The sequence below is a fragment of the Oncorhynchus mykiss genome, chromosome 1 (assembly GCF_057628025.1).
Source record: "Oncorhynchus mykiss isolate SJ-2025 chromosome 1, ASM5762802v1, whole genome shotgun sequence".
Taxonomy (NCBI): domain Eukaryota; kingdom Metazoa; phylum Chordata; class Actinopteri; order Salmoniformes; family Salmonidae; genus Oncorhynchus; species Oncorhynchus mykiss.
This window is the reverse complement of record NC_143022.1, coordinates 65895684-66017281: the sequence shown is the minus strand read 5'-3', so window position 1 is coordinate 66017281 and position 121598 is coordinate 65895684. Positions and strand designations below refer to the sequence as shown.

The 121598-nt window shown below is 42.3% G+C and overlaps 2 protein-coding genes across 11 annotated transcripts in view; one reads left to right on the top strand and one right to left on the bottom strand.

The window, feature by feature from the left end:
• The first annotated feature begins 37784 nt into the window (after positions 1 to 37784).
• LOC110526605 (regulator of microtubule dynamics protein 2) lies at positions 37785 to 109229 on the top strand. 9 transcript variants are annotated; one of them, XM_021607715.3, is made up of 11 exons: positions 37785 to 38112; positions 40977 to 41431; positions 70209 to 70398; positions 71477 to 71579; positions 75373 to 75433; positions 102754 to 102829; positions 104019 to 104096; positions 104936 to 105034; positions 106563 to 106616; positions 106753 to 106833; positions 106963 to 109229. In XM_021607715.3, the coding sequence occupies exons 2-11, from the start codon at positions 40986 to 40988 to the stop codon at positions 107017 to 107019; spliced, it is 1245 nt and encodes a 414-aa protein (XP_021463390.1). In that variant the 5' UTR covers positions 37785 to 38112; positions 40977 to 40985; the 3' UTR covers positions 107020 to 109229. The 9 variants fall into 9 exon arrangements, with proteins under 9 accessions (XP_021463390.1, XP_090093087.1, XP_021463398.1 ...); XM_021607723.3 differs by lacking the exon at positions 37785 to 38112 and adding an exon at positions 39290 to 39424; XM_021607750.3 differs by lacking the exon at positions 37785 to 38112 and adding an exon at positions 39311 to 39419.
• Positions 109230 to 121020: 11791 nt separating this feature from the next.
• cyp1b1 (cytochrome P450 family 1 subfamily B polypeptide 1) overlaps positions 121021 to 121598 on the bottom strand; it is a 4257-nt gene continuing 3679 nt past the window's right edge. For both annotated transcript variants that reach the window (XM_036955606.2, XM_090200842.1), the window contains one exon: positions 121021 to 121598. This exon is cut by the window's right edge and continues 1252 nt beyond it. The gene's annotated coding sequence lies outside the window, so the exon portion shown is untranslated.

Below are 121598 nucleotides of genomic sequence, written 5' to 3'. Positions count from 1 at the left end.
CCGGCGCCATTCATACGTTCATTAATCCATTTCAAGAATGCAATGATATCTTATGTGATAGATTGGGCCAGTAATAACCAGCTGTCGATAAAACAATACAAGGCTCCGTTACTGAAATGACTATAGGGACAGATTCTGTTGTAGACAGCTTACAGTTGAGCCACCCTCTATTTAAGTTAAACGGATATCATTTGGCACTATTTAAACAACACTTGTGAACACAGGCCTTTTATAATGGTGGTGTGGCTCAGGGTGATGTCACTGAGGCATACAAGTTGGCAGCACATGATCTGGGGAGGAAGAGAACACACCACTGTTTCTTCTTTAAGGGGACCGTGAAATAGCCGGAAACTACAGAGCTGTAGGGCTTGCTACTACACCAACCAACTAAAAATAACTTTTCCCAGAAGATACACAGTCACACCACGGATGAGGGTTGCTAGACTGGACAACATTTTGTCAACGATGAACTCTTCTACACATGATTTGTAATTACAAATAACATCTAGATGAGTGCATCTACTGAGTAAGGGACTACCTTATTTATAATAAGACCTCTGTGAAAATGCTAAATATATGTTCACATAACCTTCTCTTGAACGCTTGAAAAAAAAAACATTGACCCTCCTACCCAAAATAATAATTTAAACATAAAGTAGATAGAGAACATACCTACCGTTTAGACCTTCACTCTCATGACAGACCAGGGTCCGGTTTCCCGATAGAGATGGAACTTAGGTTACGAGTGTTTTAACGGCAGAAGACGTAACATGCATTTCCCAAAACATCACGCAAGAGAGAAGGCTCGCAAAGTGTGTTGTTGGAGCATGTGTCCACACTGACAGGATGGAAAGAAGCGGAACTCTGCTCTCGGATCAGCTTTATCCATTCAAATCGTACCTTAACGTTAGAATTATTTCACAATACTGAGGACAGATCAGCTCCTAAAGAGATATTACCACCTATGTCTGCAAATATTGAGGTGACTTGTTCCAATGCTTACCCAATACAAATGCATTAAATCACAGATGTTAGGGTACATATCATGAAATATACACTGAAAGAAATATAAATAACATGTAAAGTGTTGGTCCCGTGTTTCATGAGCTGAAATAAAAGATTCCAGAAATGTTCACTAAACACAAAGCTTATTTCTCTCAAATTTTGGGCACACATTTGTTTACATTCCTTTTAGTGAACATTTCTCCTGTGCCAAGATAATCCATCCACCTGACAGGTGTGGCATGTCACGAAGCTGAATAAACAGTATGATCATTACACAGGTGCATCTTGTGCTGAGGACAGTAAAAGGCCACTCTGAAATGTACAGTTGTGTCACACAATGCCACAGATGTGTCAAATTTTGAGGGAGCTTGCAATTGGCATGCAGATTGCAGGAATGTCCACCAAAACTGTTGCTGGAGAATGGAATGTTAATTTCTCTACCATAAGCCGCCTCCAACATTGTTTTAGAGAACTTGACAGTATTTCCAACCGGCCTCACAACCGCAGACCACGTGTAAGGCGACGTGTGGGAGAGCAGTTTGCTATAGTCAACGTTGTGAACAGAGTGCCCCATGGTGGCGGTAGGGTTATGGTATGGGCAGGCATAAGCTATGACAACGAACACAATTGCATTTTATCTATGGCAAATTGAATGCACAGAGATACTGTGATCAGATTCTGGAGGACCATTGCCGTGCCATTCATCCACATCCATCATCTCATGTTTCAGCATGACAGTATACAGCCCCATGTAGCAATGATCTGGAAATGTCCCTGTTCTTCCATGGCCTGCATACTCACCAGACATTTCACCCATTGAGCATTTTTGGGATGTTCTGGATTGACGTGTATGACAGCGTGTTCCAGTTCCTGCCGATATCCGGCAACTTCGCATAACAATTGAAGACGAGTGGGACAACATTCCACAGGCCACAATCAACAGCCCGATCAACTCTACGAGAAGGAGATGTCGCTCTGCATGAGGCAAATGGTGGTCAAACTAGATACTGACGGGTTTTCTGATCCACACCCCTACATATTTTGAAGGTATCTGTGACCAACACATGCATATCTGTATTCCCAGTCATGTGAAATCCATAGATTAGGGGGTCTAATGAATTTATTTCAATTGACAGATTTTCTTATACAAACTGTAACTCAGTAAACATTTTGAAATTGTTGCATTTCTACATTTATATTTTGTGTTCAGTATATTGAGACTAACTTCAGACAGTAGCCTACAAGTGGCAAAATAGAACTCGATTGATTGAACATGAAATGTATTTCAATCAGATTGAAATATGCCTACTTTTCTTAGGTAGTTCTTTATGAGTTGTTGTTTTTTTAAAAACAATCTCTCCGCAACAATTAAAGGGATCGTGTAAACAGCTTGATTGCCATAGCAACATCAGGGTAACTGGGAAGAAGGGAGTGGTGCTTCAAATACAGCAGTTCTGCAACATCTTTAATTGAGCCTCTCATTATCCTTAATTGCCGGCCTCAACACTTTACGGAAAGAGACTAACTGCATAGGAAGCTCTGTGGACAGGTCTTCTGGATACTGGACAGACAAATTGGTAGATGCAAACAGATGATCATCGTTAGCTGACAACAGTTCTTGAACAAATACAGTGGTTAGCGATTTTAATCATACTGGTGAACGGTCTGAACCGGCATTTTGAATTGTGTGGTTGCAATATCAACAGTACCTTGTCTCTGGTATATCTCGACATGCATCATTCAAGATTAAGTTTGAATTATGTGCAGCGCAATGGACATAGAGTATAATGCACAGTCAGGAGAGACTGTCTGGGTTGGCAATAACTCAGAAGCGAAAACTGTCGTACCCGCAACCTGGACCTACAGGCCGTGGTGAAAACATTGCAGACAGAAAATGAGGACTTCAGGAGCCTGCTGAGGACTGCTTCTGTCCACCACAACTTTCTATCCAAGCTGGGAGAGAGTGCATGAGGATGGCTCATGTCATGCAGGTTCAGGTGGCCTATACAGGACAGTTATATATTCCAAAAAAATGAAATGGTAGCTGATTGGTACGCTCTTGCATCGAAAATGTATTTTGGCAAACTGCAATGTTTGAATTTCCAACTTGAATTAGCGAACAAGAATTTATATTATTGCCACCAGCCAGCAGTCTTAATAATTCCAGCTTTGCAACACTTTGTATAGCTTCGTGAAATGTTGGGCTTAACACGAGAAAATGACGACATTTCATACCAGATGATTAAAAATACAAAAGGCAACACAGGGATCGACATTAAAGCTAGGCTCCTTAAAGTGATAGAACATCAGAATATGTTCTGCAAATTTTTGGGGGGGAACACGCTGCCAGATGCTCCTCTTTCCAGTTTCATCAACAAAACAAAAATAATAACAAAGGCGCTGGGGCGAACTGTTTCCCCAAATGCAGATTCGATCTTTATTAAGGTCCAAAAGGCACTGCAAGTCAGGCAGTATTTAAAAAATAGATTTTGTACTGGCCTGCTACATCACATAACTTTGTGCGAAACGCTACATCAAATAACTTTGTGCGAAACGTTAGTCATTTTAATGTGACCTGGGCCTTAAAGCATGCCGGCTGTATGATAGGCTGCTCAAGCGTAAAATTACGTTCTGGTGCTATTTCGACATGCAGCTCATGCCTGAGAGCAATAGGACATAGGGGGTCGTGGTCTGCTTGCGTTATCAGTAGCAGGATTGAAAAAAAAGCCCCAGTGTAGCCCCAAATGTTAGGCTACTTGAATTCAGTAGAATATATATATATATATATATATATATCACCTTCCTAATGGGGAAACCACATAGTAGGCTTAACTTGACTGGCTACCATAAATGCCATACATTTTTCTGTCTTTCACTTAAACAATGGGATGAACCAGAAAGATCATTTTGAGCCTACTGGAATTCTTTGCTAATTTCACTTTTTGTTGTTTAAATGAATCAGCTGGGACAAGCTCAGAGCAGGTTCAACTTGCCCGGCAGCTCAGTTCACTTTCCCCAGGCAATAGAGCAACCCTTAGGTCAATACCTTTTACACATTACTATATGGTCACAGTTATCAGCTCTCCAAGCAGCTGTGTGAACTATTATGTGTTCGGATCCTATGTCATCAGTCTGATCTGCGGACCGTTCACGACCCTGATAAATGGTTTAAGACTATAGAATGAATGGGAAAACTCTTCCATTTATGTAGGCCTATTTTGTCCTACCATCATTGGGCAAAATGATCCCTTTGTTGCATTCCTCTTTCACAAGTTTATTCCAAATCTGTTCATGTAGCCTATATACTTTATATATAGGCTACATGAACTTGAATACTTTGACTTGCAAAGTTTTGCATGCCCTTCAGGCTCATCCACACCACGGACGACGATAACTATAACGATAGACAAAACTATACTTCTTTGGCGAGCTTTCACACTTGAGGACAGGACAGTTTATTGTTTTACAGTAGCCTATCCCTGTCAATCGACACATTCTACTGCACGCTGTATACAGTGTTTTCAGACCAATCAGTGCTTTCAGGGTGGTCTGTAAACAGTCAACTGAAAATAATACTAATAATAAATAATACCCAAAATAATAATAAAATAATAATGTACATAATAAAAAAAATATATGGAAACATGTATTTAAATGTATCAAGAACAGCCCACTGGGTAAAAACTGGTTGAATCAATGTTTCCATGTAATTTCATCTCCCCCCCAAAAATATCTGATGGCGTTGAGTCAATGTGAAAAACTGATTGGATTTGCAAAATGTCATCAAGCGAAGGGCTTTTGGTCTTTTTTTTCACCCAACTTATAACCAATCAAATGATATTGTGACATTTTTTTGTTGATTTCACGTTAAATTCCCGTTAGTTGAAAACTCAACCGAATGTAACAGGTGATGGGCAGAAGCATCATATTTGCTTTAGTTTTTGAGATGACCAGTCCCTTGCGGGGGAAGAGCTGTTTTTTACATAGTGTATATTTAGTTATTACCTACCCACATCCTGGTTCACTCTCTCCACCTGCCCATTACTCTCGGGGTGAAACCCTGAAGTAAGGCTGATCGAGACCCCCAGATGTTCCATGAACGCCTTCCAGACCCTAGACGTGAACTGGGGACCCTGATCAGACACTATGTCCTCAGGCACCCCGTAGTGCCGGAAGACGTGTGTAAACAGGGCTTTCGCAGTCTCTATGGCCGTAAGGAGACCGGGCAGAGGGAGGAGACGACAGGACTTAGAGAAACGATCCACAACGACCAGGATCGCAGTGTTACCCTGTGAGAGTGGAAGATCAGTTAGAAAATCCACCGACAGGTGCAACCAAGGCCGTTGTGGAACGGGTAAGGGATTTAGCTTACCTCTGGGCAGGTGCCTAGGAGCCTTACGCTGGGCGCACACCGAGCATAAGGAAACATAAACCTTCACGTCCTTAGCCAAGGTTGGCCACCAGTACCTCCCACTCAAACAGAGCACTGTCCGACCGATCCCAGGATGACCAGAGGAGGGTGACGTGTGGGCCCAATAAATCAACCGGTCACAAACAGCAGACGGGACATACAGACGCCCAGCGGGACACTGGAGGGGAGCGGGCTCTGCACGTAACGCCTGCTCTATGTCCGTGTCCAGCTCCCACACTACCGGTGCCACCAGGCAGGAGGCGGGGAGTATAGGAGTGGGATCCATGGGCCACTCCTCTGTGTCATACAGTCGGGACAATGCATCTGCCTTCACGTTCTGGGAGCCTGGTCTGTAGGACAGGGTAAACACAAAATGGGTGAAAAACATGGCCCATCTTGCCTGGAGAAGGTTCAGTCTCCTCGCTGCCCGGATGTAATCCAGATCGCGGTGGTTAGTCCAGATGAGAAAAGGGTGTCTAGCCCCCTCAAGCCAGTGTCTACACTCCTTCGAGGCCTTGACGACAGCCAACAGCTCCTGGTCCCTCACGTCATAGTATCGCTCCGCCGGGCTGAGCTTCTTCGAGAAGAAGGCAGAGGGGTGGAGCTTCGGTGGCGTACCCGAGCGCTGAGAGAGCATCGCAGCCCTCAGGTGACTAAAAGCCCTGTCCGCCTCAGCCGACCTCTGCAAACGCACCGAGCCCCCCTTCAGCAGTGAGGTAATGGGAGCCACTACCTGACCAAAACCTTGGATAATCCTCCGGTAGTGGTTGGCAAACCCTAAGCTCCGCTGCACATCCTTTACCGTGGTGGGAGTCGGCCAATTACGCACGGCTGAAATGCGGTCACTCTCCATCTCCACCCCTGAGGTGGAAATGCAATACCCTAGGAAGGAGATGGATTGCTGGAAAAACAAGCATTTCCCAGCCTTGACGTACAGGTCATGCTCCAACAGGCAACCAAGCACCCTGCGCACCAGGGACACATGCTCGGCGTGTGTAGCGGAGTATATCAGAATGTCATCAATATACACTATACCTACAAAGGCTTGGAAGACTGATGGTGCATTCATCAACCCGTACGGCATAACAAGGTCCTCATAGTGCCCTGAGGTGGTACTGAAAGCCGTCTTCCACTCGTCTCCCTCTCAGATACGCACCAGGTTGTAAGCGCTCCTGAGATCTAGTTTGGTGAAGAAGCGCGCCCCGTGCATTTACTCAATCGCTGTGGCTATGAGTGGTAGCGGGTAACTATACCTCACAGTGATCTGGCTCAGACCCCGATAGTCAATACACGGGCGTAGACTTCCCTCCTTCACTCAAAAGAAACTCGAGGAGACGGGTGAAGTGGAGGACAGAATGTACCCCTGACGCAGGGATTCGGAGACACATGTTTCCATAGCCTCCGTCTCCGCCTGTGAGAGTGGATACACGTGACTCTTGGGAAGTGCAGCGTCTACCAGGAGATTTATCGCACAATCGCCCCATCGACAGGGTGGTACCTCTGCAGGCCAACTCCCGAGAGACGTCCTTGCGCAGACTGCAGCAGTAATGGTCGATCAGGGCCCTGTCGTTCCATCCCGCGCCGGCAGCCAGGGTCCTAAACTCCAGGGCGAACTCCTGGGTGCTCCTCGTCTCCTGCCTCAGCCTTTCTACCCTCGGGCGGGTGGTCAAAGACGGCGGGTGAACTCCTCAAACTGGTCCAACGCTGCATCTCCCTCTCTCCACACGCCGTTGGCCCACTCCAGGGCTTTCCAGGTGAGGCACGAGACGAGGGCGGATACCTTCTCACGGCCCTACGTAGCCGGGTGGACGGTGGCCAGGTATAGGTCCAGTTGTAGAAGGAACCCCTGGCAGTTCGCAGCCTTCCCATCGTATTCCTGGGGCAGGGAGAGACAAATCCCACTGGGACCAGGATAAAGAGGGGAGCTCAGTGGAGACCCCGGTTGTGCTGGTGGAGGTGCTGGAAGAAGTCCCTGTCTCTCCCAGCGGTCCATTGTCTGGACAACGTGGTCCATGGTGGTGCCAAGATGTTGTAGCATTGCTGCATGCTCCCGGATGCGCTCCTCCGCCCCGATACCCGGGGTACCTGCTCCTGCTGACTCCATAGTTTGGTCAGTAATTCTGTAATGCGATGCTACTGATGGCAGAGAAGTCAGGCGCAGGAGAGCAGAAACTGATTTACAATGGTTGTGTTTAATAACCACAAACCACCGTCAACAGAACAATACAAAATAAATGGATCAAACAAAACCTGGTACATACCAGCATACCGTGCATAAGCACTATCACGGACAAGGACATGGGGGGAACAGAGGGTTAAATACACAACATGTAATTGATGGAGTTGGAACCAGGTGTGATGGAAGACAAGACAAAACCAATGAAAAGTGGATCGGCGATGGCTAGAAAGTTGGTGACGTCGACCGCCGAATGCCGCCCAAACAAGGAGAGAGACCAACTTCGGCGGAAGTCGTGACAATTGTTCTCTAGTTGCGCCGTGATTGGCTCAGTGTTCTATCACTTATGGGGACACTACACTGTTAGTAGCCCATGTGCCTCACCCTAATAATTTGGTCCTTTTCCCCCTCATAATTTAGCCTACTATTCTGACTTGGAATGACGCCTATAGTCTATTTTAGAGAAATGTAAAAATTGAATATTGTAAGAGCTTTCATTGTCTGCTTATTTACCCCTTTTGTACAGGGAGAATACTTGCAAGAATGGACAATTTTCTGAATTCTGCTCCTTGTCCCCTTAGGCCATAGTTTGTACATCTCTATTGTCAGTAGAAACCACATTTGTTTAAGCAAGCCAGCTGTACCATGTATTGTTTAGTGTTGTGCTGTGCAGTGGCTTTGCTGGCATGCATCGATTTATTTGTTTTTTTTGTTTGAACCACCAAGATATACATGCTAAAATCGCCACTGGACACCACACTCCAAAAAGCAGTTTCTGCAGGCTCTAGATTAGGTCTTATCTTAATTATTATCCAGTCGTGTGGTTGAGTGCTGTAAGGAAATACCTAGTTAAGCTGCAGATGGCCCAGAACAGAGCGACATGTCTTGTTCTTCATTGTAATCAGAGGACATGTATAAATACTATGCATGCCAGTCTCTCTTGGCTAAGAGTTGAGACCGACTGCATCACTTCTTATTTTTATAAGAAACATTTGTCACGCCCTGACCTGAGATATCTCTGTTTTCTTTATATTTTGGTTAGGTCAGGGTGTGACTTGGGTGGATATTTGTATTTGTATTGTCTAGGGGTTTTGTATTGTCTAGGGTTTTTTGTATGTCTAGGGTTTTGTAAGTCTAGGTATTTGTATGTTTATGGTGGCCTGATATGGTTCCCAATCAGAGGCAGCTGTTTATCGTTGTCTCTGATTGGGGATCATATTTAGGTAGCCATTTCCAGCAGCATACCACCCTGCATCCCACTGCTGGCTTGCTTCTGAAGCTAAGCAGGGTTGGTCCTAGTCAGTCCCAGGATGGGAGACTAGATGCTGCTGGAAGTGGTGTTGGAGAGCCAGTAGGAGGCACTCTTTCCTCTGGTCTAAAAAATATCCCAATGCCCCAGGCCAGTGATCGGGGACACTGCCCTGTGTAGGGTGCCGTCTTTCGGATGGGATGTTTTCTGTGCAACTGGTGATTGAAAATCGGCACCTGGTCACCCAAAATGAAAAAAAAATCCTAATTCCTAATCTTCATGCCCGCTATGGGAGCACCCTACTACGGCCTTTTATCAATGGGGGCCGGACTGAGTGATTTATGGAAGGTTTCAAAAATAGTTCCGAAAAACGGCTAAGTCTAGACATCTCCATCCATTCATGTTTTCTGTGCCCCTTGCGAGACCCATGGCACTTATCGTAAGAGTAGGGGTGTTAACCCCGGTGTCCTGGCTAAATTCCCAATCTGGCCATCAAACCATCACGGTCACCTAATAATCCCCAGTTTACAATTGGCTCATTCATCCCCCTCCTCTCCCCTGTAACTATTCCCCAGGTCGTTGCTGCAAATGAGAATGTGTTCTCAGTCAACTTACCTAGTAAAATAACGGATAAAAAAAAAAAATCCCCTGTATGTATGGATGTGTAGGCTACATGTGTCTTTTAAACATTTTAATGTAGTTCTGTCCTTGAGCTGTTCTTGTCTATTAATGTTCTGTATTATGTCATGTTTCCTGTTTTGTGTGGACCCCAGGAAGAGTAGCTGCTGGTTTTGCAACAGCTAATGGGCAACCTAATAAAATACCAAATATGAAAGTTTTGCTTTGAAATGTGTTTTTTTTCGCCTGATCACAGCCAGCTTATGTGATGTGCACTGAAGTCCACAAGTGAATGGCCAAATTGATCATGCTGTTTGTATGTGGCTGCTATGAAAGTGAATTGTGTGTGCATGTGATCAGGGGTGTATTCATTTAGCTGATTCTGCTCTTAAACGGAAGCAAACAAAATGAAACAGGGATAAATGTACCTGAATTTTTCCAATAGAAACTATTTTGCAACTGTTGCAGTAATGATTCCACACTAGATCAGCTAGATGCAGGCAAGAGTGCGCAAGGCGGTATTGAATGTCTCGCTGTCTGTCACCTTGATTACTCAAATTTTTCTCTCAATATGTGCAGCTATGTAGTAAACCTTCGTTCATAGGCTAGGATGTAGCATCCTCATGATAGGCAGCCTAAACCCATCGATGCTACATTGAGCTGGGTGAATGGAATATAATTGACAGTCATCCAATGGGCTGTAAGGCCATGCTCATACATTTAAAAAAATCATCCTCCCTCATCTTTAACATCACTGACCACCATTGCCGTGCATATAGCCAAGTTATCGTTACTCATTGTGTATATAAGGGCCTATACGTAAACATTTCACTGTTAGTCTACACCTGTTGTTTACGAAGCATAGGACAAGTAACATTTGATTTGAACAAGGCCTCTTTAGTTCAACTAAAATGTCCATGTCTTCATCTTGCAAACATTTTGCTAAAGTATTTCTCTATCTTCCTACCTTTCAACGTCTATTTTTAGTCAACATGTTTATTTGACACATTTCTTCCACCATGTGTTATGTTTCTCTTACTCCCTAATGTTTAAAAAAAATGAAGATAAGGCCATTTCCATTTGGCCTTGAAATGTTATGTGGGAAAACCTAATGAACCTCTGTTCATTCCCAAGCGCCAGTGTTCGTTTCCATTTTATATTTCTCCTGAAGTTTGTTGCTATATACAGATAGGGAATAGCACCAGCTAGTCAATATCCTGATGGTGACATCAACAGAGTTTCTATCAAGCATTCTGACACGTCCCTGCCACTCTCCCAGAGTCCCTCTCCAGATGCTGTGGCGACGCCGATGTTTACACCTGTACCAGTGTTGCCACATTATTATCAGACCAGAGGAGGAAAAGAGGGAAAGTAAGAAACAGGCAGAAACAATAACAAAGAGCCTTGGCCCGTATTTAAAAAAAACAACACAGAGTAGGAGTGCTGATCTACACTAGGATCTGGTTTACAGTGTCTGATTTTTGGGGATGGATCTCTTTATAAGAGACCAGAAATGTCAAGAGATTAAGCCTAACATAACATTCCCCCACAATCTCTACTCTCTGGGGGTTCAGGGAAATATGCTTTTAATTATTTTTTACTGAGAATTATGGTGACATTCCTGAATAAGTTAGGATTTATTTTACATGTGCAATGTGTTCTCTCTGTCTGTCTTAAATTTACAGTTTGTAAATGTATATAGGCTTGAGGCCAGCTTTGGAAGGCCAGCTCTGCCCTCGGCCTCCGTTACTGGAGGGTCTAATGTGCACATTCATTCTCAGGCTGAGAGTAAACATTTCACAATGTTCTCCACTGTACTGTATTTAGGGAGGGACCGACACAATGTGGTTATTGGTCAATTCTCTAAAAGTGAGCAGAGAGGAGCAAAGAGTTGTAAGAGGGTCTGGAGAGAGGGGGGCATTGTGTGTAGTAAACACTATCTTGCTTTGCGGCCATGTCCGAAAATGATTTGCATGGTGACCTGCCATCTTATAACTGGCCAATAGACCACACATTGTGACCTACAGTGCCTTGCAAAAGCATTCATCCCCCTTGGCGTTTTTCCTTTTTTTTGTTGCATTATAACCTGTAATTTAAATAGATTTTTATTTGGATTTCATGTAACGGACATACACAAAAAAGGCCAAATTGGTGAAGTGAAATGAAGAAAACAAAATATATAAAAAAAAATTCTAAACAGAAAAGTGGTGTGTGCATGTGTATTCACCCCCTTTACTATGAAGCCCCTGAATAAGATCTGGTGCAACCAATTATATTCAGAAGTCACATAATTACTTAAATAAAGTCCACCTGTGTGTCATTTAAGTGTCACATGATCTCAGTACATGTACACCTGTTCTGAAAGGCCCCAGAGTCTGCAATGACTTAAATATTGCTCTACACCTGCAGAACCCATCCTACTTGAAGGAGCATGAGCAGTTTCGCCTCGAAGAATGGGCAAAAATCCCAGTGGATAGATGTGCCAAGCTTATAGAGACATACCACAAGACTGCTGCAAAAGGTGGCTCTACAAATTATTGAGTTTGCGGGGGTGAATAGTTATGCACGCTGAAGTTTTCATTTTTTTTGTCTCATTTCTTATTTGTTTCACAATAAAAAATATTTTGCATCTTCAAAGTGGTAGGCATGTTGTGTAAATCAAATGATACAAACCCCCCCAAAAAATATATTTTAATTCCAGGTTGTAAGGCAACAAAATAAGAAAAATGCCTTAGTGGGTGAATACTTTCGCAAGCCACTGTATATCTATCTACACTACTACTGTAATGGAGCTACTGTACAATAGTGTACCACTGTATTTACAGTTTTTGTTGATTTAAAGCTGAGAAGGTAACAATACCTCCGCTTTCTTACTGATGGTCCTTAACTATGCTAATTGCTACTAAAGTAAACTGAACAAAAATGTAAAACGCAACATGTTGGTCCCATGTTTCATGACCTGAAATCAAAGATCCCCGAAATGTTCCATACGCACAAAAAGCTTATTCCATTCCTCCCAAATGTGTTTACATCCCTGTCCGTGAGCATTTCTCCTTTTCCAGTCCATCCACCTAACAGGTGTGGCATATCAAGAAGCTGATTAAACAGCATGATAATTACACAGGTGCACCTTGTGCTGGGGACAATAAAAGGCCACTCTAAAATGTGCAGTTTTGACACACAACACAGTGCACTACATCCAGTCGGCCTCACAACTGCAGACCACGTGAATGGCATTGTGTGGGCGAGCGGTTTGATAATGTCAGTGTTGTGAACAGATTGCCATATGGTGGTGGGGTTATGGTATGGGCAGGCATAAGCTACGGACAACTAACAATTGCAATTTATCAATGATAATTTGAATCCACAGAGATACAGGGATTAGCTCCTGAAGTCCATTGTCATGCCATTCATTGGTCACCATCACTTCATGTTTCAGCATGATAATGCACAGTCCCATGTCGCAAGGATCTGTACACAATTCCTGGAAGGTGAAAATGTCCCTGTTCTTCCATGGCCTGCATACTCACCAGACATGTCACCCATTGAGCAAGTTTGGGATGTACTGGATCTAAATGTGCACGACAGCGTGTTCCAGTTCCCGCCAATATCCAACCACTTCGCACAGCCATTGAAGAGGAGTGGGACAGTATTCCACAGGCCACAATCAACAGCCTGATCAACACTATGCGAAGTAGATGTGTCGCGCTGCATGAAGCAAATGATGGTCACACCAGATACTGACTGGTTTTCTGATCCACGCCCCTACTTTTTTTTAAAGGTATCTGTAACCAACAGATGCACATCTGTATTCCCAGTCATGTGAAATCCACAAGTTAGTGCCTAATGAATTGATTTAAATTGACTGATTACCTTATATGAACTGTAACTCAGTAAAATCTTTGAAATTGTTGCATGTTACGTTTATAGTTTTGCTCAGTATAAGATGGCACAGTGATGTCTGGCACACATCTGCAAGAAAAAAAAGAAATACAGTAGTAATCTGTGAAATGAATGAGTGAGCCACCCCATAAGAATGACTGTGGTTGTCCGGTGGTACCACTCCGTAACTGCTATTTTGCCATGGGAATTGGCAGGATAGTCTTGATGGTGTGGTAGAGTGGTGACAGTGCACTAGGCTAAGTGAGGCTTCAGGCTAGTGTCACAGTGAGGCCAAACCAAGGCCCTGACTTTAGCTCTGACTCAGAGAACCATGGAAATCTGGAAGCTGGTAAACTGTTGCAGAGAGTTAAAGGTGCCTTCGGTGGGTCGTGATTTACTCCTGTAAACTCTTGGCCCCAAGCAAAGTCTGGTTCTCATTAGATATGTGTTAAAGTCTCAGGGAACATGCTTTTCTAACATTCTTCAGTTTAGGAATTCTGCTTATATTGAGATGTTGGACAAACTACTGTCAGGCCTCCCACTGGGCACACACACTGGTTGAATCAACGTTGTTTCCACATCATTTCAATGAAATTACATTGAACCAACGTGGAATACACGTTGAATTGACGTCAGTGCCCAGGGGGCTGTTCCTACATCTGTTAGTGGCATCTTATGGTAATTGTTGCTAAGACAGCGCAAACAGATCTGTGACCAGGCTATGCCAGGCCTACAACCCCCCCCCCCCACCCCCCACCCCCCCTCCAAATACCACTTCTAAAAAACATTATTTTGGTTAAGCTGACTGTTTTATGGATCCTCCTGAAATACATTTGTGTGGAGTTATCCCTGATATGATCATACTGAGGCTTCCTGTTTCTCTGCAAGCATGCTTGGATGTCCGTGGGGACCTCATTTGTCATTCCAGTTGGTATTTACGGAAGTCCCCCCCCTCTTATCAGTATGGTCAGTAAATAATTCCAAGGATGGAGAAAAATGACCATGGGATAATTTTGTTTCTGCAGTCTCTCCCTAAATTCCTTCCTGACCTAAAGCACAACCACTGGTATCACTTGTGCCATCAGGTCATCTTGAACAGAAATCCATGAATTCCTCCATATACCGCACATTCAAACTTCGTAGGCCATATCCACCATCTTCACATTTTGTCCAACCTGAACTTCGTCAGACGGTCTCCATGTATGCCTCATCTGCTTTAGATTGCCGCATTGTGTGGTTTCACTCGCAGTAAAGCAATATGCCTGGGACATCTGGTATTGTATCCTCAGCCGCTTCAACTCAGGCAGAGGGCTCAACAGTTCATTAGCAGTCATGGCAGCTTCCAGCTGCCAGCTCATAGACACGTTCATTAAACGTGGTACTTTTTAGTCCTTCTGTCCTTTTTAACCATGGGGTTGTGTTATCTGAGAAAGTCATGCACAATCTACAAAAACAGTTTGTTTTATGTTTCATGTCACAAAATTAGATTACTGTATCTGACAGGATTGACTAAAAAAAAGGTATGGAAATATTTGAGCCACAAAATATGCTTTAATCTAAATGCATATATTCAATCTCCAAATGTATTCCATGTTGTTGCCATGCACTGCCTTTGCAATTAATTGTCTCTTGGGGATTACAGTAAAATTGAATTAAATTGAGCAAAAAAAGCAGCATCTGCTGTGTACGTATACTGTAGGAGTTTACATTCCATAAGCAGTGGTCTTAATTGGGGAATAGGCAATATTCTCCACAGGTGGCTGGTGGCACCTTAATTTGGGAGAACATTATAATAACAGCTGGAACTCCATTCCAGACATTATTATGAGCCATCCTCCCCTCATTAGGTTTCTGTGATATTCACTAATTTATGTGATATTCACTCATATTCACTCATTTATATAGACTACTAATTGTATTTTTTTATTTTTTTTTATTGAACTAGGCAAGTCAATGACGGCCTACCCCGGCCAAACCCTAACCCAGACAACACTGAGCCAATTGTGCGCCGCCCTATGGGACTCCCAGTCATGGCCGGTTGTGATACAGCCTAGAATTGAACCAACGTCTGTACTGACGCCTCTAGCACTGAGATGCAATGCCTTAGATCACTACGCCACTCGGGAGCCCCCTACTAAACATGACTCAGCATGCAGCCATCCATTACTGTTGCATTCTATCTCCTATATTCATCTCCAGCAGGCTGCTGTGAGACGCTGGGTGTTCACTTCCCAGGGCTGGTAATCTACCATGTACATGTAGATGCATGAAAAAGGACCTGTACAAAAAAACAAAGTGAGATATTTTGGATGGGGGGGGAGGGGTTGTACCTGCCCTAACTTGTCTAGTGCACCCAAGAACACTCAAAAGGACCACATGACCTATAGAACAGACTTTACCTAAATAGACAATAGATACTTTCAGTTTACGGCTGTAGTGGTGTTATTTCTGTCCTGACCCGTGGAACGAACAGACCAACATTATCTTTCAAATTTAGTATAAGCTGATAGGCAAGAACTATTAAAAAAAAAATGTACGATCGTACATTATTCACAAAGCATGTCATTATCACTCAATAGTGACTGGGACAGAAGTGTAAATGTATTTTCCCTCAAACTCCAGTATGTGTCAGAGGCAATCTGAGCGGGGTTTACTAGGTGCACGCCACAGATACTTCAGCCTTTTATTGTATTCAGAGCCAGTGAGGGTGTGCAGAAGAACAGAGACAATGAGCACGTGTGGTGAAACTGAGTGTGTGCAAAAGACAGGAGCACTGAGAGGGTATACAAATGAACTGATCATGCACAAGTAAGGGGATTTGATGGGTACCCACTGGGCAAAGACGTCAATTCAACGTCTATTCCATGTCGGTTCACATGGAAACAATGTTTGATTAAACGAGTGTGTGCCCACTGGGTAGGGGCATTAGCGTAGGTTATCAATGCAGGGCATGAAAGGGGGCATTGATAGCAAGTCTGTCTTATAATTGAGAGACAAATACATTCTTACCTTCACTATCTGACTTACAATATTATAACTGTTCATTGAGTTATATTATTAGAATAAAGACCATTTGATTATTCAACCCAAGATCCAATGGTTCATCCAAGCATCCCATTATCAGGCTTACACCATCTCTTTATGAAAGCCCTGGACCTGCATTCATAAAGCATATCAGAGTAAGAAGTCTGATCTAGAATCAGTTTAACCTTTTAAATCATAATGAATAAGATCATATGGACGGGGGGGGACCTGGTTCTAGATCAGAACTCTTTCTTTGAGACTTTTTATAAATACGGGCCTTAGTTAACTGTGGTTTTGTGGTATTTATGATGGGGTTGGGTGAGGGATTGCACTTTTATAGTTTGTTTTAGTACACTAGGCCCAGTGACAAACAATCCCAGTTAACTTAATGGTTCAAAATCACTCCTTTGGGCACAGGTAAGGAATGTGCTCAAGAACATTCATGCAGTTTATCAACAAGTTCCCATGTTGTGCATATCCTACCAAGAGAAGACAGCTCTAAGTAGTGAACCATCAATACGAATCAAAAGGCATAACTGTCCAAATGGACAGAGGTCAAGTATTCTCTTGAGGGCAAATGTAATCAGCGGTATGACAGATGTGTTGAATAACATGAAAACAGACATACGGGGCTCTATTTTAAGAAACCTAAAGGAATGGTAATTGTAAGTGCTGGTAAATCTAAGTGCTGGCGGCAGTGCTATAGGTCAGGGGGTGTGACCAAAATATTTTTTGGCTATTTTCACAGCTGGAATTAGAAGTGCAATATTTTGCGGTGGCGCGAAAGAGCTGGGTTTTTGATGAATAAACATGTTACTGGTCAATCAACGAACGCATTCCATGGCTTAGTACTGCATGTGTTTGTCTCAACCTCTGCAGGTTATTGACGGTCTTTGCGTTGTCATCAACTCGAATTCGACAGGGGGCACGGACTATGCTACAGTTAGTTAAAAAACATAGACTACAGTAACAAGTAATAGCAAAAGTTTAAAAAAGAAGAACTCCAGTGGTTACTCAATAGCCTATGTTTGGAGTGTTGGCAGTCAATATTGTTGTAATTGGCTTCAACGAGCCTAGCCTACATGTCTTTACGCCTCGCACTTCCCTTAAAATAAAATAAAACTAAGCTCACGTAAATTGTATTGTATGTGTGACGCACATAATGAGCAAAATATACACAGGCTTGTGACGTCAGAATTTGCTGCCGGTAGCAACTAAATTAGCCTCAAACTCAGTCTGTGTGTGATTTTAAAGTAATCGGTTGAAGGACATACAGTACATACATTTGGTGAAATAAAAGCAAGTATTGGTATACGATTACTTTTTTGGGAAAAAATTATATCTCCACGAAGATCACCATACTCCAATTGACTATAATGGGGGATCTTGTTTTCTGGAAACAATTGTCTGAAGTAGCACAGTTGGCCTTGAACATGAAATCCTTACTGCGAGGGGGCAGTTATTCTCCCCTGATCCAACCATTTACAGATTGGATTCATTTAGAAACATTTTAGTTATTTATCTTTGTATAGCATAAGTTCAATGAATTAATCAATGTGCATGAGGAAACTGATATTAAAACAAACTATTCTAGAAATGAACCTGCAACAAAGCATGCTGGGAAATATGATAATATGGCCCCTTCCCTTTTCACTCAGAGAGTTAAATGGAAATGAACTCAACACAGTCGAGGAACAACACAATGCAATTGAAAATATTTATGGAATCAAATGTCCTGTTCAGTTGTGCTGAAATGTAGGTCAGGTGTCCGACATTCCTAACATTGATTTGAATAAAAGGCATGGAAAGTCACATACTTTTTCGAATGACTAAATGCACTCTGTACAAGACAGTAAACACAAAACACAAAAAAAGTAAACACAAAATCTGAACACTTAGGTGATATAGGTGTTCTCCTGGTTGGAAACTGACTGGAAAAATGGACTAATCATGTTTAATCTTGCATTCTAAAATCCTGTGTTTAAGATGAGAACACTTCTTGGCAAATCTAAATACCTAACGTTTAAGTTTTAAGCACTGACGTTTAGGTTATAAAAGTGTCACGTTTCATGGTATTACGGAAAACAAGAAGAATAGGCCCATTTCTAAATGGGGTCAAAAGCATGATTTCATACTCGCTTTTCTCGTTCCATGGCACTGTGTGCACATGTAGGCCTAAATATCTTTACACATAACATTCACACATCTCTGCAAAATACTAGGCTCCTGTCAATTGTATCGCTGCCTATGTGCTAGGTAGATTCTCCCAAAGAAATCTGTTGTTGATATGGCATTACAGGACTGAATGGTTTGGAGTAGCGTGCCTTTGGTAATCAGATGAGGGGCACTCTATGAAATTGGGATGGAGATCCTACTTGCCTACGAAATGAAGTATGCAGGTATGTGAATTGTGAATAATGAAAAAGCACGAGGGCCAAAACCTTCAAAAAATTTCAAAGCAGTCTCAGTTGACTATTTAAAACCCCTTTATTCATATGCTAATTGGCTGTGATCAGGAAAAAAATATACAACTATGAGATTAAGGGGAAGGTAGGTTATACTTGTTTCTTTTTATCAAGTTAAAGGAAATGGTGGGAACCCAATCTTTCTAAATACGGGATTCACCTCCATGATCTCTTGTTCATGGGTACTGTGCGTCACGGCTGGATAGGCTGCGCTTCCGCTCTCAAAATCCAAGCCCTTATCAACTGCGTTATCGTTAAGATCTGTGTTTTGTGGGTCTTAAAACTTCCCATTAGTGGTCCATGCAATTGTCACTTTTGCGTTTGTTTTTAAAGACACACCTCATATTTAGCCAATTCTTACACCTCAGTGCAAGCGAACTGATGTTATGTGTTAGACAGGTAACCCACTAAGCATTTTCCGACAGCTACGTCTTTTTTTTGGTCCGGGCAGGACTTGATTCAGTCCGGACCGGCCCATATTTGGCCCAAACACAGATGTCTATGATTGGTTCAGATTTGGTCTGGTCCGGACCAAATCTAATCCAATCATATACATCTACTCTACCGGTCAAAAGATTTTGAAGACCTACTCCCGAGTGGCATAACGGTCTAAGGCACTGCATCTCAGTGCTAGAGGTGTCAATACAGACACCCTGGTTTGAATCCAGGCTGTATTACAACCGGCCGTGATTGTGAGTCCCATAGGTCGGTGCACAATTGGCCCAGCGTCATCTGGGTTCGGCTGGTGTAGGCCTTCATTGTAAATAAGAATTTGTTCTTATTTTAAAAAAAAATACTAATTCAAGGGTTTTTCTTTATGATTACTATTTTGGAAATTGCAGAATAATAGTTTAGACATCAAAACTATAAAAGAACACATATGGAATCATGTAGTAAACAAAATATATTTTAGATTTTAGATTCTTCAAATATCCACCCTTTGCCTTCATGACAGCTTTGTCATCAAGCATCCGCTCAACCAGCTTCATGAGGTAGTCACCTGGAATGCATTTCAATTAACAGGTGTGCTTTCTTAAAAGTTATTTTGTGGAATTTCTTTCGTTCTTAATGAATGTTTTACCTTTATTTAACCAGGCAAGTCAGTTAAGAACAAATTCTTAATGACAGCCTAGGAACAGTGGTTAACTGCCTGTTCAGAACAACTGATATGTACCTTGTTAGCTTGGGGATTTGAACTTACAAACTTGCAGTTACTAGTTCAATGCTCTAACCACTAGGCTACCCTGCCACCCCAGGTTAATGGGTTTGAGCCAATCAGTTTTGTTGTGACAAGGTAGGGGGGTATACAGAAGATAGCCCTGTTTGGTAAAAGTCCATATTATGGCAAGAACAGCTCAAATAAGCAAAGAGAAACAACAGTCCATCATTACTTTAAGACATGAAGGTCAGTCAATACAGAACATTTCAAGAACTTTGAAAGTTTCTTCAAGTGCAGTCGCAAAAACCATCAAGCACTATGATGAAACTGGCTCTCGTGAGGACCACCACTGCAATGGAAGACCCAGAGTTACCTATGCTGCAGAGGATACGTTCATTAGATCAAATAAATGCTTCACAGAGTTCAAGTAACAGACACATCTCAAAATCAACTGTTCAGAGGAGACTGTGTGAATCAGGCCTTTATTTCACCTTTATTTAACCAGGTAGGCTAGTTGAGAACAAGTTCTCCTTTACAACTGCGACCTGGCCAAGATAAAGCAAAGCAGTTCGACACAAACAACAGCACAGAGTTACACATGGAATAAACAAACTTACAGTCAATAAGACAGCAGAACAAAGTCTTTATACAGTGTGTGCAAATGACGTAGGATAAGGGAGGTAAGGTAATAAATAGGCCATGGTGGCGAAGTAATTACAATATAGCAATTAAATTATAGCATTTGTTTGAATTGCTGCAAAGAAACCACTACTAAAGAACACCAATAAGAAGAAGAGACTTGCTTTGGCCAAGAAACAAGGGCAATGGACATTAGACCGATGGATATTTGTCCTTTGGTCTGAAGTCCAACCTGGAGATTTTTGGTTCCAACTACTGTGTCTTTGTGAAATGTAGTGTTGGTGAACGGAGGATCTCCGCACGTGTATTTCCCACCGTGAAGCATGGAGGAGGAGGTGTTATGGTGTGGGGGTGCTTTCCTGGTGACATTGTCTGTGATTTATTTAGAATTCAAGGCACATTTAACCAGCATGGCTACCACAGCATTCTGCAGCGATACTCCATCCCATCTGGTTTGGGCTTAGTGGGACTATCGTTTGTTTTTCAACAGGATAATGACCCAATACACCTCCAGGCTGTGTAAGGGCTATTTTACCAAGAAGGAGAGTGATGGTGTGCTGCATCAGATGACCAGGCCTCCACAGTACCCCGACCTCAACCAAATGGAGATGGTTGGGGATGAGTTGGACCACAAAATGAATGAAAAGCAGCCCATAAGGGCTCAGCATTTGTGGAAACTCCTTCAAGACTAGAAAAGCATTCCAGGTGAAGCTGATTGAGAGAATGCCAAGAGTGTGCAAAGCTGTCAAGGCAAAGGGTGGCTATTAGAAGAATCTCAAATAAAAATATATTTTGATTTGTTTAACACTTTTTTGGTTACTACATGATTCCATATGTGTTATTTCATAGTGTTTATGTCTTCACTATGTCTTCTACAATGTAGAAAATAGTCAAATAAAGAAAAACCCTTGAATGAGTAGGTGTTCTAAAACCTTTGACTGGTACTGTACAGTATATATTTAATTATTTCATCTATTAACTATTTTTCTTCAATCACAGTATTTTCAGTATACAGTTATTAGGAGCGCTATTTAGTGGATTTTGTTGATTTATGAGCATGACATTCTTCACCAAGAAAATGGGCAAAATTTAATGATTGACAATGAAAAAGGTGAGACTGTTGTTCCCTTGTCACATAATTGGTACATGTCATATTATCAATGTAGCATTAAAAACGTTTTACAGACTGCACTTTGTCAACAATAAAAAAATTGCGATCCGAATTTGGATCGCAACTGAGACAACCTGGTTCAATTGGGGTCCCGAGGAAAAACCAGTTGAGAACCACAGGTTTATTCTACAGTATTCACACACCCATTTACACAAAAGTATGTGGACACCTGCTCGTTGAACTTCTCATTCCAAAATCATGGGCATTATTTAACAGCCTACACTCTTCTGGGAAGGCTTTCCACTAGATGTTGGAACATTGCTGCGGGGACTTGCTTCCATTCAGCCACAAGAGCATTAGAGCGATGGGGACCGATGCTGGGCGATTAGGCCTAGTCAGTGTGGAACAAAGGTGTTTGATGGGGTTGAGGTCAGGGCTCTTTGCAGGCCAGTGAAGTTCTTCCACACCGATATCGACAAACCATTATGGACCTCGCTTTATGCACATGCTGAAACTGTTGGGGCAAAGTTGGGAGCACAGAATCGTCTAGAATGTCATTATATGCTGTAGCATTAAGATTTCCCTTCAATGGAACTAAGGGGCCTAGCCCGAACCATGAAAAACATCCCCAGACCATTATTCCTCCTCCACCAAACTTTACAGTTGGCACTATGCATTGGGGCAGGTTGCGTTTTCCTGGCATCTGCCAAACCCAGATTGGTCCGTCGGACTGACAGATTGTGAAGCATAATTCATTACTCCAGAGAACGCGTTTCCACTGCTCCAGAGTCCAATGGCGGCGAGCTTTACACCACTCCAGCCAGCGCTTCGCATTGCGCATGGTGATCTTAGGCTTGTGTGCGGCTGCTCAGCCATGGAAACCCATTTCACAAAGCTCCCGGGGAACAGTTCTTGTGCTGACATTGTTTCCAGAGGCAGTTTCTAACTCGGTAGTGAGTGTTGCAATCGAGGACAGACGATTTTTACGCGCTACGCATTTCAGCACTCGGCGGCCCCGTTCTGTAAACTTGTGTGGCCTAACACTTTGTGGCTGAGCCGTTGTTGCTCCTAGACGTTCAATACTTTACAACAACAGCTTTTGAACAACTGACTTGTTGGAAAGGTGGAATCCTATGACCATGTCAGGTTGAAAGTCACTGAGCCCTTCAGTACAGGCCATTCTACTGCCAGTGTTTGACTATGGAGATTGCATGGCTGGTGTGCTCAATTTTTATACACCTGCCAACAACGGGTGTGGCAGAAATAGCCGAATCCACTCATTTGAAGGGGTGTCCTCATACTTTTGTATATATTGTGTATGTCATTCAGCTACCATCTGGATACTTTGTTAGTCAGTCAGCTACAGTCCATATGTAGAGATGCCTTATAAAATGCCCAGTCATCCATGACTCAGTTTCCATCTGTCTTATTATAAACAGATCATGTCTGGAAGTCCCATTATGGGTTTATTACAGTGTAAACTATCACAACCTCATAAGCTGACTGTTCATAGAATCTGCCACAGCCCAGGCAGGAAGGGAGCCGCTAGATGGGATATCCTGATTCTCCCACAGGACAGATCAAAAGGACATCTAAACCTCTCCCATGTGGTTTGGATTTGCCCTGGGCTGGGGGGGTTGGGGTGTGGCGCTATGGGTGCCGGTCTAGTCCCCTCGCCCTGCCCTGTCCAAGGCCCGGGAGTAAATCAGTGGGGCAGACACATCCGACCTGCTCCATCTGGACCTGGTTATCTGGAACTCTGGATCCAAGAGATGCTGTCAGTCAACACCGTCACCACTGACACAAAGAAAGGGATCTCTGGAAATGTATTTTATAGAGAGAGAGTTTCATTTCAAGACTGTGAGAATGTGTGTGTGTGTGTTATTAAGGTGTTTTAAAGGTGGGGGGGACTTTTAAATCAAATCATAATCAAATCTCATTTGGCACATGCCTAGTAAACAACAGATGTAGACGAATAGTGAAGTACTTACCTACGCCCCCCCCCCCCCCAACAATGGAGAGAAAAATAAAGAAATTATAGAAAAAGAACATAATGAATAAAGATAACTAGGCTATATACACAGGGTACCAGTGACTGTGGGTGTGTGTATGTATGTGTGTGTTTCAAAGTGTGTACATACTGTAGATGCGTGCCTGTAAATCTTGTGTGTCTGTGTATGTGCGTCATTGGAAGTCTGGAGTTTATCTGAGTGGACGTGAGGCAGAAAAATTCACTCTAATGTTCTCGCCCTTCTCTTCCGAACCATACAACACATTTAACTCACTCAGGAATGCTTGAGTATTATACAAATGTTCTCTCAGTTCAAACAATACTGCTCTGTGCAAAGTTCAACCACTTAACAATCTGCTCTCTTTGCCTGATTGTGAATTAATATGTTCCATTTGGTTTGATTCAATGAGCCACTTCCACGTTTAAACAAAAAGAATGCTTTACATTTCTTTGAAATGATGTGGCTCTCTGCTCTGTTCTTCCTGAAGGCTTATTGGGCAGAGTAGTCTTAAATCACTTTGTGACTGTGTTATCAGGAACATTAAGGTCCATGAAATGTCTTACCAGTTCTTTATCTGTGTGGAGCGAGTGCAGCTGAACTTGGAGAGAGAGGAAGAGACAGAAATAGCAGAGGGTGTGTAGGCAGGGCACTGACCACTGGCATGCATGAGGAAGCAGCAGCCTCCATTCCACTGGCCAGAGTATGGTTGAGAAACACTAAAGAGAACCAAGTCGGTGGCCCACATGCAAGTATTACAGCCCTTCCCCACCTTCTGCTATCCTGGGCCACGCTGCCACTGTGGTAGTTCTAGTCAGCAACCACAGAAAGAGAGCGAGTGAGAGAAAAACATGAACTAGATGTAACAGAATTACTATAAATAATTTGCGGAAAGAACATTATTTTCTCAATTCACATGGGTACACTAAATTATGTTATGTGTGTAGGCATCGGGACACTTTTAGCCGTTGACACTTCAAGCTGAAAAAAATGTTATTTGGAAGATGTTTTGCTTAGTGTCAAAGACAATTAGCTCAAGTCATTCTTCTTCTTATATTTTACATGTCTTCACAACGCTACGTGGAGCAGTTTGGGTTGCGGGAAGACATGACTTCACCTTGGACTGCAGGTGTTCCACAGCAGTTAACGAGTTATGCTGACGCAAAGCTGCTCTAGTGTTTATGACAGCCCCTTCTGCTTCATTCAGGCAAGGCTTTGTCTGGGTCGTATTCATTAGGGCGCACCATAGCAAAATGTTTCAAAGTGTCGTGCAACAGAAAATGGAAGAGCATTTGTAATTGGACAGGTGTAGGTAGTCCCTCCCCGTTTCAGTTTGTTTTCTTCTGTTTGTTGCCAAATGAATATGACCCTGCTGTTCGGTAATGTCTCATTTAGTCCTATCTACCTGATGAATGGAGACATAACAACCCTCTGAGATCAGATGACTCAGGTCTTCTTAATCCACACAGGCAGACAGATATTTCTCATTTTGGACCAACATGAGACAATACAGAGATGCTAAGAAGGATATGTAGAAACCTAACAAGTTGCCTATCTGCTTTGTGTGTAATATCAGAATACCATAATTGTTGTCTTACCTTGCACCCAGACATAGCGTAACGGTGTCAAATTAGGGGCTGATCTGAGAAATGGTGATCACAAAATTATGATGTTTTGAAAGACATGCACTCTGCAACAGTGGTCCCAGGCAGGTGAGCTTTCGCAAGTCAGTTCTGTAGGCGCCACCTGGTGGTAAAGTTTGGACGACAACGAAAAGCACCCCTTGTCAACTTGACTTGTCACTTACGTTTCGTGAGTGTACAGTAGGTAAAGAAAAAAACTTTGGCTAAAATAATGTAGACTATAAATATTTCTGAGGAATTGTGAGTAGATTATTCCGACAGAAATTATTTTAGAAATAAAAAAGACCCCAAAAATATTCGGTAGTCATGGTTTATAAGATAATGCAATTTAAAGATGTATTGTTTAGCAAAATGCTGAAAAGTCTAATCAAATTGTATTGGTCACATACACATGGTTAGCAGATGTTATTTTGAGTGCAGCGAAATGCTTGTGCTTCTAGTTCCGACAGTGCAGCAATATCTAACATGAAATCTAACAATTCCAACAACTACCTAATAGACACAAATCTAAGTAAAGGAATGGAATAAGAATATATACATATAAATATATGGATGAGCAATGACAGAGCGGCATAGGCAAGATGCAATAGATGGTATAAAATACAGTATATACATACAGTGGCAAGAAAAATTATGTGAACCCTTTGGAATTACCTGGATTTCTGCATAAATAGGTCATAAAATTGAATCTGATCTTCATCTAAGTCACAACAACAAACGAACACAGTCCGCTTCAACTAATAACACACAAACAATTACACGTTTTCATGTCTTTATTGAACACACCGCGTAAACATTCACAGTGCAAGGTGGAAAAGTGTGTGAACCCTTGGATTTAAAAACTAGCTGACACTCCTTTGGCAGCAATAACCTCAACCAAACATTTTCTGTAGTTGCGGATCAGACTTGCACAACAGTCAGGAGGAATTTTGGAACATTCATCTTTACAAAACTGTTTCAGTTCAGCAATATTCTTAGGATGTCTGGTGTGAACCGCTTTCGAGGTTATGCCACAGCATTTTAAATCGGGTTGAGGTCAGGACTCTGACTGGGCCACTCCGGAAGGCGTATTTTCCTCTGTTGAAGCCATTCTGTTGTTGATTTACTTCTGTGTTTTGGGTCGTTGTCCTGTTGCATCACCCAACTTCTGTTGAGCTTCAATTGGCAGACAGATAGCCTTATCTTCTCCTGCAAAATGTCTTGATAAACTTGGGAATTCATTTTTCCGTCAATAGTAGCAAGATATCCTGGCCCTGAGGCAGCAAAGCAGCCCCAAACCATGATGCTCCCTCCACCATACTTTACAGTTTTGATGAGGTTTTGATGTTGGTGTGCTGTGCCTTTTTTTCTCCACACATAGTGTTGTGTGTTCCTTCCAAACAACTCAACTTCAGTTTAATTTGTCCACAGAATACTTTGCCAGAAGTGCTCTTTTGCAAAATTCAGATGTTCAGCAATGTTTTTTTTGGACAGCAGTGGCTTCTTCCGTGGTGTCCTCCCATGAACACCATACTTGTTTAGTGTTTTACGTATCGTAGACTCGTCAACAGAGATGTTAGCATGTTCCAGAGATTTCTGTAAGTCTTTAGCTGACACTCTAGGATTATTCTTAATCTTCTTAACCTCATTGAGCATTCTGCACTGTGCTCTTGCAGTCATCTTTGCAGGACGGCCACTCCTAGGGAGAGTAGCAACAGTGCTGAACTTTCTCCATTTATAGACAATTTGTCTAACCGTGGACTGATGAACATCAAGACTGTTAGAGAGTTTTGTAACCCTTTCCAGCTTTATGCAAGTCAACAATTCTTAATCTGAGGTCTTCTGAGATCTTTGTTCGAGGCATGGTTCACATCAGGCAATGCTTCTTGTGAATAGCAAACTCAAATTTTGTGAGTGTTTTTATAGGGCAGGGCAGCTCTAATCAACATCTCCAATCTTTTCTCATTGATTGGACTCAATAGCCTAGAGGTTCACATACTTTTTACAACCTACACTGTGAATGTTTAAATGATGTATTCAATATAGACAAGAAAAATACAATAAATGATCTGTTATTAGTTTAAGCACACTGTTGTTTTTCCATTGTTTTGACTAAGATGACAATCAGATCAAATTTTAGGACTGATTTATGCAGAAATCCAGGTAATTTCAAAGGGTTCAAATACTTTTTCTTGCCACTGTATGAGATGAGTAATGCAAGATATGTAAACATTATTAAAGGGGCATTACTGAAGTGACTAGTGATCCATTTATTAAAGTGGCCAATGATTTCAAGTCTGTATGTAGGCAGCAGCCTCACAGTGTTAGTGATGGCCTTGAGATTGAACAATAGCTTCTGTCTCTCGGTCCCAGCTTTAATGCACCTGTACTGACCTCACCATCTGGATGGTAGCGGGATAAATAGGCAGTGGCTTGGGTGGATGTTGTCCTTGATGTTCTGGAGGGCAGGTAGTTTTCCCTCGTGATGCGTTGTGCAGACTGCATCACCCTCTGGAGGGCCTTGCGGTTGTGGGCGGTGCAGTTGTCGTACCAGGCGGTGATACAGCCCGACAGGATGCTCTCATTTGTGCGTCTGTAAAGGTTTGTGAGGGTTTTAGGTGACAAGCCAAATGTCTTCAGCCTCCTGAGGTTGAAGAGGTGCTGTTGGACCTTCTTCACAACACTGTCTGTGTGGGTGGACCATTTCAGTTTGTTTGTGATGTGTATGCTGAGGAACTTAAAATGTTCCACCTTCTCCACTACTGTCCCATCGGTGTGGATAGGGGGGTGCTCCCTCTGCTGTTTCCTGAAGTCGACGATCATGTCCTTTGTTTTGTTGACATTGAGTGAGAGGTTATTGTCCTGGCCCCACTCTGCCAGGGCCCTCACCTCCTCCATGTAGGCTGTCTCGTTATTGTTTGTAATCAGGCCTACTACTGTTGTGTCGTCTGCAAACTTGATGATTGAGTTGGAGGCATGCATGGCCACGCAGTCATGGGTGATCAGGGAGCACAGGAGGGGGCTGAGCACGTATCCTTGTGGGGCCCCAGTATTGAGGATCAGTGGAGTGGAGATGTTGTTTCCTACCTTCACCACCTGGAGGTGTCCCGTCAGGAAGTCCAGGACCCAATTGCACAGGGCGGGGTTGAGACCCAGGGCCTCAAGCTTAATGATGAGCTTGGAGGGTACTATGGTGTTGAATGCTGAGCTATAGTCAATGAACAGCATTCTTACATAGGTATTCCTCTTGTCCAGATGGGATAAGACAGTGTGCAGTGGACCTCTTGGGACGGTATGCAAATTGGAGTGGGTCTAGGGTGTCAGGTAAGGTGGAGGTGATAGGATCCTTGACTAGCCTCTCAAAGAGCTTCATGATGACAGAAGTGAGTGCTATGATAATCATTTAGTTCAGTTATCTTTGCCTTCTTGGGTACAGGAACAATGGTGGTCATCTTGAAGCATGTGGGGACAGCAGACTGGGATAGGGAGAGATTGAATATGTCCGTAAACACATCAGCCAGCTGGTCTGTGCATGCTCTGGGTGTAAAGTCCATATTCGTTTAGAAATGAATTACAGAGCCATCTCTGGCTGGTCCAAAGAGCCAGTATGAAACACATGCTTTCCGTTGTATGGCTAGGAATGTGTATGGCTAGCAATGTGTTAGCATGGAAGATTATGTTAAAGAAAATCTCTTATTGTGTTTAAAATCTCTTAAAAAACAATGCAAACCTGCACAAATTACCACAACCAAGTGCTGCTGCTTCTCTCTCTGTGTGTATATCCATGTGTGTGTGATTTACACACACAGAGACAGACAGAGAGACAGAGCGAGAGAGACAGTCATGGGGAGCTCACAAAATCAAAAGTGTGGCATACGTAATTGATGTTCAATGCTGCAAGAGAAATGCAAGGCCACCGTCCCTGACCCATTGGAGAAAAGGGAAATATAAGACTCCTCATTCCCCTAAAGGCCTGCTGCCAACAGGATTCAGTCCCTTGTCTATGTCAGCGTAAGGCCACTCGCATGTACAAGTCACGGTGAGGACTCTGATGCCATCTGGCTGCCCTACATTAACCACCGTTCATTCGGTACCTCAATTAAACGCATTGCTACTAATACCAATAGACGACAAACGTGTGCCCAGTGAAGTTACAATACATAACCTTCAGCAGCTGCCGCTGAAATAGCCACCTCAGCGATTCACAATGACATTGTCTGTAGACATTGGCATGTAGTGTGATAAGAGTAGACAGTGTATAAACTCTACTTCTTGGTCAGCCGCACCATCTGCCTGATAACAAGTCAACCCGTTTTCCTTTTCGTTGCATCTCCGCGTGTCACGTGTTAACAGTAACTGTCTGCCAAGAAAAAACGGGAGATTGGCACTGGCAGACATTTAAGGTAGTGGAAAAATAAAGCTTTCTGTGTACGTGTATCTGTGTGTGTGTGTGTGTGTGTGTGTGTGCGTGCGTGCGTGCGTGCATGAGACAGATACATAGATGCAATGCCACATGCAGCCATAGACACTGAGGGGCAGTGTTGTCTTTAGTCACAGCATTGAATTCGCTTTCTCAGGACACTCCAGAGACACAGTATCAATCAAACACTTGTCAGGAGCTGTCAGAGGAATTTACTGCCAAACATGTGTCACAACTTCTGCCAAAGTCATTGCCTCTCCTTGTTCGGGCGGTGCTCGGCGGTCGACGTCACCGGTCTTCTAGCCATCATTGATCCATTTTTCATTCTCCATTGGTTTTGTCTCGTCTTCCCACACACCTGTTTTCAATCCCATTCATTACCTGTTGTGTATTTAACCCTCTGTTTCCCCTCATGTCTTTGTCAGAGATTGTTTATTGTCAGTTGTGTTTATTGTATAGGTGCGTGACGAGTCCTCGTACCCATGTTTGTTTATATTCATTTCATTTCATTAGTGTTATGGAGCATGTTACGTGGACATTCATTAAAAGACTCCATTTTACACTCTGTTTGACTCTCCTGCGCCTGACTTCCCTGCCACCTATACACACGACTCTGACAACATGCTATTTTAACGTGCCATTTCTGCTTCATCATGTTGGACCTATGTTATTGACACAGCTCGATGGTCTATAGTTTGATTGACATGTAGTTGTGACATACACACTAATATTTAATAACACATTTTCATGTAGAAGCTAACAGTGTTCAATAGGTTGATGCTTGAGTAATACAACATGCAGCCCTGTGACACACGGGGGCTGAAAAAGTCTGACAAATCACGTCATAACATAGGCAGGGGTGGCATTGGGCGACCTGCCACGCCAAGCTGTCCCAAGCTGTGCAGTGGGCGAGAGGGTCGGGATTACACGCATGATGTGCCCCGGTAATGGAGAGATGGCAAATAAACAATCAGGGCCCCTAATTTATGCAGTCATTGGTCAGGGGCAAGGCAAATCTACTGTAGTGTCTGGTGTGGCAGTTAAAACAAGATCATAGACATTGGACCCCCTGTGCTCTGTGTGAACTCCTACATCTATGTGAATAAATATGATGGCAAACAAAGGATTTTGCCATAGGTAAGATCTTTGCATACGCCAAACCCAGATTATTTTCATTAATTAATGGACATTTTTTGTCGGGTTTGAGACATTATTCATTAGGGAAAATCAAGTTTGTCATTTTAAAGTGGAAATTTCAAACTTTAGAAGCCTTTTTAAACCTATTATATGCTACAAGTTTGCATTTCATGCCCTGCAGGACAATTCTCAGCAACAAAAGAGTAATCAAATGAAGTTCCTACATCTGTAAAAAAAAAAAAAAAAAAGATATCACAGATCCATCAGTCAAGAGACCATCAAATGTCAATGTAATGCTAAAACGGTCACCTCCTCTGCCTTTGTGCTAAAGTTAATGTTTCTGCTGCTTAGATACATACTGTATATGACATTTAAAATACAACATGCAGCTTTAAAGTAAGGCTAAGATCATCGAGTTTGTTAAGACACAGATGCCCTTTGCAACCACATACCTATTTGAGAGTGGATTCTCGGCCCTCACTAGCATGAAAACTAAATACAGGCACAGACTGTGTGTGGGAAAATTGATTTAAGACTGAGACTCTCTCCAATACAACCCAACACTGTAGAGTTATGTGCATCCTTTCAAGCACACCCTTCCCATTAACCTGTGGTGAGTTAGTCACAATTTTCAATGAAACAAATACGGTTTTATATGTAAGATGGCTAAATAAAGAGCAAAATTATTGATTATTTTTATTTGTGCCCTGGTCCTATAAGAGCTCTTTGTTACTTCCCACAAGCCGGGTTGTGACAAAATCTCACACTCAATATTATGTTTAATAAATGTATCTATCGTATAGTGTGTGTGTGGCAGGCTTACAATGATGCCAAAAAAAACTGCGTTTGAGAGTGCGCTGACCCTGGTGCTAGAGGGGGTATGGAGCTGGAGGTTGAATGTTTCAAGGGGTACGGGACTATAAAAAGTTAGGGAACCACTGCACTAGAGTTTTGTTCCAGGCCCACAGCCTGATTTCTTCCAGCCTGAGGGAACAAAACCCCCCACCTGAAACTCAGAGGCATGGCGTAAAAAAAAAAAAAGCCTGGCCTTGGACTTGCCCCACAGACGCAGATGGACCGATAAGAAGAGAGGCATCCAGCCGTGGCCTCATCCCTATCGGGTCAAAGTCTGCAGATAAGGGGCCATCGTCAACAGACATCTATTATCCATCCACGGCAGGCAGCTGGCCAAGGCCTCATGCCACTGAGGGGGAGAGAAAGCAGTCGGATTTGCCTCATGCACAGAAATAGGCTCATAACTGTTGTCAAACGATATACATGTAAGAGGATGAATTCAGCCATTGCTATCAGTCGCCTGGTGAGAGACCACAAACTTTTGGGTTGAAAATCCCGCCTCAGAATCACATATTGGGGTTTCACCAACTTACATTAGGTGGGTTACCTCAGTTGACCAATCACTTCAGCATCACTTGCCTGCCATGTACTGGAGGTATTAATTTAGCCATAAGGATGTGCCAGGCAGGTGATGTAATACTCCAGGCATTTTATGATCTATATTTCCCCCTCTCTGTGTTTGGGAGAAAGCATGCTCACGCTCATTCCATTGATGTCCAGCTTAACCTTACCTTTAAAAAACTGTTTGAAAAGGTGAAGAATATGCATAAATGTGAATCACATGTGTATTTGGCGTACCCCCGACTGCATTGCGTGTAAAAAAAATGTAATTTGTTTTCTATTTTCCCAAAACTTTCAGCACACGTCCAACGTATATCAGGTAGACAGAAGTTCAGTGCCTTCAGAAAATGATCATACCCCTTGACCTATTCCACATTTTGTTGTGTTACAGCCTGAATTCAAAATGGATTAAATCCATTTTTTTTCCTCACTACCCTTAGAAAAAACACACACCATGAGTCAATACTTTGTAGAAGCATGTTTGGCAGCAATTACAGCTTTGAGTCATCTTGGGTATGTCTGTATCAGCTTTGCAACATCTGGATTTGGGGAGCAGCGTTGAACAGCAATCTTCAAGTCTTTCCACAGATTTTCAATGGGATTCAAGTCTGGGCTTTGGCTGGGCCACTCAAGGACTTTCACATTCTTGTTCGGAAGCCATTCCAGCATTGTTGGCTGTATGCTTGGGGTCATTTTTGGAATGCAAATCTTCGCCCCAGTCTAAGGTTGTTTGCACTCTGAAGTAGGTTCTCCTCATGGATTTTCCTGTATTTGGGTCCATGTATTGTTTCCTCTATACTTACCAGTCTCCCAATCCATGCCTTTTAAAAGCATCCCCCTAGCATGATACTGCCACCACCACGCTTTATGGTAGGGATGGTGTTAAACGGGTGATGAGCTGTGCCTGGTTTTCTCCAAACATAGCGCTTTGCATTCAGGCCAAATAATTCAATTATTGTCTCATCAGATCACAGAATCTGTTGACTTACAATCTCAGAGTCTTTCACATGCCTTTTTGCAAACTCCTGGCGTGCTGTTGTGCCTTTTTCTCAGGGGCGACTTCCATCTAACCACTCTCAAATAAAGCCAAGATTGTTGAAGTGCTGTAGAGATCATTGTCCTTTTGGCAGGTTCTCCCATCTCAGCCAAGGAAGTCTGTAGTTCTGTCAGAATGGTCATTGGATTCTTGGTCACCTCCCTGACCATGGTTCTTCTTGCCCGGTTGCTCAATTTGGTCAGAAGGCCAGCTTTATACCCTTCCCCAGATATATTCCTCATCACAATTCTCGGAGATCTACTAGTGATGTTACATTTGATACCTGAGCTCCGAGGCGTGCGTCGAAATCGCTAAGCAGTGTACTCTGAAGCAGTGTGCTGATGCCTGTATCATTTTATCAGAAGCACGTGATAAATGATGTCTGAAGCTTTGTTTCGTCAAACAACCACCTGATTGGTTAGGTATTGGTTTGGTGTAAGACAAAAAAGCTATGCTGCGCATGCGCTATGGAGTGTGGGACATCAACAATAATACTGCTAATAATAATGCTCTAAATTATTTTTACCAGCAGGTGCCACTAGTGCACACTTTTGATCAAAGCCTCAATAGTTCAAATAAAGAAAAACCCTTGAATGAGTAGATGTGTACAAACTTTTGACTGGTACTGTATGTAAATGAGGTATTTCAGTATTTCAATGCAATGAACCAATGCAATGAACCATACACAGTAGTGATCATTTTGATTAACCTTCTATTACAGAATACTTGTAGAAATTGTATTTGCATACCAAATTATATATTTAAAAAGTGTTAAAAATCCATGTTTTTACTACGTTGTTCATCTCTATTGTTCTATGTAGAATGTTCAATGTTGATTGTATGATTCTGGAACTTGTTGACTGATTTACTTATGCATCTAATGAATTATGTTGTTTGATCTTTAAATTATCACATTACCTATTTTATTTTGACAAAATAACAGGTGTTTCGTTATCAATCACAGAGATAAATGGAGGACTCTAGATGGATAACTCATTTTTAGTATAGACATTGCCATTGAGGGCTTCCACCATTTAAAAGTAGTCAACTGGGTGGGGATTTCTTTCTTTTTGGAATATGTGTGTTTTGTTTGTATTGCTACATATTAAGGCACTTTTGGAACTACAAACCAAAGCATTTTCGCTGTACCTGCAATAACATATGCTAATCTGTGTACCTGATCAATAAACGCATAGTATTGTAGGAGTATAGTTCAGTAGCACACAGTACGTTACAGTCCAGGACATTATACACGTCTATGTTATGGCCAAATGGATTGGGTTCTTGAAGGGTTTGAGCCTCCTGCTGGCTATGCATCTCAATATCTACACTTTTTCCTGAAGTGTGCACTTGCCCGCTACCCACATGATAAGCTCAGTTGGTAGAGCAAGGCGCATGCAACTTTTAAATGGAGATAGCCTCAATGGTGCTGCCGAGCTGTTACAGATGCCATAATGGCACAGATACAAAGATGAGGCCACTATATATCTATCTCTATGCTGTCAATTGTTTCCGTTGTGACCGTTTTGGTTTGGACAATTTTGACAATTTTGACTTTAAAAGAATCCCCATAGCTAACACATGACTGGATCTCTTTAATTTGGACAAATGTACAGTGGCTTGTGAAAGTATTCACTCCCTTGGCATTTTTCCTATTTTGTTGCATTAAATCGTGGAATTAAAATAGATTTTTTGGGGGGGTTTGCATCATTTGATTTACACAATATTCCTTCCACTTTCAGCATGCATAACTATTCACTATACAAAGTCAATAGTTTGTAGAGTCACCTTTTGCAGCAATTACAGCTGCATTCTCTTGGGGTATGTCTCTATAAACTTGGCACATCTAGCCACTGGGATTTTTGCCCATTCTTCAAGGCTCCTCCAGATCCTTCAAGTTGGATGGATTCCACTGTTGTACAGCAATCTTTAAGACATACCACAGATTCTCAATTGGATTGAGGTCTGGGCTTTGACTAGGTCATTCCAAGACATTTAAATGTTTCCCCATAAACCACTCAAGTGTTCCTTTAGCAGTATGCTTAGGGTCATTGTCCTGCTGGAAGGTGAACCTCTGTCCCAGTCTCAAATCTCCGGAATACTGAAACAGGTTTCCTTCAAGAGTTTCCCTGTATTTAGCACCATCCATCATTCCTTCAATTCTGACCAGTTTCCCATTCCCTGCTGATGAAAAACATCCCCACAGTATGGTGCTGCCACCATATTGTTCTCGGGGTGATGAGAGGTGTTGGGTTTGCGCCAGACATAGCGTTTTTCTTGATGGCCAAAAAGCTAAATTGTAGTTTCATCTGACAAGAGTACCTTCTTCCATTTGTTTGGGGAGTCTCCACATGCCTTTTGGCGAACACCAAATGGGTTTGCTTATTTTTTTTTCTTTAAGCAATGGCTTTTTTTCTGGCCACTCTTCCATAAAGCCCAGCTCTGTGGTGCGTACGGCTTAAAGTGGTCCTATGGACAGATATTCCAATCTCCGCTGTGGAGCTTCGCAGCTCCTTCAGGGTTATCTTTGGTCTCTTTGTTGCCTCTCTGATTAATGTCCTCTTTGCCTGGTCTGTGAGTTTTGGTAGACGGCCCTCTCTTGGCAGGTTTGTTGTGGTGCATATTCTTTCCATTTTTTAAATAATGGATTTAATGGTGCTCCGTAGAATGTTCAAAGTTTCTGATATTTTTTCATAACTCAACCCTGATCTGTACTTCTACACAACTTTGTCCCTGACCTGTTTGGAGAGTTCCTTGGTCTTCATGGTGCCACTTGCCTGGTGGTGTCCCTTGCTTAGTGGTGTTGCAGACCCTGGAGCCTTTCAGAACAGGTGTATATATATACTGAGATCATGTGACAGATCCTGTGACACTTAGATTGCACACAGGGGGACATTATTTAACTAATTATGTGACTTCTGAAAGTAATTGGTTGCACCAGATCTTATTTAGGGGCTTCATAGCAAATGGGGTGAATACATATGCACACACCACTTTTCCATATTTTAATAAAAAAAATAAAAAATTGAAACAAGTTTTTTATTTATTTTTTCACTTCACCAATTTCATGTATGTCCATTACATGAAATCCAAATAAAAATATACTTAAATTACAGGGTGTAATGCAACAAAATAGGAAAAAATTCAGAGGGGATGAATACTTTTGCAAGGCACTGTACATCCCAGAAAACATATATTTTAGTCCTGACAACGTACTTTACATATTTCTTGATAAATTAAATGTTCAGTAGTGACAGTTCTTAAAAATATATGAAGATTTACCAAATTGTTCACTAATTGTCTCCAAAATGTATGCAGACAGCCTTCTCACCATGTGGCCATGCTGGAAAGGGGTGCAATCCCATTACCTGGTGACATTTTAAGGGTGTGGCAGGGTGTAAGGGTGTGGCACATTCATTCTATAGTCTTTTAATGTGTGTGTTTCGGTAATGACATCAAAAGGTGGGACAGCATTTTTTGGAGAAAGAAGTTTGAAAGATAAATAAAACTACTAAATAGATCAGAATCTTTGAATGTAATTACAGAACATCTCAAGATGATCTATTGAGATAATATTGCATTTTATATTTTCTTCAAAAATCATTAATTGCTTTATTTTTAATTTTTATGGGGTTTGGGACACTCACCAATCAATAGAAATAGATGTATAAACAATGATTTTGTACTATATTAATTAAAATATATATTTGTTATTGCCTTGGATTGAATTAGAACCTAGCATGTAAATACATGTCCTAAGTTAAGAGACTTAACTGTTTTTTAAAATAGACATATAACTGGGGAAGGGTATAACATAAAGTTTTTGTTGGGGTGGGATTGCAATTTGCACCACATCTGTAGAATCACACAACCTCCACAATAATTTGGGGTTGGTTAATTAAACAAAGCACATTATCTTTGAAGGTTATGGTTATGAAATCCATGTTATTCAAATTATACAAAAATAATTTAATACATACTGCCTGTCTCATCAAATTGAGACAGGCAGTATGTATTATGTAAATACAATTTTAAAGGGGCTTGATTGAAATCTTCCAATGAGTACTTTGAGCCCTGTAGCAGCATTACTGTGGTGCAGGTGAGATGTAAATATGGTGGGCAGATTATCCAGGAGATAAGCAAACTGAAGTGATGTTGTGACAGACAAAGAACAATTGTGTGGGCTGTTTTGCACCAAAAATAAATAAATAAACAAATATATATATATATATATATATATATATATATATATCATTTTTAAATACTACACTTTTTACAATCTCATCCTACCACTCTTGTTTCTGATGTTTCACAGTGCAGAATATTCCAAGAACGGTCCTACAGAATCTGTTTGAAATATCAACATTTCAATTTTGATACCATGGCGTCGCATAGGTAGCCTAATGGTTAGAGCGTTGGACTTGTAATTGAAAGGTTGCAAGATTGAATCCCCGAATTGACAAGGTAAAAAAATATGTCGTTCTGAACAAAACAGGGGTCTTAATTGAAAGTCAGAATTTGTTCGTAATTTGACTTGCCTAGTTAAATAAGGTACAAATTAAACACCCTTTTATAACCCTGAAAGGAAAAGCTGACGAGGACAGCGCCGCTTGAACTGACTGCAGGTTCAAAGTTGATCAGATTAAGTGCATTTGTGATCCTCACTCGTACACACTCTGCCTGGGCACAGTGTGAGAACAGCTCCCACAGAGAGACAAAAATCCCTTTTGGAGGTGAGTTGCCATTGTTTTTTTTGCAATGTATTCATCTTCTTATCCCTTTTAAATGAATAAGGGGTGTTTTCCAAGTTGATCAATAACATAAAAAATGCATGGCCTAATGGGGACTGATTTTTGTGATTCTGGAATTTCAGCTGTAGGCTTCCTTGAACCTATATTCTGAATTAACTTTATTCTGTAAAAATGCTATTTTCATTAGGATAATATGACACGGATTTGTCAATGGATTCAGAGACTGATCTCATTGACTGTTCTCAGGGTGCAGTCTGGTATTCACCTAGTTAACACAGAGGTACATGGGGGTTGTTGTTGTTGGAGTGTACTTTGGCCATTCAGTTGAGCCGCTGGATTAGTCTTTTGCTCAAATCTATTATGACAGTCTCTGTTTTCCAGCAGATCTTTAAACCTCAACCTCTGAACTGTTTTGGAAACGCAGTAGTCCATCATTGTAGGATCAAAGACTACAATAGTATTGTTAGTTTAAACGCCACATGTACCCTTCCCACTGAGCAAAAACGGTTTGAATCAAGGTTTCCACATCATTTCGACAAAAATAATGAAGTGATGATGTTCTGTGGAAAACGGATTGGATTTTCAAAAAGTCATCAATGTCGGGGAATTTAGTATTTTTTCAACAAACTTTTAACCAAATTCAAATGAGATGGGGAAATATTTGGTTGATTTTAAGTTTCATTCGCGTTAGTTAGTAACTCAATCAAAACGAGACGTTGAACTGGCATATGTGCCCACTGTCCAGTGGGTTGAATGACATGATACAATAATTATTTGAGATATCTGGGGTTAATAATATCCAGAAAATGTATATAGTAGACAGCTAAATATAAACACATTTAATATCAGCGATAGCTTATTAATCCCAATGATTACCCAATCAATGTGTTTTTTTACAGAATTGGCACAGTGGTCTAAGGCGTCACTACAGACCCTGGTTCGATTCCTCTATCCCCGGCTGTATCACGATCGGCCGTGATGGGGAGTGAACAATAATAAAAATGGTGTGGCTACTCGCTTCTATCTGAGTTGTAGAGGAACACATGTAGTACGGTTTTCAGGTTGTTCCATTGCAAATGCCATAATCATCAAAGGACTTGACAGGTTTGATGCGTTAGAAAGTATCACCATATCACCCTACCTTGATCGGTAAACTGACACAGTCATTGCGGTTGAGGTCGGAACATTTCGATGGTGTATCAACCTCTCCTGATAAGACGGAATATTTGGTTGTTGCACATAAATAATACTCAAACTACAGGTGTAAAGAGACTGCTCGCTTCTCCGCAGTAAGGTCAATGACAGCTACAATTTCTACATTTTTTTTTGAGTCGAATTAATATTATTTTATTGAACCTTAATTAAAGTGTTTTACATTTAACTGTAGTCAAGTCCACAACTATGCGATAATATAAGGGTGCCACACTCAAATGCACTGCTTTATGTTGAGCTAAAGCTACTTAAGCTAGCGATCTATTTTCTCTGTGTGGTTATAGTAAACAACACATCGTGAACACCATTGCCAGGCATTAGTTCGCAAGCTCGATGGCTCTGTCCATGCCATTACATGCCCTTTCTTTGCCATTCTGTTACGCTAACTGATTAGCTTGAGTGTTAGCTGAACCAGTAGGCTTGAGGAGACGAGATCCAGGATCCTTAAATTCAGCTCTGCAAACGTTCTGACGTGAAAATACGATCGGTACTCAACAAAATAGACTTTCCTATTGTCAATACTGCCGTTACTTCCAAAAAAGGTCTAAATTAAAATGATTGTTTTTGGCCAAGTGCGCATGCGCCAAATCTAAGGCTCTAGGTACACTATCCGGAATGGATATTGATTTAATTTTTATTTAAGACCTTTTTTTTTCTTCCGAAGTACATTCCGCACGGAACGGCGGTAAGGACGATAGTTGCTGTGCAAAACTCAATATTCTGGTGAGTACCGAACGTATTTTGACATAACGCTTGCAGAGCTGGTTTGATGGGACTTTGAATTGAAGGATCCCTGGGTGTCAGATGAGATCTCGTCTCTTCAAGCCCAGGTACTGATTCAAGTGTTAGCTAGCTAGCTAATCCTGTTAACGTTAGCCCTTCGTGCAAACGTAACTAGCTAGTCTAACACTGAGGTGAATGGGAGGACCCAACAGAAGAGTGACTAATCCCTCCCCATGACGTTGCCAGCTTTAGCTTGACAGCTTGCTACTAGTCACTAGGTCACTTTCTCAAACTGTCACTGGCTGGTGGGTTTCAGAAGTTAAGTGGCTTTTTGCTTTGCTACATTTCTATACCCCAAACTAGTTTGCTTGACTTTTCAGCTGAGGTTCTCCACATTTGACAGCTAACCCAATCGATCACTTTACTATGCTGTCCTAAACAATGCCCTGATTTGTCTGTTGATTAAGTGTCCTTAATTGGCTTGTGGTCCTCTTAGCTGTTGGCTTTATCAGCAGGTCTTTTCCCAGTGTTTGTGGAAACCATTAAGAGCTTAGCCAAGTGGCCTAAATTGTATTATTTAATAGGCACAGAGAATTTAGCTGCTCGTGTGACAGGAACTATCAAATCAGTTGGCATGTAGACTGGTGGGAAATGGACATTGGACGTGTTAATGATTAGAATGGAGGTGCGGATTGGGTTAAGATCAGAGGTCAAACTCTACAAGTAACAAGAGCTAAGGGCTGACCAACTCAGCTCCTTGCTCAGTCAACTCTGATGAACTTTTTGCAACGCTACTTTCTCTGCTGCAGGATACTCAAGTAAACAATTCCTAAAATCAGAAGTTGTCACTGCACAACAGAGCAAATTCATTATTAATATGCGTCATTTTAATTCCTCCTCTTTCTCTCCAGGTTGGCACGATGGCCCAGTCATCAGACAACAAGGTTCTGGTCCTGGGTGTGTTGGCTGGAGCGGCTGGCCTCAGCCTGGGTGCTGTGGCATTGTACAACAGCCGGAGGGCCATGCCACAGAGTGGACACAGTGAGCAGTACCTCAGCAGTAATGACCAGCGGGCGGCTGGAGCCAGTATGGTGGTGGGGGGAATGCTGGGTCAGGCTGAGGTTCTAGATCGTCTCGGAGCCCTGATCCAGTGTGTGTCGGAGCTGAAAGATGAGGTGCGGGCGCTGAAGAGTGCCATCCCAAAGCTGCAGGACCACGTGAGGGATGAGCTGAGAGGACGCGGGGGCGAGGGGGGCGTGGCTCGCATCAGGGCAGGCCCACCAAACCGCACTATACCCACACGCAGGAGGAGAGTAGCCAGAGCTGAAGGCCAAAGCTCAGAGGAGGGGGCTGAGAGTGAAGGAGGGTGAGTCCCATCTTTCTCTCTGGCATTGTCACATGTTGGTTGCTTCAGATACAGGGGGGGGGGAATCCACACATCACAATGATTTCATAGAAAAACACAAGAAAATGTTCACAGTATTTGCAATGCCTTTAATTTCTATGTTCAATGGAACAGCTCCAAAACTCTGACTTGTTTTGGCATGAGATCTCATTTAAAATGTCCTACAATGATATGATTACAGTTTGCTACATAATCTTCTCTGTCCAAGCATCCACCACACCCTTTGGCCTTTTATACTCAAATTCTGGTTTCCTCTTTGCCAGCTGCACCACCTTAACTATCCCACCTGTACTTGATCAATATCTTAATAAGCCAAAGTCACATGCTCACCCTGCATCACCAGACTTTTTGATTTGCTCAGTCATTATATGTAGTAAAATAAGAAGTACTGTATGTGAATTTGCCTAGGGTGTCAGAGAGTGGAATCTAGCGCCACACGCCCAGTCATCCTCCATCTACAGCCAAATAGCTTGATCACACGACAGGCTTGAATAACATAAACAACAGATGTCTGCTTTTAAATGCACTGCCTCTTAAAATTCCTCTTTATGAAAACAATATATTAACAGGTAAGTAGTGACTATTAAAACAAGGCACTTGTGTTAACAGTCGGGCTTAACTTGCACAGCTTTTCTTGGGCATGAATGCATTCAGAATGTCTTGTCTCAAAGCTTTGTGGGAAATTTCCTGCCTATTGCTTGATATTCATATTATTCACATAGGCTACTGGACTTTTTTAAGGGCTGGATCAGCATTAATATTGCAGGTAGATTGTAGCTTCCATCAATGTAATTGTCGGAATAATTTCTAATCCCCCATATATTTTTGAGGTATATACAGTTGAAGTCGGAAGTTTACATACACTTAGGTTGGAGTCATTAGAACTTTTCAGCCACTCCACAAATGTCTTGTTAAAAACTATAGTTTAGGCAAGTCGGTTAGGACGTCTACTTTGTGCATGACGTAAGTCATTTTTCCAACAATTGTTTACAGACAGATTATTTCACTTATAATTCACTGTATCACAATTCCATTGTGTCAGAAGTTTACATACACTAAGTTGACTGGGCCTTTAAACAGCTTGGAAAATTCCAGAAAATGATGTAATTTGCTTTAGAAGCTTCTGATAGGCTAATTGACATAATTGGAGGTGTACTTGTGGATGTATTTCAAGGCCTACCTTCAAACTCAGTGCCTCTTTGCTTGACATCATGGGCAAATGAAAAGAAATCAGCCAAGACCGCAGGAAAAAATTGTGGACCTCCACAAGTCTGGTTCATCCTTGGGAGCAATTTCTAAATGCCTGAGGGTACCATGTTCATCTGTACAAACAATAGAATGCAAGTATAAACACCATGGGACCACGCAGCCGTCATACCGCTCAGGAAGGAGATGTGTTCTGTCTCCTAGAGATGAATGTGCTTTGGTGCGAAAAGTGCAAATCAATCCCAAGACAACAGCAAAGGAACTTGTGAAGATGCTGGTGGAAACGGGTACAAAAGTATCTATATCCACAGTAAAACAAGTCCTATATCAACATAACCTGAAAGGCCGCTCAGCAAGGAAAAAGTCACTTGCACATTGGGACAAAGATCGTACTTTTTGGAGAAATGTCCTCTGGTCTGATGAAACAAAAATAGAACTGTTTGGCCATAATAACCATCCTTATGTTTGGAGGAAAAAGGGGGACGCTTGAAAGCCGAAGAACACCATCCCAAACGTGAAGCTCGGGGGTGGCAGCATCATGTTGTGGAGGTGCTTTGCTGCAGGATGGACTGGTGCCCTTCACAAAGTAGATGGCATCATGAGTGAGGAAAATGATGTGGATATATTGAAGCAACATCTCAAGACATCATTCAGGAAGTTAAAGCTTGGTCACAAATGGGTCTTCCAAATAGACAATGACCCCAAGCATATTTCTAAAGTTGTGGCAAAATGGCTTAAGGACAACAAAGTCCAGGTATTGGAGTGGCCATCACAAAGCCCTGACCTCAATCCAATAGAGAAGGTGTGTGCGAGCAAGGAGGCCTACAGACCTGACTCAGTTACACCAGCTCTGTCAGGAGGAATGGGTCAAAATTCACCCAACTTATTGTGGGAAGCTTGTGGAAGGCTACCTGTAACGTTTCACCCAAGTTAAACAATTTAAGGGCAATGCTACCAAATACTAATTGAGTGTATGTAAACTTCTGACCCACTGGGAATGTGATTAAATAAATTAAACCTGAAGTAAATCTCTCTCTACTATTATTCTGACATTTCACATTCTTGAAATAAAGTGGTGATCCTAACTGACCTAAGACAGGGAATTTTTACTAGAACACACAATTTTTACAGGAACACACAATCCCTCCATCAGTCCTCACACTGTCCGCAATAGGCTGAGAACGGCTGGACAGAGGGCTTGTTCACCTGTTGTAAGGCAGGTCCTCACCAGACATCACCGGCAACAACGTCGTTATGGGCACAAACCCACCCGTCGCTGAACCAGACCGGACTGGCAAAAAGTGCTCTTCACTTACGTGTCGCGGTTTAGTCTCACCACGGGTGATGGTCGGATTTGCGTTTATTATCGAAGGCTAAAGCCTTACACCGAGGCCTGTACTCTGGAGCGGGATCGATTTGGAGGTGGAGGGTCCGTCATGGTCTGGGGTGGTGTGTCACTGCATCATCAGACTGAGCTTGTTGTCATTGCAGGCTATCTCAAGGCTGTGCGTTACAGGGAAGACATTCTCCTCCCTCACGTGATACCCTTCCTGCAGGCTCATCCTGACATGACCCTCCAGCATGACAATGCCACCAGCCATACTGCTTGTTCTGTGTGTGATTTCCTGCAAGACAGGAATGTCAGTGTTCTGCCATGGCCAGCGAAGAGCCCTGATCTCATTGCCATTGAGCCCATCTGGGACCTGTTGGATCGGAGGGTGAGGGCTAGGGCCATTACCCCTAAAAATATCCGGGAATTTGCAGGTGCCTTGGTGGAAGAGTGGGGTAACATCTCACAGCAAGAACTGGCAATTCTGGTGCAGTCCATGAAGAGGAGATGCACTGCAGTACTTAATGCAGCTGGTGGCCACACCAAATACTGACTGTTGCCTTGTGTCCCTTGTTCAGGGACACATTATTACATTTCTGTTAGTTACATGTCTTTGGAACTTGTTCAGTTTGTCTCAGTTGTTGAATATTTCCACGTTATTTTTGCTGAAACTAAGAGCAGTTGACTGAGAGGATCTTGTTTCTTTTTTTGCTGAGTTTATATACATTTTACGGGCACAGTCTTTTTTACAATAGTTATATTTAGTTTGTTTTTAGTCTACTGTAGCTTATTATTGAAACATTTTGCAATCTGTTTTTGAAGCTCTTGCGATTAGAAAAACCTAGAATGAGGAATCTTACATTTATGCACATTTCTGTTTTGGTGAGTAGAGTAAATCTGAATGTTGCATTTTATTCATTTATTTTACCAGGGTGAATTGACTGAGAACACATTCTCATTTACAGCATCAACCTGGGGAATAATTATAGGGGACTGAATGACCCAATTGGAAGCTGTGGATGATCAGGTGGCCATGATGGTACGAGGGCCAGATTGGGAATTTAGCACCAGCTTCCAGGGTTAACACTCCTACTCTTACTATAACTGCCATGGGATCTTTATTGACCACAGAGAGTCAGAACACCCGTTTAACGTCCCGTCTGAAAGACGGCACCCTACACAGGGCAATGACCCCAATCTCTGCCCTGGGTCATTGGTATATAGTTTTTGAGACCAGAGGAAAGAGTGCCTCCTACTGGCCCTCCAATACCACTTCCAGCACAGTCTCCCATCCGTTGGGTATGAGGATTACTCTGACGTTGCGACAAGAATGACCTAACGGCCATCCAAGTTATGGCTTTCCCTTTTCATGTCCAATAAACATACATGATCTTTGTAACTACAAGCCAACACCAGATGGTTTCTAGTGGAAGACTGCAATTATGGTACTATGTCCCATTTACAAAAAACAGAAGAGATGAGATTGAGGCTATTCTGTTACGTGTATTTGCAGAATGGTCTTGATCTCTGAAAAAAACATATGAAAGCGTGTCTGATGTTTTCTAGTGTTGATAGTGATGTTCCTGAGACTTCACTGTTTCTTTTTTTTTTTGCCGAGTTTATATACATTTTAAGGACACAATCTATTTTACATTAGTTATATTTTGTTTGTTTTTTAGTCTACTGTGGCTTATTACTTTTGAAAAATGTTGCAGTCTGTTTTTCAATCTCTTGCGATTTAGAAAAACCTAGAATGAGGAATCTTGCATTTATGCACGTTTCTGTTCACAATGCTGTGGATTAATAACTTGTTATAGCGTCGTAGGACATTGCTCTGACTATGGGAGCATCACCTGGATTGACTTTTCCCGTACTTTCGCTAAGCATGCATAATGTAGTGTTCCAAGAAAAACAAGCACCCTACCTGGCCTGGCATCCAAACCCAAAGAAAGTGGGCGGGGCAGAGGAGTGTAACGGGCTGCAGATCAGAGCTGGATCATGGCACCTCCCCCCCAGTTAGGTTAGCTCCAGATTTGTATCCTGGCAGAAATCTTGCAGCAGTCGCCTGGGAGCAAGTCTAGTTGTAACAACATAACAAGCAGGCCAACAGCCAGCCAGAACACTCTGGGTAGTTAATTACTGTTTGTGTTTTGCTGTCTTCAGTGTATCGGTCTCTTTGGCTTTGCCTCTCAGTTTACAGACTTTGAGGTCCGTAGTTTGCATTCTTACTCAGGCCATAATTTACTGTAAGTTGTTGTAGATCGACTGATGGAATCAGGCCATACTTGAGTGATACAATAATCAGGGGGTCTATTGTAAAGCGTACTACTCTCCTATCTTTGTAGTGAAAAAGCTCCTAGACTGGAAGTTTAGGCCTAATATAAGTTTCATGGGGTATAAATTACTGTACCACATGAGGACTAGGTTATATCAGGTCATTGGTTCTCCCACCTCTGTAATCAATGGAGTTTCGTTTATCCTCCTCCCTGTTGGAGAAAGAGATGCAGACCGAAGTATGGTGCCACAGCCTGCCCTCCAGCAGATCCAGCAACTTGCTTTGAGTGGCAGCTGTCGGCCCCATCAAATGTTCTAAATTACATCCCGGGTTATTATGGTTTGAAAGAAATCAAATCACGCACACACCTACCGTAATTAAAGCGCCTTTCCCTCTCACCTGTGATTTGTTAGAGCGGGAAGGGGGGTAAAGGTGCAATGGACAAATTCTAGCCCTTAGGGAATGCTTGGCACTCACCCAGAGTTGCCAGCTACACCCATAGACCTCACATCACCTACATTTTAAAGAGCTTTGGTTGTCTGTTGCACCGTCGCTTGGAACTGTAGGCAATAACAGCACTTGACTATATCCTTCACTGCTGAGATATCTTTATTAGAAAACCATGCTATGGTGGTTGTGGCAGGCCTCATGCTTTTTAGCATTCTCGCTGATTTAAAATATTTTTTTTGTTGAGGCAATGAATTATGGAGTTTAGAATGCAATGATTTATGTAGTTTAGAGGCATGTCATACAGTGGAGCCCCCCCAAAATCCCCCCCTCAAAGTTATATTTATATATATATATATATATATATATATATATATATATATATATATATATATATATATATATATATATATATATATATATATATATATATATATATATATAATTTGTTTTTGGTTAAAAAAAGAGACTAAAATCAAGGGAGGGTTTGGGCGGCAGGGATGCCCTTGTCCCATTGCGCACTAGCGACTCCTGTGGCGGGCGGGCGCATTGCACTCTGACACGGTTTGCCAGGTGCACAGTGTTTCCTCCGACAACCCGGTAGCCAGCCGCACCAATGTAGAAGTAGTGCGGCTTGGTTGGGTTGTGTTTCAGAGGACGCACGACTCCTGTCCCGAGTCTGTACGGGAGTTGCAGCGATTGGACAAGATTGTAACTACAAGTTGGATACCACGAAATTGGGGAGCAAAAACAGGGTAAAAAAAAAAAATGATATTCAGACCATGACCAGCGGTGATATATTTGCAGGTTGTGTTGGGTCTTGCTGAAACACAAAGCGGCTGTAATGGGGTACAGACAATATGGCGTACCGCACAGACGTGCGACAATATACATGCCATTTAGCAAACATTTTTTTCCCGAATCTCCTAACAGTCATGCATGTATACATTTTACGTATGGGATTTGAACCCACTACCCTGGCATTACAAGCACCATGCTCTACCAACTGAGCTACAAAGGACCGCAAAGAAGAAGGATCAATTATGGAGCAGGTCAAAGTTAATAAGGATTGTGTTTGCTCAGTTTAGCAACACACACTCGCAAGGTAGATAGCTCAAACAGTTTGCACTGTTCACTTTTCATTTGGCAAAATCGCTTCCTCGAACTTCCCACCTCAACCGAGCAGGCCCATCAATCTCCCAGTCTGTATGCCGAGCTGTCAAAGGTCTCATTGTAAAGTGTCATGTCGGAACTTGTCATTCCTCAAACAGTTCCCACTGCCGTTTATCCACGTCATGCTGTTTGCCCGTAGCTAGAGGGCATTATAACGTTTTGTGTTTAAAATGATAGCGTTTTTGGCATTGGATAGTTGCTGATTTTAAGGAGAAGACTTTTGTTTATTTAGTACCGGGCATGTCTGATCACACACAGTGAGAGGTTTTTTTCAAGGGAAAAATGACCTTGTCTGTCTTTTGTAATTAAAAGCTTAGAATGTAAAAAGTGTAATGATTTAGTGATGGGTGTCCAGGCCAGACACATTTTGTGTCTCTCCGTCTTTCGCATTCTGAACTTCATGGAAGGCACTGATGTACCGGAGATACAGTATTTTTTCCTAGAAAGTAGGGCCTACATGTTATTAAATAAAAAATCTTGCAACCAAATCACTGTTGACTTTCTGATACCCCCATTCCTGTGAATTTCCGGCAGTTTACCTTCTACGTATAGTATGTCTGTCTACAGGGCATGGTAGACCCCTCCCCTACTGTACCACTTGAACTGTGACCACCCACTACTCCCCCTCCCCCATTGTCACAGTTTCCTTTCATTCCCCTCCTATCGTAACACTAACGTGCTTGGCTCCATGCTTCCCTATTGTGCTCCATTAGTATCACATTTTATTTGTCACATGCTTTGTGTACAACCGGTGTGGACTAACCGTGAAATGCTTACTTACGTACCCTTCCCAACAATGCAGAGAGAAAGAAAATAAAAGATAGAAAAGTAAAACACGTAAGTAATAATGGATACACAATGAGTAACGATAACTTTACTTTAGTTTATCACATTGTTCTCCGCAGATCCTCGCAAGATCTGTCAGGTTAGATGGGGAGCGTCACTGCACAGCTATTTTCAGTTCTCTCCAGAGATGTTTGATCAGGTTCAAGTCCAGGCTCTGGCTGGGCCACTCAAGGACATTGAGACTTGTGCTCTTGGAAGGTGAATCTTCACCCCAGTCTGAGGTCCTGAGCACTCTGGAGCAGGTTATCTGTATTTTGCTCCATTCATCTTTGCCTCTCCTGACTAGTCTCCCAGTCTCTGCCGCTGAATACAAACCTACAGCATGACGCTGCTACCACCATGCTTCACCGAAGGGATGTGGTATTAGCCAGATGATGAGCGGCGCATGGTTTCCTCCAGACTTGATGTTTGGCATTCATGCCAAAGATTTCAATCTTGGTTTCATCAGACCAGAGAATCTTATTTGTCATGGTCAGAGTCCTTTTGGTAACTTTTGACAAACTCGAAGTGGGCTGTCATGTGTCTTTACCTTAGGGCGTGGATTCCTTTCTGGTCACTTTACCATAAAGGCCTGATTGGTGGATTGCTGCAAAGATAGTTCTCACATCACAGAAGAACTCTAGAGCTCTGTCAGAGTGACCATCAGGTTTTTGGTCACTTCCCTGACCAAGGCCCTCCCCCCCCCCCCGATTGCTCAGTTTGGCCGGGGGACCAAGAGTTTTGGTGGTTCCGAACTTCTTCCTTTCAAGAATGATTGAAGCCACGGTGTTCTTGGGGACCTTCAATGCTGCAAAAATGTTTTTGTACCCTTCCCAAAATCTGTGCCTTGACATAATCCTGTCTCGAAGCTCTATGAACAATTCCTTCGACAGGTGTGGGCCTTTACAAATCATATCCAATCGATCATATTTACCACAGGTTGTAGAAACATCTCAAGGATGATCAATGGAAACCGGATGCACCTGAGCTCAATTTCGAGTCTCCTAGCAAACTCTGAGTACGTATGTAAATAAGGTATTACTGTTTTTTTTATTTTGATTACATTTGCAAAAATGTCTTAACCAGTATTTGCTTTGTCATTATGGGGCGTTGGGTGTAGATTGATGAGGAAAAACATGTATTTAATCCATTCGAATAAGGCTGTAACATAACAAGATGTGGAAAAAGTGAATGGGTCTGACTACTTTCCGAATGCTCTGTATATACACTACCGGTCAAATGTTTTAGAACACCTACTCATTCAACGATTTTACTTAATTTTGTACTATTTTTTTACATTGTTGAATAATAGTGAAGACATCAAAACTGAAATAACACAATATGAAATCATGTAGTAACCAAAAAAGTGTTTAATAAATCAAAATATATTTTATTTGAATAGCCACCCTTTGCCTTGATGACAGCTTTGCACACTCTTGGCATTCTCTCAACCAGCTTCATGAGATAGTCACCTGGAATGCATTTCAAATAGGTGTGCTTTCTTAAGTTAATTTGTGGAATTTCTTTCCTTAATGTGTTTGAGCCAACCAGTTATGTTGTAACAAGATAGGTGTGTATACAGAGGATAGCCCTATTTGGTAAAAGACCAAACCCATATTATGGCAAGAAGAGCTCAAATAAGCAAAGAGAAACGACAGTGCATCATTACTTTAAGACATGAAGGTCAGTCAATACAGAAAATGTCAAGAACTTTGAAAGTTTCTTCAAGTGCAGTCACAAAAAACATCAAGCGCTATGATAAAACTGGCTCTCACGAGGACCGCCACAGGAATGGAAGACCCAGAGTTACCTCTGCTGTAGAGGATAAGTTCATTGGAGTTACCAGCCTCAGAAATTGCAGCCCAAATAAATGCTTCAGAGTTCACGTAACAGACACATCTCAACATCATCTGTTCAGAGGCCTTCATGGTCAAATTACTGCAAAGAAACCAATACTAAAGGACACTTGTGTCTTTGGCATCATTAAAACTGAAGACTTATTTATCAAATAACTCTCTCTAATTATTATTACGCGATTAAGCTGATTAATCATTTAACTGTAATTAACTAGGAAGTCGGGGCACCAAGGAAAATATTCAGATTACAAAGTTATAATTTTCCTAATATAACTTTCAGATATTTTAATATCTGATCAATTAGTCTTCGAATTAATGAATTATTATTGTCTTCACTAAGTCATCCATACATCAATTGTCTTAAATAATTTTTTTAGTAACTAAGTAATTCACAGAAATGCATAAACAAACAGTAGATAGTTACAAGGAAATAACGGAGTTTCCCTAGTGGGATAAACCGGTATCGCGGCTTGGTGGACAAAAAGGGAAGTTGGGATCAACTGAAATTACACAACAAAGTTGATAATTATAACAATTGAAATGCTAATCCTTTGCACAAGAACGTTCACTCATTCGGGAATAATTGCAATCAATATATATATATTTACGCTCAGTGTGTCGTCGGGATCTCTGTTGAAAAGTTTGTTTCTGTTGGAGAGTTTGTCCGCCCTCTCTTTCTCTCTGTCGTGGTTAGAATGGATAGTTCAGAGTGACAGTCGTTCATGTCGTTATAGATAGATGTTTCGGCGGTTGTTGGTCTTCGCGTTCAATGATACCGAATTCCTAGCTGCAGACTAGTAATTAATATCAAAGACTTGTTCTTATTCTGTCGTTCTCGATAGTCTAAGAGTTTAACCACGTGGGATGGTTAAAAGATTCAGCAATCTACTCAAACCCTTATTTCCCTCTGTGATAGAGGTACTGATCTGGTCTCAAACCCGAGGTAAGCTGGTCTGGGGATAGAAAACCCAGGTGGGGGTTTTATTCGGAACATAGAAAGGGCTATCTCATGATGCCAGGTCCTGTCTGTGCTCCTGGGGGCGTGCCAATGACTTAGTGAAACTTTAAACAGAAATACAATTCTCTCACATTAACATCATCACGTCATTTCACAAATAGTATCATCTTTACTCATTCATTTTATACAACAATTAGATGTAAGCCTCATAACTGAGGCTATTGTATAAACAGCGTCATGGTAATGTGGCCATATTGTCTCTCATGAGTTTCACAAAATTGTACCAAACGGACCAGTTCGTAGCTGGATTCTTCACCGATCTTTTATACATTCTCCAGAACATAAATACTGTTCGGATCTCCAGTGCTGTGAGGTGGAAGAAATTCCTTTGTTCTCTCTATGAAAACTCACTCTCTCTATACTGTCTGGCCATGAGTCAGGATCTTCTCTAGGAATTTACGACCTCTCTGACCACAGCAGCCTGGGTGTGGGAGACAGAGGTAGGGGGATGGTGCATAGAAAAGGGCTGGTGCAGAGGGAGGGGGGAATAGTGCTCGCTGTACCCAAAGAGGGCAACGTCATGACAACACCAATTAAAAAGAAGAGACTTGCTTCGGCCAAGAAACACACACAATGGACATTAGACCGGTGGAAATGTGTCCTTTGCTGTGGAGTCCAAATTTGAGATTTTCGGTTCCAACCGCTGTGTCTTTGTGAGACGTGGTGTGGGGGAACGGATGATCTATGCATGTGTATTTCCCACCATTTAAGGTGGGGGTGCTTTGCTGGTGACACTATCTGTGATTTATTTAGAATTCAAGGCGCACTTTAACCAGCATGGCTACCACAGCATTCTGCAGCAATACGCCATCACATCTGGTTGAGGCTTAGTGGGACTATCATTTGTTTTTCAACAGGTCAATGATGAAGGGCTATTTGATGAAGGGCTATTTTACCAAGAAGGAGAGTGATGGAGTGCTGTGTCAGATGACCTGGCCTCCACAATCCCCCGACCTCAACCCAATTGAGATGGTCTGGGATGAGTGAAGGAAAAGCAGCCAACAAGTGCTCAGCATATGTGGGAAACTCCTTCAAGACTGTTGGAAAAGCATTCCAGGTAAAGCTGATTGAGAGAATGCCAAGAGTGTGCAAAGCTGTCAAGGCAAAGGGTTATTTGATGTCTTCATTGTTATTGTACAATGTAGATAATAGTAAAAATAAAGAAGAACCCTTGAATTCGTCATTCTAAAACTTTTGACCGGTAGTGTACATACTGTATATCTAACAAAGTGACATGTTAAAGAGTAGCACCAGCATATGCTATGTGTCATATACGTTAAATGGGTCAATGCAGAAAGTCCTGGTAGCTATTTGGTTAACTATTTAACAAACTGTGTAGCAGCCTTATGGCTTGTGATAGATTCTGTTCAGGAGTGTGTCTTTGGTGGCTGGAATCTTGGACAATTTTTGACACCGCCTGTTTGCCAAGTGGTTTCCATAACAAGCGTTTAAGCAGCCAATCAAGATACTCTCAATTGTGCAGCTGTAGAATCCTTTGAGGATCTGAGGGCCCATGTCAAATCTTTTCAGCCTCCTGAGGTGGAAGAGGTGTTATTGTGCCCTCTGCATGACTGTGTTGGTGTGCTTGGACCATGCTAGATCCTTGGTGATGTGGACACCAACGAACTTGAAGCTCTTGACCCGCTCCACTTCAGCTCCATCGATGTGAATGACCCTCTGTTTCCTGTAGTCCACGATCATCCCCTTTATCTTGCTGACGTTGAGGGAGAGGTTGTTGTCCTGACCACTTCCCTATAGGCCCCCGTCATGTCTTCGGCAAACTTAATGATGGTGTTGGAGATGTGTGCGGCCACTCTGTCGTGGGTGAACAAGGAGTCCTGTCAGGAAGTGAAGGATCCGGTTACAGAGGGAGTTGTTCAATCACAGGGTCCTGAGCTTAGTGATGAGCTTGGAGGGCACTATGGTGTTGAACTTTGAGTTGCAATAAACAGCATTCTAGGAAAGGGTGGTGTGGAGTGCAATAGAGATTGCGTCAACTGTGGATCTGTTGGGGCGGTTTGCGAATTGGAGTGGGTCCGGGTGTCTGAGATGATGGTGTTGATGTGAGCAATGACCAGCCTTTCAAAGCACTTCATGGCTACAGATGTGAGTGCTACAAGGGTAATTTTTCTTGAGCACAGGGACTGTGGTGGTCTGCTTGAAGCGTGTAGGTATTACCGACTGGGTCAACTAGAGGTTGAAAATGTCAGTGAAGACACTTGCCAGCTGGTCAGCCCATGCGCCAAGTATGTGTCCTGGTAATCTGTATGGCCCCGCGGCCTTGTGAATGTTGATTTGTTAATGGTCTTTCACACATCAACTACGCAGAGCGTGATCACAGTCGTAGGGAGCAGCTGGTGCTCTCCCGCATGGTTCAGTGCTGCTTGCCTCCAACCAAGCATAGAAAGCATTAAGCTTGTCTGGTAGGCTCGTGTCTATTCCCTTTTGTAATCTGTGATTGCGCCAACAGAGAGAAACACCTCTCTGAGAAGAGGAAGCATGTGGCTGTATGCTTTATGATTAACGACTCATGGTGTAATCATAATCAAATGCTGGCTATTTTACCTACCAAGAGAATTCTCGGCAGTTATAGTCACAGCTGTGTACATTCCCCCTCAAGCGAACACCAAGACTGCCCTCAAGGAACTTCACTGGACTCTGAATACTATATACTATATAGTATCCAGGATACTATATACCTGGAATCTACATTTGTAGCTGGGGATTTTAGCAAAGCAAATTTGTGAACAAGGCTACCTAAGTGCTGTCATCATGAAAAGCTCTGAGAGGCTAGTTAAGGATCATATCACCACCACCTTACCTGCCACCCTAGACCCACTTCAATTTGCATACCGCCCCAACAGGTCCACAGATGACGCAATCGCCATCACACTGCACACTGCCCTATCCCATCTGGACAAAAATAATACCTATGTAAGAATGCTGTTCATTGACTGCAGCTCAGCATTCAACACCATAGTACCCTCCAAGCTCATCATCAAGCTGGAGGCCTGGGTCTCAACCCCTTCCTGTGCAACTGGGTCCTGGACTTTCTGACGGGCCGCACCCAGGTGGTGAAGGTAGAAAACAACATCTCCACCCCGCTGACCCTCAACACTGGGAACCCACAAGGGTGTGTGCTCAGCCCTCTCCTGTACTCTCTGTTCACCCACGACTGTGTGGCCATGCACGTCTCCAACTCAATCATCAAGTTTGCAGACGACAGGAGTGGGCTTGATCACCAACGATGAGACAGCCTACAGGTGAGGGCACCTCTCACTCAACATCAACAAAACAAAAGAGATGATTGTGGACTTCTGGAAACAGCAGAGGGAGCACCCCCCTATCCACAACCTCAGGAGGCTGAAGAAATGTTGCTTGTCACCCAAAACCCTGACGATCTTTTACAGATGCACAATCGAGAGCATCCTGTCGCATCCAGCCTGGTACTGCAACTGCACCGCCCTCAACCGCAATGCTGTCCAGAGGGTGGTGCGGTCTGCACAACGCATCACTGGGGGCAAACTACTTGCCCTCCATGTCACCTACTGCACCCGATGTCACAGGAAGGCCAAAAAGATCATCAAGGACATCAACCATCCAAGCTACTTCTTGTTCACACCGCTATCATCCAGAAGGCAAGGTCAGTACAGGGTCATCAAAGCTGGGACCGAGAGATTGAAAAACAGCTTCAATCACAAGGCCATCAAACTGCTAAACAGCCACCACTAACTCAGAGAGGCTGCTGCCTACATTGAGACCCAATCACTGGACACTTGAAACAATGCCACTTTAAATAATGCCCCTTTAATAATGTTTACATGATTACATTACTCATATCACATCTTACATTACTCATATATCACATGTATATACTTTATTTTATACATCTATTGCACCTTGCCTATGCCGCTCGGCTATCGCTCATCCATTTACTTATATGTACATATTCTCATTCACCCTTTTTAGATTTGTGTGTATTAGGTAGTTGTTGGGGAATTGTTAGATTACTTGTTAGATATTGCTACACTGTCGGAACTAGAAGCACAAGCATAGAAGCTACACTCACATTAACATTTGCTAACCATGTGTATGTGACCAATAATATTTGATTCATTTGCAGGCCCTGACACATCGGAGAGCATCAGAGCCGGTGTCGTAGGACTCGATCTTAGTCCAGTATAGTCGCTTTGCCTGTTTGATGGTTCGTTGGAGGGCTTAGCAGGATTTCTTATAAGCATCCAGCCTTTCGCTCAGTGTGGATGTTGCCTGTAATTCATGGCTTCTGGTTGGGATATGTACGTACGGTCACTGTGGGGATGACGTCATCGAGGCACTTATTAATGAAGCCTATTACTGATGTTGTAAACTCCTCAATGCCATCGGATGTGTCCCGGAACATACAGTGCCTTGCGAAAGTATTCGCCCCCCTTGAACTTTGCGACCTTTTGCCACATTTCAGGCTTCAAACATAAAGATATAAAACTGTATTTTTTTGTGAAGAATCAACAACAAGTGGGACACAATCATGAAGTGGAACGACATTTATTGGATATTTCTAACTTTTTTAACAAATCAAAAAACTGAAAAATTGAGCGTGCAAAATTATTCAGCCCCTTTACTTTCAGTGCAGCAAACTCTCTCCAGAAGTTCAGTGAGGATCTCTGAATGATCCAATGTTGACCTAAATGACTAATGATGATAAATACAATCCACCTGTGTGTAATCAAGTCTCCGTATAAATGCACCTGCACTGTGATAGTCTCAGAGGTCCGTCAAAAGCGCAGAGAGCATCATGAAGAACAAGGAACACACCAGGCAGGTCCGAGATACTGTTGTGAAGAAGTTTAAAGCCGGATTTGGATACAAAAAGATTTCCCAAGCTTTAAACATCCCAAGGAGCACTGTGCAAGCGATAATATTGAAATGGAAGGAGTATCAGACCACTGCAAATCTACCAAGACCTGGCCGTCCCTCTAAACTTTCAGCTCATACAAGGAGAAGACTGATCAGAGATGCAGCCAAGAGGCCCATGATAACTCTGGATGAACTGCAGAGATCTACAGCTGAGGTGGGAGACTCTGTCCATAGGACAACAATTAGTCGTATATTGCACAAATCTCGCCTTTATGGAAGAGTGGCAAGAAGAAAGCCATTTCTTAAAGTGTCGTTTAAAGTTTGCCACAAGCCACCTGGGAGACACACCAAACATGTGGAAGAAGGTGCTCTGGTCAGATGAAACCAAAATTGAACTTTTTGGCAACAATGCAAAACGTTATGTTTGGCGTAAAAGCAACACAGCTGAACACACCATCCCCACTGTCAAACATGGTGGTGGCAGCATCATGGTTTGGGCCTGCTTTTCTTCAGCAGGGACAGGGAAGATGGTTAAAATTGATGGGAAGATGGATGGAGCCAAATACAGGACCATTCTGGAAGAAAACCTGATGGAGTCTGCAAAAGACCTGAGACTGGGACGGAGATTTGTCTTCCAACAAGACAATGATCCAAAACATAAAGCAAAATCTACAATGGAATGGTTCAAAAATAAACATATCCAGGTGTTAGAATGGCCAAGTCAAAGTCCAGACCTGAATCCAATCGAGAATCTGTGGAAAGAACTGAAAACTGCTGTTCACAAATGCTCTCCATCCAACCTCACTGAGCTCAAGCTGTTTTGCAAGGAGAAATGGGAAAAAAATTCAGTCTCTCGGTGTGCAAAACTGATAGAGACGACTTACAGCTGTAATCGCAGCAAAAGGTGGCGCTACAAAGTATTAACTTAAGGGGGCTGAATAATTTTGCACGCCCAATTTTTCAGTTTTTGATTTGTTAAAAAAGTTTGAAATATCCAATAAATGTCGTTCCACTTCATGATTGTGTCCCACTTGTTGTTGATTCTTCACAAAAAAATACCGTTTTATATCTTTATGTTTGAAGCCTGAAATGTGGCAAACGGTCGCAAAGTTCAAGGGGGCCGAATACTTTCGCAAGGCACTGTATGTGACCAACCAGCTCGATTCGGTCTTATTTAGCAACATTTGAAATTGTGTTTTTCTACATTGGATAAAAGTATAGATTCAGAGGTAGAAAATTGTATATCAAACACTACAGTTAAGGAACAATGGGAAAGTAATTCTGCTTTGAAAGTTGATAAACTTGTAATCCCACTTTTGAGAAAATGGCACTTGAATGTTTTGGTAAACCTACTGGAGAGCTCTTTGTTTACATCCATTCAGCATCGTTCACACCCTGTTAACCTGTTGCGACGAGCAATCCCGTATCCGGGAGCGTAATTATAGCCTCAAGCTCATTACCATAACGCAACGTTAACTATTCATGAAAATCGCAAATGAAATGAAATAAATATATTAGCTCACAAGCTTAGCCTTTTGTTAACAACACTGTCATCTCAGATTTTCAAAAAATGCTTTTCAACCATAGCTACACAAGCATTTGTGTAAGAGTATTGATAGCTAGCATGCCATTAAGCCTAGCATTCAGCAGGCAACATTTTCACAAAAACAAGAAAAGCATTCAAATAAAATAATTTACCTTTGAAGAACTTCGGATGTTTTCAGTGAGGAGACTCTCAGTTAGATAGCAAATGTTCAGTTTTTCCAAAAATATTATTTGTGTAGGAGAAATCGCTACGTTTTGTTCATCACTTTTGGCTGAGAAAACCCCCCCGAAAATTCAGTCATTACAACGCGAACTTTTTTCCAAATTAACTCCATAATATCGACAGAAACATGGCAAACGTTGTTTAGAGTCAATCCTCAAGGTGTTTTTCACATATCTATTCGATGATAAGTCACTCGTGGCAGTTTGGTTTCTCCTCTGTTCAAAATGGAAAAATGCGCGCACCAGGAGATTACGCAATAGTTTCGACGGAGGACACCCAGCGGACACCTGGTAAATGTAGTCTCTTATGGTCAATTTTCCAATGATATGCCTACAAATACGTCACAATGCTGCAAACACCTTGGGGAAACGACAGAAAGTGTAGGCTCTCTCCTTGCGCATTCACAGCCATATAAGGAGACATTGGAACACAGCGCCTCAAAAATCTGGCTCACTTCCTGTATGAAATTTAATCTTGGTTTCGCCTGTAGCATTAGTTCTGTGGCACTCAAAGACAATATCTTTGCAGTTTTGGAAACGTCAGTGTTTTCTTTCCAAAGCTGTCAATTATATTCATAGTCGAGCATCTTTTCGTGACAAAATATCTTGTTTAAAACGGGAACGTTTTTCATCCAAAAATGAAATACTGCCCCCAGAGTTTCAAGAAGTTAAGCCTTAGCCCCGTCCATCTCTTTAAGGATTCACATGTGAGGCCATGTACTAAACAACCAAAGATTTCAAGACTAAAGGTTGGTTCATACTACGTCTATCGACAGTTGTCGCAAAAACATCATGAGCATTCTGTTGTCATCCGATATCAAACTTCTCGTTGTCGTTATGAAGAAGTATAAACACAAACTACAGGCTGCATGACATCAGCAGCTTGGTGGTCCAAAATAGAAGAACTGGTCTATTTTAACACCAATAAACCCACCTGTTTTAAAAATGAATTTAGTACCAAAAAAAAAGCAACTTTCTAAGCAATGTTTTGGTATGTTTCTAGCGTGTTAGCTAGCTAAAGTTAATTTAGCTAGCTAGCCAGTTCAAATAATGATCATATAGCTGACAACGTTTTCTCTTTAGCTCGTTTGTAGTCATTGTTACAGGAAAATAAACTCACAACAAGATCATTATCTACAAGTTGATGGCGAGCCAATTACAAAAAATATTTTACGTTTGTGACTGTGACAAAATAAAAGCAGGGCATTCTACCGGAGAATTTTAGAACATGGACACTGTCTCATTGGCCTGACGTTATATCCTAATCTGACTTTAGTGCAGTTCATGTTCTTTACATTACCATCTCTGGTAAACACATACTATATCAAATAAAGTCAACATTTATTTGTCACATGCACAGGATACCGAAGTTGTAAAAATTTGCGAAATTGTTACTTGCATAGTGAACTCTTGTTTAGATATGTAGCTAGCTATCTAAACAATGAACCATAATCCCAACCCATAACGTTACCACGTTACCTGCAGAAAGCTAACCAACCAACCAGGTTCAATGTTAGCTAGCTAGCTAACATTAGGCTGTAACGAGCGATGCCAATGGCTCTGAGATACAAAGAATATTACTACACAGATCATACACGTAACGTTAGCTAGCCAGCCAGCTAACTTTAGCTAGCTGACAGTACGCTTTAACGTGAAATTAAAATGACTTTCTGACTAAATTAGAAACATAATATCTCAATGTAGCTAGCTAGACTCTCTTACCCGTACACATGGATGGATGCTTCTTTCTCTCTGTCACGGATGCCATGGTTGCCCTTAGTTTGAAGATGTAATCCGGAGACAGGTGTTCTATACAAAAGCCTTCTGTGTGTTGTCTTTTCGACTCATTCTGCATATTTACAATCAAATGGCAAAATTTTCTCCATCTCCTTAGCTATCATATTCCAATTCACTGGGCATTCCATTGCCTTCAAAACCTAGTCTTCCAGAAAGTGGAGAGCAACACTTTTGCTGTTGTACGTGATATCTTTCAAAAAAAGACATGTTAGAAAGGATTACCTACACATACTGACCAGCTCATGTTATCGACAGAAGCATGCTACCTGGCAGACCAATCTGAACTCATCTCTCTGCATGGCCAGCCCATCCATTATCTCAGCCAATCATGGCTAGCGGTAAGGTTCCTTACTTTTTCCGTGGCTAAAACTACTAGGCTCGTAATTTAACAATTCTTACTTATTTTCAGGTGGCATACAAGTTTGTTATTAAGGCACATAAAAGTTCACATGTTCCAGAAGGCATTTCTTTCTCTTTTTACCCCCTTTTCTCCGCAATTTCGTGGTTTCCAATTGTTAGTAGTTACTATCTTGTCTCATCGCTACAACTCCCGTACGGGCTCGGGAGAGACGAAGGTCGAAAGCCAAGCGTCCTCCGAAACACAACCCAACCAAGCCGCACTGCTTCTTAACACAGCGCGCATCCAACCCGGAAGCCAGCCGTACCAATGTGTCGGAGGAAACACCGTGCACTTAGCGACCTGGTTAGCGTGCACTGCGCCCGGCCCGCCACAGGAGTCGCAAGTGCGCGATGAGACAAGGACATCCCTACCGGCCAAACCCTCCCTAAACCGGACAATGCTTTGCCAATTGTGTGTCGCCCCACGGACCTCCCGGTCGCGGCTGGTTGCGACAGAGCCTGGGTGCGAACCCAGAGTCTCTGGTGGCACAACTAGCTCCGCCACCCGGGAGGCCCCAGAAGGCATTTCTGAATGAAAAAGTTTATGTTCAAATGCCTCTCCTGTGACATACATAGTTCCCTTAAACGAGTCACCATATTGCAGTCTGTGCTAGCGAAAGTCCTGTAGCTTAGCATTCGTTTCATCGGACCAGTTCCATATTGTGTGTCACTGGTACTTCTTGTTTGAGTTTTTGCTTGTAAGCAGGAATCAGGAGGATAGAGTTATGGTCATATTTGCTAAATGGAGTGCAAGTGAGAGCTTTGTCGTCATCTGTGTATGGAGTAAAGGTGATCTATAGTTGCACAGGTGTCATGCTTGTAGAAATTAGGTAAGACTAAGTTCAGTTTTGCTGTGTTTAAGTCACAGGCCACTAGGAGCATCGTATCTGGATGAGCATTTTCTTGTTTGCGTTTGGCCCTATATAGAGTTTTCAATATAGATGGAAACTCTTGGTAAATATTATGATCTATAGCTTATCATGAGCTACTCTAACTCCGGCGAGGAGAACCTCAAGACTTCCTTAATATTGGAGATTGTGTGCACCAGTTGTTGTTACAAAGAGACACACAGTGCAGATGTTGCCTGTAATCCATGGCTTCCATAACTGCCGTTCTGTCTTGCCGATCCATGGAAAAAACAGCTAATTGTATATTTTCTATATGTCCTTGTTCAGACAAGTTTACGAGGAACATTGGATATTCCAGTTCTTCAGGTCCCGTTGATAGGATGGTCTCGAACACAGCTTGTCCAGTTTGTTCTCCAGTGATTGTACATTTTCCAATAAAACGGAGGGTAGAGGGGGTTTATTTACTCACCGCCGCAGTTTCATCAGGGTGCCCAGCATGTTGGCCTCTCGACCCGTTGAAGTAGAAATATTCATCCAAATCGAGGTTCTGATGTCCAGAAGCTCTTTTCGGTGGGTGGAAACTTTTATGTAAAACATTTTTTAAGATCAGCTCAAAAATACACACAAAATAGCAGGGACTGGTCATGAGCCCATTTCTACTATTGCTTTAATTGGCATAGTTTGATTGTACTCTCACGTGGTCCCTGCAAAGCAATGGCATTGCTTAGAGGGGAAAAGCCTTTGTTAGTTGTTTCACTTTGTCTGTCTTTTTTTGCCATCATTGCACGTGCAGTAATCAAGTTGCAGGTGTTATTTTACTCCCCCCTCTTTGTTTGTGTATTGTTGGAAAGAAGCTCTTGCCTTAAGGCCTTTTGGGAAGCCTCTTTATGAGAGTGAGGCTTCCTTTTAATACAAAGTTTATTTTGTAGAGGTGATCTAAGGTTAAAGCTATTTTAGACTAAAGGGTGACATCACCAATCAATTCAACAATCCTGTTGCCGCTCCATTGAATAGAATAATCATTATTTGGTGGGTGCTTATTTGTCCTATTTTACACGTGTACAAGTGTGTACTTATGTGAATTAGAAATATGTTTTTTGCATATCCCCACTCTCCCTGAGACACCTGTGGAAAGTTGGGGGCAGCCATTATTAATGTCATCTGGAGCGAAATCGGTTAAGTGCCTTGCTCAAGGGCACAGGGGCATATTTGTCACATTGTCGGCTCTGGGATTCGAACCAGCGACCTTTCGGTTATTGGACAAACGTTCTAACCCCAAGGAATACCTGCCAACCGTATGCGAAAACTGCCTGTAGTTGCAATTGAAAGGCTGAAGGGACAAATGACTTATCAATTTACAAACCTGCTGGAGCTCCATTAAAGAAAACAGCCTTTGGTTGTGATTCTCAATATAGCCTAGTATTAACATAAAAGTGAAAGAAAAGGCACAGCATTATTAATGGCCTACGTACAGTAGCCTGCACATAACGTCACAATTTAACTTCCTTGTTACTGTAATGCGGTCATACGTTTGTTGTATTGGGCAGGTTCTGCGCCACAGCAAGAGGGCATGATTTGACACCTCTTGGCCTGATCTCAGGGAAAGTAGCTTCACTTGAGAGGGAGTTGAGAGTAGCTGAACGCCTCAAATAAATAATGAAACATGTTCAATTTGGTTTAAAAAATGCAATAACAAAGTGTTGGGGAAATAAAAGTGCAATATGTGCCATGTAAAAAAGCTAACTTTTGAGTTCCTTGCTCAGAACATAAGAACATGAAAGTTGGTGGTTCTTTTTAACATGAGTCTTCAATATTCCAAGGTAAGAGGTTTTAGGTTGTAGTTAATATATTATTCATAGGACTATTTCTCTCCATACCGTTTGTATTTCATATACCTTTGACTATTGGATGTTCTTATAGGCACTATAGTGTTGCCAGTGTAACAGTATATCTTCCGTCCCTCTCCTCGCCCCTACCTGGGCTCGAACCAGGAACACATCGACAACAGCCACACTCGAAGCAGCGTTACCCATTGCTCCACAAAAGCCACAGCCCTTGCTGAGCAAGGGGAATAACTACTCCAAGTCTCAGAGCGAGTGACGTTTGAAACGCTATTAGCGTGCACCCCGCTAACTAGCTAGCCATTTCACATCTGTTACACCAGCCATTATGCTGATAGGCTTGAAGTCATAAACAGCACTGTGCTTGCGAAGAGCTGCTGGCAAAACGCAATGAAAGTGCTGTTTGAATGAATGCTTATGAGCCTGGTGCTGCCTACCATCGCTCAGTCAGACTGCTCTATCAAATCATAGACTTAATTATAACATAACACACAGAAATACGAGCCTTTGGTCATTAATATGGTCGAATCCAGAAAATATAATTTTGAAAACAAAGCGTTTATTCTTTCAGTGAAATACGGAATCGTTCGGTATTTTATCTAACGGGTGGCATCCCTAAGTATAAATATTCTTGTTACATTGTGCAATCTTCAATGTTATGTCATAATTATGTAAAATTCTGGCAAATTAGTTCACAATGAGCCAGGCTGCCCAAACTGTGAGAAAAGCTCACTGACCATTTCACTCACCCTAGCAGTGCTGGTTAGGCTGTTTTTATGTTATCCAGAGCGTCGGTGACTAACTGTATTGCTGGCAACAATTTAATTATGCTTTTTTTTTGCCATCGTTTACTGACACTGGCCATATTCAACGGGTGTTGAGCGTTCATAAATGTGTCGGTTATTCTGCGCTCTGGTACACTCAGACAAAATCAGAGAAGTCTATCGACAGTTGTCGCAGTGGCATCATGAACGTTGTATTGAAATGGTTACTTGCATAGTGGAGTCTTTTTTTTGTTTAGGCCTGTAGTTAGCTAGCTAAATAATTAACCCCAATCCCCATTCATAACATTACTACCCTGCATGAATCTGCAGGTGGCTAACCAACCAGGTTCAATGTTAGCTAGCTTGCTAACGTTAGGCTATAACTAGCAATGCAAATGGCTCTGAGATACAGTACATACACATAACGTTAGATAGCAAGCCAGCCAGCTAACGTTAGCTAGCTACCTAACAGTACGCTTAAACTTGAAATGTAAACTGCTTTCTGACCATTTGAAACATGTAATATCTGAAAATGTAGCTAGCTAGACTCTTATCCGTATACATGGATGGACCCATCTCCCTCTCTTTCACAGATGCCATGGCTGCCTTTTAGTTTGAAAATGAGACAGGTGTTTTTTACAGCCTTTTGTCTGTTCTCTTTTCAACTTCCTCTGCATATTTGGAATCAAAGGCCAGAATTTTCTCCATCTCCTTAGCTATCATACTCTTATTCCACCATCTCGATCCACTGATTTCAAAAGTCGGTCCTCCAGAAAGTGGAGCGCAACACTTAAAAAAAATAATAAATGAAATAAAATTTGTTCAAGTGGCTCATCTGTGAAGTAGTGACACGCCTAGTTTCCTGATAACACTCACATATTCGGTCTTGGCAAGACTTTTGATTATGGCATTTACAAATACATTCATTTGGTGCAAAGGGTAATGTAGCATTACATCAAAGTACAGGCCAACTTTTGCATCATGTTTAGGCCTGTATTACACTAATTAGTGTGTGCGGTTAAAAACATTGGACCCAGAGGATCGGTGATTGGTGGCCCTAAAGGTGTTAAGTACCGTCACTGTTTCATCAAAGTAGTTAGAGCAAATGTATTTCATCCTTCATCGCAAATATGCTCCACAACCACTGTGATGGCATGACAACATTACTAGAATGTTCTATGTATTCACAGTACATATCAATCTATGGAGCCAGTGCTGAAAATGTCCAGTTGGCCTTACCCTTTCTCCTCGTCCCCTAACTAGACCTGAATCAAACTGGCACGGCACAGTCAAGTTAGAGAGAGAGAGTGTGTGTGTGTGTGTGTGTGTTTTTTAAATTGTATTTGGTTTTTTTAACACAGTGTTGAAATAGGACCACAGGCCCTGTGATGTTTGTTCTGTATCTGTAAATGATGGGCGGATAATGATGGTATATAAACACACATAAATGCATCCTGTTTTTTTTCTTTCTGTCTCAACTCCAGTGATTCATGGGCCATGGAATGGCGTTACAGGAATGCACTGATCACTCAGTACTACCCGTTGCTGCTTCTCTCTCACCACTTTTCATTGAGTAAACAAGCCCAGGGAGGCAAAAGAGAGGGCTGAATGAATGGAAGTATAAACGGATCAATCAGTATACGAACAAATTAATGTAAGACGATGCATTGGGGTTCTCTCCCCTAAGCATCTAGATACATGTTGAGAATCACTCAATGTACTACAGGGTTCTACACTAACTTTTTCAGTTGGTGGCACCTGCACATGATTTTGGTCGCACCAATTTTTTTCAAATAAAATCTATAATAAAAAATCTACCGCACTGCAAAGTTAAACTGTCGCAAATACGACTGTTTTGGTCGCAGTATCGAACCCTGTACTAGTACATTGTGTGCAGGTGCAAAAAAATAAATTATGCACAACAATTTGGAGAATGGTCGTCCATTCAGAATGTTAAGTCCTGTATTGGCCCGTACAGTGCATTCGTAAAGTATTCAGACCCTTCACTTTTGCCACATTTTGTTACGTTACAGCCTTATTCCAAAAAATTATTAAAACATGTTTTCCCCCTCATCAATCTACACACAATGCCCCATAATGACAAAGCAAAAACGGAAATATCACATTTACATAGATTCAGACCCTTTGCTCAGTACTTTGTTGAAGCACCTTTGGCAGTGATTACAGCCTCGAGTCTTCCTGGGTATGACGCTACAATCTTGGCACACCTGTATTTTTGAAGTTTCACCCATTCTTCTCTGCAGAACCTCAAGCTCTGCTAGGCTGGATGGGGAGCATTGCTGCACAGCTATTTTCAGGTCTCTCCAGAGATGTTCGATCGGGTTCAAGTCCAGGCTTTGGCTGGGCCACTCAAGGACATAGAGACTTGTCCCGAAGAAATTCCTGCGTTGTCTTGACTGTGCTTACGGTCGTTGTCCTGTTGGAAGGTGAGCCTTCGCCACAGTCTTGAGGTCCTGGAGCAGGTTTTCATCAAGGATCTCTCTGTACTTTGCTTTGTTCATCTTTGCCTCGATCCTGACTAGTCTATCAGTCCCTGCTGCTGAAAAACATTCCCACAGCATGATGCTTCCACCACCATGCTTCACCGAAGGGATTGTGCCAAGTTTCCTCCAGATGTGACCCTTGGCATTCAGGTCAAAGTGTTCAATCACGGTCTGAGAATCTTGTCCTGAGGCGCCTTTTTTGGCTAACTCCAAGTGGGCTGTCATGTGCCTACCATAAAGGCCTGATTGGTGGAGTGCTGCAGAGATGATTGTCCTTCTGTCACTGGAACTCTGTTAGAGTGACCATCAGGTTCATGATCACCTCCATTACCAAGGCCCTTCTCCCCCAATTGCTTAGTTTTCCAAGGCAGCCAGCTCTAGGAAGTGTCTTGGGGGTTCCAAACTTCTTCCATTTAAGAATGATGGAGGCTAATGTGTTATTGGGGACCTTAAATGTTGCAGACATGTTTTGGTACCCTTCCCCAGATCTGTGCCACAAAACAATCCTGTCTTGGAGCTCTATGGACAATTTCTTTGACCTCTTGGCTTGATTTTTGCTCTGACATGCACTGCCAACAGTGGGACCTTATATAAACAGGTGTGTACCATTCCAAATCATGTCCAATCAATTGAATTTACCACAGGTGGAATCCAATAAAGTTGTAGATGCATGTCAAGGATGATCAATGGAAACAGGAAACAGGATGCACCTGAGCTCAATTTCGGGTCTCGTGGCAAAGGGTCTGAATACTTATCTAAATAAGGTATTTCTGTTTTTGCTTTGTCATTGTGGGGTATTGTGTGTAGATTGACGAGATACATGTATTTAATACATTTTAGACGAAGGCTGAAACGTAATACAATTTTGAAAAAGTCATGGGCTCTGTATACTTTCTGAATGCTCTGTAAAAGGGTTCAGCACCAGCCTGCAGGAGCTTACTCTGAGGTCACTGTGCAGAGATTATGAATCTGGGTTTGTAAACAAGGCCACAGCTCCAGATCCCAGGAACGCCAATAGCCAGTGAACTGTACCCTGTGGTACAACGGTTCTATGTCTATTCATTAAAATGTTGTAATCTGCGTTTTTTTTAGGATAAAGATCATGGATTGTCTTTCTTGTCAGATTCATTCATTCCCTGTTCGTGTGTTGCCCCCACATTTTTGTTAGTGTTTTTAGATGTTGTATTTAACAAGTCTTACCCTATTTTGGTAACGCAAGATAATTCATTTTAGAATGAATGTCTTGTGAATCAATCGGCCGGGCTTTTCACTGTGTGTTGTATGAGTGAGTGAGTGAGTGAGTGGGCCAGATTCTTGGCTAGGGCCGCAGTGTGTTTGCTTTCTTCTGCTGAGCGGTGTGTGTGGACAGATTAAGAGCTGTGGTCTCGAGCAAACAGCGGTATTAAAGCAACAAGCAGAGGGAGTCTGAGCTAACATGCTGGGCTCCTTGGCCACACAAATGGCAGAGGAGAGATTGACAGCAGCATAATCCCTACATAAAGCACTTCCATGACTGGGTGTGTTTCCATTTTTACTGAGTGGTCCAATTAGATTGGAAAATGGGGGAAAATAGGCCTATAGCCATGATATTCTTGCGTTGCATAGACTTTCAGTTGTCTATTTCAAGACAATAAGTGACACACTGTCCCTGAAGTTTTAGGTGTTGGATTTTCTTAACTTTTCTGAGGCTTTGGGTAGGCGTTGTTTGAGAAGGTTGTTATAGGCAGCCTAAGTAAGAGACCGAAGCATTCCCTCATTGCTTAGTCATGTTGTTACAACGTCATTGGATTTTACTGCCTGCCCCGCGGAGAAGCAATGTTGCTGTTTTCCTGCATATACTGTACTTTAGTCTCCTCTGGCACAGACTTAAAGCTGCAATATATAACTTTTTGGGTGACCTGACCAAATGTGCATAGAAATGTGAGTTAGGTCTGTCATTCTCATTGAAAGCAATTCTAAGAAGTGGTAGATATGTTCTATGTGCACTTTATGTTTCCCGTTAACCTGTAGTGACGCCCATCCCGTGAACAGGACCATTATCATCATCTGACACTAATTAGCATAATGCAACGGACATAAATCTTCCTAGAAAATCTTCCTATTCTTGAAAATCACAAGTGAAATATATTGGAACACAGCTTAGCTTTTTGTTAATCACCCTGTCATCTCAGATTGTCAAAATATGCTTTACAGCCAACGCTAGACAATCATTTGTGTAAGTTTATCATAGCCTAGCATAGCATTATGCCTTGCTAACAGCAGGCAAACTTGTCACGGAAATCAGAAAAGCAATCAAATTAAATTGTTTACCTTTGATGAACTTCGGATGTTTTCACTCACGAGACTCCCAGGTAGACAGCCAAAGTTCATTTTTCCCTAAATATTATTTTTGTTAGCGAAATAGCTCTGTTTGTTCTTCACGTTTGGCTGAGAAATCGCCCGGAAATTGCGGTCACCACAACGCCGAAAAATATTCCAAATTAGCTCCATAATATCGACAGCAAACGTTGTTTAGAATCCATCCTCAAGGTGTTTTTCTAATATCCGTCTAATATTTTCTAATATATCCATCTGGACAATATAATATCCCGTTTAAAACAGGAACGTTTTTTTTCTCCAAAACTGAAAATACTGCCCCCTAACACCAAGAGGTTAAGTTTAGTTTTTTTACTTTCTTCTTATACACTAGCTTCAAACAGCTGAAATTACAACATTTTTGGTTAAGGAAAATGTAGTTCACAGCGGTTTAGATGGTACAATGATTCTCTGCACTATGCTTGCTTGTTTTCTCACAAACTGAAATTATGCAAACTATTTAAAAAATGTAGCAACCAGGAAATGGCGGAGCGATTTTCGCGTAGTGCATCTTTTAAGTTATCATCTATTCGGGCCTGACCTAAGTTTTGTGAGTTGGGAGGTATCTAAGATGGGGCTTCCACCACTTGTTGTGGGCCCACGATGTGCCGGTCAGCGGCCCACTCCAACACACCTCCCCCTAGCCCAGAACCATCGCTCGCAGACCCAAACGTTTCCTTAACCACAGATGATGTAGCTGTTGCCAGCACTTAATGGAGGCCTTTCATGTTTAAACCTTTTCACTTTGTCTTCCATTTCTTTGAATTTCTACCTATGTCATTAATACACACCGTTTTCACCTCCCCTACTGAAGTGTTTGCTGAGGGTGTTAGTATGTACTTACAGTAATTGAAAGGGGACTTTTTTGGAAGTGGTAAACCGGGGCTAATGCAGGGACATTATGTGCCATGACAGAGACAAACTAGTGTTCGGTACTGGAAACCCTTCAGGTATCTGTGTCAAGACTTCTTAACTATGCAGCGTTTATACACTTAAGTAACCCACTTGTGTAATCAAACGTGTTGCTGTTTGCGTGTAAACCAACAGGGAATGTTCATCTGTTATTGACAGCATCTGGCAGAGAGGGGGTAATTAAAGGCACTTGTTAACTAAGACTCACGCTCTGAGACATTACCAGAGGATCCCATTCTGGAGATACTCTCACCCCTCTTCACTATTTATGAATAGCCTGATGCCAGTACACTTTGTACTGTCTTGGCACACTAAGGCGTAGCCTATAGGCTACATTTTATATGGTAACCCAGTCATTGCGTAGGATCACTGGTTCCCACTCAGACCAAGTGCTCTGCTAGGAGTAGAATTGAAGCCAACCGCACAAGGGATTTTATGTTTTAACCGCCCACACTTTCACACTTTCAGTTTATCTTCCTAGCACTTAACTTAACTATGAAAACATGCCAAGGAAACTGAGATTTTAGGCTGTGACCCTAATGAATGCTTCCCCATGTGTTTCAGGTACATTACGGCTCTGACAGACTCTGAGGAAGAAGAGAAGAGTGAGGCTGATGAGAGTCAGGAGGAAGTGACCGTGATCGAGCCTCTGGACGAGTTCTCAGCCCTCCTGGAGAGGATGGATGCTCTACACAATGGCACGGATGGAGACAAGAGGGAGTGCCTCCGCACCATGCTGGATAAGAGGACAGAGGTGGGCTTCTTCAACCAACAGTCCTAGTCTTTAGTTTGGATGTCCTAGGCCTAGAAGCAATGTCCAAGACTGCCGCACAGAAGAAATGCCAGCCCGCGCAGCCAGAAATGCACAATATTGAAACAGTTCTGAATTTATTAGAGTTCGCCCCATTATTTTACACTATACTTAGATCAACGATTCACTGTGAGACTTGTGAATCAACATAATATTATCACCCTTTTTAAATGCATCAACCAAAATGAATCTTTGCAAGATTGAGTTGGTGACTTTGCTGAAGGCAACAGAGTAGAATTCTACTAACCGGTAGCCATCACCCGAGTTTGCGAGTTGATGCGCTTTTCAGGTCAAAGTGCAGAGCCACATGCACATTTGTTAATATTCTTTGCTAGTTAGCGAGTTATTTGCCCAGTTAGGCTGTAGCTAATTATTGGTCAGAAATGGGGGAGTGACTGCTTCCTACAAGAGCAAAAACTTGTACATTTCTAGCTGTCTTTGAAAAGCAAGTCAGGTAAATGGCTTTTATATGTCTTAAAGGGGCAGTGTTGTATTTTGAGACAGGCTTGAATAATGCAAAGAAGCCAATAGGCAGAGGGTAGCCTACATTTTTCTCTTGATTCTCTGTATGGTAATAATAATGACTTTTTTATTTTGTAAAGTGGTTTCTTGCATTATATGACGTAATACAATGCAATTCCCACTCACCTATTTGGCCCATGTTGTTACAGACCAAGTAAAAAAATATTTCCTACTTGTCAAAAGGTTAACATCAAGCCCTTCATAAAACATGTTATGTCTCTAACTTAAAGGGTTACAGCCTCAGTGTTCAAAGTAAGCACATGCTGGAAGTTGCACGGAATTCTCACAACGTTCAACTTTCCACTCAAGAGACCTTAAAATTTGCTCCATGCTGACAATAATTAGATGGGCGATTGATTAGAAGAAAACTATGTTTTTCCAAAATAGCAAAACAAATACTATTTGAATCCAAGTCTGAGCAGTGAAGTTCCTCGGTGAAACCTGCCTCCAAATGGAAGTCAATGTGTGAAATTTATTGACACTCCTCTTTTCTTCACAGTTTGGACAGAACACTACTTTCTTATGGCGACTAGTTCGAGCCTATGTGGATGTCCACGACATCACTACCAACCTAGAGCAGAAGAAGACCCATGCAGAGACTGGTAATAAACCACATACTGACCCCTTGATCTCCAGTATTCACATCATGTACCAAAGATTAGGGTTATACAATTCCCCAAATTTCCCAAAATGTCACGGTTTCTATTCCCCAAAATGCCCAGGTTTTTCAGAGTGTCTGGAAATATGCAACCATAGCAGTTCCTGGTATTGGAGACATGTATGTTCATTTGCACAACTGGTTCTGCAGGCCACCAACTTGTTGGCAGTATCCACGTCTCGGAGTGGCCTGGAAGTAGTCCTGGTGTTAATCAGCAACTGAATGACACCTGGAAAACCAACCAGTTGGCATGAACCTCTAGTATTGATAATATGACCTCAGTAAGCCAATTTCAAATCTGGCCACAAAGATAACTAGCAGGATCTGTGGTGAGCTTTGGCGAAATTTGTGAGCACAGCTGTATTCTGTCATCCGTAGGCTTAAGTGCTCTACTTACAGCTAGCTATATGAGCATTAGCAATAATGCAAAATGAGCCATTCACAGGGTCTATTGCGCCACATTAAGTTGTCAGTAAGACACGGTTGTGCATGGACTAATTTCCCACATGCAACCTAGCACAATGGCCCATTTGGCCAAAACAACACTACATATAACAGTTAACTTTTCACGCTCTTCACATGTCTAGAATGACGTAATGCTGTTGGCAAGAAGAAACAAAAGGCGACCGGCCTACATGACTATAGACCTTTAGCACCCACCTCGTCATCATGAAAAACTTTGAACACCTGGTTCTGTCCCATCTCAAAACCACCACCGACGCCCTCCTTGACCACATGCAGTTCGCCGACAGAGCCAATTGGCCTGTGGATGATGGCGTCAACATGGGCCTTCACTACATCCTTCAACACCTCAACAACCCGAGGATATTGTTTGTGGACTTTAACTCAGCCTTCAACACCATCATTCCGGACCTGCTACAGCATGAACTCACACAGCTGAACGTATCTGACTCCATCTGCCGGTGAATCACTGACTTCTTCTGACCAACAGGACACAGCACGTTAAGATGGGAAAACATCTCTCAACACGGGGGCGCCACAGGTTTGCATGCTCTCTCCCTTCCTCTTCTAACTACACGAATGACTGCTCCTCCAACGACACATCCGCCAAACTACTCAAGTTTGCTGATGACACCAACCTGGTCGGTCTAATTTCTGACGACAAAAATCCAAGTACCATGGAGAGGTTGACCGCCTGGTGCAATCGCAACAACCTGGAACTCAACACAGTCAAAACCATGGAAATGGTGGTTGACTACAGGAAATTCCCACCACCATCTTTCTCCCTCGAGATTGATGGCTCAGCCGTCAGCACTGCCGAGTCATTCAAGTTCCTGCGAACCATCATCTCTCACAGCCTCAACATCAGTGGTGACCAAGAAGGCTCAACAGAGGCTATCACCGTCTGGTTTGGGTCTGCTTGTTGCAAGGGCAAACTGCAGTGCATCGTCCGGTCTGCGGAGAAGGTCATCGGCTGTCACCTTCCCTCCATGAAGGACTTGCACACCTCCAGTACAAGACCATTGCCGACCCTGCCCACCCGAAATACCCCGTCTTTCAAAGAATGGCAGACGGTTTAGGTCCACCACTTTAACCTTTTCTTCCCCCATGCTGTGGCCCTCATCAGCCGGCTATTGGGCACATAGGGATTAAGTGACTATGCATTGAACTGATTGCTGCACATTGTCATCAATGACCTGAAATAGTAATCTGCATTATACTCCATTTGCCCATAATGTTTGTACCATACAGCTGTGGTGGCATATAGGGTTGTGACGGTCATGAAATTTCATCAGCCGGTGATTGTCAATCAAAAACCTGCCAGTCTCACGATAATTCACCGCTAATTAACATACACACTTAGTATCTCCTGGCTTCCATGCATAGCCTACAAGCCACTACTGCAGACCTTTGGAACAAAAAGTCTAATAAATCCATGTAATATAGCCTTCAATATCAATTGAATATCCAATTTGCGCATATTAAAGATAATTGGAACAACTGTCCATGTTTATTTTTTCGGCAGCCAACAAGTTGAGTAGGCCTAATGAACAGCAAAAGCACTAGCCTATGTCAATCTACTATCCCCCATAGTACTAAAGTTGACCTAAATATTACAAACATAGTCTGGGACAGTTATGGGATGGGATAGATCCCAAAGTATTGCAACCACTAGCATCCCAAAACTTTTTCAAGTAAATCTTAAATTTAAATCTTAAATGTGTGTTCTTTCGCCCATCTTAATCTTTTAATTTTATTGACCAGTCTGAGATATGGCTTTTTCTTTGCAACTCTGCCTAGAAGGCCAGCATCCCTGAGTCGCCTCTTCACTGTTGATGTTGAGACTGGTGTTTTGCGGGTACTATTTAATGAAGCTGTCAGTTGAGGACTTGTGAGGCATCTGTTTCTCAAACTAGACACTATAATGTACTCAGTTGTGCACTGGGGCCTCACACTCTTTCTATTCTGGTTAAAGACAGTTTGTGCTGTTCTGTGAAGGGAGTAGTACACAGCGTTGTAAGAGATCTTCAGTTTCTTGGCAATTTCTCGCATGGAATAGCCTTCATTTCTCAGAACAAGAATATACTGACGAGTTTCAGAAGAAAGTTATTTGTTTCTAGCCATTTTGAGCCTGTAATCGAAACCACATGCTGATGCTCCCGATACTCAACTAGTCTAAGAAGGCCAGTTGTATTGCTTCTTCAATCAGAACAACAGTTTTCAGCTGTGCTAACATAATTGAAAAAGGGTTTTCTAATGATCAATTAGCCTTTTTAAAATGATAAACTTGGATTAGCTAACAACGTGCCATTGGCACACCGGAGTGATGGTTGCTGATAATGGGCCTCTGTACGCCTATGTAGATATTCCATTAAAAGTCAACCATTTCCAGCTACATTAGTCATTTCCAACATTAACAATGTCTACATTGTATTTCTGATCAATTTGATGTTATTCTACTGGACAAAAAAAAAGTGCTTTACTTTCAAGGACATTTCTAAGTGACCCCAAACTTTTGAACGGTAGTGTAGGTGTTCACTCAAATCGCTAGTTTAAAAAAAAAATTCAGCTTGCATGTTTTTATTTTCTCCCTGCCTTTTTCACATACTCCACCCCCTGCAGTGCTTGTAAGCAGAGTTACAATGAACTCACAACACTCTTTGCATGTCTCATGTAACTGTAGCAATATGTTGGCCATGAGCCTCGGCTTATTACTTGCAGCACTATACCATTTACCATCTAGACTAGAGTCTTTCTCTTTTTCTCAACTGAGACTGTTGTGTGATTGTGCTGAACAGTACAGACTGGCTTGACCCGTTTCTTCATACAGTAATCCTTCCTCATTAATGGGCCTCTAATCAAGGCTGGCCAGGTGCTTTCCGCAAAAGGCACCATTGTCAAGTGGTTTGGAAACACAGACGGAAACAGGGCGATGCAGTGTTGGCTATTTTAAAGCAACAAAGACATCAAGTTTATGGCCCTGTTGTATTATCTTTCATATCACTGTTGATTTTTATTTGTTAATCATCTCATGCCCAGTCTCTTCTCGCGTTTTGTGTGGCGTCTTTTTTGGTTTTTCGTGTGATGTGTGTTATTGAATGATGTCCTTGTTATCTGTGTGGGTCTGTTGAATCTCCTCTTCTATTAAATGTAGGTACATTCCTATATGTTTGTGTATACTGTATGATGTGAACAAACGTGCCAGTAGTGTGTATACTGAGCTCGCGTTTCAGTGCAGTAGCTCTATTCATGTCCTCCCTCTTCACTCCCCTCAGGGAAGAAAGTTGGAGAGGAAGCCGTGAAGATGGACCCTATGTGTGCCGAAAGTCATCAGTGGTGAGTATTTTTTGCTAATAGCCATAGGTTACACATACATCCTCTTAAACCTATGTTGCAGTCCTAGTTGGGCAACTCAATTAGTTTGTAGCCATTCGGTTATGTCATTTATGGCTAGGTGCCATGTCCGTCTAGCCACTTAAATGCCAAAGAGTGAACATTTTTACCTCTCCTTGGATGTCCGCTCCACTGACTCCATGCGTAGTTGTTGCCTCAATGTTGTATCCGTATGAGGACACAGACTACCAGGCCCTCACTTCCTCCCAACACCCATCCATGACCACATTGGCTGTGTGGTGTGTACTGTGCACACACACCCACCCTTGCAGAAATGGGTAAACGGAGGCTAGTGTCACGATCTATTTGAAGCATGGTTCGTGAAGTAGCCTAAGTGTTTGTGTGTGTCTTCCTTCTCCCTTGAACAACTGTGTGTCCCTGGAACTTTATCCAAATAAAATGTTATTTGTCACATGCTTCGTCAACAACAAGTGTAGACTTAAGGTGTATGCTTTCTTCCCAGCCGAAACGGTTTAGTAGATTTCATGCATATATTATGACAACGTTTAGATTATACATTTTTTTTGGGACTTCGGAGATGTTCGGGCACACTACATTTTTTTTCTGGAGGCAAGCTGAAGTTCGGAGCCGAAGTCTACGCCCCTTCGTCGGTGATTGGCCAACAGTAGGGATTCTTCATTAAAGTCTTTGTTGTCGTTCAACAAGAGACAACTCGTTTGCATGCACATTTTTTCATTTGAAAAATATTTGGCCAAACATCTTATAATATAGTTCATGTAAAATTGTGCAACTAAGATTGCTTTGGCAAAAACGTCAAAATGAGCGACAGATTTCTTTGGTTATCTTAGATTACTTCAGACTTTTGAGGAAGTGTATACTGGCTGTGGCATCTCAAAATGGACAAACGGTACTATTGCTACTTTTTTCAAGCGAAGGTTTCAGCTAGCCGTGGAAATCCTTACTTACTGCAGCGAGAAGAAAATGAAAATAATTTTTACAAAAATAACATGAGGAATAAATAACCAATGAGTGGTCAGCAGGATATATTATAAACAGGAGCAGCATATGTGATGCGTTAAAAGAGCAAAAAGGGTCAATGCAGAACGTTCAGGTAACTATTGGTTTGCTAATGAACTATTTAGCAGTCTTAGAAGCTGTTCAGGGTCCTGTTGGTTCCGGACTTGGTGTATCGGTACCTCTTACCGTGCGGTAGCAGACGGAACAATCTATGACTTGGGTGGCTGGAGTCTTTGACAATTTTTAAGGCCTTCCTCTGACACCGCCTGGTATATTTTTTTATTTTATTTATTTCACCTTTATTTAACCAGGTAGGCAAGTTGAGAACAAGTTCTCATTTACAATTGCGACCTGGCCAAGATAAAGCAAAGCAGTTCGACAGATACAACGACACAGAGTTACACATGGAGTAAAACAAACATACAGTCAATAATACAGTATAAACAAGTCTATATACAATGTGAGCAAATGAGGTGAGAAGGGAGGTAAAGGCAAAAAAGGCCATGGTGGCAAGGTAAATACAATATAGCAAGTAAAACACTGGAATGGTAGTTTTGCAATGGAAGAATGTGCAAAGTAGAAATAAAAATAATGGGGTGCAAAGGAGCAAAATAAATAAATTAATTAAATACAGTTGGGAAAGAGGTAGTTGTTTGGGCTAAATTATAGGTGGGCTATGTACAGGTGCAGTAATATGTGAGCTGCTCTGACAGTTGGTGCTTAAAGCTAGTGAGGGAGATAAGTGTTTCCAGTTTCAGAGATTTTTGTAGTTCGTTCCAGTCATTGGCAGCAGAGAACTGGAAAGAGAGGCGGCCAAAGAAAGAATTGGTTTTGGGGGTGACTAGAGAGATATACCTGCTGGAGCGTGTGCTACAGGTGGGAGATGCTATGGTGACCAGCGAGCTGAGATAAGGGGGGACTTTACCTAGCAGGGTCTTGTAGATGACATGGAGCCAGTGGGTTTGGCGACGAGTATGAAGCGAGGGCCAGCCAACGAGAGCGTACAGGTCGCAATGGTGGGTAGTATATGGGGCTTTGGTGACAAAACGGATTGCACTGTGATAGACTGCATCCAATTTGTTGAGTAGGGTATTGGAGGCTATTTTGTAAATGACATCGCCAAAGTCGAGGATTGGTAGGATGGTCAGTTTTACAAGGGTATGTTTGGCAGCATGAGTGAAGGATGCTTTGTTGCGAAATAGGAAGCCAATTCTAGATTTAACTTTGGATTGGAGATGTTTGATATGGGTCTGGAAGGAGAGTTTACAGTCTAACCAGACATCTAAGTATTTGTAGTTGTCCACGTATTCTAAGTCAGAGCCGTCCAGAGTAGTGATGTTGGACAGGCGGGTAGGTGCAGGTAGCGATCGGTTGAAGAGCATGCATTTAGTTTTACTTGTATTTAAGAGCAATTGGAGGCCACGGAAGGAGAGTTGTATGGCATTGAAGCTTGCCTGGAGGGTTGTTAACACAGTGTCCAAAGAAGGGCCGGAAGTATACAGAATGGTGTCGTCTGCATAGAGGTGGATCAGAGACTCACCAGCAGCAAGAGCGACCTCATTGATGTATACAGAGAAGAGAGTCGGTCCAAGAATTGAACCCTGTGGCACCCCCATAGAGACTGCCAGAGGTCCGGACAACAGACCCTCCGATTTGACACACTGAACTCTATCAGATAAGTAGTTGGTGAACCAGGCGAGGCAATCATTTGAGAAACCAAGGCTGTCGAGTCTGCCGATGAGGATGTCGTGATTGACAGAGTCGAAAGCCTTGGCCAGATCAATGAATACGGCTGCACAGTAATGTTTCTTATCGATGGCGGTTAAGATATCGTTTAGGACCTTGAGCGTGGCTGAGGTGCACCCATGACCAGCTCTGAAACCAGATTGCATAGCAGAGAAGGTATGGTGAGATTCGAAATGGTCGGTAATCTGTTTGTTGACTTGGCTTTCGAAGACCTTAGAAAGGCATGGTAGGATAGATATAGGTCTGTAGCAGTTTGGGTCAAGACTGTCCCCCCCTTTGAAGAGGGGGATGACCGCAGCTGCTTTCCAATCTTTGGGAATCTCAGACGACACGAAAGAGAGGTTGAACAGGCTAGTAATAGGGGTGGCAACAATTTCGGCAGATAATTTTAGAAAGAAAGGGTCCAGATTGTCTAGCCTGGCTGATTTGTAGGGGTCCAGATTTTGCAGCTCTTTCAGAACATCAGCTGAATGGATTTGGGAGAAGGAGAAATGGGGAAGGCTTGGGCGAGTTGCTGTTGGGGGTGCAGTGCTGTTGACAGGGGTAGGAGTAGCCAGGTGGAAAGCATGGCCAGCAGTAGAAAAATGCTTATTGAAATTTTCAATTATGGTGGATTTATCAGTGGTGACAGTGTTTCCTATCTTCAGTGCAGTGGGCAGCTGGGAGGAGGTGTTCTTATTCTCCATGGACTTTACAGTGTCCCAGAACTTTTTTGAGTTAGTGTTGCAAGAAGCAAATTTCTGCTTGAAAAAGCTAGCCTTGACTTTTCTAACTGCCTGTGTATAATGGTTTCTAACTTCCCTGAACAGCTGCATATCACGGGGGCTGTTCGATGCTAATGCAGAACGCCATATGATGTTTTTGTGTTGGTTAAGGGCAGTCAGGTCTGGGGAGAACCAAGGGCTATATCTGTTCCTGGTTCTACATTTCTTGAATGGGGCATGTTTATTTAAGATGGTTAGGAAGGCATTTAAAAAAAATATCCAGGCATCCTCTACTGACGGGATGAGGTCAATATCCTTCCAGGATACCCCGGCCAGGTCGATTAGAAAGGCCTGCTCGCTGAAGTGTTTCAGGGAGCGTTTTACAGTGATGAGAGGAGGTCGTTTGACCGCTGACCCATTACGGATGCAGGCAATGAGGCTGAGATCTTGGTTGAAGACAGCAGAGGTGTATTTAGAGGGGAAGTTGGTTAGGATGATATCTATGAGGGTGCCCGTGTTTAAGGCTTTGGGGAGGTACCTGGTAGGTTCATTGATAATTTGTGTGAGATTGAGGGCATCAAGTTTAGATTGTAGGATGGCTGGGGTGTTAAGCATGTTCCAGTTTAGGTCGCCTAGCAGCACGAGCTCTGAAGATAGATGGGGGGCAATCAGTTCACAAATGGTGTCCAGAGCACAGCTGGGGGCAGAGGGTGGTCTATAGCAGGCGGCAACAGTGAGAGACTTGTTTTTAGAGAGGTGGATTTTTAAAAGTAGAAGTTCAAATTGTTTGGGTACAGACCTGGATAGTAGGACAGAACTCTGCAGGCAATCTTTGCAGTAGATTGCAACACCGTCCCCTTTGGCAGTTCTATCTTGTCTGAAAATGTTGTAGTTTGGAATTAAAATTTCTGAATTTTTGGTGGTCTTCCTAAGCCAGGATTCAGACACAGCTAGAACATCCGGGTTGGCAGAGTGTGCTAAAGCAGTGAATAGAACAAACTTAGGGAGGAGGCTTCTAATGTTAACATGCATGAAACCAAGGCTATTACGGTTACAGAAGTCGTCAAAAGAGAGCGCCTGGGGAATAGGAGTGGAGCTAGACACTGCAGGGCCTGGATACACCTCTACATCGCCAGAGGAACATAGGAGGAGTAGAATAAGGGTGCGGCTAAAAGCAATAAGAATTGGTCGTCTAGAACGTCTGGAACAGAGAGTAAAAGGAGGTTTCTGGGGGCGATAATAGAGGTATAGAGGTCCTGGATGGCAGGTTGACTGTCTGGTGCAATCACAACAACCTGGAACTCAACAGTCAAAACCGTGGAGTGGGTGGTTGACTACAGGAAATGCCCCCCAGTGATGTACTAGGCCATACACAGTACCAGTGGTGGAAGAAGTACCCAATTGTCATCCTTGAGTTAAAGTAAAGATACGTTAATAGAAAATGACTCAAGTGAAAGTCACCCAGTAAAATACTACTTGAAAGTATTTAAAAGTATTTGGTTTAAAAATACTTAAGTATCAAAAGTAAAAGTATGAATCATTTCATATTCCTTATATTAAGCAAACTAGACCGCACAATTTTCTTGTTTTTTAAATTTACAGATGGCAGGGGCACACTCCAACGTTCAGACATATTTACAAACAAAGCATTTGTGTTTAGTGAATCCGCCAGATCCGGTAGTAGGGATGACCAAGGATGTTTTCTTTTATAAGTGTGTGAATTGGACCATTTTCCTGTGTTGCTACTCATTCAAAATGTAACAAGTACGTTTGGGGGTCAGGGAATATGTATGTGGTAAAAAGTACATCATTTGCTTTAGGAATGTAGTGAAATAAATGGTAAAGTTGCCAAAAATAGTGAACTACAAATACAAAAAAACTGCGCATTACCCTCTATAGCGCCATGCAGTTTCCATACCAAGTGGTGATGCAGCCAGTCTGAAAAACAGCTTCTATCTCAAGGTCATCAGACTGTTAAATATCCATAACTAGGCGGCTACCACCTGGTTACTCAACCCTGCACCTTAGAGGCTGCTTCCCTATGTACATAGACATGGAATCACTGGTCACTTTAATAATGTTTACATACTGCTTTACTCATTTCATATGTATATACTGTATTCTACTCTATTTTAGTCAATGCCACTCAAACATTGCTCGTCCTAATATTGAAATATTTCCTAATTCCGTTCTTTTACTTTTAGATGTGTGTTGTGAATTGTTAGATACTACTGCACTGTTGGACATAAGAACACAAGCATTTCGCTACACCTGCAATAACATCTGCTAAATATGTGTATGTGACCAATAAGATTTGACTAACGCATTTTATCCTTGTAACTGTGAATCAAATATAATGATCATGAACGTTGATACTGTAAATGACACGTTTGGAAATATGAAGTGCACATTTGGACTCGAGGGTGTTGGGTTTTGCTTGTATGACGTCAAAGTGGTATTTATTATAATCCTCAACATCTCGTCTTTCAGAACCCATTGACTCCTCTCAATTTTCAGCATTTCCCTCTGTCAACAACAAATGTGCAAAAGTAGCCCAATTAGTGGGAGGGATAGGGGCATCCCGTCATGTGCGGTGCTCAAGTTTTTAAAACGTCTGTCAGTCAAAAACCATGCCGCGCTGTGAAGCGGAGAAACTGAGCTCTGACGGGGCTGTGAGTGGAAAGCCCTATGTTAATTAAGGGCCTGAGACAGAGTGAAAACATGCAGCTTGAGTTGCCTCGGGACAGAAGTTCAGAAGCCTATGGTTTTGGGTGAGTGACAGAGTTGTCCTGCGGTCCCTAGAATAGTGACTCAGGCCTTTTTGCGTTGCAATGTGTGTCCGGAATCTTGTCCTTACAAGCATCTGGGTTTAGAGTGCATTGCAATCCCTGCCAGTTAAAATAGGACAAGGCCAATCATCACAGATTCAGGAAAATATTCCCCAGACAGATTGATTTAAGATTGTGTATGCATGCGTGTCTTCGTTATGCTGCCAAAGCACACCAGGCCATGGCAGGAGATTGTCTGATTTGTATGAGCTAATCTTGATGATAACCTCATTTATGTTGTGTTAACCCCATGCTAGTGAAACTGGTGCACTCTCTGTAGTATTTAATAAAGACTTAAAAATTACATCTTGCAAATGAGGGCCAATTTTGATACAGCTGACATGTTTTGCCACGATAATAATATAGTGATGTGTTTATCTCAACATGCAGTATATTTGGAAAGTTCATACTTTTCATACTCCTTCCCTTTTTCCTCATTTTGTTACGTTACAGCCTTATTTTCTAAAATGTATTAAATAATTTGTTTCCCTCATCAATCTACACACAATACCCCATAATGATAAAGCAAAAACATGTTTTTTGATATTTTTGCGAATGTATAAAAAAAATAAGAAAAACCTTTTATTTACATAAGTATTCAGACCCTTTGCTATGAGACTCAAATTGAGCTCCGATGCATCCTGTTTCCATTGATCAATTGATAAGAGTCCACCTGTGGTTAATTCAATTGTTTGGACATGATTTGCAAAGGCACACACCTGTCTATATACAGTGGGGCAAAAAAGTATTTAGTCAGCCACCAATTGTGCAAGTTCTCCCACTTAAAAAGATGAGAGGCCTGTAATTTTCATCATAGGTACACTTCAACTATGACAGACAAAATGAGAAAAGAAAATCACATTATAGGATTTTTAATGAATTTATTTGCAAATTATGGTGGAAAATAAGTATTTAGTCAATAACAAAAGTTTATCTCAATACTTTGTTATATACCCTTTGTTGGCAATGACAGAGGTCAAACGTTTTCTGTAAGTCTTCACAAGGTTTTCACACACTGTTGCTGGTATTTTGGCCCATTCCTCCATGCAGATCTCTAGAGCAGTGATGTTTTGGGGCTGTTGCTCGGCAACACGGACTTTCAATTCCCTCCAAAGATTTTCTATGGGGTTGAGATCGGGAGACTGGCTAGGCCACTCCAGGACCTTGACATACTTCTTACGAAGCCACTCCTTCGTTGCCCGGGCGGTGTGTTTGGAATCATTGTCATGCTGAAAGACCCAGCCACGTTTCATCTTCAATGCTCTTGCTGATGGAAGGACGTTTTCACTCAAAATCTCACGATACATGGCCCCATTCATTCTTTCCTTTACACGGATCAGTCGTCCTGGTCCCTTTGCAGAAAAGCAGCTCCAAAGCATGATGTTTCCACCCCCATGCTTCACAGTAGGTATGGTGTTCTTTGGATGCAACTCAGCATTCTTTGTCCTCTAAACACAACGAGTTGAGTTTTTATCAAAAAGTTATATTTTGGTTTCATCTAACCATATGACATTCTCCCAATCTTCTTCTGGATCATCCAAATGCTCTCTAGCAAACTTCAGACCTGGCCTGGTCATGTACTGGCTTAAGCAGGGGGACACGTCTGGCACTGCAGGATTTGAGTCCCTGGCGGCGTAGTGTGTTACTGATGGTAGGCTTTGTTACTTTGGTCCCAGCTCTCTGCAGGTCATTCACTAGATCCCCCCGTGTGGTTCTGGGATTTTTGCTCGCCGTTCTTGTGATCATTTTTTGAGATCTTGCGTGGAGCCCCAGATCGAGGGAGATTATCAGTGGTCTTGTATGTCTTCCATTTCCTAATAATTGCACCCACAGTTGATTTCTTCAAACCAAGCTGCTTACCTATTGCAGATTCAGTCTTCCCAGCCTGGTGCAGGTCTACAATTTTGTTTCTGGTGTCCTTTGACAGCTCTTTGGCCTTGGCCATAGTGGAGTTTGGAGTGTGACTGTTTGAGGTTGTGGACAGGTGTCTTTTATACTGATAACAAGTTCAAACAGGTGCCATTAATACAGGTAATGAGTGGAGGACAGAGGAGCCTCTTTAAGAAGAAGTTACAGGTCTGTGAGAGACAGAAATCTTGCTTGTTTGTAGGTGACCAAATACTTATTTTCCACCATAATTTGCAAATAAATTCATTAAAAATCCTACAATGTGATTTTCAGGAATTTTTTTCTCATTTTGTCTGTCATAGTTGAAGTGTACCTATGATGAAAATGACAGGCCTCTCTCATATTTTTAAGTGGGAGAACTTGCACAATTGGTGGCTGACTAAATACTTTTTTGCCCCACTGTATATAAGGTCCCACAGTTGACAGTGCATGTCAGGGCAAAAACCAAGCCATCAGGTAAAGGAATTACCTGTAACTAGGTTACACCCCCAACGTCTGACGTGATCCGTAGACCTCCGAGCCAGGATTGTGTCGAGGCACAGATCTGGGGAAGGGTACCAAAACATTTTTGCAGCATTGAGGGTCCCAAAAAACACTGGCCTCCATAATTCATAAATGGAAGAAGTTTGGAACTACCAAGTCTCATCCTAGAGCTGGCCGCTCGGTCAGGGGGAGAAGGGCCTTCTTCAGGGAGGTGACGAAGAATCTCATGGACAACCATCTCTGCTGCACTCCACCAATCAAGCCTTTATGGTGGAGTGGCCAGACGGAAGTATGTACACTCCTCAGTAAAAGGCAAATGACAGCCCACTTGGAGTTTGCCAAAAGGCACCTAAAGGACTCTGACCATGAGAAACCAGATTTTCTGGTCTGATGAAACCAAGATTGAACTATTTGGCCTGAATGCCAAGCGTCACATGTGGAGGAAACCAGACACTGCTCATCACTCGGCCAATACCATCCCTACGGTGAAGCATGGTGGTGGCAGTATCATGTCTTGGAGATGTTTTTCAGTGGCAGGGACTGGGAGACTAGTCAGGATCAAGGGATAGATGAACGGCGCAAAGTACACAGATCCTTGATAAACCTGCTCCAGAGTGCTCAGGACCTCAGACTTTTCATTTTTTGACAGAGCTGGAAAGCTTTAAGTCAATAAGTATTCAACCCCTTTGCTATGGCAAGTATAAGGACTAAAACATTTGCTTAACAACTTACATAAACATTGGAAGGACTCACCCTGTGTGCAATAATAGTGTTTAACATTATTTTTAAATGACTACCTCATTTCTGTACCCCACACATACAATTATCTGTAAGGTCCCTCAGTCGAGCAGTGAATTTCAACCACAGATTCAACCACAGACCAGGGAGGTTTTACAATGTCTTGCAAAGAAGGCCACCTATTGGTAGATGGGTAAAAAAAATAAAAGCAGACATTGAATATCCCTTTGAGCATGGTGAAGTTATTAAATACACTTTGGATGGTGTATCAATACACCCAGTCACTACAAAGATACAGGTGTCCTTCCTAAATCAGTTGCTGAAGAGGAAGGAAACCGCTCAGGGATTTCACAATGAGGACAATGGTGACTGAGTTTAATGGCTGTAATAGGAGAAAACTGAGGATGAATCAACAACATTGTAGTTACTCCACAGTACTAACCTAATTGACCGAGTGAAAAGGAAGCCTGTACAGAATTTTAAAAAATATTCCAGAACATGCATCCTGTTTGCAATAAAGTAATAATTGCATTGCCACACTTGTTGCAGTAACGTTTTGTACTGAATACAACATGCTGTGTTTGGGACAAATTCAATACAAGACATTACTGAGCACCACACTTCATATTTTCAAACATAGTGGTGGCTGCGTCATGTTATGGCAGGGTCTGTATGGTCCTGGAAAAGTTATGGAATTTGAAAATCTTGTTTTCCAGGTCTTTATGTTTTGGAAAATAATAATATCGCAAAGGTTTTAGAAAAGTCATGGAAATTAGTTGAATCATTTCATATTCATGTAGTTCGTTAAGACAAACTTAAGTATTTTATCAAAAAAGTGAAAATATACATGATCAGAATTAATTTTGGTCGATTTTTGGTTGCGCTAGCTGGTCTCCGTAGCTAGTTCTAGCTTGCTAACAAACCAACTAGCTAGCCATGCCGGGTAAATAAATGTTCCTTCAACAATGCTTGGCTACACATGCCAAAGTAAGACTTGTGACTGGCGAAAGTTCAAAACCCAGCACATGTAAAATGCAACGTGCAGTAAAGATTTTTACATTTCGAACATGGGGAAGGCAGCGGTAACTAGCCACATGAAAGGGGGGGGGGGGACACCTCAGTGCTGTTGCGCGCAAGATGACGAGCTCGACACTGACCCCCATTAATAGCTTCTTCAACCCGGGGTTAGCAGCAGGATCAGCCGCCGTATCCACCACCACCTCTGCTCCCAAGCAAATATCGATAGTGGTAAACAAGAATGAAGTGCTAGCAGCCAAAGTATGGTGGGCCCTGAAAGTGGCGAACTCCCACTATTCTTAAAAGTCATGTGAAGAGGTGAAAACGAAATACATTGGCTCCGAATTCACGTGACATCCCTCTGCTGTCAATATACTTAGCTCCAATTCTTATTTTGCTAAGTACCTGCTGCAACTTTCACTTGGCAGTCCCAATGTCAACTGGAAGGTGTTCAAAATACTACAGAAGAACATGTTGAGAGATGTCAACAAATCACAGATCAACATTGGGTCCTGTGTATTGTACATCCTGCATAACCCATTTCTTGATAGATGCAAAGCCGCTAACTGGGATGTAGAACACACACTCTCGAGTCTTTTGTATGTTTTATGATTTCCCTGCACGTAACGTAGACTTTGTAGGAGCCACAGGTTGTAGCACTAGCGTGCTTCAGTTCTGCGAGCACTGGATAGAAAATGTCAATGTTTCAGGCTGCGGACTGCTGCTATGGCCTCACGGGAAACAGTACGTGGAGATGGTGAGAAAAGGAGAACTACCCAATCCAAAGTGCAAGTCTTTTGACTTCGTGAATGACAGCTGTGCTGCTTTCCCTGTGAAAGTAGGCGTCTTCAATGGCGTTGCCAGACAAATCACCACCTTCCTCACCATGTACAAACCCAAACTGCCCTTCCTGAGTGAGGACATGTTAAAAATGATCAAAGGTAAAGAAATATGGATTATTATTGATAAGTTGACCACAATTTGTATGTGTGTGATACGATTGATACAGTATTTACGGTGCTTTGTCTTCAAAATACATGGGACAGAAAGGATCATTCCTAGTGCTGTTTACTAAAATAAAGTATTAATCAAAGAATCGTCACATTGTGATTTATTTGGGCTGCTTTATGTGTACATTAATGGAATGAAAACAGTGTTAAAATGTCATCTAGAATCCAAGTTTCCTATCCGAGCTTAAACTAAAGAACAATATTCATTAGCTCACAGCTCATGGAACGCTTGTGAAGGAAAACACCTTGAAAGAAGCCACCTCAACACGGAAGCTCCTCCAAGTTCCATTTGAGGACAGCAGTCAGCGCAAGGACAGTTCAATGATTAACACTGGATTTGCACCAGAAACAACCCTCAATCAATTCAAATCTTACAGAAAGATTACAGAGAGGCATGTGCTGGAGATCAAGATGGACTGCAAGAGACTCGTGATCACACTGCTGGAGAAGGTCATGAAGAAGGCTCCAGTGCACCACCATATGGTGAGAAGCATGCAGTGCTTCGAGCCAAGACAGATGGCAATATCCAAACAGCTGTGCGTACCACAGATAAAGAGAATACTGCTTACACTCGTTACTGCTGACCATGTGGGGAGCCCGTGTGCGACGATGTTCTGAGAGAGTTCAGAGAGATTTGTGACGCTGCTGCACTCCAAACCAGCTTCAGAGATTTTGACCCCAAGACAAACCGGGTGGACACACTCCTGCAGGAGACCATGGGATCAAAAGATGCCTTCTCCAGGCTGTGGGATGTTGTTCAGATGCTGTTTGTCCTGTCTCATGGACAGGCTAGTGTTGGAGAGGTGACTCTCAAACTATAAGGAGGTTGTGGTAGAGAATCAGAAGGAGAACACACTGGTGGCTCTGAGGCTCATTGTTGATCACGTCAGAGACGTTGGGGGTGTAACCTAGTTACAGGTAAGCTGTCGTTTTCATGAATTGTTTGTGTGTCTGTTTCAACTGTTTATGCCATGTCTCTTGACGTGGACATTTTCTGTACACAGAGTACGTTTCTGTAAACAGACAGTCATCTACAGATCACCAAAGAGCTGTTGATGTCGGCCGCAGGAGCAAGGCTGAGGTACCATGGGTGCTTGGATGAGCAGAAAAGACTGAAGGAGAGACAAGTCATCGACCTGAAGAGAAAGGGTCTCATTGATGAGCTGGACGACTTGAAGAAGAAGAGGGCCAGGGTGGGAGTGCTCTTGAAAAATCAGTTGAGGAATATGCAGAGAAGGCAGATGCTACAAGCAAACGGACTTGCATCGCAAAATCCATCAGTTTCTGACGCACTGCAAAAGAGAAGGCATCTCTGCTGGAGATTGAAAAACAGATCAAAGAGAAACTTGTAGCAATGAAAAACTAAGCTGCCAAATACTGTTCAGTTTATCTCTGGACATTCAAGAAGAAAAAAGCACTTATGGAGTGTGTGTGTGTTCAGTTTATCAGACTGAAAGTTGTGTGTGTTTTCCAGGGGCATGAGGGTTGTCCTAACCGTGTGTGTGTGTGTGTGTTCCAGGAGCATGAGGTTTTTCATAACCCTGCTGTGTCATCAGCTTTCGTGCGTGTAAAAAATATCTCCTGCACTATCCGGGACAGTCAAAAAAAATGTAATAGTAAGTTAAGTTTAAATGTGAAACATCTTCTTCAGGTTTGCGTGTGTGTTTTTAAATCCAACTGTCAGACCACAAAAAGAAGGAACTTATGTACTTTTTTTTTGTCACCAGTTTTTCCTGTTGTATCTGTTAAGGTATTCCTGTCCACAAATAATTTACAAGTGTTTATTATTTTAATCAAGCTGTAAATAAGCCTTGCATCATTTGACACTCATTGACTAGTGTCAATACCATATTTTGTTTATGAACACATAGAGATGCCACCAATGATTGGTCATAGAAATGTGGTTAAAAGTAATGGAAAAGTCCTGAAATTTCATCTGTCAAAATATGTATGAACCCTGCATTGGTATGCTTGTAATCATTAAAGAATGGGGAGTTTTTCATGATGGAAAATAAACTGAATGGAGCTGAGCACAGTCAAAGTCATAGAGGAAAAACTGCTTCAGTCTGCTTTTTACCAGACACTGGGAGATGAATTCAACTTTCAGTAGGACAATAACCTGAAACACAAGGCCAAATCTAAACTGGAGTTGCTTACCAAGTAGACAGTGAATTCTCCTAAGTGGCCAAGTTAGTTTTTAATTAAATCTGCTTGAAAAGCTATGGCAAGACATGGAAATGGTTGTATAGCAATGAACAATAACCAATTTGACAGAGCTTGAAGAATTTTAGAAGAATAATCGGTATATACAGTTGAAGTTTACATACACCTTAGCCAAATACGTTTAAACTAAGTTTTTCACAATTCCTGACATTTAATCCTAGAAAGAAATTCCCTGTCTTAGGTCAGTTAGGATCACCACTTTATTTTACAAATGTGAAATGTCAGAATAATAGTAGAGAATTTTTTTCCCCTCCTTTATTTAACCAGGTAGGCTAGTTGAGAACAAGTTCTCCTGACATCAGTCAGGAAGTTAAAGCTTGGTCGCAAATGGGTCTTCCAAATGGACAATGACCCCAAGCATACTTCCAAAGTTGTGTCAAAATGGCTTAAGGACAACAAAGTCAGGGTATTGGAGTGGCCATCACAAAGCCCTGACCTCATCCTATAGAAAATGTGTGGGCAGAACTGAAAAAGCATGTGCGAGAAGGAGGCCAACAAACCTGCCTCAGTTACACCAGCTCTGTCCGGAGGAATGGGTCAAAATTCACCCAACTTATTGTGGGAAGCTTGTGGAAGGCTACCCGAAACGTTTGACCCAAGTAAACAATTTAAAGGCAATGCTACCAAAAAGTAATTGAGTGTATGTAAACTTCTGACCCACTGGGAATGTGATGAAAAAAATAGCGAAGTCGGGCACTGATGTTGGGCAATTAGGTCTGGCTCGCAGTCTGCGTTCCAATTCATCCCAACGGTGTTCGATGGGGTTGAGGTCAGGGCTCTGTGCAGGCCAGTCACATTCTTCCACATCGATCTCGACAAGCCATTTCTGTATTGACCTCGCTTTGTGCATGGGGGCATTGTCATGCTGAAACAGGACAGGGCCTGCATCAAACTGTTGCCACAAAGTTGGAAGCACAGAATCGTCTAGAATGTCATTGTACACTATAGAGTTAAGATTTCCCTTCACTGGAGCTAACGGGCCTAGCCTAAACCATGGATAACAGCCGCAGACCATTATTCCTCCTCCACCAAACATTACAGTTGGCACTATGCATTGGGGCAGGAAGCTTGCATCTGCCAAACCCAGATTCGTCTGTAGGACTGCCAGATGGTTAAGTGTGATTCATCACTCCAGAGAACACGTTTCCAGTCCAATGGGGAGAGCTTTACACCACTCCAGCCTACACTTGGCATTACACATGGGGATCTCAGGCTTGTGTGCGGCTGCTTGGCCATGGAAAACCCATTTCATGAAGCTCCTGATGAAGTGTTTATTGTGCTGGCATTGTTTCCAGAGGCAGTTTAGAACTCGTTATTGCAACCGAGGACAGACAATTTTAACACGCTTCAGTGCTTGCCGGTCCCGTTCTGTGAGCTTGTGTAGCCAGGGCAGCTCTAGCAGGGCATACATTTGACTAACTGAAGCGTCTTGGAAAGGTGGCATCCTATGACGGTCCTACGTTGGAAGTCACTGAGCTCTTCAGTAAAGCCATTCTACTGCCAATGTTTGTCTACAGAGATTGCATGGCTGTGTGCTCGATTTTAAACACCTGTCAGCAATGGGTGTGGCAGAAATACCAGAAACCACTCATTTAAGGGGTGTCCACATACGTTCTTTATATATTTGCTAACATTTCTAAAAACATGTTTTAATTTTGTGTGTAGATGGGTGAGGAGCAAAATATATCAAACCCATTTTGAATTCGGGCTGTAATGTGGAATAAGTCAAGAGGTATGAGCAGTTTCAGAAGGCTAAATAGATTTAACGTTGTGTGGTTATACTTGTTTTTTTGGTGAAAGTTGTATTGGTTCCTCATAGTGGCTCCCGTGTCATCTACCTTCTTCTCAACGAGAGTCCTTCTCAAGCAAAGTTTGATATTTATATTGAGCACTCCACAATTAGTTTTGAAAATTCAACCACCTCTCCTTATATCACCTCTGTGGCACATCACTTCCTGAAAAGCTAAAGTAGACATAAACCCCCACCTGGTTTTGATTAAAAAATGTACCACCTTGCTTGGTGATTAGAGAAAAATCCCCTTGCTTTTAATTCGTTCTCTGGAGTAGAAAGTAACCACATGGATCCTGTTTGTGTTTGTGGAGGCCCCAATGCTGCATTCCTCATCTGAAACACTGGGGCCTGTCCGGACTTGACTGCTCATCATAGACCAACGAATGGAATACAGCTATAGTAGATTGTACTAGATTAAGCCCTCTGATTCTCCTGAAACTGTAAAGTTATTTCCCATAATGCACTGCTGAAATATACAAATTGCCACCAATATAAATGGTTTGTGCTATACATGTTAATCATATTTTGTTGACCTGCATATTGCTATTTATTCATCTCCCTCACATATAGCATAAGGAACCGATCAAACCTGCTATACGGTCCTCACCAGTTTTAATGTCATGACCCTAAACAAACGGCAAATGAACCTAAACGGGTTTGTAGAGTTGCAAGCGTGATGTAGTCATTGAGTGCATGGCATATGAGACCATATACTCACATTTTGACTACTTTAATACACTAATTTGTCCAAATACTTATGATTTCGTCAAACAAGGGGAGTAGATACTGTGGTATCCCGGGAGGTCTACCCCCGGAGGTTGGCTGATAGAGAGGAGGTACGTGTGACGACATTGGCTCCCTCTGCTGGGAGTAACTGTGCTGGGCACCCCGATGCTGACGGCACCAATTAAGGGAGAGTGTCAACCAATACAAAACCTCCGATTTGATCGCGGACGTAGCCCAGCTGAAAGGTGGTACGTCCCAGGAGTCTAGCCCGACTCAGTTCCTGGTCAAGTTAATGGAGGAAGATGACGTGGAGACTTATTTGTGCACCTTCGAAAGGACAGCGCAGCGTGAAGGGTGGCCCAAGCGGGAAAGCCTTTTGGCACCCTACCTCTCCGGGAAGGCCCAGAAGACCTACTTCGACTTGAACGCTGACCAGGCAGAGAATTATGAGGGACTCAAACGTGAGATCCTGAGTCACCTTACCCAAGGGCTGTCTACTGACTGACGTACTGTCCCTCCCAATAATCGATAAGGTTGTCCTGGATCGGTACGTTCGGGGCCCTCTCCTACGAGCATGCAGGACCCCCAAAGCGTGGAGGATTTGCTGACTGCGGTGGAAACCCACCAGAACACCCAGGACCTGCTGAAAGGGCCCTGGGCAGAGAGCGCAGATGCGGCGAGGGGGAAGAAAGGTACCGAGAGAGATGAGGGGCTGAATGGGGCCCAGATGGAACCAGCCGTGGCCATGAAGCTTGCGTGGAGCTGCACTGGACGGGAGGAGTCCATGCCCTCCGCGCACTATAGCCTGTGCAACCCATGCCCAGCCGCGAGAGGTCTCCACTGTGGGCCCGAGTCGGACCAGGGGGGAGACGTTATTTTGTTACGTTTATTTTATGTTTCCCAGTAAAGGCGTTTTTCCTGACTAAGAGCCTCCCTGTCTCGGTGTCCATCTCTGTGCACTCAAACCAAACACCCCACGGTTTACCACAATACATAAAGTGCTTTTATGTCTAAAGAAGATATGTATGAAAATACTTTATTATTCCCTTGTTGATCGTTCGATCTCAAATCAAAAATGCTTGAGCAGAGACAAAATAAAAATGTGAGCTTCACTGTCCAAATGCATATGGCGAGGACTGTACCTTGCAGTATGTTATGTGTACTTGCAAACGCATTGTTTTAAGAAGGCTAATCTTTTCCCCAGTGCGTTTTCTAGGATTTACCAGTGAAATTGTCATTTGTGAACCAAACCTATCTTCGGTGAATGTTATTGGCCTCTATAAATTGCTGTGTGTATTTTTCCCATGGAAAAGTGTCACAGGGTGCCTTGTGCCTGCTCTGTGAGCCAACAGTCCTGTTTGCCTTGTTCGTGTGGAAATAATTAGCATTAGCTCATTCACACATACCACAGCGCACTGTTGTCAAGTAAGAGGGAGCCATTTCCGGGTTTGTTTAGTTAATTAAGAACAACAGCTTTATGCTTAATCCTATATCCATTAATGGAGTTTGTAAGAAACTTAAAGCAGTTTGGGTCCATGTCCCGGTTTAATGGACAGATGGGAAATTAGATTAAAGCTCTCAGTTTGAGGTTGGAGTGCGTGCGTAAGTGTGGGGGACGGGCAATTAGGGCCAAACAGTTCCGGTGTTGCAAGATAGTTTATAAATCTGGGTTAACAATGTTTATTCTACTTAGCATTTCCGTGAGAACTTAATTGTCGTTTCCTCAGACTTCTCAAACTTTCCCCTTGGCAGGTGTTGATTTATGCTTGTTAATTATGATTTACATTTCCTCACACTATAAAACGACTGTCATGGCGTTGTCCACTCCCCAAAAAAATACAGAAACACTATCCACTTGTTCCATTGCTCTTTTCTAAGAACATTAGTTCATCTACTCCCACACACAGGTTGCCCAGGATTCAGAGTTCATCCACCCCTGTGCTGTTTAGGTTTAGCCTGGGGTGCTGTCTGCCTGCTGGTCCTCTCTCTTTCAAGGAGTTTTCTATGTTTGGATCTTATGGCTGAAATGAATCTGCTGCTTCCGCCAAGCAGTTGACACTTGCCCCCCCCCCCCCCCCCCCCCTTGTCTTTGGCCAGTGGAGTGGGGGATTTCAAGGAAGAAGTGGATTGTAATAACCTTGCGCAATGTCCTGGCGCTGACTGTGCTTTTCTCTGTTTCCTGTGACGCCCTCTACCTCTCTTGATCTCTCTCTCCCTCGCTTCCTTTCTGTAAAAAGCTATGGGAGATATTGTTTCGGCAGGGGGGGGGGGGGAACATGGGGCAGGCCCCTGGGGCCAGGCACACCACTTCTCACCCTCGCATCCACTCCCCCCTCTTTGCCTCTAGAGTCAAGGTGCTGTTTCACACATCGCAAATGTAAACTTTAAGCATGGGCTTATATTTCTACTTGGGAAATTGGCTTAAGGTAGAGCTGCTGCCAGACTCATAAAGGAAAAAAAACAACAGGCAGGTGCAAATACCCTTCTTTGACACATTCTAACCTACATCCTAGAGACCTTTATCGGACAGTCATGTCCAGAAAGACTCACTGTAAAGTGTCTTGATGAAGCATTGTCATCAGTGGCGCGATGCAGTGCCTTCGACCGCTGCGCCACTCGGGAGGTCGAAATCAGTCGTTTTTGATAACTTCCCTTGTTCCAAATAGCCCTAGTCTCCCTTGTGCACTCACTGTGAATTGTGGAAGTGCTACATGCATTTAAACCTAATATTAGGAAGTTGAGCAATAAATGGAGTAGTAATGGAAAGCTGGGACACCCTCCCATTTGAAAAACGACCATAACTGCTTTCAAAAGTGTTTTTCCCACAATTGCGGGAACCCGCTTGTTTGTGAGGAGACACACAAGAAATGGTACTCCGTAGACTACGACAAAAAAATACGTAAGGGAAGTTCTAAGATCACACAGGCTCTTTTGAGAGGAAAAGTCCATGTGGGCTGTTCCATATTCTTTGGGTTTAGCGACAACAGTTTGGCAGATGCGGTGCGCCACTGCTAAATGAATCCAGGGAAAACACTGCGTAAGTAGCAACATGCTCGGAGTTTACCAAACATTTTCAATATGAGCTGTTCATTAGCACGGAGTGTAGGTGAAGTCTCTATTGGGGTCAGATCTTGGTCTGAGATCTTAAGGTAGGATTATAACTGTTTAGGTGGCTGCTCTACACCAGGATGTACCTTTTTAGCCTGTGCTACATGGATGAATTGATTTGCAAAAATAAACAGACCATGAAATGTAGCAATTGCTGGTGTCGCCCCACCTTTCTGGATCTCTTCCATCCAAAATGGAAGTTCCCCCTGTGGAGGGAATCTCCAGAGTGGGTTGGTGAGCCAACACCATTATGTGCTCGGCCGATCATGAGCAGCTTTGCCGTTTTGTACTGGCACCTCCAGATCCACGTACTTCTCGTTTATGCACTGCCAGAACTCTCTGATTTAAACTCTTCTCCACCATTTACGATGGGAGTTGTGCGGCAACTAGTGTGGAGCATCAAATTAGCACGACATTGATCTGTGTAATTGCTGGCTTTTCTTTGGGCGCTGAAATCAGTATTTCAATTTGTAGCCCTTTTTTCTCCCCAATTTCGTGGTATTCAATTGGTAATTGTAGTCTGGTACCATCTCTGCAACTCCCGTACGGACTCGGGAGAGGCGAAGTTCGAGATCCATGCGTCCTCTGAAACACCACCCTGCCAAGCCGCACTGCTCCTTGACACACTGCTCCTTGACACACTGCTCCTTGACACACTGCTCGCTTAACCCGTCAGCCAGCCGTACCAATGTGTCGAAGAAAACACTGTCCTACTGGCGACCACCGTGTCAGTGTGTCGGCCACAGGAGTTGCTAGTGCGCGATGGGTCAAGGGCATCCCGGCCGGCCACACCCTCCCCTAACCCAGATGACTCTGGGCCAATTGTGCGCCACCTCATGGGTCTCCCGGTCGCGGCCGGCTGCTACACAGCCCAGGATCTAACCCGGGATCTGTAGTGACGCCTCTAGCACTGCGATGCAGTGCCTTAGACCGCTGCGCCACTCGGGAGGCGAAATCAGTAGTTTTTGCTAACTTCATTGTATGTGACGTCAGAGCTCCAGTCCTCCCACGCTTGTCGCTACTCCATCGAAAATCATGGAGTTGAGTTTAGTTGGCTATGCCAGAGCAGAGTTACATGCTGAATAATAATACTTAACTTGGCCTAACCACTGAGAGACAGGAAAAATTCCTGCGGTTAATATTGAGAAATCCACCATGCTCCTTCACAGCCCTCACCTGCGAGATGTTCCATATGAACTGTGATTAGTACACACCTCTGTTATGCTACTCTGTGTTTCTCAACTCCACTCCACTCCCCTGACGTCACTTTAGATTTATAGCTGTTAATCATATTATATTGAGTTGGACTACATAAAAGCAAATTCAAGAGTTGTTGTTTTACCCTAGAGTGTTTGCACTCCTGACAATCGCTAATGTTCCTCGACTAAAACTATAATTTGTACAGTTTATTCTACGCGGTTAGACACTGCTTCTTTACAGGTTTGTTATTCATTGTCACTCCATCAACTTGTGGTTATAAATGTGTTATGCATGGGTAAATAGGGTTATAGGGTTTTGGGGCATGTTGGCTCTGAAAGGTGTTACCCTCGAGGCTCCCTAGATACTAACTGTTGGGACCTTTTAGGTCATCTGGCAGACTACTTTACCTCCCCTAACCTTAATAGTCAGTATTTTATTTTGGATTAGATGTTGCAGAAGCAGCAGCTACTCTTCCTAGGGTCCACACAATACATAAAACATGAAATTATGCAGAACACCAATAGACAAGAAGGTCTCAAGGACAGAACTGCACACATTTAAAATAAGAATAAAGTCTTATCACTGACAGTTACTCACATCAACGACAGTTACCCACATCACTGACAGTTACTCACATCACTGACAGTTACTCACATCACTGACAGTTACTCACATCACTGACAGTTACCCACATCACTGACAGTTACCCACATCAACGACAGTTGCCCACATCACTGACAGTTACCCACATCACTGACAGTTACTCACATCACTGACAGTTACTCACATCACTGACAGTTACTCACATCACTGACAGTTACTCACATCACTGACAGTTACCCACATCACTGACAGTTACCCACATCACTGACAGTTACTCACATCACTGACAGTTACCCACATCACTGACAGTTACTCACATCACTGACAGTTACCCACATCACTGACAGTTACCCACATCACTGACAGTTACCCACATCACTGACAGTTACCCACATCACTGACAGTTACCCACATCACTGACAGTTACTCACATCACTGACAGTTACCCACATCACTGACAGTTACTCACATCACTGACAGTTACTCACATCACTGACAGTTACCCACATCACTGACAGTTACTCACATCACTGACAGTTACCCACATCACTGACAGTTACCCACATCACTGTGATCCCTTATTGATGTCACTTGTTAAGTCTACTTCAGTCAGCGTAGATGAAGGGGAGGAGACCAGTTTAAAGAAGGGTTTCTAATCCTTGAGACAATTGAGACATACATTGTGTGTATGTGTGGCAAGATTTAAGTGCCTTTTGAATGGAGTATGGTAGTAGGTGCCAGGCACACCGGTTTGTGACAAGAACTGCAACGCCCCTGGGTTTTTCACGCTCAACAGTTTCCTGTGTGTATCAAGAATTATCCAGCACCCAAAGGACATCCAGCCAACTTGGCACAACTGTGGGAAGCATTGCAGTCAACATGGGCAGTGTAGAGTGTGGAATCCATGCCCTGACGAATTGGAGCAAAAGAAGGGGCGTGCCACTCTATTAGGAAGGTGTTCCTAATGTTTGGTGTACTCAGTGTATACATGTGCCTAAGATCTATCTATCTATTCAGATAGGGGAGAAGCAAACCATTTTATCATCCATCCATCATTAACAGGTAGCAAGTCGGTCAGTGGTGTAGGACTTGCGAAAACATATCATCACACACCAATGTTTTCATTGGAAGCCAGTTGGCTAAAAGCTGCAGATAGCATCTCCGCTATCTCATCGCGCTCCATAAGAAAATAAACAATTACCGTTTTGTTACAGTTATATACAATTCACCCGCCAATGCTTTGGCAGATAATAGATAAAGATGCTTTGGTGAGTGTGGTGTGGGTGGCACTTGATTTCTCGCTGTCTTATTTTGCAACACCCACTGTATAGGTGGTATACATTTTAAAGCACGTATGAATCACATGGAGCATATGAAAATCGGTGCACAGAGCATACACACAATTCTAATACTTTCCTGCTAATCAGGCAACAGAATTTGAGCATTGGCGGTTGGCGCAACACACTTTTCTCAGAACCCACAGCTACAGGCTGGGGATAAAACACTCACAATCTTCCACGGTTTTATTTAGCCCCTTCCTTGTTCCCAGTGTCCCTTGTATATTAAAGCTGCATTCTGGGATTCAAAAAACAACTAAACACTTGACTTGTTTTGGACTAACAATCCAAGAGATTATTTTGACATATCCCTGTCTGTGTCTGTAATACCAACATGTTTCAAGCAGACCACCATGGCCCCTGTGCCCAAGACCACTAAGGTAACCTGCCTAAATGACTACCGACCCATAGCACTCACGTCTGTAGCCATGAAGTGCTTTGAAAGGCATGGCTCACATCAACACCATTATCTCAGAAACCCTAGACCCACTTCAATTTGCATACCGCTCCAACAGATCTACAGATGATACAATCTCTATTGCACTCCACACTGCCCTTTCACACCTTGACAAAAGGAACATTTATGTTAGAATGCTATTCATTGACTACAGCTCAGTGTTCAACACCGTAGTGCCCTCTAAGCTAAGGACCCTGTGACTCAACACCTCCCTCTGCAATTGGATCCTGGACTTCCTGTCGGGCCGCCCCCAGGTGGTAAGGGTAGGTAACAACACATCCACCACGCTGATCCTCAACACAGGGGCTCCTCGGGTGTGTGCTCAGTCCCCTTCCGTACTCCCTGTTCACTCATGACTGCACGGCCAGGCACGACTCCCAACACCATAATTTAAGTTTGCTGATGATACAACAGTGGTAGGCCTGATCGCCGAGAATGACGAGACAGCTAATAGGGAGGAGATCAGACACCTGATCGTGTGGTGCAAGGACAACAACCTCTCCCTCAACATGATCTAGACAAAGGAGATGATTGTGTACTACAGGAAAAGGAGGACCGAGCAGGCCCCCATTCTCATCAACGGGGCTGTAGTGGTGCAGGTTGAAAGCTTCAAGTTCCTTGGTGTCCACATCACCAACAAACTAACATGGTCCAAGCACACCAAGATAGTTGTGAAGAGGGCACGACAAAATCTTTTCAGGAGACTAAAAATATTTGCCATGGGTCCTCAGATCCTCAAGGTTCTACAGCTGCACCATCGAGAGCATCCTGACGGGTTATATCTCTGCCTGGTATGACAACTGTCCGTGCTCCTACATCAAGGTACTACAGAGAATAGTGCGTATGGCCTATTACGTCACTGGGGCCAAGCTTCCTGCCATCCAGGACATTTATACCAGGCAGTGTCAGAGTAAGGCCCTAAAAATGGTCAAAGACTCCAGCCACCCTAGTCATAGACTGTTCTCTCTGCTACCGCACAGCAAGCGGTACGGGAGCGCCAAGTCTAGGTCCAAGAGGCTTCTAAACAGCTTCTGCCCCCAAGCCATAAGACTCCTGAACATCTAATCAAATGACTACCCAGACTATTTGCATTGCCCCCGCCCCCCTCTTACGCTGCTGCTACTCTGTTATTATCTATGCATAGTCACTTTAAAAACTCTACCTACATGTACATATTACCTCGACTAACCGGTGCCCCCGCACATTGACTCTGTACCTGTACCCCCTGTATATAGCCTCGATATTGTTATTTTACTGCTGCTCTTTATTTGTTATTATAAATGTTTTCATTTAAATAGGTATTTTTGATTTGAGCAACGCACTTAGCCCTAATTGCTCCATGGGTGCTGTAAAATGGCAACGCTGGCCGTGACCCCACTCCCTACAGGTGTCTCAGGGCAAGTTGAGATATGCAAAGAAACACATTTCAATTGCACACTTGTGTGTAACAGGACAAATATAAGCACCTCCAAATTTCTCTCTTTGCTATGGAAAGCCTAAATTAGTTCAGGAGTAAACATGTGCTTAACAAGTCACATAATAAGTTGCATGGACTCACTCTGTGTGCAATAATAGTGTTTAACATGATTTTTTTGAATGACTACCTCATCTCTGTACCCCACACATACAATTATCTGTATGGTCCCTCAGTCCAGCAGGGAATTTCAAACACAGATTCAACCACAAAGACCAGGGAGGTTTCCAATGCCTGACTGAGCATACAAGTATCTGACTGAGCGGTGGTAGGCAGAAGCAGGCGTGTAAACATTCATTCAAACAGCACTTTTGTGCGTTTTGCCAGCAGCTCTTCGTTGTGCGTCAAGCATTGTGCTGTTTATGACTTCAAGCCTATCAACTCCCAAGATGAGGCTGGTGTAACCGAAGTGAAATGGCTAGCTAGTTAGCGCGCGCTAACTAGAGGGACGGAAGCTATTCTGTTACACTGGCAATACTAAAGTGCCTATAAGAACATCCAATAGTCAAAAGGTTAATGAAATACAAATGGTATAGAGGGAAATAGTCCTATAATTCCTATAATAACTACAACCTAAAACTTCTTACCCGGTAATAAGACTCATGTTAAAAGGAACCACCAGCTTTCATATGTTCTCATGTTCTGAGCAAGGAACTGAAATGTTAACTTTCTTACATGGCACATATTGCACTTTTTGCATTATTTAAACCAAATTGAATTTATTTGCAAATTATGGTGGAAAATAAGTATTTGGTCACATACAAACAAGCAAGATTTCTGGCTCTCACAGACCTGTAACTTCTTCTTTAAGAGGCTCCTCTGTCCTCCACTCGTTACCTGTATTAATGGCACCTGTTTGAACTTGTTATCAGTATAAAAGACACCTGTCCACAACCACAAACAGTCACACTCCAAACTCAAATATGAGCAAGAACAACGAGCTGTCAAAGGACACCAGAAACAAAATTGTAGACCTGCACCAGGCTAGGAAGACTGAATCTGCAATAGGTAAGCAGCTTGGTTTGAAGAAATCAACTGTGGGAGCAATTATTAGGAAATGGAAGACATACAAGACCACTGATAATCTCCCTCGATCTGGGGCTCCACGCAAGATCTCACCCCGTGGGGTCAAAATGATCACAAGAACGGCGAGCAAAAATCACAGAACATACGGACCTAGTGAATGACCTGCAGAGAGCTGGGACCAAAGTAACAAAGCCTACCATCAGTAACACACTACGCCGCCAGGGACTCAAATCCTGCAGTGCCAGACGTGTCCCCCAGCTTAAGCCAGTACATGACCAGGCCAGGTCTGAAGTTTGCTAGAGAGCATTTGGATGATCCAGAAGAAGATTGGGAGAATGTCATATGGTCAGATGAAACCAAAATATAACTTTTTGGTAAAAACTCAACTCGTCGTGTTTGGAGGACAAAGAATGCTGAGTTGCATCCAAGGAACACCATACCTACTGTGAAGCATGGGGGTGGAAACATCATGCTTTGGGGCTGTTTTTCTGCAAAGAGACCAGGACAACTGATCCGCGTAAAGGAAAGAATGAATGGGGCCATGTATCGTGAGATTTTGAGTGAAAACCTCCTTCCATCAGCAAGGGCATTGAAGATGAAACGTGGCTGGGTCTTTCAGCATGACAATGATCCCAAACACACCGCCCGGACAACGAAGGAGTGGCTTCGTAAGAGGTATTTCAAGGTCCTGGAGTGGCCTAGCCAGTCTCCCGATCTCAACCCCATAAAAAATCTTTGGAGGGAGTTGAAAGTCCGTGTTGCCCAGCAACAGCCCCAAAATATCACTGCTCTAGAGGAGATCTGCATGGAGGAATGGGCCAAAATACCAGCAACAGTGTGTGAAAACCTTGTGAAGACTTACAGAATACTTTTGACCTCTGTCATTGCCAACAAAGGGTATATAACAAAGTATTGAGAAACTTTGGTTATTGACCAAATACTTATTTTCCACCATAATTTGCAAATAAATTCATAAAAAATCCTACAATGTGATTTTCTGGATTTTTTTTCTCTGTCATGGTTGAAGTGTACCTATGATGAAAATTACAGGCCTCTCTCATCTTTTTAAGTGGGAGAAGTGGAAGATGGATCAACAACATTGTAGTTACTCCACAATACGTACCTAAATGACAGTGAATAGAAGGAAGTCTGTACAGAATACAAATATTCCAAAACATGCATCCTGTTTGGAACAAGGCACTAAAGTAATACTGCCAAAAATGTGGCTCAGCAATTCACTTTTTGTCTAGAATACAAAGTGTTATGTTTTGAGCAAACCAATACAACACAAATTATGAGTAGCACTCTCCATATTTTCAAGCGTAGTGGTGGCTGCATCATGTTATGGGTATGCTTGTAATCGTTAAGGACTGTGGAGTTTTTCAGAATAAAAAATAAACGTAATGGAGCTAAACACAGACAAAATCATTGAGGAAAACCTGGTTCAGTCTGATTTCCACCAGACACTGAGTTTAATTCACCTTTCATCAGAACAATAACCTTAAACACAAGGCCAAATCTACATTGGAGCTGCTTACCAAGTAGACCATGAATGTTCCTGAGTGGCTTAGTTACAGTTTGAACTTAAATCTGCTTGAAAATCTATGGCAAGTTATATGAAAATGGTTGTCTAGCAATGATCAACAAACAATTTGACAGAGCTTAAAGCAATTTCAGGGAGAAAAGAAAGAGGCAAATGTTGCACAATCCAGGTGTGGAAAGCTCTTACAGACTTACCCAGAAAGACCCACAGCTGTAATTGCTGCCAAAGGTGCTTCTTCTACAAAGTATTGAAATAGGGGTGTCTCTCACTTTCAAAAGGCTTTATTGGCATGACAAAAATGACATATTCATATTGCCAAAGCAACATTGTCGAGCAATTCTCTCAACTCTCTGTTTCTCTAGGTACGCCATAATGTGTGGAATCATGACAGAGTACGAGACTGTGCAGAACAGGATAAAGAATGGCTACATCTTCAAAGTAAGTGATTTTTTTTTGACAGACCGTCTACACATAAAGCCATATCTTTATGTAGTCACTGATTCAAGTGTTTGTTTTGTGTGTACTTGAAGCATGTCAGACCTTACCTACATTAGCAGCACCTGAGGTGATGGCAGGCACACAGATGGAATGGTGGAATTTAGCAATAATAAGAGAGGGTAACTGAGGTGAGGTCGGGGCGTGTGCTTTTCCAGAACTTCCCCTGTGGTCTCGCTCAGTCAGTGTTGATTCCCAGCTATGTCGAGGGTCCTCCCCTGTCATACAACCACAAGTTGACAGCTGAAGAATCACCCTCGGTCTTATTTAGGTCAGGTATCCCTCAAATTAAATGTAAAAAAATTTCCTATACATACGGTTATTGTCAGTACTTATATACACTGAGTGCTGTACAGGCGTTAACCTTATTGACTGTGGGCTCTATTCAGATCACTCCCCTCACTGTCCAGCAGCATACCACCCTACATCCCACTGCTGGCTTGCCTCTGAAGCTAAGCAGGGTTGGTCCCTGGATGGGAGACCAGATGCTGCTGGAAGTGGCACTCTTTCGGAGGAGGCACTTTCATCTGGTCTATAAAAAACATCCCAGTGCCCCAAGGCAGTGATTGGGGACATTGCCATGTGACGGGTGCTGTCTTTCGGATGAGACATTAAACGGGTGTCTTGACTCTCTGGTCACTAAAGATCCCATGGCACTTTTATAGTAAGAGTAGGGGTGTTAACCCTAGTGTCCTGGCTAAATTCCCAATCTGGCCCTTATACCATCATGGCCACCTAATCATCCACAGCTTAAAATTGGTTGTTTTCTCTCCCCTGTAACTATTCCACAGGTTGTTGCTGTTAATGAGAATGTGTTCTCAGTCAACTTACCTGCTAAAATAAGGGTTAAATAAAGGGTTAAAGGGTTAAATAAATGCATGGGTTGCATAAGGGCTGAACTGCACGCAGCATATATATATATGAGAGAGAGAGGATTTTGCGATTGAGTGGAAAAGAACAGTGGGAGGGAGAGGGTTGCATGACAAATAGGAGCTTGTGATGCATGTGCGTGTGTGAGAGATTTTTGTGGCATAGTTGTGGGTAGCTGTGGAGCAGGGCAGATCAGGTCAGAGGAAAAATGTGCGGTGTCATGAATCAACACTTAATGCTGTCTGTCCTCTTCTGTGTTCAGGATCATCTGGATAAGGCCATCGAGCTGAAACCACAGGATCCTATGTCTTACTACCTGCTGGGCCGCTGGTGCTACGCTGTATGTGACATACACACACATTAACCCAAGTCAACCATACAGTGAGGAATACACTCCCTGAAAAGTGATCAATGTAGGAGCTTTGAGAAGGAGTCATTAGCAATACACACTCATTGACACACACTCATTGACAGACACACACACAAGCACCCTCCACATACCATACCATGCCATGTGTAGCTAGCTGCAGTCAAAGATGAGTGGCTATTTCTCCGAAGAAGGAAGAAAAAGTCACACCGGATGATTTGTGAGAGTGAATTTAAAGGGCGTTCTGCTCTGTGTTCACGTTAAACATTGATCCGCTGTTTATGTTCAGGCAGCGGCCCCTCTTTGAAAGGGCCCACGGGGACGGCAATGTGCTACACCTACAATTGCACATTTCTAAGATGAATGGGGCAGGGAAGGAACAGTGCGTGCGTTTGACCCAGCAAGTCCATCACATTAGGCCCATTATCTTATTCCTGTAATCAAGTTTTATGGAAAAGGTGTGTGTGTGACTGCTTATCGTGATGGGTTGGTTTGTCAGGATTAGAAACTGCTTCCATTGCGGGTTATATTGTCTCCGCATCCTGAGTGACGGGGCTTTAGGAACATTAGTTAGTATTTTGGAAGTGTCTTTCCATAGTGTTTTTTATTTATTTATTTTTTTTTTAGATGGGGGGGGAGTAATTTTCAGATCCTTTACTCCCATGACCCCCCCCCCCCCCCCCCCTCCTGTTTAAATGCTACTTGCACTGTTTACGCACTGTAGTATGAGAGTCATGTTCACACCATGTCGTTTTAAATGTGTATCTGATTCACCATGTTCTGAAAGGGCTCTATACACTGGTTCTGTTCAGGTGGCTCAGCTGTCCTGGATCGAGAGGAAAATTGCTGCTACATTGTTTGGAGAGCCTCCAAGTGCCACGGTCCAAGATGCGCTGAACAACTTCCTCAAGGTATTGAGATTCTCCTTGCTACCATAGATTGGTGTGTGTTTGGCAGTACCTGTTAGTGTGGAGTAAAGCATGTCAGGCCTTGCAAATGTAATTTACCAGTACATTTCTCATTTGCCCGACTGCTAGATTTGAATATGGACAGCTACACTGTTTCTGTTACTTTCATAGTTCTGCACTGTATACTTTAGCCTGTTAGAATCATACAGTCCTTTCAAGTTTTAAAAAATATATATATATTTTAATTTAACTAGGCAAGTCAGTTAAGAACAAATTCTTAATTACAATGACGGCCTATCAGAGAACAGTCGTCCTGCCTTGTTCAGGGGCAGAACGGCTGATTTTTAAAATTATTATTGTTTTATTTTTTTACCTTGTCAGTTCTGGGATTCGATCTAGCAACCTTTCGGTTACTGGTCCGACTCTCTAACCACTAAGGCTACCCTGCCGCCCCAAGTTCTCTCTCTTTTCTGATCACTGTACATTTCAACTCGGAGAACTCCTCCCTGTGTTCTGCGCACTTGCTGTTAGATTTAAGATTTAAAGACCAAACCACAAGTATTTCGAGGCTTAATCTGTGTTCCCACATTTCACATGTTTATATAGAGAGACGTGAAATGACTCCTGTCCAAGATTCTCTTGCTTCATGCCTCTTCCTCACGTCTTGTGTATCTCACCCATCAATTGAATTTAAGTGGTCTCTGTTGTAACTTGTTTCTTCTGGCCGCAAGGACTCTGGTAGTGGCTGTTTAGCTTCAACAAACACATCCTGCTGTTCTACAACTTGTGCCACTATAACTAAGTACACAAACAGTAACTACACACTACCTAGTGCCCAGGTGTTGCCCTAGTATTCTTCTAATTGTACTATTAATACTCAGGCTATATAGGGTCTGAATTTAAGGTAGAGTCAAGTGAAATAGAATTGTCTACGGCTAGAGGCAGAATAGTGCTATGCTTAGTCCTTTCTGTAATTGTGTGTGCTGAGCAGGTTCTATGTTTCAATTGCAGTCATTTGCCCAAATCGTGTACCAACCCCCGTACCTGTCCTGGACTGATCTGATGCCATTAGAACGTAAACTGTGAGGCAGTGTTTTTGTCAGCGGTTGTGTTTTTGGTGCCGGTCCAATGGAAGAATACAGACATGTTATTGTGCTATAGGAGGACATGCTCATTGTAAAAGGCTGGAATGGAATCAATGGAACGGTATCAAACGTATGGAAACCACGTTTGACTCACTTTCATTTATTCCATTCCAGCCATTACAATGAGCCTACTCCTCCTATAGCTCTTCCCACCAGCCTCCTCTGGCCTTATGGTAACACTTAACTCAGACACTCTCAAAGCTTGCGGGGGAGATTTGTGCTTACAATGCAGGGCTACCTTCTCACAAGAGTATGACTTAGAATACAGAGATTCTGGACAAGGAGATGGCATTTTGTTCCAGCCTCAGGAAGCTGAACTCCAGAAAGAGTTGATTATCAGCAAGTACAGTGTTCTCGTGTTTTACAATATTTTCACTCTTTCACAGGTGGAGGAGATCCGTCCCAAGTACTCCAAATTAAACTATGTGTTTTTAGCCAAGGTAAGTCGGACCGCCCATGTTGTTGTGATGTTTGCGTCTTCGATGAATCTACAGTATATCCAATAATCAAACGGACTCTGTATGTGCACCGATGGTGATAATGATGAGGAGGAGGAATGTGTTTTTGATTGGTCAGTGTTACAGAGACCTGGGGCAGAAAGGTCAGGCCAGGAAGATGTGGGATGCTGCTGCCTCAATGGAAACTGTTTCCAAAGAGGTGGGTACTGACTGTATTGTCACTGGCTTATTCTTGTGCTCTAAAGTCTTAGTTCTCTCACGTTTGTCATTGTTGTGGTTCAAAAAGAGATTGATTGTCTCTTTTTAATTCTCTCTCTCTCTCTCCAAGGATGAGGAGGCACAGAAGGAGCTTGACTACCTTCTCCCTGCGCTAGGTGTTTATTGAGGACATTTAGAAATGTCCTCTCGCTAGGGAGAAACCCAGGATCATCTTCACTGGAAGCCACACTATGAATGGAATGCAAATCAATGTCTTCTTTGATTACTGATGGGACAGTACCTTCAATGGGGGCTTCAACATTTCTGAAATACTGGACTCTTGCTAATCCTCTCTGGGATTGGAGATGACTGGATTGGCTGTGCATGCTAGGGAACACTGTTCTGGAGAACAAGTTTATCCCAGACACATCTTGATGTCTTATAAAAGCAGATGTCGAAATTCTTTGACATCTGTTTGCTAACGAGATTGTGGTAAAAAGGGACAGTTTTGACCTATCAGCAAGCAGTTACACACCCAGAATCCAATTCCGTTGGCTGCTCCCATCTTTGATGTAAGTCAATCAGTGGTGTTCAATGGGATGTATATTATCTCCCTTATCTTGAAGAAATCTGCAGTCGAGTGTGGAGGACCAGGCAATACTGTAGCTAGAAAATGTTTTAATAATTATACTCACCCTGTTGGTGTCAGAAATGAATATGGTCCCCTGTAAACTGCATACGTATCAATAATTATTCTTGATTTGTTTTTGTTTTATTACACTGAAATAGCCTAGCCTAAGAACTGCTTAAAAACAAAACATGTTGATGCCTGGTTTTTCCTGTTTTAACCCACCTACCAATAAGTGCATTGGAAAACATCACTGGTCTTTGTGGTTGAATCTGTTTGAAAATCACTGTTCGACTGAGGGACCTTGTAGATAATTGTATGTGTGGGGTACAGAGATGAGGTAGTCATTCAAAACATCATGTTAAACACTATTATTGACCACAGTGAGTCTTATGTGACTTGTTAAGCACATTTTTACTCCTGAACTTATTTAGCCTTGGCATAACGGAGGGGTTGAATAGTTATTGACATTTCAGCTTTTCATTTTTCATTTTTTAATTAAAAATGATTTAAATAAATAAATGAAAGGCTATAACATGACTAAGTGGAAAAATTCAAGGGGTTTAACTACTTTCTGAAGGCACTATAACTATATGTTACCCTATTTCCTATCAAGTACACTACATTTGACCAGGGCCGTAGTCCACTAAATATGGAATAGGGGCTCTGGTCAGATGTAGTGCACTAAATAGGGAATATGGTGCCATTTCAGATGCAGACTTGGATATTTTTTTAAGTATTCTTTGACCTGCACTGAGTGGACCACTAGTGTAGCTCTGCTGGTTGGCAGGTTTTGTGTTCCTGTCAATGTCTGTACATAGACTGAGATGATGGTCCCATCGGATAAGAGGAAGGACTTGATAGGGAAAGAAACATGACTCCTAGGCAGAATCTCAATTTCATTCTCATCGCGTCCTCTCTCCTCTTCTCCTTCTCAATTGGCGGAGGTCAGAGGGTAGGGACCTCTGGCTTTCTCATCCGATGGGTTTTGAAAATGAGGCGAGGAAGAAGGACTCGAGGAGTATGAAATTGAGATTCTCCCTAGGAGTCCAGTTTCCTTCCCTATCAAGTCTTCTGGAAACCATTAACTGGTGCATACTTTATCTGAGAGGTGAAATACAAGAATGGTATCATTTATTTTGCCTCAGATTTGTCTGTGTTCCAGTAATATGAATGTATGCTTTTGTTGTATCTAGGGTAGGGGTTGTACACATTGTACCCACTGGTTGAATCAACGTTGTTTCCACGTCATTTAAATGAAATTACGTTGAACCAACTTGGAATAGATGTTGAATTGATGTCTGTGCCCAGTGGGCAGTGAAGTAAATTTTAAGCGAAAGGACCGAGGGGGTGTGGTATATGGCCAATATACCACGGCTAAGGACTGTTCTTACACACAACGCAATGCGAATTTCCTGGATACTGCCCATTAGCTGTGGTCTATTGGCCATGTACCACAAATCCTGAGGTGCCTTATTGCTATTATAAACTGGTTACCCAAATAATTTGAGCAGTAAAAATACATGTTTTCTAATACCCGTGGTATATGGTCTGACATACCACGGCTGTCAGCCAATCAGCATTCAGGGCTCTAACCACCCAGTTTATAATATCTTGTAAATTAAATACAGTACATAAAATATTATAGACAATACGCGAGCCATGTATTTAGAAATGAAAATGCATGGCTCTGGAAACTACTATTCTATAGACACTACTGATCAATGTTATTTGAGTCTGCCATTTTTCAATAAATATGTGGAATTGTGTGTGTGTGTGTGTGTGTGAGGGGGGAGGGGTGTTGCTGGAATACATGCACACACAACTATTTTTGTACGCAACACTTGATTAAAATCTAATAGGGACATTTTCATTCTATTAACCAAATATTTTGCCTGGTCTCGGGTCCAAATGTAATGGAATAGCAAGGTATGAAAGCATGTTCTTCCTTGATTACCAAAGGTGAAGTGTGGTGTTTTATTTGTAAGCCCCCCTTCCATTCTCTTTTTGGGCAGACTATAGTTTGTTCCAGAGCCAATTTTATATTTGACACTGGATCAAATTCAGTCCAACTTTCCTCCAGTCTGGTCATGTTTCAGGTTATTGTTATGGCATAGACTCATTCAATTACCTCCTAAAGGAACACAGGTGTTTGTTCAGTATTAAAATAACTCAAAATAAATCCTAGGAAAGTTGGTTTCGCCTCTTAATTTTCCAAAGTGGACTGAAAAGTTCATGTTAATGTCTTAATCACAACCCTGCTGCATACCACAATCACTAACTCTCCCTAACGTACTGTGCTTGTAGGCCTTTCTAATGGACCTGGCCCTGGTATCCTGGAAGGATATCGACCTCATCCCGTCAGTAGAGGATGCCTGGTTATTTTTTTAAAACACTTTCCTCACCATCTTAAATAAGCATGCTCCATTCAAGAAATGTAGAACCAGGAACAGATATAGCTCTTGGTTCTCTCCAGACCTGACTGCCCTTAACCAACACAAAAACATCCTGTGGCGTTCTGCTTTAGCATCGAACAGCCCCCGTGAAATGCAACTTTTTAGGGAAGTTAGAAACCAATATACACAGGCAGTTAGAAAAGCCAAGGCTAGCTTTTTCAAGCAGAAATTTGCTTCCTGCAACACAAACTTTAAAAAGTTCTACGACATTGTAAAGTCCATGCAGAATAAGAGCACCTCCTCCCAGCTGCCCATTGCACTGAGGATAGAAAACTCACCACTGATGAATCCACTATAATTGAGAATTTCAATAAGCATTTTTCTACGGCTGGCCATGCTTTCCACCTGGCCACCCCTACCTCGGTCAACAGCACTGCACCCCCCCCCCACAGCAACTCACCCAAGCCTTCCCAATTTCTCCTTCTCCCAAATCCAGTTAGCTGATGTTCTGAAAGAGCTGCAAAATCTGGACCCCCACAAATCAGCCGGGCTAGACAATCTGGAACCTTTATTTCTAAAATGATCTGCCGAAATTTTTGCAACCCCTATTACTAGCCTGTTCAACCTCTCTTTCGTGTCGTCTGAGATTCCCAAAGATTGGAAAGCAGCTGCGGTCATCCCCCTCTTCAAAGGGGGGGACACTCTTGACACAAACTGCTGCAGACCTATATCTATCCTACCTGGCCTTTCTAAGGTCTTCGAAGGCCAAGTTAACAAACAGTTCACCAACCATTTCGAATCTTACCGTACCTTCTCCGCTATGCAATCTGGTTTCCAAGCTGGTCATGGGTCCACCACAGCCACGCTCAAGGTTCTCAACGATATCTTAACCACCATCGATAAGAAACATTACTGTGCAGCCGTATTCATTGACTTGGCCAAGGCTTTCGACTCTGTCAATCACCACATCCTCATCGGCAGACTCAACAGCCTTGGGTTCTCAATTGATTGCCTCGCCTGGTTCACAAACTACTTCTCTGACAGAGTTCAGTGTGTCTGAGGGCCTGTTGTCCGGGCCTCTGGCAGTCTCTATGGGGGTGCCACAGGGTTCAATTCTTGGGCCGACTCTCTTCTCTGTATATATCAATGATGTTGCTCTTGTTGCTGGTGAGTCTCTGATCCACCTCTACGCAGACAACACCATTCTGTATACTTCTGACCCTTCTTTGGACATGACGAGCTTCAGCTTCCAGACAAGCTTCAATGCCATACAACTCTCCTTCCGTGGCCTCCAACTGCTCTTAAATACAAGTAAAACTAAATGCATGCTCTTCAACCGATCGCTGACTGCACCTGCCCGTCCGTCCAGCGTCACTACTCTGGACAGTTCTGACTTAGAATATGTGGACAACTACAAATACCTAGGTGTCTGGTTAGACTGTAAACTCTCCTTCCAGACTCACATTAAACATCTCCAATCCAAAGTTAAATCTAGAATAGGCTTCCTATTTCACAACAAAGCATCCTTCACTCATGCTGCCAAACATGCCCTCGTAAAACTGACCATCTTACCGATCCTCGACTTTGGTCATGTCATTTACAAAATAGCCTCCAACACCCTACTCAACAAATTGGATGCAGTCTATCACAGTGCCATCTGTTTTGTCACCAAAGCCCCATATTCTACCCACCACTGCGACCTGTACGCTCTTGTTGGCTGGTCCTCGCTTCATACTCGCCACCAAACCCACTGGCTCCAGGTCATCTACAAGACCCTGCTAGGTAGAGTCCCACCTTATCTCTGCTCGCTGGTCACCATAGCTGCACCCACCCGTAGCACGCGTTCCAGCAGGTATATCTCACTTGTCACCCCCAAAACCAATTCCTCCTTTGGACGCCTCTACTTCCAGTTCTCTGCGGCCAATGACTGGAACGAACTACAAAAATCTCTGAAGCTGGAAACTCTCATCTCCCTCACTAGCTTTAAGCACCAGCTGTCAGAGCAGCTCACAGATCACTGCACCTGTACATAGCCCATCTATAAATAGCCCAAACAACTACCTCTTCCCCTACTGTATTAATGTATTTATTTTGCTCCATGGTACCCCAGTATTTCTACTTTGCACACTCATCTACTGTCAAATCTACCATTCCAGTGTTTTTAATTGCTAAATTGTATTTACTTCGCCACCATGGCCTATTTATTGCCTTACCTCCCTTATCTCACCTCATTTGCTCACATTGTATATATACTTACTTTTCTACTGTATTATTGACTGTATGTTTGTTTTACTCCATGTGTAACTTTGTGTTGTTATATGTGTCGAACTGCTTTGCTTTATCTTGGCCAGGTCGCAGTTGTAAATGAGAACTTGTTCTCAACTTGCCTACCTGGTTAGTTATAGGTGAAATAAATAATAAATAAATAAATAAAACTTGTCTCGTGATCCTCAAAGGCCAAACAAATATACCAGTGGCTCAGGGAAATCATTACGGGTTAACATCTCATCTGAACAACATAGTTACATAATTGGGAAATGTTCTCCTTTCCCTTCTCATAATGTCCTAACTGGAAATGTTGTTTGCGGTAGTTAATCATCTTGAAAGTAAGGTTTACTGGAAAACTTCTGCTAATGTGCACATTGCCTGTCTGAGAGGTTGGTCAACTATATCTTAGTTTTGAGGAACTGTCATGAATTTATGATTGGCCATCACAGACACGACTGTCAGTCTTTTTGGATAATGGGAAAATGTGACGTAATGAGTCACAAAACCGTACTGCCATCAGTCATGCTATCAAGGATGAGGTCATCTTCCTCACCACCTACACAAAAAAATGCTGGGTTAAAATCAACACAATTTGGTAACCCAGCGCTGGATAAATATTGGACAGAACACACGTTTGGTTATTTTGATCCAGCCAGTGTTGCATGAATAACCCAACATATTGGGTTAATTTAACCATCAATTGGTTTATATTCACTTTCATACTGAGTTGACCCAGCAGTTAGGTCTTTTTTTTAATGTAATCCATAGGTTATTTTCAGTAGGTGTGGCTTTCAGATAGCTATTTTTTGCCACCTTTGACAGTAAATGTCATTATTGCTCATCATATTAAATTGGTACCCTGCTAATAAAAAATGTAATTAAAACATTTTTACTCATTACATATTGTAATGTATTGTTAATTACATCATTGTTTACATATTGTTACAAAGTGGTAACTTTCCCAACATTGGGATTTGCGTAAGCTTTCTAGGAACTCTTACATTTTTGGAAGCTTGGAAGTTAAAGTTACAAAACTGTTAACAATGTAATAGCACAGAAGAACCTGAATAACATTTACTCTCACGGATGGCAAAAAATAACTATCTGAAAGTCACGCCGCCAGTTATTTTTCTTTTTTTGTGAGCAACTCTTTATTATTATATTTTTTGGGGTGATGGGTTCGAATCACAAACAGTCTATAATTTTCAAAACGTACATGAATCCCCCCCAGCGACCAGAGAAAACCTTTCCCATACCACCCCTTCCCTGTGGGCCTGAAAGTTTAAAAAAAAAATGTAAATAGTGCCTTCAGAAAGTATTCACACCCCTTGACTTACAACCTGAACTTAAGATTGATTACATTTAATTTTTTTCTCACTGGCCTACACACAATACCCCATAATGTCAAAGTGGGAATTGTTTTTAGATTTCTTTTTTTTTACAAATTAATACAAAATTAAAGGCTGAAATGTCTTGAGTCAATACTTATTCAACCCCTTTGTTATGGCAAGCCTAAATAAGTTCAGGAGTAAACATTTGCTCATCAAGTCACATAAGACTCAACTCTGTGTGCAATAATAGTGTTAAACATAATTTTTCAATGACTATCTCATCTCTGTACCCCACACACAAGTATCTGTAAGGTCCCTCAGTCGAGCAGTGAATTTCAAACAGATTCTACCAAAAAGACCAGGGAGGTTTTCCAATGCCTCGCAAAGAAGGGCACATATTGGTAGATGGGTACAAAAAAGCAGACATTGAATATCCCTTTGAGGTTGATGAAGTTATTAAATACACTTTGGATGGTGTATCAATACACCCAGTCACTACAAAGGAACGCGTACTTCCTAACTCAGTTGCCGGAGAGGAAGGAAACAGCACAGGGATTTCACCATGAGGCCAATGGGGGACTTTAAAACAGTTAGAGTTTAATGGTTGTGATAGGAGAAAACTGAGGATGGATCAACAACAATGTACTTACTCCACAATACTAACTTAAATGGCAGAGTGAAAAGAAGGAATCCTGTACAGAATTTAAAAAATCCAAAACATCCATCCTGTATGCAACAAGGCACTAAAGACACACTACAAAATATTTGGCAATGCAATTAACTTTTTGTCCTGAATACAAAATGTTATGTTTGGGGCAAATCCAACACAACACATTACTGAGTATCACTCTCCATATTTTCAAGCAAAGTGGTGGCTGCTGCATGTTATGGTTATGCTTGTAATCCTTAAGAACTGGGAAGTTTTTGAGGATAAAAAAGAAACAGAATTGAGCTCAGCACAGGCAAAATCCTAGAGGAAAACCTGGTTGTCTGCTTTCCACCAGACACTGGGAGATGAATTCACCTTTCAACAGGACAATAACCGAAAACACAAGGCCAGATCTACTGTGCACTGTAGTTGTTTACCAAGAAGACTGTGAATGTTCCTGAGTGGTTGTCTTGCAATGATCAACAACAACATTTACAGAGCTTGAAGAATTTTGAAAAGAATAATGAGCAAATATTGTACAATCCAGGTGTGCAAACCTCTTAGAGGCTTACCCAGAAAGACTCACAGCTGTAATCGCAGCTAAAGGTGATTCTAACATGTATTGACTTGGGGTTGTGATTACTTATGTAAATTAGATATTTATGTATTTCATTTTCAATAAATTAGCAAAAATATATAAAAACATGTTTTCATTTTGTCATTATGAGGTAATTGTGTGTAGATGAGGCAGCCACCCTGACAGAGCTTGTGAAGATCTGTAGAGAAGAATGGAAGAAACTCCCCAAATGCAGGTGTGCCAAGCTTGTAGTGTCATTGCGAGGGTTTGAGGCCATTATATGGACTGATATCAGTGACAACAGAAACTATTTGAATGTAAAAAATGTTTTAAGACATAGAATTTGAATTCAATATTTTTACATTCATTTTGTAATCCACAAATGGAATAATTTAATTAATGTATTGAACTTGTATTTCATGATTTAAAATTTAGTTTAATTAATATTGCATTCCTTTTTCAAATTCAAATTCACTTTATTTAAAAATACAAATTCAATATTTATATATTCAGTTTCAGGGATGGAGCAGAGAGAGAGAGACACAGCTGCATGTGAGCTCTCACATTTTTCAATATGTTTTTTTTTTACAAAAGGATAGATATAGATCTAGAGACTTTTTGGCAGGGACATTTGCAGGATTCTACCCTCAACAGCATGGCCTTTACTGGAGGGATTACTGCTTTCCTTTTTCCAAGCTATATGGAGGGTGCTCTAGCCAACAAGCAGCAGAGACCTGAGGACACCATCCAACCTGGAACTGAGCTTGCTAGGTCAGACCAGATACAACTTCAATTAGCACGGAGGTGTGAAGTGAGAGGTGTTCAATGCCTTTGGGCCCAACAAGTGGGCAACTAGTGGGTCAGTTTATTTACAAGAAAGCTGCCTCCAGAAATAAAAGCTTCTCCCAAGTGGGTCAGACATCTACTCCCGCTGCCTGCTGCACTGCTGCACTGCTGCACTGCTGCACTGCTGCACTGTTCACGGTCTGTCCTGGCCTGTCTCCCCCTGTCTGGTACAGGTACTCCCCCCCCCTCTCCTGAACTTTCGCTCGCCTCCAGCACACATGCACTGTTGGGGTGAGTGACTCTGAACTTACAATGGCTAGCCCCAAGTCGTTGTATATTTTTTAAATTATTCTGCAGTAATTCATACCTTCTGGTATTCATACCCTTTGATTTATTCCATATTTAGTTGTGTTGCAGCCAATTCAAAATGGATGACCTTTATATGTGTCACACCCTTCTACACACAATACCCCATAATGATAAAGTGAAAACATGTTTTTAGAAATTTTTGCTAATTTATTGAAAATGAAATACAGAAATAAACATTTACATAAGCATTCACACCCCTGAGGCGATACATGTTAGAATCACCTTTGGCAGTGATTACAGCTGTGATTCTTCTCTGAGTAAGTCTCTAAGAGGTTTCCACACCTGGATTGAAAAATAATTGCACATTATTGTTTTAAAAAAATGCTCAAGCTCTGTCAAGTTGGTAGTTGATCATTGCTAGACAGACATTTTCAAGTCTTGCCATATATATTTTTAAGCCAATTTACATAAAAACTGTAACTAGGCCACTCAGGAACATTTAACCTCATCTTGATAAGCAAGTCTAGTGTATATTTGGCTTTGTGTTTTAGGTTATCGTCCTGCTGAAAGGTGAATTTGTCTCCCAGTGTCTGTGGAAAGCAGACTGAACTAGGATTTTACCTATGCTTAGCTCTATTACTTTTATTTTGGGGCAAAAAAAGTCCCTAATCCTTGCAATGACAAGCATACCCATAATATGATGCAGACACCACCGTGCTTGAAAATATGAAGAGTGGTACTTAGTGATCTGTTGTGTTGGATTTGCCCCAAACATTACACTGCATTCAGGACATAAAGTGAATTTCTTTGCCACATTTTTGGCAGTTTTACTTTAGTGCCTTAATGCAAACAGGATGGATGTTTTGGAATAGTTTTATTCTGTACAGGCTTCCTTCTTTTCACTCTGTCATTTAGGTTGTTATTGTGGAGTATCTACAATGTTGTTGGTCCATCCTGTCACAGCCCCATTAAACTCTGTAACTCTTTTAAGTCACCATTGGCCTCATGGTGAAATCCTTGAGCTGTTTCCTTTCTCTCAGGCAACTGAGTTAGGAAAGACACCTGTATCTTTGTAGTGACCTGCTTTATTGATACACCATCCAATGTGTATTTAATAATTTCACCATGCTCAAAGGGGTATTCGATGTCAGCTTTTTATTTTTACCAATCTACCAATGGGTACCCTTCTTTGAAAGGCTTTGGAAAACCTCTCTGGTCTTTGTGGTTGAATCTGTGTTTGAAATTAACTGCTCGACTGAGGGACTTTACAGATAATTTGTATGTGTGGGGTACAGAGATTAGGTAGTCATTCAAAAATCATGTTAAACACTATTATTGCACACAGAGTGAGTCTATGCAACTTATTGTGTAAGTTGTTTTGCAAACTTTTACTCCTGAACTTATTTAGGCTTGCCATATAACAAAGGGGTTGAATACTTATTGACTGAAGACATTTCAGCTTTTCATTTTTAATTCATTTCTACAAATGTGGAAAAACAAAATTCCGCTTTGACGTAGGTTATTGTGTGTAGGTCAGTGACACACAACCTCAAATTAATCCATTGTAATTTCAGGCCGTACACAACAAAATGTGGAAAAAGTCAAGGGGTGTGAATACTTTATGAAAGCACTTTAAGTAAGTATTAGTCTTAAGATGATCCGTCGCTGTTCCGCTGTTCTGGGGGTGGGCAGTGGAGAAGAGGACTTACCATGATGTAGAACTCTGTTTTATATGTGCCCTATCCCCCACACACCCAAGCCATGTGCTCTCGTGATTTGTATGACTCCCACCCTACTCACAGATGTTTGTGATAATTTCAGGTAGTTGCCTGGATTCTCAGAGGTGTAAAGCTTCTTCTTTCATTTGCCAGGTCAACACTCATTACTCTCTCCTGGCTTGTGTGGGTAACAATGTAACAGTAGAGTGTTGCCTGCCTTCCTGTAACCCAAGAGGGGTTAGCAGGGGCTGTATTGTGATCCAGTAATAACCCTGAAGCTGACATTGTCGGGGACAGTAGCGACCCATCATTCAGGGCAGGTGGGGCTGAGTCCCACCTGTTTTGTGCACTGTTTTGAGCACTAGCTCAGTGCTTTCTGTGGTGGGTCTAGCCAGCAGAAAATACAGAGCGTTGCGCCTGATTGGCTCAGTTTTCTGTCATGATTGGCTCAGTTTTCTGTCACTCATGGGACAGTACATCATCCCCAATTCTAAGGTTGGAGCTCAAAAATGTTTGCCCCTTGGATTCTGCCATAGAGTTATATTAGAAGTGCCCATCCAAGAAGGCTCAAGGTCATTGGCCACAGATAGAATGACATCAAATCACATTATATCTACAGTAGCTTTGATTTGACTGATTATGTCAACATCTTACTTTCAAAGTCTTAGCAAGCAGTCACCATCAGTTCTCATTAAGCCGCCAATATGCTGGCAAATCCTTTTTAATCCTTGCCATATGAAGAGAAATAATGAAGAGAAATTATAGATAAAACATATCAGTGCTCATCGGCCATTGCACATAAAGATTACACAACAAGTTGGAAATCGCAAATTCAACACATGAGTTGTTTGGAGGGAAACAGTGTCTAACTACAAGCATGGCAAAGAAACCACTAATATTAGCCTGCTGTTCAATGGAGTGGCTGTGTTTTTTTTACGAGTTCCGGCCATAAATCCAGAGAATGCTAGACTTTGATGACAAAGTTTGATGACAAAATTTGCCCACAAAGGACCGCTGCGCCACCTTCACAAGGTGAGTCCAAAAATGTCTTGTATGCTACTGCATTAATTACGTAATATGCCAGGGATAAATGTATAATGTAGCCAAGAAAGTAATACTAAGTGTATGTTGTGTAGTAAGCTGTTAGCAGCCCATGTGCCTCACCCTAATAATTTGGTCTATTTTCACCAACGCGGTATTGTAAACACATAACGTTAGTAGTTGTGGTGCTTGGCTTGCACGTGCAAATTCAGCACACACAACATTCTATAATAGAATTGTGTTATTTGACGTGTCAAATGAAAAGCTTATTTAACATGTCAAATTAAAAGCTTATTTAACATGTCAAATAGTGTTATATGACATGTATCTTTTTTTGACAGGCAACGACCCAAACGGCGTCCAATGTGCCTGACCCTAACAATTTGCTCTATTTTCACCTTTTAATTTGCCCACTGTTCTAACTTGGGGATGCACAAATAGCCTATAACCTGTGTTAAAGAAATGTAATCATTGAATATTGTAAGAGCTTTCATTATGTTTTAAATGTCCCATTTATTTATCCCACGGTTCTGACTTGTACATGGAGTACACTGTAATAGGCTGGCCACACCGCTCGCGTTGCCAATGGCTCAAATAGAAGTCCTGTCTATTTCTGACGCAGATCGCGCTGCAAGTCCTGCCTCTCTCATCTCCTCATAGGTTTATAGAAGCAGGTACCCACATGCCATCTCCTTATTGGTTATACCCACGTGGGTGATTGAAAGACGAACTGTGTTGCCGGTCGGTGTAGTAATACTATGAAAGTTTAGATGCCAATCACCATATACGTTCAAAGAGGAAAAAGCCTGGAAGGAGGAGAGATGACTAGAAACGATCCGGTTGACCGTTTTTATGTGTGGATTAATTGTCGGAGTAGAGGACCTTGTGCATTTCAGGTATAATAACTACTCAATTTTTATATCCCTGGACAAATTAGCTAGCAACAGCAAGATAGCTAAATAGGACAAATTAGCTAGCAAGAGCAAGCTAACTAGCTAATTTGTCATAAATGTTTAATGCTTTTCGACCTGTTCCCAAATTAATGTAATTGGTTCAGAGTTTGTTTTGATATTTTAACCTGCTTGTCATGATTACGTTTGGTGTAGGGGGACAAAATTAATTTACGCACGATGGCGCACGAGCGCAGCCGGTTTGGGTTCCGTGTTAAGAATGGCCCATGTTCTGAATTCTGTCGCTGTACAGTACATTTCAAAAGTGCTGAACAAATAGTTATATTGACTAAGTCCGTCGTCGCTTGCTCGTTCATGTGTTAATTGAAATCACTGATTGCCTCTTATCAGCTTGTCGTCCCCTTATTTAAGCAAGTCTGCCATATCAGCTATGTTTTTTTAAGGCACTAAATGAAATTGTTTCGCTGACAGACAAGGCTCTGCTGAAAGTGGTAAGGTGTTGGGACTCTGCTGTTGGGACAGCTTTATGTAGGCCCTAACAGTTTGTGGGCACCGTTTGTCACCGTTATAGTGCAATTCATGTATTGTTTAGTGTTGTGTTGTGTAGTGGCTTTGCAGGCATGCATACCACTTTTTTTTGGCACACTAAAATGTACATGCCAAATACGATGTTGAAGGTGCATTCAACATGTCCCCGACCATCCATAGGGTAATGTGTGCTGGATGAGGACTGATGAGAGCTTTGAACCCTGAATGCGTAGTTCTGCCTTTACGTTGGAATATGTTTATTTTATTTTTTTTAAGTCTTTCCAAAAATCAAACCCTCACAACCCCGCCATTATTGCACGTGCCGAATTTCCGAGTATTGTCTATCTACGCTCTTCCTTCACACTGAGATCTGAGGCAAATCGTTTTCTTTGACTGTCTTCCTTTTCTGTTGGGTAAAAGGGAGAGCATAAGGGAGTAGCGTATCAGTGATCATCTGGCTTTATCTGAATTTGTCACGCACTCCAAGCTGGCTGTCTGGCTGCAAGTATCTCTCTGATGAAGTACAGGATGTTCTGGGTGAGTGAGATAAAAACGTACAACAGGGAAAGGACTCTCCCCATTTGTTGCAACATGACATGGCTATGTGCCCGTAATACAGTACAATACATTTGCTCGCTGAAATAAGAAAGTAATGAAATCTACTGTATCAAACTAACCAGACAAAGTGTATTTCTAATAATAATTCTGTCATTTCAGAAAATACACAAAGGTTATTCTATTTTCGGGAACAATTGAACCGGTCATTTAAAAATAGAGAATCTCGGGCCATAGTGAGTTTGAGATATGGAGTGTTGAGTGACTTTGTATATAACCTTTGTGTATTCCTAAACATTGCAGTATCAGCATTCTATTTTTTATTCCACCTGCCCACCTTACTTTTTATTTTGGTTCGAATGAGCCCCTACTTACTCAAAAGCTGGTTAGATATACCTCCTATTCTGAGGCATGTGTTAAAATAAACAAAACGCAATCTCTTGTTACTCCAACTCATATCAGTATAATAAATACACTAGTTACAAATCACGCAAGAATTAAAATGTCCTTTAATTTAGTATTACTGTATAATATCACACATATGACCTTTACTCATCAACGCAATGTCATCCGTTCAGATAGATATCGTAAAATACTCTCACCGGAGCAACATCACAGTTGCAGTAACACAATGATTATGTTCTCTATTCAATACAACATGGAGAATAAATCATTTGATAACTGGTATCTTAAATGAAAAATCTTAATGATATGGTATATATGAAGAACAGCCATTTGAACGTTCAAGCGCATGAAGACATAACACACACTCGAATGTACAGTACCAGTCAAACGTTTGTCCACACCCTACTCATTCCAGGGTTTTTCTTTATTTTTTACTATTTTCTACATTGTAGAATAATAGCGAAGACATCACAACTATGAAAGAACACACATGGAATCATGTAGTAATCAAAAAAGTGATAAAGACATCTAAATGTGTTTTAGATTTTAGATTCTTCAAAGTAGCCACCCTGTGCCTTGATGAGAGCTGGTTGCCATATTTTGTTTTTTAAAGTTGACTAAATTTTTTAAAAAGCACAACAATCTGAGTTTTCTGTAAAACCTT

Excerpts from the sequence above, each read along its gene's own strand:
- LOC110526605 (XM_021607715.3), top strand. The coding sequence starts at position 40,986 with ATGGCCCAGTCATCAGACAACAAGGTTCTGGTCCTGGGTGTGTTGGCT. Across the intron at positions 41,432-70,208 it reads GGGGCTGAGAGTGAAGGAGG|GTACATTACGGCTCTGACAG; the intron begins GTGAGTCCCATC and ends CATGTGTTTCAG. Across the intron at positions 106,617-106,752 it reads ACTATGTGTTTTTAGCCAAG|TGTTACAGAGACCTGGGGCA; the intron begins GTAAGTCGGACC and ends TTGATTGGTCAG.